The sequence below is a fragment of the Diadema antillarum genome, unplaced genomic scaffold (assembly GCF_040938485.1).
Source record: "Diadema antillarum isolate AM-2024a unplaced genomic scaffold, OU_Dant_1.0 seq00000166_RagTag, whole genome shotgun sequence".
Classification (NCBI taxonomy): domain Eukaryota; kingdom Metazoa; phylum Echinodermata; class Echinoidea; order Diadematoida; family Diadematidae; genus Diadema; species Diadema antillarum.
The window spans coordinates 471529-615707 of record NW_027271236.1 but is presented as its reverse complement, the minus strand read 5'-3'; the positions used below and the strand labels follow the sequence as shown (position 1 = coordinate 615707).

Here is a 144179-nt window from a genome sequence, read left to right as displayed (position 1 = left end):
GTGCTCAAAAGAACCTTTTTTTCTAAGAGTGCACATGCTACCGGATGTGATGCACATTTGCCTGTATTTGATATTGTATGATTTTACTGTTAACGTCCCGCCAAATTTAATACAATAAACCGGTATCTGTTCTTACTTCCTAAAAACCCTTTGTACAGTAAAACCGCCTATCCGCCCAACGGAGTGATGCGCTATTCATTTGAAATCGCGGACCTGGATTTTCAGCTTAATCCCATGAATGACTCAGCTCATCTTACATGGCATACATTACCGAAATATAACGTGTCATCCTTTCCTCACATTGATTAAATCCCCCTCAAAATATCACTGACATGCTTCGAAGACACACATAGACACACGAGCAAACATGTAAATATCCTAGATTTTAAAGAAAAAAAGTCAACGTTCACACTTCACACAGAACAACAATTCTACTCACCACTTTGTCCCATCAACCATGAATATGAAGTCACCAAAAGACAATAATTATGAAGTCACCAAAAAACAATAATTACTGCCATTTTAATCTATTACCATGACCTAAGTAGAAAGCACTATACATGAAAACCATGTTCAAGGTTATCTTACAGACGAGCCTGCAGCTTTGCACCAGTGGCGTATCTAGGGAAAACGGCGCCCGGGGCAAGCGCGAAAATTGCGCCCCTAATTTCTGAAAAAGTGTTCAACCCCGACTCCATCCCGGTAGGGACTTTAAACAAAGTCTACATGATATGCTTTTTCAAGCACTTTAAAGGGGTCTTTTGAGGGTGATTTCAATGTAATGAATTTTGATAAATTTTGGCGAGCGAGCGCAGCGAGCGAGCCGAAAACTTTGGTATTTCAGCTTACAAAACATGGAATTCTTGTCATTTTTTGCTAATCAAATCTTACAATTCCAATCAAGATATAGTGACGGCCTTATAGATAACGATTTATACCAACAAACTGCATGAGGAATTTCAAAAGTACTCTAAATTAGTACGCGCGAGTTAGCCGAAATTTGTATATTTCCACGTCATCATCACGTTTTGTTCTTATCTCTTTTTTCTTTTCTTTTTTGATAAATTTTGGCGAGCGAGCGCAGCGAGCGAGCCGAAAATTTTTGTATTTCAGCTTACAAAACATGGAATTCTTGTCATTTTTTGCTTATTAAATCTTACAATTCTAATCAAGATATAGTGACGACCTTATAGATAACGATTTATACCAACAAACTGAGGACTTGAATACTAGTAGTCTAAGTTAGTACGAGCGAGTGAGCCGAAATTTGCATATTTCCGCGTCAGCATTACGTTTTGTTCTTATCTTTTTTGATTTGTTTTTTTTTTGCCCCCCCCCCATATGTTCGAAACCGTTGGCGTCCTCTCTTGATCCAATCGGCGATTGCTTCAGAACGAATGAAATTGCAGCCGCTGCTCCGTGTAACATTTTCCTGCTTGAAATAAAATGACATGTATGAACACAATAGACATTGTCATTTTGTGCGCGTCATCGTCACGTTTTGTTCTTATCTTCTTCTTTTCTTTTTTTTTTGATAAATTTTGGCGAGCGAGCGTAGCGAGCGAGCCGAAAATTTTCGTATTTCAGCTTACAAAACATTGAATTCTTGTCATTTTTTGCTTATTTAATATTACAATCCTAATCAAGATAATAGTGACGGCCTTATAGATAACGATTTATACCAACAAACTGTGGACTTGAAAAAAAAATACTCTAAATTGTACGAGCGAGTGAGCCGAAATTAGCATATTTCCTCGTCATCATTACGTTTTGTTCTTATCTTGCTTGATTTTTTTTGCGCCCCCTCCCCCCCCCCCCCGTATGTTTGAAACCGTTGGCGCATTTTTTTATCCAATTGGCGATCGCTTCAGAACGAAAGAAATTGCAGCCGCTGCTCCGTGAAACATTTTGCTTGCTAAATATAAAATGACATGTGTGAACACAATAGACATTGTCATTTTGTCCGCGTCATCATCACGTTTTGTTCTTACCTTCTTTATTTATATAAATTTTGGCGAGCAAACGCAGCGAGCGAGCCGAAATTTTTTTGTATTTCAGCTGACAGAACATGGAATTCTTGTGTGAAGACAATAAACATTGTCATTTTGTCCACGTCATCATCATGTTTTGTTTTTATCTTGTTTGATTTGGTTTTCTGCCCCCCCCCCTCCCCCCTTACGGGCGAGTTTTTTTTTTTCTCTTATTTTCTTTTTTCTTTTTTCTTCTTCTTTTCTTTTTTCTTTTTCTTCTTCTTTTTTTTTTCGTTTTTTGCGCCCCCAAGGAGTGGCGCCCGGGGCACGTGCCCTCCTTGCCCCCCCCCCCCCCCCCTAGATACGCCACTGCTTTGCACCCCTTGTTGTGAACAGGCCATACAATATGCAAGCCAGTTTAGGTATTAACGATGCGCTGTTACGTTTGTCGTTCATTGTATGATTTACCAATTATAATGCCCTGTTCGTTATACATTTTTTCCTTTCTTTTATTCCTACATCGCGACAAAGGAATCATAGGACGGTTCAGCGCGTCGACCCTTGCTACCATGGAACGACTGTAAAGTGGAGCGTTGCTTGTCGGGCCCGTTGAATGTGAGAAATTGAAAACCCTTGTTACAACTTTATTCCGGGCATTCATAGCAAGAAAGCAGCGTTCGCAGTGTCGGGTGAATAATCCTCATGAATAGAAATTATAATTGTCGGTCTAAGCATTGTCACCCACCTGGTGGTGAAAACCAACAAACGTTTTACTCTCGCCATGATCAGGGTTATTTTATCTCACCTCCCAACACTCGCACATACACACGCACATTACACTGTGATGTGTTGTAGCCTCACATAGCTAAAGAAGGGAGCCCTGACGAGTTGAAGTCGCTTTCTTGCCTTCTCGTCTTAATAAAGACGCTTTTGCGAGTTCGTACAAGCTCTCTCCAATTTTTCGTCTTCACTCTCTCTATGCTGCTGTAGGTAGATTTGCTTTGAGTTGATTTGATTTACTCTTTGTATGACATAATTTGAAAATTATTTTGATTAGCAGCAATACCTTTAGCATCATGCTTTTCAAATTTACCATGGCATGACAAGGTAATACACTGTATAGCTATTTTATGCAATTTTATTAATGTCCGTACTCTCTTTCTCTCTCTCTCTCTCTCTATATATATATATATATATACATACATATATATATATATACACACACATACATTCGACACACACATGCATTATATACTTATGTATATATGTTTATCTATTTATTCATAATATATGTATTATATTCCTTTCTGTAATGGGTATCTCCATTTCAACACAGAGCGATTGCCAAGAATAAGCATAAAGCGTACACTGTTTTGGCAACCGATCGAATGAATAACATTATGCAGTAACACGATTCAAGAGAGTCCAACATGATCGTCGTGTCATTAATAAGGGGTTCTAAAAAAAGAGAAAAAGAGAGAAGGATTGATAAACAAATTCCGATACTAACTTGGAGAGATAAAAGCAATGCATTCACGGTAAGTATATCTGGCATTCAGTGTTGCTATTGTCATGCAACAAGTCACGACACATTGGGAAGAAAAAAAACACGCACGTGGATCTAGGAAGTGAATTTAGTTCCAGAGTTAACAATCATCTGTTTTCTGCCAATTTATATTACGCAAATTAGTATCCTAATCATTTTTAAGCTACTTTTCTGATGTCTGAAAAGTTGCTCCTTTTACATCTTTGCATGCAAAGAAACATTATTTTGTTTATTGGTTAAAAGGATTGCATAGTTATGGTGGAGATGTGGATTTAGATTTGAACTTTTTGTAAGATAGCTAGAAACAACGTATGTTTAGATAGCATAAAAGAGGAATTTGTTCATTTGATGAAAATCTGCTTTGAAATGGCTGAGATATCCAAAAAAAGCTCTAAAAAAGTAGGACCTGACTATTATTCGGACCATGTTCACGTAGATTTAAGATATATCTGCCATTCTAAAACCTTTTTTATTTCATCAAGTAAACATTCATTTTCTCTCAGAATTATATCATTTCATACTTAACAAAAGTGGTTTCTGCATCTCGCAAAAAGAAGAAATATGAATTGCCATCTTACCGAAAACTAAATCATCCATTTATTGGGAAACCTGTTTGAAAATCATAATTATTATCACTTGTGCTGCCATTGACTTTGCATGAGTTATTTTTATCTTATACGTCTGTTTCAATGAAGAACATGAGTATGTGAGAATTTTCCCGTCATCTCCTATCTGTATACTTTGTATCAACGAACAATGGTGACAACTTATGCATTTTATAAAGCCTCAATCCTTGCCTAAGCAAAATTTAATACATGTGATGAAGAACTTTACAAGAGCTAAGCAAAAGCGTATCCGTTCTACAGGATTTTAACTCTTCTCGTGCGACAAAACTCAAACGCATGAGTTCTTTTGGAAACATTTTGTTTTTCACAGCCAAGCTTTTATGCCAGAAATAAAGTATAGCAAAATTGTAGAGAAAAATGCTTGCTATGCTGTGATGCAATCTTTGACAAAACAATTTATCTTGCCATTACCACATGTACTTTTGACGGCGTTTGTTACACAGATTCAAATATGGAGGGGCATATCAATCACACTGAATAAAGTTGTTACAGGTGTACTGTATAGCAACTAGGCAGACTGCAATAGATATGGAATACATGTACAATTAATTCTTTTTACATCTTCGATTTTTCTGACACCTCTCTCTCTCTCCCTCTCTCTCTCTCTGTCTCTCCCTCTCTCTCTCTCTCTGTCGCACTGAACTTCAAAAATTTATATCATTTTAATGAATAGCCCGACTTTCCTTCAATTTTCACTCATGTGTTGTATTAATATTACTGCTTTCACTCAATCTACACATTGTAAAAAACAACAACTTATTCAAACATCAAAACAATAACTTATCGTACTAATGACACTAAAACCGCCAGCCTATGAACTTCCCTCGATGGACCATTGTGACTTAAATATACAGCATAATACATGCAGGTCTCTACTCACACGTCAGGGGCGTCACCAGCTTTTTTTTCAAGGGGGTGCGTTTTGACACTAAATGTACCTGTGAGATTCTTTTTTTTTTTAATTTGATTTATTGGTGCCTGTATCATCACGTACATTTACATGATACACTGCACACATGTATATACATACACTGTTAGTGGCATGTATACATAAGCATAAGTTAAACATAGTGGAAAATAACTGTAAAGGACTATGATTGTAACATACGGGGGCAGTGACGTTGTGAGGTCCTCGGCGAGGGAGCGAAGCGACCGAACGGGGGAGATTGTGGGAGTGGGATACCCCCTACCACGGTAGCTACTTTTTGTAAAAACAGAGTATAAAAGTCGGGTTTATAGGGCATTTTAAATCAAAATTCTAGGGAATAAAATATCACTGTGAGGGACTATAATTATAACAAGCAGCGGTACATTATGTGACGGTGTGAGATCCTCGGCGAGGGAGCGAAGCGAGCGAGCTTGAAAATTTTGACATTTTACAGCCCCAAAACTGCCGTTTGTAGCTATATTTTTTCGCTTTGGAAATTAAAGGGGAGGGGCACACCAGGCGCAACTGCTGGCATTTACTGGCAGTAATATCAGGAGAATGACATGGCGATTAAATGCGAGAGAGCGAAGCGAGCGAGCTTTAAAATGTTGATATTTTACTGTCCAAACACTGCCATTTGTATATAGCTATATTTTTTCGCTTAGGAAATTAAAGGGGAGGGGCACATCAGGCGCAACTGCTGGCAATTACAGGCAGTAATATCAGGAGAATGGCATTGCGATTAAATGCGAGAGAGCGAAGCGAGCGAGCTTGAAAATGTTGATATTTTACAGTCCAAAAACTGCCATTTGTATATAGCTATATTTTTTCGCTTAGGAAATTAAGGGGGGCGCACCAGGCGCAGCTGCTGGCAATTATTGGCATCCACGTCAGGAGAATGGAAGATGTTTGTTCCTCTTTTTCAAGTTCGTCGGCTCTAGCACTCTGATATTCGAAGCCTTTTCCACATTCTGTAATGCGTTCAATGAGCGAGTCGACCGCTCTCTTGATCATTTGTTCGAAATCGGCGGTTGCAGCTTTAAAGTAGTTGTCAATAGACTGTGTAGAGAGTTCGAGTGCTTTCTGCTGCTCTGGCGTATCGGGGATCTCATCAACGTCAGAACGGGCAGCTTCCCCGACATAACAGCAGTGGCACAAAATCCTGTCCCAGACGAACTGTCGTCGCTACAGGTGCCGCCATCTTCCAAATCCAGCAGTTTCCCACGTTTTGGATACTTTTTACGTCCGTCCTTGCTCATGATGGAATTAGCAAACGATGATATGATAATAAATCCAGGTAAGTATTCCGAGAAATTAGGCTAAATCCAGAAAATTGAATCTAAAAGTGGAGGGGACGATTCGCATGTCTACCAACGACGAGCCGCCATTCTTTTCTGGTGCCGCCATTCTTTTTTTCTCAAGTAGCGTTTGAAAAGTAATCTCTCTCCATGAAGATGTCGCACCAATCGGTTCAGTTAAGTTGTGTTCATCTAATTCAATTTCAACAGAATAAAGTAACCCAATTTCCTAACCAGTGTATCGATCCAATAAAATTACCTTGATCGTGAGCTGCCGACCAAATAACAATCAACGGGTGCCACGTATGATTGATTTCACTACCTCTCTACTGGTCCCTGGCACTCGTGCTAACGCCATGTTAGTCATAGGCCTATATACTTTCAGGCGAGCGAGATGTCTCCGTGCACACAAAAAATATTGTAAGATTCAACACACATAGTACTGGATGTGATGCACATTTGCCTGTATTGGATATTAGTATGATTTCTTAACGTCCCGCCAAATTTCATACAATAGACCGGTGTCTGTCCTCATTTCCTCAAACCCTTTGTACAGTAAAACCGATACCATTGTTGTAATCCGCCCAAAAGAGTGCAAGGCCAGTCATTTGAAATCTCGGACCTGGATTTTCGGCTTAATCCGAATGCAGTTTACTGAGTAAATTGACTCTGCTCGTCTTACATGGCATACATTACCGAAATATACCGTGTCATCAACTTTGATTAAAAAATATATATCGCTGGTATGTTTCAAACGTCCTTCACAACCACCAACCAACACGTAGACACAACCACAAACATGTAAATGTCCTAGATAGAACGACAAAATAGTCGGCATTCTACCCTTTCACACATGATAACAATTTTACTCACCACTTTGTCTCACGAACCATGAATTATGGAGTCACCAAGCAATACCAAGAGACGATCGTATTGCCGTTTTAATCTACCACCATGACCTAAGTAGAAAGCACCATAAACCCCCTGTTCAGGATTACACGGAAGACCTGAAACCGTACACGCCTTATTGTGTTCCAGCCATACAATAAACAAGATAGTAGTCTGGTAGTAGGACCTACCGATGCGCTGATTACGTTTGGCGTTCGTGGTATGATATGCAAATAAAAATATCTTATTCAGCATACAATCATTTTCCTTCTCTTTCATTCCTACGTCGCTACAAAGGAACAATAGGACGGTTCAACGAGTCAACCCTTCCTACCATTGAAACGACTGTGGAGTTGGGCGCTGCCTGCAGGGCCCGTTGAACATGAGACTAAAAACCCTTGTTGACACATTATGCCGGGCACTGTTAGCAAGACAGCAGCGTTCGCAGTGTCAAATGAATATAATCACCATTATAAGTGAAGAAAAAATAACTGCTTGAATAAAAATCATGATTTTCATTCCCCGTGTTGTCATCCACCCGGCGCTGAAACTCATGAAAAAAAAAAACACGCTTTACTCTCGCCATGATTGGAGAATATTTTTTCTTTCACCTCCCAACACCCTGTAATGTGTTGTAGCTCCACATCTTGGCGAGTTTGTTCAAGTCACCTTCTTGCCTTCTAGCCTTAATAAAGACGTTTTTGCACTATTTGCCTCCAACCATTAATTCATTTATTTGTTTGAACATATCCATACAGGATAAAAACGATCATTTAAAAGCTGTTTTACATGGAAGTCGTGTGTGGACAATGCAGTTTTTTTTGCAAAGGAGATTACTGTAATATAAACAAAATCAAGAGACCAGAAAATAAAGCACTTTTCTGCATAATTTAGATCAAAAGGACTGCCGGACTGAGATACAAATACATAATTCTTTTAAAAAATGAAGAGTTTGATCGCAAAAACCGATAAGTCCATATTTGCCAAATGGAGATATTTGCGATTAAAGGACAAGTTCACCTTCATAGACATGTGGGTTGAGTGAATGCAGCAATATCAGTAGAACACATCAGTGAGAGTTTGAGATAAATCCGACAATCCGTTCAAAAGTTATGAATTTTTAAAATTTCTGCTCGGTCATGGCTGGATGAGAAGACTACTATAGCTTGTGATGTCACATGAGTATAACGGTATAAAGAAAGTATAAAAAAAATTCACCTTGTTGACTTTTCTCGCATAACAAAAGAACACTCGACTTCTCTCTTTCAGAAGGCAAGAGGAATAATATTATCTTTAACATACATCAGTAGCAAGTCCAAGAAATGTGCACTTTATTCAAAAAGTAAAATTTTGTGAAATTCTCTTTTTATTTTCATTGTATCGTTGTACGCATGTGACATCACACACTGTAGTAGTCTTCTCATCCAGCAGTAATTGCGCAGATACTTGATACAATTCATGATTTTTGAACGGATTGTCGGATTTTCCTCAAACTCTCACTGATGTGTTCTACTATTATTGGTGCATTCACTCAATCCACATGTACATGAAGGTGAGCTTGTCCTTTAAAGGTCAAGAAAAATAAAGAGAATAATAAGAAAATATTTGCTTCGTTTGACCATAACTTCAAAAATGTACCTTTATATGTAGTGACCAATAAATCATTTAAAAGGTATTATTTTGTACTTTATGACAGAGACCGTACTTCAAAATCTTCAAAAATGGACTTATCGGTTTTTGCGAACAAACTCTTCAAATATTACCAAGGTTTTGAGTATCGTTATACACTACTAATGAACAGCCAATGTAAGAAAAGGATAATACAATACATATAAGACTCAAATACAGCAAGCCCATTGCTACAGCACACTCATTCAAACACACACAAACACGCGCACACACATACGCAAATATACACATGCGCACACACAAACATTTTACACATTCAAGCAACATACGCAATACATGGCAATACGACACAAGGGCATTATATAAAGTAGGGCCTACATTGTTCACTCATTAAAATCAAGTTATGCAACTGGTCATGATGAAATGAGCACGTATTTTTTAAAAACAGATTATTGGTAGTATACTGACACCCTTAGTGTACATTTGTAATTTGTCACTCTCAACTGGTATATTTGCGAATGCATGTAAAATTGCTTAAGTTATTCCAATATATAAAAAAGATGACTCTTCTCTTGTATCAAATTACCGTCCTATTTCTATTCTTCCTAGTATTTCTAAGGTAATAGAAAGGCTTGTATATAACAGATTGTATGATTTTTTGACACAATATGATATATTCAACCCGTTGAGGACGGACTGATTTCCCATAGACACCTGCCCGAGTATACTCGGGACTCGTCCTCAACTGGTTAACCAAGACCAGTTTGGTTTCAGCAGGGAGGTGACCTCCCTGGTTTCAGGAAATTTAATTCAACAGATATGGCACTAGCCCAATTATACGATAGAGTGTCGACTGCCTTAGCTAAACAAAAATATGTCATCGGTGTTTTCATGGACCTAAGCAAGGCGTTCGACACTCTTGACCACACTATCCTCATACGTAAATTGCAGTCCTATGGTGTTCGTGGCATTCCACTTGAATGGTTTAAAGATCATTAATTTTTTTTTTGTTAAATAGAAAGCAATATGTGTACTATGAATCTGTTAACTCTGAAGTATTACCTATACAATGTGGAGTCCCACAAGGATCCATGGGGACCGCTATTATTTCTAGTGTATGTAAATGATATTTCAAACTCATCTAAGTCACTGCAATATATGTGACCAAAAACTGCCATTTGTATATAGCTATATTTTTTCGCTTAGGAAATTAAGGGGGGCGCACCAGGCGCAGCTGCTGGCAATTATTGGCATCCACGTCAGGAGAATGGAAGATGTTTGTTCCTCTTTTTCAAGTTCGTCGGCTCTAGCACTCTGATATTCGAAGCCTTTTCCACATTCTGTATGCGTTCAATGAGCGAGTCGACCGCTCTCTTGATCATTTGTTCGAAATCGGCGGTTGCAGCTTTAAAGTAGTTGTCAATAGACTGTGTAGAGAGTTCGAGTGCTTTCTGCTGCTCTGGCGTATCGGGGATCTCATCAACGTCAGAACGGGCAGCTTCCCCGACATAACAGCAGTGGCACAAAATCCTGTCCCAGACGAACTGTCGTCGCTACAGGTGCCGCCATCTTCCAAATCCAGCAGTTTCCCACGTTTTGGATACTTTTTACGTCCGTCCTTGCTCATGATGGAATTAGCAAACGATGATATGATAATAAATCCAGGTAAGTATTCCGAGAAATTAGGCTAAATCCAGAAAATTGAATCTAAAAGTGGAGGGGACGATTCGCGTGTCTACCAACGACGAGCCGCCATTCTTTTCTGGTGCCGCCATTCTTTTTTTCTCAAGTAGCGTTTGAAAAGTAATCTCTCTCCATGAAGATGTCGCACCAATCGGTTCAGTTAAGTTGTGTTCATCTAATTCAATTTCAACAGAATAAAGTAACCCAATTTCCTAACCAGTGTATCGATCCAATAAAATTACCTTGATCATGAGCTGCCGACCAAATAACAATCAACGGGTGCCACGTATGATTGATTTCACTACCTCTCTACTGGTCCCTGGCACTCGTGCTAACGCCATGTTAGTCATAGGCCTATATACTTTCAGGCGAGCGAGATGTCTCCGTGCACACAAAAAATATTGTAAGATTCAACACACATAGTACTGGATGTGATGCACATTTGCCTGTATTGGATATTAGTATGATTTCTTAACGTCCCGCCAAATTTCATACAATAGACCGGTGTCTGTCCTCATTTCCTCAAACCCTTTGTACAGTAAAACCGATACCATTGTTGTAATCCGCCCAAAAGAGTGCAAGGCCAGTCATTTGAAATCTCGGACCTGGATTTTCGGCTTAATCCGAATGCAGTTTACTGAGTAAATTGACTCTGCTCGTCTTACATGGCATACATTACCGAAATATACCGTGTCATCAACTTTGATTAAAAAATATATATCGCTGGTATGTTTCAAACGTCCTTCACAACCACCAACCAACACGTAGACACAACCACAAACATGTAAATGTCCTAGATAGAACGACAAAATAGTCGGCATTCTACCCTTTCACACATGATAACAATTTTACTCACCACTTTGTCTCACGAACCATGAATTATGGAGTCACCAAGCAATACCAAGAGACGATCGTATTGCCGTTTTAATCTACCACCATGACCTAAGTAGAAAGCACCATAAACCCCCTGTTCAGGATTACACGGAAGACCTGAAACCGTACACGCCTTATTGTGTTCCAGCCATACAATAAACAAGCTAGTAGTCTGGTACTAGGACCTACCGATGCGCTGATTACGTTTGGCGTTCGTGGTATGATATGCAAATAAAAATATCTTATTCAGCATACAATCATTTTCCTTCTCTTTCATTCCTACGTCGCTACAAAGGAACAATAGGACGGTTCAACGAGTCAACCCTTCCTACCATTGAAACGACTGTGGAGTTGGGCGCTGCCTGCAGGGCCCGTTGAACATGAGACTAAAAACCCTTGTTGACACATTATGCCGGGCACTGTTAGCAAGACAGCAGCGTTCGCAGTGTCAAATGAATATAATCACCATTTTATTTCACTGCGTGTCCTTACAAAACAAAGTGAGAAACCCGTTCAGTTCGCACGCGCCAGTTCGTTCGTGATCGCCGAGAGCGTTAGACTTCTTTTTCGTTTGCCGGATTTTACACGGTAAAATCTGAATATTTGAGGAAGAAATTTCCCTCAATGAAAGAAAAGACGAATGCCGCAGGGCCCTCGGGCCCTGGCGATGATTCACTAAACGTTACTACTGGTGGTAGTAAGGTAAAAAGTAATACCAAGTCGAATATTAGCACGACTAGCAAGTCGTCGAAAGGGACTTTTTCGGGGGCGCTGGAGTGCCCACCTACCACTGTAACAGCCACGACGAGCCCCGCGGGCTCGTCTGCGAGAACAAACCCCGCAGTGGCGGGCAAGAAGGGTGCAGGCAAGAAAAAGCCGCAGACTGTAGTAACCGACACGTCAAAACGGCTGAAGAATTTGGAAGAGTGGGTCACGCAGTCGAAAAAAGAAACAGAAGACATAAAGCACATGCTCGAATCGTTGTGCCAGAGGCACAATAAAATCGACAAAGAGAGCATAACTGGTGACGACGACCAGTCAACCTACAGTGAGTATCTCGATTATTACGGCGACCGCCATGACAGTGCGTCGTACACACAGACTATCGGGGAAGCCGCGGACCCAAAACTCGTGGGGACAACATCTACGGCTAAACATTCCGGCATGACCACTGGACATGCTGAGACAAGCTCTACGTCTAGGGGCACGGATAACGAGGTAGACCGACGCGAGGGAACGTCTGCCTGCATTGGTTTTGCTTCACGTTTCGCGCTTCCCTCGGAGGAGGGAGAGCCATTATCGGAAGAGCACGCCTCGAGTGTGAACTACCTCATGACTACCTCATTGGAGGACAAATACCTATCAGAAACATGCGGTAAATACCCAACTCCAACTAACTGCAAGTCACTGACAGTCCCTAAAGTGAACCCGATAATATGGGATAACCTTTCCTCGCCTGTTCGGGCGCTAGATATGAAGTTACAAAGATGCCAACGCCCGCTTGTGAAGGGATTAGCAGCACTCATGAAAGCAACAGATCCGTCACTTTTCCTCACAGAAACGCAGCAAGACGCAATCGCGTTATTCTCCAACGCGAGTTTTGAACTAAACCAGCTGCGAAAGGATTTAATCAAGCCGGATTTAAATTCACGCTACACTCATCTGTGCAAACCGAACAACAAGACGACTGCCTTCCTCTTCGGAGATGAGCTTCACAAGACAGTTCGGGAATTAGATGAGCAGCAAAAGACAATGGGTGTGATGAAAAGACACGAGAGAAACCAGCACAGAGCACAGACATGGCGGGGGCGAACGGGCTTCCACCCGTACCGAGTGCCTATCTCGGGATCTTCCATGCGACCAACAACTAGTTCGCGACCAAACCGATATCAAGAGGCCGGCTGGACCAGGCGTACACAAACACAACAGCCTTTTTTAGGGCATCGGGGACATCACCGACCGCCCCCGAGAAGGAGTCGACCTGCAGCCACTCACTCACGACCACCGCAGGCCCAGTTGAACCAGCAGTAGCCAACATTTCTCCACCTTCGTCTTCACACACGACGCAGCAACACATTTCCACAGTAAGTACCAAACCAGTGGTTACTGAGTTTGACGTGACATTTGAGAGTGCATGCATCGGGGGTCGAATACAAAACCATATAGCAGCCTGGCGTAAACTAACATCGGACCCAAACATACTTCAAACGGTACTAGGATACCAATTGGAATTTGACATGAATACTCCACCAAGCCAGAGTTTTATTCCCAGACCGTACAAACTATCTCCCGCAGAGATTGCGGCTGTAGATTCTGAAATTGACCGGTTACATGACAAAGGGGTCATTGAAAGGACCTCCCCCCAACAGACAGATTATGTTTCCAACATATTTACCAGGCAGAAGAAAGATGGTGGTTATCGAATGATTCTTGATTTGTCAAAGTTGAATAATCACATCGCATACCATCATTTCAAAATGGATACGCTCGATACTGCACTGCAACATGTAACCAAAGGCTGCTATATGGCTTCGATCGACCTCCGAGACGCATACTACTCTGTACCCATTGCCATTGATCACAGAAAATACCTAAAATTTCTTTGGAAAGGAAATATGTGGCAGTTCAAGGCATTGCCAAATGGGCTTAGCTCGGGGCCACGGGTGTTTACCAAATTACTGAAACCTCCCCTAGCCGAAATGAGAAGTAGAGGCCATATCGTTGTGGCATACATCGATGATACACTTCTGCTGTCAAAGTCAAAACAAGGTGCATCAAAAGCAGTTAAAGAAACTGCTGAACTGCTTTCCCAGCTAGGATTCATAATACATCCTGAAAAGTCAGTTTTTGAACCAGTGCAGCACATTAAATTTCTGGGGTTCACAGTGAACTCAAACACAATGCAAGTCAGACTAGCTGGGGATAAGGTGGTAGAAATACAAGACCTGTGTCGTGACCTGCTGAGTCAATCTGCCCCAACAATTCGAACAGTAGCTTCAGTCATAGGTAAATTGGTGGCGACTTTCCCTGGGGTACAGTATGGGCCTCTACACTACCGTGAACTTGAAAAAGCCAAAACTCAAGCCTTGAAAGCAAATAAAGGGCACTATGACAGAGAAATGTTCTTGCCACAGCAAGCACATGATGAGCTCCATTGGTGGGTAGATAATGTTGCTACTGAATATAGAGACATAGACAAGGCTACCCCCACAGTACACATTACTAGTGACGCATCGGGGCTAGGTTGGGGTGCTTCTGATGGTTCCACCCACATTGGTGGCAGATGGAATAAGGAAGAGATGAAACATGCAGAATTCAATGAAATCAACTACCTTGAATTGCGAGCTGCTTTCCTCGCTCTACGATCCTTTTGTCAGAAGGAGAGAAGTGTACATGTTGCAATGCGACTTGATAACACAACAGCTGTCGCATATATTAACAACATGGGAGGAACAGGGTCAGAAAAGTGCAATAACCTCGCAAAGTCCATGTGGCAGTGGTGTAGAACTAGGAATATTCATGTTTCCGCAACACACATACCAGGAGTGTTAAATGTCATAGCTGACTCAAAGTCAAGAAAATTCAATGACCAGCTAGAATGGATGCTAAATACGAATGTGTTCCAGCAGCTCTGCATGCTTTATGGGAAACCAGACATTGACCTGTTTGCCACTCGCCTCAATGCGCAAACTGACCACTATGTATCCTGGCTGCCAGATCCAGGGGCAGCAGCCATAGATGCTTTTTCCATTCCATGGACTGACACCTTTTTCTATGCATTCCCTCCTTTCTGCCTTATTGGCAGATGCCTGCAAAAAATTGACAAGGAAGAGGCAGAGGGTATCATGATTGTACCGAAATGGCCAACACAAGTCTGGTTTCCTAGATTGCTTGATTTATTGGTAGATAACCCTGTTATCCTCCCCACATCAAAATCACTAATCACACAACCAAACTCAACTGAGCACCATCCACTTTACAAACGCCTTCACCTCTTGGCTTGCAGGTTATCAGGCAAACCCTCCAGAACTCGGGAGTTTCAACAGCAACATCTGACATCATCCTTGCTGCATGGCGACCATCAACCAGACACCAATATAGCACCTACCTCAAGCGATGGATGGACTTTTGTAGTGAGAGACACTGTGATCCGTTGCAGACCTCTGCCCATTGTGTCCTAGATTTCCTCACCAAGCTTTTCCAGAATCTTGGATACAGTGCAATGAATACAGCGCGATCTGCATTGGCAACTTTTGTTTTGCTTGATGGTCATCATACGGTCAGTACTCACCCGCTCATAACAAGGTTCATGCGCGGTGTTTTTAACCTAAAGCCTCCAGTTCCACGATACAGAGCAACATGGGATGTTCAGTCAGTGCTTGAATACTTACGTAGTTTTTCACCAATAGCTACGCTTTCTTTGAAGGAATTAACTTTCAAGACCTGCATGCTGGCAGCATTAGTCACAGCGCAACGTCAGCAGACTTTACACTTACTCAACACTCGTACGATGGATATGACTGAAAAATTCTATTACTTTTCATGTTACTGAACTGGTTAAGCAAAGTAAGCCAGGAAGGGTAGGATGCGTAGTGAAGCTGAATGCGTACCCCACAGACCCTCGTATTTGTATATATGTACATATGAAAGCTTATTTGGCTCAAACAGAGTCACTACGTGGTACGGAACAATACGTGTTTATCAGCCACAAAAAACCTCACAAGAGAGTGAGCAGAGATACCATCGGGAGATGGATCAAGCATGTCATGCGGGACTCGGGGATTGATATATCTGCTTTTAAGCCCCACTCTACTCGAGCGGCATCTGTGTCGAAAGCAAAAGCAGCTGATGTCCCAGTCACAACAATTATGCAGCAAGCAGGATGGAGCACTGAGAGCACATTCCGTAACTTCTATGACAAACCAATCATCCCGTCGAATCCATCCGAATTTGCTGCAAAACTTCTCCAAGATTAAAGGTGTCCTCCTTGCAGGTATGAATTGCTTCTTTTAGTCCAATATAAATACTGATTGGATTGTTGAGGCCAGAGTTTCTTTGAAGTCTCACTTTGTTTTGTAAGGACACGCAGTGAAATAAAATGAAAGGATTAAACGAGCAAGTACTTACCTTGTGAAGTTTGATCCTCATTTTATGAGGTACGTGGAGTGGAGAAATAAAGTGCCCACCACTCCCTACCCATAAAACACTGAAAAATCTTATGATGATTCCACTGGTCTTGGATTCTTGTATTCACACAATCCTTAGCAAGGCGCATTAGCTATGTAATGTAAACTCTGTCCTCACTTTGAAGTCTGGCGCGTGCGAACTGAACGGGTTTCTCACTTTATTTCTCCACTCCACGTACCTCATAAAATGAGGATCAAACTTCACAAGGTAAGTACTTGCTCGTTTAATCCTTTCATTATAAGTGAAGAAAAAATAACTGCTTGAATAAAAATCATGATTTTCATTCCCCGTGTTGTCATCCACCCGGCGCTGAAACTCATGAAAAAAAAAAACACGCTTTACTCTCGCCATGATTGGAGAATATTTTTTCTTTCACCTCCCAACACCCTGTAATGTGTTGTAGCTCCACATCTTGGCGAGTTTGTTCAAGTCACCTTCTTGCCTTCTAGCCTTAATAAAGACGTTTTTGCACTATTTGCCTCCAACCATTAATTCATTTATTTGTTTGAACATATCCATACAGGATAAAAAAGATCATTTAAAAGCTGTTTTACATGGAAGTCGTGTGTGGACAATGCAGTTTTTTTTGCAAAGGAGATTACTGTAATATAAACAAAATCAAGAGACCAGAAAATAAAGCACTTTTCTGCATGATTTAGATCAAAAGGACTGCCGGACTGAGATACAAATACATAATTCTTTTAAAAAATGAAGAGTTTGATCGCAAAAACCGATAAGTCCATATTTGCCAAATGGAGATATTTGCGATTAAAGGACAAGTTCACCTTCATAGACATGTGGGTTGAGTGAATGCAGCAATATCAGTAGAACACATCAGTGAGAGTTTGAGATAAATCCGACAATCCGTTCAAAAGTTATGAATTTTTAAAATTTCTGCTCGGTCATGGCTGGATGAGAAGACTACTATAGCTTGTGATGTCACATGAGTATAACGGTGTAAAGAAAGTATAAAAAAAATTCACCTTGTTGACTTTTCTCGCATAACAAAAGAACACTCGACTTCTCTCTTTCAGAAGGCAAGGGGAATAATATTATCTTTAACATACATCAGTAGCAAGTCCAAGAAATGTGCACTTTATTCAAAAAGTAAAATTTTGTGAAATTCTCTTTTTATTTTCATTGTATCGTTGTACGCATGTGACATCACACACTGTAGTAGTCTTCTCATCCAGCAGTAATTGCGCAGATACTTGATACAATTCATGATTTTTGAACGGATTGTCGGATTTTCCTCAAACTCTCACTGATGTGTTCTACTATTATTGGTGCATTCACTCAATCCACATGTACATGAAGGTGAGCTTGTCCTTTAAAGGTCAAGAAAAATAAAGAGAATAATAAGAAAATATTTGCTTCGTTTGACCATAACTTCAAAAATGTACCTTTATATGTAGTGACCAATAAATCATTTAAAAGGTATTATTTTGTACTTTATGACAGAGACCGTACTTCAAAATCTTCAAAAATGGACTTATCGGTTTTTGCGAACAAACTCTTCAAATATTACCAAGGTTTTGAGTATCGTTATACACTACTAATGAACAGCCAATGTAAGAAAAGGATAATACAATACATATAAGACTCAAATACAGCAAGCCCATTGCTACAGCACACTCATTCAAACACACACAAACACGCGCACACACATACGCAAATATACACATGCGCACACACAAACATTTTACACATTCAAGCAACATACGCAATACACGGCAATACGACACAAGGGCATTATATAAAGTAGGGCCTACATTGTTCACTCATTAAAATCAAGTTATGCAACTGGTCATGATGAAATGAGCACGTATTTTTTAAAAACAGATTATTGGTAGTATACTGACACCCTTAGTGTACATTTGTAATTTGTCACTCTCAACTGGTATATTTGCGAATGCATGTAAAATTGCTTAAGTTATTCCAATATATAAAAAAGATGACTCTTCTCTTGTATCAAATTACCGTCCTATTTCTATTCTTCCTAGTATTTCTAAGGTAATAGAAAGGCTTGTATATAACAGATTGTGTGATTTTTTGACACAATATGATATATTCAACCCGTTGAGGACGGACTGATTTCCCATAGACACCTGCCCGAGTATACTCGGGACTCGTCCTCAACTGGTTAACCAAGACCAGTTTGGTTTCAGCAGGGAAGTGACCTCCCTGGTTTCAGGAAATTTAATTCAACAGATATGGCACTAGCCCAATTATACGATAGAGTGTCGACTGCCTTAGCTAAACAAAAATATGTCATCGGTGTTTTCATGGACCTAAGCAAGGCGTTCCACACTCTTGACCACACTATCCTCATACGTAAATTGCAGTCCTATGGTGTTCGTGGCATTCCACTTGAATGGTTTAAAGATCATTAATTTTTTTTTGTTAAATAGAAAGCAATATGTGTACTATGAATCTGTTAACTCTGAAGTATTACCTATACAATGTGGAGTCCCACAAGGATCCATGGGGACCGCTATTATTTCTAGTGTATGTAAATGATATTTCAAACTCATCTAAGTCACTGCAATATATGTGACCAAAAACTGCCATTTGTATATAGCTATATTTTGTCGCTTAGGAAATTAAGGGGGGCGCACCAGGCGCAGCTGCTGGCAATTATTGGCATCCACGTCAGGAGAATGGAAGATGTTTGTTCCTCTTTTTCAAGTTCGTCGGCTCTAGCACTCTGATATTCGAAGCCTTTTCCACATTCTGTATGCGTTCAATGAGCGAGTCGACCGCTCTCTTGATCATTTGTTCGAAATCGGCGGTTGCAGCTTTAAAGTAGTTGTCAATAGACTGTGTAGAGAGTTCGAGTGCTTTCTGCTGCTCTGGCGTATCGGGGATCTCATGAACGTCAGAACGGGCAGCTTCCCCGACATAACAGCAGTGGCACAAAATCCTGTCCCAGACGAACTGTCGTCGCTACAGGTGCCGCCATCTTCCAAATCCAGCAGTTTCCCACGTTTTGGATACTTTTTACGTCCGTCCTTGCTCATGATGGAATTAGCAAACGATGATATGATAATAAATCCAGGTAAGTATTCCGAGAAATTAGGCTAAATCCAGAAAATTGAATCTAAAAGTGGAGGGGACGATTCGCGTGTCTACCAACGACGAGCCGCCATTCTTTTCTGGTGCCGCCATTCTTTTTTTCTCAAGTAGCGTTTGAAAAGTAATCTCTCTCCATGAAGATGTCGCACCAATCGGTTCAGTTAAGTTGTGTTCATCTAATTCAATTTCAACAGAATAAAGTAACCCAATTTCCTAACCAGTGTATCGATCCAATAAAATTACCTTGATCGTGAGCTGCCGACCAAATAACAATCAACGGGTGCCACGTATGATTGATTTCACTACCTCTCTACTGGTCCCTGGCACTCGTGCTAACGCCATGTTAGTCATAGGCCTATATACTTTCAGGCGAGCGAGATGTCTCCGTGCACACAAAAAATATTGTAAGATTCAACACACATAGTACTGGATGTGATGCACATTTGCCTGTATTGGATATTAGTATGATTTCTTAACGTCCCGCCAAATTTCATACAATAGACCGGTGTCTGTCCTCATTTCCTCAAACCCTTTGTACAGTAAAACCGATACCATTGTTGTAATCCGCCCAAAAGAGTGCAAGGCCAGTCATTTGAAATCTCGGACCTGGATTTTCGGCTTAATCCGAATGCAGTTTACTGAGTAAATTGACTCTGCTCGTCTTACATGGCATACATTACCGAAATATACCGTGTCATCAACTTTGATTAAAAAATATATATCGCTGGTATGTTTCAAACGTCCTTCACAACCACCAACCAACACGTAGACACAACCACAAACATGTAAATGTCCTAGATAGAACGACAAAATAGTCGGCATTCTACCCTTTCACACATGATAACAATTTTACTCACTACTTTGTCTCACGAACCATGAATTATGGAGTCACCAAGCAATACCAAGAGACGATCGTATTGCCGTTTTAATCTACCACCATGACCTAAGTAGAAAGCACCATAAGCCCCCTGTTCAGGATTACACGGAAGACCTGAAACCGTACACGCCTTATTGTGTTCCAGCCATACAATAAACAAGCTAGTAGTCTGGTAGTAGGACCTACCGATGCGCTGATTACGTTTGGCGTTCGTGGTATGATATGCAAATAAAAATATCTTATTCAGCATACAATCATTTTCCTTCTCTTTCATTCCTACGTCGCTACAAAGGAACAATAGGACGGTTCAACGAGTCAACCCTTCCTACCATTGAAACGACTGTGGAGTTGGGCGCTGCCTGCAGGGCCCGTTGAACATGAGACTAAAAACCCTTGTTGACACATTATGCCGGGCACTGTTAGCAAGACAGCAGCGTTCGCAGTGTCAAATGAATATAATCACCATTATAAGTGAAGAAAAAATAACTGCTTGAATAAAAATCATGATTTTCATTCCCCGTGTTGTCATCCACCCGGCGCTGAAACTCATGAAAAAAAAAAACACGCTTTACTCTCGCCATGATTGGAGAATATTTTTTCTTTCACCTCCCAACACCCTGTAATGTGTTGTAGCTCCACATCTTGGCGAGTTTGTTCAAGTCACCTTCTTGCCTTCTAGCCTTAATAAAGACGTTTTTGCACTATTTGCCTCCAACCATTAATTCATTTATTTGTTTGAACATATCCATACAGGATAAAAACGATCATTTAAAAGCTGTTTTACATGGAAGTCGTGTGTGGACAATGCAGTTTTTTTGCAAAGGAGATTACTGTAATATAAACAAAATCAAGAGACCAGAAAATAAAGCACTTTTCTGCATAATTTAGATCAAAAGGACTGCCGGACTGAGATACAAATACATAATTCTTTTAAAAAATGAAGAGTTTGATCGCAAAAACCGATAAGTCCATATTTGCCAAATGGAGATATTTGCGATTAAAGGACAAGTTCACCTTCATAGACATGTGGGTTGAGTGAATGCAGCAATATCAGTAGAACACATCAGTGAGAGTTTGAGATAAATCCGACAATCCGTTCAAAAGTTATGAATTTTTAAAATTTCTGCTCGGTCATGGCTGGATGAGAAGACTACTATAGCTTGTGATGTCACATGAGTATAACGGTGTAAAGAAAGTATAAAAAAAATTCACCTTGTTGACTTTTCTCGCATAACAAAAGAACACTCGACTTCTCTCTTTCAGAAGGCAAGGGGAATAATATTATCTTTAACATACATCAGTAGCAAGTCCAAGAAATGTGCACTTTATTCAAAAAGTAAAATTTTGTGAAATTCTCTTTTTATTTTCATTGTATCGTTGTACGCATGTGACATCACACACTGTAGTAGTCTTCTCATCCAGCAGTAATTGCGCAGATACTTGATACAATTCATGATTTTTGAACGGATTGTCGGATTTTCCTCAAACTCTCACTGATGTGTTCTACTATTAATGGTGCATTCACTCAATCCACATGTACATGAAGGTGAGCTTGTCCTTTAAAGGTCAAGAAAAATAAAGAGAATAATAAGAAAATATTTGCTTCGTTTGACCATAACTTCAAAAATGTACCTTTATATGTAGTGACCAATAAATCATTTAAAAGGTATTATTTTGTACTTTATGACAGAGACCGTACTTCAAAATCTTCAAAAATGGACTTATCGGTTTTTGCGAACAAACTCTTCAAATATTACCAAGGTTTTGAGTATCGTTATACACTACTAATGAACAGCCAATGTAAGAAAAGGATAATACAATACATATAAGACTCAAATACAGCAAGCCCATTGCTACAGCACACTCATTCAAACACACACAAACGAGCGCACACACATACGCAAATATACACATGCGCACACACAAACATTTTACACATTCAAGCAACATACGCAATACATGGCAATACGACACAAGGGCATTATATAAAGTAGGGCCTACATTGTTCACTCATTAAAATCAAGTTATGCAACTGGTCATGATGAAATGAGCACGTATTTTTTAAAAACAGATTATTGGTAGTATACTGACACCCTTAGTGTACATTTGTAATTTGTCACTCTCAACTGGTATATTTGCGAATGCATGTAAAATTGCTTAAGTTATTCCAATATATAAAAAAGATGACTCTTCTCTTGTATCAAATTACCGTCCTATTTCTATTCTTCCTAGTATTTCTAAGGTAATAGAAAGGCTTGTATATAACAGATTGTATGATTTTTTGACACAATATGATATATTCAACCCGTTGAGGACGGACTGATTTCCCATAGACACCTGCCCGAGTATACTCGGGACTCGTCCTCAACTGGTTAACCAAGACCAGTTTGGTTTCAGCAGGGAGGTGACCTCCCTGGTTTCAGGAAATTTAATTCAACAGATATGGCACTAGCCCAATTATACGATAGAGTGTCGACTGCCTTAGCTAAACAAAAATATGTCATCGGTGTTTTCATGGACCTAAGCAAGGCGTTCGACACTCTTGACCACACTATCCTCATACGTAAATTGCAGTCCTATGGTGTTCGTGGCATTCCACTTGAATGGTTTAAAGATCATTAATTTTTTTTTTTGTTAAATAGAAAGCAATATGTGTACTATGTATCTGTTAACTCTGAAGTATTACCTATACAATGTGGAGTCCCACAAGGATCCATGGGGACCGCTATTATTTCTAGTGTATGTAAATGATATTTCAAACTCATCTAAGTCACTGCAATATATGTGACCAAAAACTGCCATTTGTATATAGCTATATTTTTTCGCTTAGGAAATTAAGGGGGGCGCACCAGGCGCAGCTGCTGCAATTATTGGCATCCACGTCAGGAGAATGGAAGATGTTTGTTCCTCTTTTTCAAGTTCGTCGGCTCTAGCACTCTGATATTCGAAGCCTTTTCCACATTCTGTATGCGTTCAATGAGCGAGTCGACCGCTCTCTTGATCATTTGTTCGAAATCGGCGGTTGCAGCTTTAAAGTAGTTGTCAATAGACTGTGTAGAGAGTTCGAGTGCTTTCTGCTGCTCTGGCGTATCGGGGATCTCATGAACGTCAGAACGGGCAGCTTCCCCGACATAACAGCAGTGGCACAAAATCCTGTCCCAGACGAACTGTCGTCGCTACAGGTGCCGCCATCTTCCAAATCCAGCAGTTTCCCACGTTTTGGATACTTTTTACGTCCGTCCTTGCTCATGATGGAATTAGCAAACGATGATATGATAATAAATCCAGGTAAGTATTCCGAGAAATTAGGCTAAATCCAGAAAATTGAATCTAAAAGTGGAGGGGACGATTCGCGTGTCTACCAACGACGAGCCGCCATTCTTTTCTGGTGCCGCCATTCTTTTTTTCTCAAGTAGCGTTTGAAAAGTAATCTCTCTCCATGAAGATGTCGCACCAATCGGTTCAGTTAAGTTGTGTTCATCTAATTCAATTTCAACAGAATAAAGTAACCCAATTTCCTAACCAGTGTATCGATCCAATAAAATTACCTTGATCGTGAGCTGTCGACCAAATAACAATCAACGGGTGCCACGTATGATTGATTTCACTACCTCTCTACTGGTCCCTGGCACTCGTGCTAACGCCATGTTAGTCATAGGCCTATATACTTTCAGGCGAGCGAGATGTCTCCGTGCACACAAAAAATATTGTAAGATTCAACACACATAGTACTGGATGTGATGCACATTTGCCTGTATTGGATATTAGTATGATTTCTTAACGTCCCGCCAAATTTCATACAATAGACCGGTGTCTGTCCTCATTTCCTCAAACCCTTTGTACAGTAAAACCGATACCATTGTTGTAATCCGCCCAAAAGAGTGCAAGGCCAGTCATTTGAAATCTCGGACCTGGATTTTCGGCTTAATCCGAATGCAGTTTACTGAGTAAATTGACTCTGCTCGTCTTACATGGCATACATTACCGAAATATACCGTGTCATCAACTTTGATTAAAAAATATATATCGCTGGTATGTTTCAAACGTCCTTCACAACCACCAACCAACACGTAGACACAACCACAAACATGTAAATGTCCTAGATAGAACGACAAAATAGTCGGCATTCTACCCTTTCACACATGATAACAATTTTACTCACCACTTTGTCTCACGAACCATGAATTATGGAGTCACCAAGCAATACCAAGAGACGATCGTATTGCCGTTTTAATCTACCACCATGACCTAAGTAGAAAGCACCATAAACCCCCTGTTCAGGATTACACGGAAGACCTGAAACCGTACACGCCTTATTGTGTTCCAGCCATACAATAAACAAGCTAGTAGTCTGGTAGTAGGACCTACCGATGCGCTGATTACGTTTGGCGTTCGTGGTATGATATGCAAATAAAAATATCTTATTCAGCATACAATCATTTTCCTTCTCTTTCATTCCTACGTCGCTACAAAGGAACAATAGGACGGTTCAACGAGTCAACCCTTCCTACCATTGAAACGACTGTGGAGTTGGGCGCTGCCTGCAGGGCCCGTTGAACATGAGACTAAAAACCCTTGTTGACACATTATGCCGGGCACTGTTAGCAAGACAGCAGCGTTCGCAGTGTCAAATGAATATAATCACCATTATAAGTGAAGAAAAAATAACTGCTTGAATAAAAATCATGATTTTCATTCCCCGTGTTGTCATCCACCCGGCGCTGAAACTCATGAAAAAAAAAAACACGCTTTACTCTCGCCATGATTGGAGAATATTTTTTCTTTCACCTCCCAACACCCTGTAATGTGTTGTAGCTCCACATCTTGGCGAGTTTGTTCAAGTCACCTTCTTGCCTTCTAGCCTTAATAAAGACGTTTTTGCACTATTTGCCTCCAACCATTAATTCATTTATTTGTTTGAACATATCCATACAGGATAAAAACGATCATTTAAAAGCTGTTTTACATGGAAGTCGTGTGTGGACAATGCAGTTTTTTTTGCAAAGGAGATTACTGTAATATAAACAAAATCAAGAGACCAGAAAATAAAGCACTTTTCTGCATAATTTAGATCAAAAGGACTGCCGGACTGAGATACAAATACATAATTCTTTTAAAAAATGAAGAGTTTGATCGCAAAAACCGATAAGTCCATATTTGCCAAATGGAGATATTTGCGATTAAAGGACAAGTTCACCTTCATAGACATGTGGGTTGAGTGAATGCAGCAATATCAGTAGAACACATCAGTGAGAGTTTGAGATAAATCCGACAATCCGTTCAAAAGTTATGAATTTTTAAAATTTCTGCTCGGTCATGGCTGGATGAGAAGACTACTATAGCTTGTGATGTCACATGAGTATAACGGTATAAAGAAAGTATAAAAAAAAATTCACCTTGTTGACTTTTTTCGCATAACAAAAGAACACTCGACTTCTCTCTTTCAGAAGGCAAGGGGAATAATCTTTAACATACATCAGTAGCAAGTCCAAGAAATGTGCACTTTATTCAAAAAGTAAAATTTTGTGAAATTCTCTTTTTATTTTCATTGTATCGTTGTACGCATGTGACATCACACACTGTAGTAGTCTTCTCATCCAGCAGTAATTGCGCAGATACTTGATACAATTCATGATTTTTGAACGGATTGTCGGATTTTCCTCAAACTCTCACTGATGTGTTCTACTATTATTGGTGCATTCACTCAATCCACATGTACATGAAGGTGAGCTTGTCCTTTAAAGGTCAAGAAAAATAAAGAGAATAATAAGAAAATATTTGCTTCGTTTGACCATAACTTCAAAAATGTACCTTTATATGTAGTGACCAATAAATCATTTAAAAGGTATTATTTTGTACTTTATGACAGAGACCGTACTTCAAAATCTTCAAAAATGGACTTATCGGTTTTTGCGAACAAACTCTTCAAATATTACCAAGGTTTTGAGTATCGTTATACACTACTAATGAACAGCCAATGTAAGAAAAGGATAATACAATACATATAAGACTCAAATACAGCAAGCCCATTGCTACAGCACACTCATTCAAACACACACAAACACGCGCACACACATACGCAAATATACACATGCGCACACACAAACATTTTACACATTCAAGCAACATACGCAATACATGGCAATACGACACAAGGGCATTATATAAAGTAGGGCCTACATTGTTCACTCATTAAAATCAAGTTATACAACTGGTCATGATGAAATGAGCACGTATTTTTTAAAAACAGATTATTGGTAGTATACTGACACCCTTAGTGTACATTTGTAATTTGTCACTCTCAACTGGTATATTTGCGAATGCATGTAAAATTGCTTAAGTTATTCCAATATATAAAAAAGATGACTCTTCTCTTGTATCAAATTACCGTCCTATTTCTATTCTTCCTAGTATTTCTAAGGTAATAGAAAGGCTTGTATATAACAGATTGTATGATTTTTTGACACAATATGATATATTCAACCCGTTGAGGACGGACTGATTTCCCATAGACACCTGCCCGAGTATACTCGGGACTCGTCCTCAACTGGTTAACCAAGACCAGTTTGGTTTCAGCAGGGAGGTGACCTCCCTGGTTTCAGGAAATTTAATTCAACAGATATGGCACTAGCCCAATTATACGATAGAGTGTCGACTGCCTTAGCTAAACAAAAATATGTCATCGGTGTTTTCATGGACCTAAGCAAGGCGTTCGACACTCTTGACCACACTATCCTCATACGTAAATTGCAGTCCTATGGTGTTCGTGGCATTCCACTTGAATGGTTTAAAGATCATTAATTTTTTTTTTGTTAAATAGAAAGCGATATGTGTACTATGAATCTGTTAACTCTGAAGTATTACCTATACAATGTGGAGTCCCACAAGGATCCATGGGGACCGCTATTATTTCTAGTGTATGTAAATGATATTTCAAACTCATCTAAGTCACTGCAATATATGTGACCAAAAACTGCCATTTGTATATAGCTATATTTTTTCGCTTAGGAAATTAAGGGGGGCGCACCAGGCGCAGCTGCTGGCAATTATTGGCATCCACGTCAGGAGAATGGAAGATGTTTGTTCCTCTTTTTCAAGTTCGTCGGCTCTAGCACTCTGATATTCGAAGCCTTTTCCACATTCTGTATGCGTTCAATGAGCGAGTCGACCGCTCTCTTGATCATTTGTTCGAAATCGGCGGTTGCAGCTTTAAAGTAGTTGTCAATAGACTGTGTAGAGAGTTCGAGTGCTTTCTGCTGCTCTGGCGTATCGGGGATCTCATCAACGTCAGAACGGGCAGCTTCCCCGACATAACAGCAGTGGCACAAAATCCTGTCCCAGACGAACTGTCGTCGCTACAGGTGCCGCCATCTTCCAAATCCAGCAGTTTCCCACGTTTTGGATACTTTTTACGTCCGTCCTTGCTCATGATGGAATTAGCAAACGATGATATGATAATAAATCCAGGTAAGTATTCCGAGAAATTAGGCTAAATCCAGAAAATTGAATCTAAAAGTGGAGGGGACGATTCGCGTGTCTACCAACGACGAGCCGCCATTCTTTTCTGGTGCCGCCATTCTTTTTTTCTCAAGTAGCGTTTGAAAAGTAATCTCTCTCCATGAAGATGTCGCACCAATCGGTTCAGTTAAGTTGTGTTCATCTAATTCAATTTCAACAGAATAAAGTAACCCAATTTCCTAACCAGTGTATCGATCCAATAAAATTACCTTGATCGTGAGCTGTCGACCAAATAACAATCAACGGGTGCCACGTATGATTGATTTCACTACCTCTCTACTGGTCCCTGGCACTCGTGCTAACGCCATGTTAGTCATAGGCCTATATACTTTCAGGCGAGCGAGATGTCTCCGTGCACACAAAAAATATTGTAAGATTCAACACACATAGTACTGGATGTGATGCACATTTGCCTGTATTGGATATTAGTATGATTTCTTAACGTCCCGCCAAATTTCATACAATAGACCGGTGTCTGTCCTCATTTCCTCAAACCCTTTGTACAGTAAAACCGATACCATTGTTGTAATCCGCCCAAAAGAGTGCAAGGCCAGTCATTTGAAATCTCGGACCTGGATTTTCGGCTTAATCCGAATGCAGTTTACTGAGTAAATTGACTCTGCTCGTCTTACATGGCATACATTACCGAAATATACCGTGTCATCAACTTTGATTAAAAAATATATATCGCTGGTATGTTTCAAACGTCCTTCACAACCACCAACCAACACGTAGACACAACCACAAACATGTAAATGTCCTAGATAGAACGACAAAATAGTCGGCATTCTACCCTTTCACACATGATAACAATTTTACTCACTACTTTGTCTCACGAACCATGAATTATGGAGTCACCAAGCAATACCAAGAGACGATCGTATTGCCGTTTTAATCTACCACCATGACCTAAGTAGAAAGCACCATAAGCCCCCTGTTCAGGATTACACGGAAGACCTGAAACCGTACACGCCTTATTGTGTTCCAGCCATACAATAAACAAGCTAGTAGTCTGGTAGTAGGACCTACCGATGCGCTGATTACGTTTGGCGTTCGTGGTATGATATGCAAATAAAAATATCTTATTCAGCATACAATCATTTTCCTTCTCTTTCATTCCTACGTCGCTACAAAGGAACAATAGGACGGTTCAACGAGTCAACCCTTCCTACCATTGAAACGACTGTGGAGTTGGGCGCTGCCTGCAGGGCCCGGTTGAACATGAGACTGAAAAACCCTTGTTGACACATTATGCCGGGCACTGTTAGCAAGACAGCAGCGTTCGCAGTGTCAAATGAATATAATCACCATTATAAGTGAAGAAAAAATAAACTGCTTGAATAAAAAATCATGATTTTCATTCCCCGTGTTGTCATCCCACCCGGCGCTGAAACTCATGAAAAAAAAAAACACGCTTTACTCTCGCCATGATTGGAGAATATTTTGTTCTTTCACCTCCCAACACCCCTGTAATGTGTTGTAGCTCCACATCTTGGCGAGTTTGGTTCAAGTCACCTTCTTGCCTTCTAGTCCTTAATAAAGACCGTTTTTGCACTATTTGCCTTCCAACCATTAATTCATTTATTTGTTTGAACATATCCATACAGGATAAAAACGATCATTTAAAAGCTGTTTTACATGGAAGTCGTCGTGTGGACAATGCAGTTTTTTTTGCAAAGGAGATTACTGTAATATAAACAAAATCAAGAGACCAGAAAATAAAGCACTTTTCTGCATAATTTAGATCAAAAGGACTGCCGGACTGAGATACAAATACATAATTCTTTTAAAAAATGAAGAGTTTGATCGCAAAAACCGATAAGTCCATATTTGCCAAATGGAGATATTTGCGATTAAAGGACAAGTTCACCTTCATAGACATGTGGGTTGAGTGAATGCAGCAATATCAGTAGAACACATCAGTGAGAGTTTGAGATAAATCCGACAATCCGTTCAAAAGTTATGAATTTTTAAAATTTCTGCTCGGTCATGGCTGGATGAGAAGACTACTATAGCTTGTGATGTCACATGAGTATAACGGTATAAAGAAAGTATAAAAAAAAATTCACCTTGTTGACTTTTTTCGCATAACAAAAGAACACTCGACTTCTCTCTTTCAGAAGGCAAGGGGAATAATCTTTAACATACATCAGTAGCAAGTCCAAGAAATGTGCACTTTATTCAAAAAGTAAAATTTTGTGAAATTCTCTTTTTATTTTCATTGTATCGTTGTACGCATGTGACATCACACACTGTAGTAGTCTTCTCATCCAGCAGTAATTGCGCAGATACTTGATACAATTCATGATTTTTGAACGGATTGTCGGATTTTCCTCAAACTCTCACTGATGTGTTCTACTATTATTGGTGCATTCACTCAATCCACATGTACATGAAGGTGAGCTTGTCCTTTAAAGGTCAAGAAAAATAAAGAGAATAATAAGAAAATATTTGCTTCGTTTGACCATAACTTCAAAAATGTACCTTTATATGTAGTGACCAATAAATCATTTAAAAGGTATTATTTTGTACTTTATGACAGAGACCGTACTTCAAAATCTTCAAAAATGGACTTATCGGTTTTTGCGAACAAACTCTTCAAATATTACCAAGGTTTTGAGTATCGTTATACACTACTAATGAACAGCCAATGTAAGAAAAGGATAATACAATACATATAAGACTCAAATACAGCAAGCCCATTGCTACAGCACACTCATTCAAACACACACAAACACGCGCACACACATACGCAAATATACACATGCGCACACACAAACATTTTACACATTCAAGCAACATACGCAATACATGGCAATACGACACAAGGGCATTATATAAAGTAGGGCCTACATTGTTCACTCATTAAAATCAAGTTATACAACTGGTCATGATGAAATGAGCACGTATTTTTTAAAAACAGATTATTGGTAGTATACTGACACCCTTAGTGTACATTTGTAATTTGTCACTCTCAACTGGTATATTTGCGAATGCATGTAAAATTGCTTAAGTTATTCCAATATATAAAAAAGATGACTCTTCTCTTGTATCAAATTACCGTCCTATTTCTATTCTTCCTAGTATTTCTAAGGTAATAGAAAGGCTTGTATATAACAGATTGTATGATTTTTTGACACAATATGATATATTCAACCCGTTGAGGACGGACTGATTTCCCATAGACACCTGCCCGAGTATACTCGGGACTCGTCCTCAACTGGTTAACCAAGACCAGTTTGGTTTCAGCAGGGAGGTGACCTCCCTGGTTTCAGGAAATTTAATTCAACAGATATGGCACTAGCCCAATTATACGATAGAGTGTCGACTGCCTTAGCTAAACAAAAATATGTCATCGGTGTTTTCATGGACCTAAGCAAGGCGTTCGACACTCTTGACCACACTATCCTCATACGTAAATTGCAGTCCTATGGTGTTCGTGGCATTCCACTTGAATGGTTTAAAGATCATTAATTTTTTTTTTGTTAAATAGAAAGCGATATGTGTACTATGAATCTGTTAACTCTGAAGTATTACCTATACAATGTGGAGTCCCACAAGGATCCATGGGGACCGCTATTATTTCTAGTGTATGTAAATGATATTTCAAACTCATCTAAGTCACTGCAATATATGTGACCAAAAACTGCCATTTGTATATAGCTATATTTTTTCGCTTAGGAAATTAAGGGGGGCGCACCAGGCGCAGCTGCTGGCAATTATTGGCATCCACGTCAGGAGAATGGAAGATGTTTGTTCCTCTTTTTCAAGTTCGTCGGCTCTAGCACTCTGATATTCGAAGCCTTTTCCACATTCTGTATGCGTTCAATGAGCGAGTCGACCGCTCTCTTGATCATTTGTTCGAAATCGGCGGTTGCAGCTTTAAAGTAGTTGTCAATAGACTGTGTAGAGAGTTCGAGTGCTTTCTGCTGCTCTGGCGTATCGGGGATCTCATCAACGTCAGAACGGGCAGCTTCCCCGACATAACAGCAGTGGCACAAAATCCTGTCCCAGACGAACTGTCGTCGCTACAGGTGCCGCCATCTTCCAAATCCAGCAGTTTCCCACGTTTTGGATACTTTTTACGTCCGTCCTTGCTCATGATGGAATTAGCAAACGATGATATGATAATAAATCCAGGTAAGTATTCCGAGAAATTAGGCTAAATCCAGAAAATTGAATCTAAAAGTGGAGGGGACGATTCGCGTGTCTACCAACGACGAGCCGCCATTCTTTTCTGGTGCCGCCATTCTTTTTTTCTCAAGTAGCGTTTGAAAAGTAATCTCTCTCCATGAAGATGTCGCACCAATCGGTTCAGTTAAGTTGTGTTCATCTAATTCAATTTCAACAGAATAAAGTAACCCAATTTCCTAACCAGTGTATCGATCCAATAAAATTACCTTGATCGTGAGCTGTCGACCAAATAACAATCAACGGGTGCCACGTATGATTGATTTCACTACCTCTCTACTGGTCCCTGGCACTCGTGCTAACGCCATGTTAGTCATAGGCCTATATACTTTCAGGCGAGCGAGATGTCTCCGTGCACACAAAAAATATTGTAAGATTCAACACACATAGTACTGGATGTGATGCACATTTGCCTGTATTGGATATTAGTATGATTTCTTAACGTCCCGCCAAATTTCATACAATAGACCGGTGTCTGTCCTCATTTCCTCAAACCCTTTGTACAGTAAAACCGATACCATTGTTGTAATCCGCCCAAAAGAGTGCAAGGCCAGTCATTTGAAATCTCGGACCTGGATTTTCGGCTTAATCCGAATGCAGTTTACTGAGTAAATTGACTCTGCTCGTCTTACATGGCATACATTACCGAAATATACCGTGTCATCAACTTTGATTAAAAAATATATATCGCTGGTATGTTTCAAACGTCCTTCACAACCACCAACCAACACGTAGACACAACCACAAACATGTAAATGTCCTAGATAGAACGACAAAATAGTCGGCATTCTACCCTTTCACACATGATAACAATTTTACTCACCACTTTGTCTCACGAACCATGAATTATGGAGTCACCAAGCAATACCAAGAGACGATCGTATTGCCGTTTTAATCTACCACCATGACCTAAGTAGAAAGCACCATAAGCCCCCTGTTCAGGATTACACGGAAGACCTGAAACCGTACACGCCTTATTGTGTTCCAGCCATACAATAAACAAGCTAGTAGTCTGGTAGTAGGACCTACCGATGCGCTGATTACGTTTGGCGTTCGTGGTATGATATGCAAATAAAAATATCTTATTCAGCATACAATCATTTTCCTTCTCTTTCATTCCTACGTCGCTACAAAGGAACAATAGGACGGTTCAACGAGTCAACCCTTCCTACCATTGAAACGACTGTGGAGTTGGGCGCTGCCTGCAGGGCCCGTTGAACATGAGACTAAAAACCCTTGTTGACACATTATGCCGGGCACTGTTAGCAAGACAGCAGCGTTCGCAGTGTCAAATGAATATAATCACCATTATAAGTGAAGAAAAAATAACTGCTTGAATAAAAATCATGATTTTCATTCCCCGTGTTGTCATCCACCCGGCGCTGAAACTCATGAAAAAAAAAAACACGCTTTACTCTCGCCATGATTGGAGAATATTTTTTCTTTCACCTCCCAACACCCTGTAATGTGTTGTAGCTCCACATCTTGGCGAGTTTGTTCAAGTCACCTTCTTGCCTTCTAGCCTTAATAAAGACGTTTTTGCACTATTTGCCTCCAACCATTAATTCATTTATTTGTTTGAACATATCCATACAGGATAAAAACGATCATTTAAAAGCTGTTTTACATGGAAGTCGTGTGTGGACAATGCAGTTTTTTTGCAAAGGAGATTACTGTAATATAAACAAAATCAAGAGACCAGAAAATAAAGCACTTTTCTGCATAATTTAGATCAAAAGGACTGCCGGACTGAGATACAAATACATAATTCTTTTAAAAAATGAAGAGTTTGATCGCAAAAACCGATAAGTCCATATTTGCCAAATGGAGATATTTGCGATTAAAGGACAAGTTCACCTTCATAGACATGTGGGTTGAGTGAATGCAGCAATATCAGTAGAACACATCAGTGAGAGTTTGAGATAAATCCGACAATCCGTTCAAAAGTTATGAATTTTTAAAATTTCTGCTCGGTCATGGCTGGATGAGAAGACTACTATAGCTTGTGATGTCACATGAGTATAACGGTATAAAGAAAGTATAAAAAAAAATTCACCTTGTTGACTTTTTTCGCATAACAAAAGAACACTCGACTTCTCTCTTTCAGAAGGCAAGGGGAATAATATTATCTTTAACATACATCAGTAGCAAGTCCAAGAAATGTGCACTTTATTCAAAAAGTAAAATTTTGTGAAATTCTCTTTTTATTTTCATTGTATCGTTGTACGCATGTGACATCACACACTGTAGTAGTCTTCTCATCCAGCAGTAATTGCGCAGATACTTGATACAATTCATGATTTTTGAACGGATTGTCGGATTTTCCTCAAACTCTCACTGATGTGTTCTACTATTATTGGTGCATTCACTCAATCCACATGTACATGAAGGTGAGCTTGTCCTTTAAAGGTCAAGAAAAATAAAGAGAATAATAAGAAAATATTTGCTTCGTTTGACCATAACTTCAAAAATGTACCTTTATATGTAGTGACCAATAAATCATTTAAAAGGTATTATTTTGTACTTTATGACAGAGACCGTACTTCAAAATCTTCAAAAATGGACTTATCGGTTTTTGCGAACAAACTCTTCAAATATTACCAAGGTTTTGAGTATCGTTATACACTACTAATGAACAGCCAATGTAAGAAAAGGATAATACAATACATATAAGACTCAAATACAGCAAGCCCATTGCTACAGCACACTCATTCAAACACACACAAACACGCGCACACACATACGCAAATATACACATGCGCACACACAAACATTTTACACATTCAAGCAACATACGCAATACATGGCAATACGACACAAGGGCATTATATAAAGTAGGGCCTACATTGTTCACTCATTAAAATCAAGTTATGCAACTGGTCATGATGAAATGAGCACGTATTTTTTAAAAACAGATTATTGGTAGTATACTGACACCCTTAGTGTACATTTGTAATTTGTCACTCTCAACTGGTATATTTGCGAATGCATGTAAAATTGCTTAAGTTATTCCAATATATAAAAAAGATGACTCTTCTCTTGTATCAAATTACCGTCCTATTTCTATTCTTCCTAGTATTTCTAAGGTAATAGAAAGGCTTGTATATAACAGATTGTATGATTTTTTGACACAATATGATATATTCAACCCGTTGAGGACGGACTGATTTCCCATAGACACCTGCCCGAGTATACTCGGGACTCGTCCTCAACTGGTTAACCAAGACCAGTTTGGTTTCAGCAGGGAGGTGACCTCCCTGGTTTCAGGAAATTTAATTCAACAGATATGGCACTAGCCCAATTATACGATAGAGTGTCGACTGCCTTAGCTAAACAAAAATATGTCATCGGTGTTTTCATGGACCTAAGCAAGGCGTTCGACACTCTTGACCACACTATCCTCATACGTAAATTGCAGTCCTATGGTGTTCGTGGCATTCCACTTGAATGGTTTAAAGATCATTAATTTTTTTTTTGTTAAATAGAAAGCAATATGTGTACTATGAATCTGTTAACTCTGAAGTATTACCTATACAATGTGGAGTCCCACAAGGATCCATGGGGACCGCTATTATTTCTAGTGTATGTAAATGATATTTCAAACTCATCTAAGTCACTGCAATATATGTGACCAAAAACTGCCATTTGTATATAGCTATATTTTTTCGCTTAGGAAATTAAGGGGGGCGCACCAGGCGCAGCTGCTGGCAATTATTGGCATCCACGTCAGGAGAATGGAAGATGTTTGTTCCTCTTTTTCAAGTTCGTCGGCTCTAGCACTCTGATATTCGAAGCCTTTTCCACATTCTGTATGCGTTCAATGAGCGAGTCGACCGCTCTCTTGATCATTTGTTCGAAATCGGCGGTTGCAGCTTTAAAGTAGTTGTCAATAGACTGTGTAGAGAGTTCGAGTGCTTTCTGCTGCTCTGGCGTATCGGGGATCTCATCAACGTCAGAACGGGCAGCTTCCCCGACATAACAGCAGTGGCACAAAATCCTGTCCCAGACGAACTGTCGTCGCTACAGGTGCCGCCATCTTCCAAATCCAGCAGTTTCCCACGTTTTGGATACTTTTTACGTCCGTCCTTGCTCATGATGGAATTAGCAAACGATGATATGATAATAAATCCAGGTAAGTATTCCGAGAAATTAGGCTAAATCCAGAAAATTGAATCTAAAAGTGGAGGGGACGATTCGCGTGTCTACCAACGACGAGCCGCCATTCTTTTCTGGTGCCGCCATTCTTTTTTTCTCAAGTAGCGTTTGAAAAGTAATCTCTCTCCATGAAGATGTCGCACCAATCGGTTCAGTTAAGTTGTGTTCATCTAATTCGATTTCAACAGAATAAAGTAACCCAATTTCCTAACCAGTGTATCGATCCAATAAAATTACCTTGATCGTGAGCTGCCGACCAAATAACAATCAACGGGTGCCACGTATGATTGATTTCACTACCTCTCTACTGGTCCCTGGCACTCGTGCTAACGCCATGTTAGTCATAGGCCTATATACTTTCAGGCGAGCGAGATGTCTCCGTGCACACAAAAAATATTGTAAGATTCAACACACATAGTACTGGATGTGATGCACATTTGCCTGTATTGGATATTAGTATGATTTCTTAACGTCCCGCCAAATTTCATACAATAGACCGGTGTCTGTCCTCATTTCCTCAAACCCTTTGTACAGTAAAACCGATACCATTGTTGTAATCCGCCCAAAAGAGTGCAAGGCCAGTCATTTGAAATCTCGGACCTGGATTTTCGGCTTAATCCGAATGCAGTTTACTGAGTAAATTGACTCTGCTCGTCTTACATGGCATACATTACCGAAATATACCGTGTCATCAACTTTGATTAAAAAATATATATCGCTGGTATGTTTCAAACGTCCTTCACAACCACCAACCAACACGTAGACACAACCACAAACATGTAAATGTCCTAGATAGAACGACAAAATAGTCGGCATTCTACCCTTTCACACATGATAACAATTTTACTCACCACTTTGTCTCACGAACCATGAATTATGGAGTCACCAAGCAATACCAAGAGACGATCGTATTGCCGTTTTAATCTACCACCATGACCTAAGTAGAAAGCACCATAAACCCCCTGTTCAGGATTACACGGAAGACCTGAAACCGTACACGCCTTATTGTGTTCCAGCCATACAATAAACAAGCTAGTAGTCTGGTAGTAGGACCTACCGATGCGCTGATTACGTTTGGCGTTCGTGGTATGATATGCAAATAAAAATATCTTATTCAGCATACAATCATTTTCCTTCTCTTTCATTCCTACGTCGCTACAAAGGAACAATAGGACGGTTCAACGAGTCAACCCTTCCTACCATTGAAACGACTGTGGAGTTGGGCGCTGCCTGCAGGGCCCGTTGAACATGAGACTAAAAACCCTTGTTGACACATTATGCCGGGCACTGTTAGCAAGACAGCAGCGTTCGCAGTGTCAAATGAATATAATCACCATTATAAGTGAAGAAAAAATAACTGCTTGAATAAAAATCATGATTTTCATTCCCCGTGTTGTCATCCACCCGGCGCTGAAACTCATGAAAAAAAAAAACACGCTTTACTCTCGCCATGATTGGAGAATATTTTTTCTTTCACCTCCCAACACCCTGTAATGTGTTGTAGCTCCACATCTTGGCGAGTTTGTTCAAGTCACCTTCTTGCCTTCTAGCCTTAATAAAGACGTTTTTGCACTATTTGCCTCCAACCATTAATTCATTTATTTGTTTGAACATATCCATACAGGATAAAAACGATCATTTAAAAGCTGTTTTACATGGAAGTCGTGTGTGGACAATGCAGTTTTTTTGCAAAGGAGATTACTGTAATATAAACAAAATCAAGAGACCAGAAAATAAAGCACTTTTCTGCATAATTTAGATCAAAAGGACTGCCGGACTGAGATACAAATACATAATTCTTTTAAAAAATGAAGAGTTTGATCGCAAAAACCGATAAGTCCATATTTGCCAAATGGAGATATTTGCGATTAAAGGACAAGTTCACCTTCATAGACATGTGGGTTGAGTGAATGCAGCAATATCAGTAGAACACATCAGTGAGAGTTTGAGATAAATCCGACAATCCGTTCAAAAGTTATGAATTTTTAAAATTTCTGCTCGGTCATGGCTGGATGAGAAGACTACTATAGCTTGTGATGTCACATGAGTATAACGGTATAAAGAAAGTATAAAAAAAAATTCACCTTGTTGACTTTTTTCGCATAACAAAAGAACACTCGACTTCTCTCTTTCAGAAGGCAAGGGGAATAATATTATCTTTAACATACATCAGTAGCAAGTCCAAGAAATGTGCACTTTATTCAAAAAGTAAAATTTTGTGAAATTCTCTTTTTATTTTCATTGTATCGTTGTACGCATGTGACATCACACACTGTAGTAGTCTTCTCATCCAGCAGTAATTGCGCAGATACTTGATACAATTCATGATTTTTGAACGGATTGTCGGATTTTCCTCAAACTCTCACTGATGTGTTCTACTATTATTGGTGCATTCACTCAATCCACATGTACATGAAGGTGAGCTTGTCCTTTAAAGGTCAAGAAAAATAAAGAGAATAATAAGAAAATATTTGCTTCGTTTGACCATAACTTCAAAAATGTACCTTTATATGTAGTGACCAATAAATCATTTAAAAGGTATTATTTTGTACTTTATGACAGAGACCGTACTTCAAAATCTTCAAAAATGGACTTATCGGTTTTTGCGAACAAACTCTTCAAATATTACCAAGGTTTTGAGTATCGTTATACACTACTAATGAACAGCCAATGTAAGAAAAGGATAATACAATACATATAAGACTCAAATACAGCAAGCCCATTGCTACAGCACACTCATTCAAACACACACAAACACGCGCACACACATACGCAAATATACACATGCGCACACACAAACATTTTACACATTCAAGCAACATACGCAATACATGGCAATACGACACAAGGGCATTATATAAAGTAGGGCCTACATTGTTCACTCATTAAAATCAAGTTATGCAACTGGTCATGATGAAATGAGCACGTATTTTTTAAAAACAGATTATTGGTAGTATACTGACACCCTTAGTGTACATTTGTAATTTGTCACTCTCAACTGGTATATTTGCGAATGCATGTAAAATTGCTTAAGTTATTCCAATATATAAAAAAGATGACTCTTCTCTTGTATCAAATTACCGTCCTATTTCTATTCTTCCTAGTATTTCTAAGGTAATAGAAAGGCTTGTATATAACAGATTGTATGATTTTTTGACACAATATGATATATTCAACCCGTTGAGGACGGACTGATTTCCCATAGACACCTGCCCGAGTATACTCGGGACTCGTCCTCAACTGGTTAACCAAGACCAGTTTGGTTTCAGCAGGGAGGTGACCTCCCTGGTTTCAGGAAATTTAATTCAACAGATATGGCACTAGCCCAATTATACGATAGAGTGTCGACTGCCTTAGCTAAACAAAAATATGTCATCGGTGTTTTCATGGACCTAAGCAAGGCGTTCGACACTCTTGACCACACTATCCTCATACGTAAATTGCAGTCCTATGGTGTTCGTGGCATTCCACTTGAATGGTTTAAAGATCATTAATTTTTTTTTTGTTAAATAGAAAGCAATATGTGTACTATGAATCTGTTAACTCTGAAGTATTACCTATACAATGTGGAGTCCCACAAGGATCCATGGGGACCGCTATTATTTCTAGTGTATGTAAATGATATTTCAAACTCATCTAAGTCACTGCAATATATGTGACCAAAAACTGCCATTTGTATATAGCTATATTTTTTCGCTTAGGAAATTAAGGGGGGCGCACCAGGCGCAGCTGCTGGCAATTATTGGCATCCACGTCAGGAGAATGGAAGATGTTTGTTCCTCTTTTTCAAGTTCGTCGGCTCTAGCACTCTGATATTCGAAGCCTTTTCCACATTCTGTATGCGTTCAATGAGCGAGTCGACCGCTCTCTTGATCATTTGTTCGAAATCGGCGGTTGCAGCTTTAAAGTAGTTGTCAATAGACTGTGTAGAGAGTTCGAGTGCTTTCTGCTGCTCTGGCGTATCGGGGATCTCATCAACGTCAGAACGGGCAGCTTCCCCGACATAACAGCAGTGGCACAAAATCCTGTCCCAGACGAACTGTCGTCGCTACAGGTGCCGCCATCTTCCAAATCCAGCAGTTTCCCACGTTTTGGATACTTTTTACGTCCGTCCTTGCTCATGATGGAATTAGCAAACGATGATATGATAATAAATCCAGGTAAGTATTCCGAGAAATTAGGCTAAATCCAGAAAATTGAATCTAAAAGTGGAGGGGACGATTCGCGTGTCTACCAACGACGAGCCGCCATTCTTTTCTGGTGCCGCCATTCTTTTTTTCTCAAGTAGCGTTTGAAAAGTAATCTCTCTCCATGAAGATGTCGCACCAATCGGTTCAGTTAAGTTGTGTTCATCTAATTCGATTTCAACAGAATAAAGTAACCCAATTTCCTAACCAGTGTATCGATCCAATAAAATTACCTTGATCGTGAGCTGCCGACCAAATAACAATCAACGGGTGCCACGTATGATTGATTTCACTACCTCTCTACTGGTCCCTGGCACTCGTGCTAACGCCATGTTAGTCATAGGCCTATATACTTTCAGGCGAGCGAGATGTCTCCGTGCACACAAAAAATATTGTAAGATTCAACACACATAGTACTGGATGTGATGCACATTTGCCTGTATTGGATATTAGTATGATTTCTTAACGTCCCGCCAAATTTCATACAATAGACCGGTGTCTGTCCTCATTTCCTCAAACCCTTTGTACAGTAAAACCGATACCATTGTTGTAATCCGCCCAAAAGAGTGCAAGGCCAGTCATTTGAAATCTCGGACCTGGATTTTCGGCTTAATCCGAATGCAGTTTACTGAGTAAATTGACTCTGCTCGTCTTACATGGCATACATTACCGAAATATACCGTGTCATCAACTTTGATTAAAAAATATATATCGCTGGTATGTTTCAAACGTCCTTCACAACCACCAACCAACACGTAGACACAACCACAAACATGTAAATGTCCTAGATAGAACGACAAAATAGTCGGCATTCTACCCTTTCACACATGATAACAATTTTACTCACCACTTTGTCTCACGAACCATGAATTATGGAGTCACCAAGCAATACCAAGAGACGATCGTATTGCCGTTTTAATCTACCACCATGACCTAAGTAGAAAGCACCATAAACCCCCTGTTCAGGATTACACGGAAGACCTGAAACCGTACACGCCTTATTGTGTTCCAGCCATACAATAAACAAGCTAGTAGTCTGGTAGTAGGACCTACCGATGCGCTGATTACGTTTGGCGTTCGTGGTATGATATGCAAATAAAAATATCTTATTCAGCATACAATCATTTTCCTTCTCTTTCATTCCTACGTCGCTACAAAGGAACAATAGGACGGTTCAACGAGTCAACCCTTCCTACCATTGAAACGACTGTGGAGTTGGGCGCTGCCTGCAGGGCCCGTTGAACATGAGACTAAAAACCCTTGTTGACACATTATGCCGGGCACTGTTAGCAAGACAGCAGCGTTCGCAGTGTCAAATGAATATAATCACCATTATAAGTGAAGAAAAAATAACTGCTTGAATAAAAATCATGATTTTCATTCCCCGTGTTGTCATCCACCCGGCGCTGAAACTCATGAAAAAAAAAAAAACACGCTTTACTCTCGCCATGATTGGAGAATATTTTTTCTTTCACCTCCCAACACCCTGTAATGTGTTGTAGCTCCACATCTTGGCGAGTTTGTTCAAGTCACCTTCTTGCCTTCTAGCCTTAATAAAGACGTTTTTGCACTATTTGCCTCCAACCATTAATTCATTTATTTGTTTGAACATATCCATACAGGATAAAAACGATCATTTAAAAGCTGTTTTACATGGAAGTCGTGTGTGGACAATGCAGTTTTTTTGCAAAGGAGATTACTGTAATATAAACAAAATCAAGAGACCAGAAAATAAAGCACTTTTCTGCATAATTTAGATCAAAAGGACTGCCGGACTGAGATACAAATACATAATTCTTTTAAAAAATGAAGAGTTTGATCGCAAAAACCGATAAGTCCATATTTGCCAAATGGAGATATTTGTGATTAAAGGACAAGTTCACCTTCATAGACATGTGGGTTGAGTGAATGCAGCAATATCAGTAGAACACATCAGTGAGAGTTTGAGATAAATCCGACAATCCGTTCAAAAGTTATGAATTTTTAAAATTTCTGCTCGGTCATGGCTGGATGAGAAGACTACTATAGCTTGTGATGTCACATGAGTATAACGGTATAAAGAAAGTATAAAAAAAATTCACCTTGTTGACTTTTCTCGCATAACAAAAGAACACTCGACTTCTCTCTTTCAGAAGGCAAGGGGAATAATATTATCTTTAACATACATCAGTAGCAAGTCCAAGAAATGTGCACTTTATTCAAAAAGTAAAATTTTGTGAAATTCTCTTTTTATTTTCATTGTATCGTTGTACGCATGTGACATCACACACTGTAGTAGTCTTCTCATCCAGCAGTAATTGCGCAGATACTTGATACAATTCATGATTTTTGAACGGATTGTCGGATTTTCCTCAAACTCTCACTGATGTGTTCTACTATTATTGGTGCATTCACTCAATCCACATGTACATGAAGGTGAGCTTGTCCTTTAAAGGTCAAGAAAAATAAAGAGAATAATAAGAAAATATTTGCTTCGTTTGACCATAACTTCAAAAATGTACCTTTATATGTAGTGACCAATAAATCATTTAAAAGGTATTATTTTGTACTTTATGACAGAGACCGTACTTCAAAATCTTCAAAAATGGACTTATCGGTTTTTGCGAACAAACTCTTCAAATATTACCAAGGTTTTGAGTATCGTTATACACTACTAATGAACAGCCAATGTAAGAAAAGGATAATACAATACATATAAGACTCAAATACAGCAAGCCCATTGCTACAGCACACTCATTCAAACACACACAAACACGCGCACACACATACGCAAATATACACATGCGCACACACAAACATTTTACACATTCAAGCAACATACGCAATACATGGCAATACGACACAAGGGCATTATATAAAGTAGGGCCTACATTGTTCACTCATTAAAATCAAGTTATGCAACTGGTCATGATGAAATGAGCACGTATTTTTTAAAAACAGATTATTGGTAGTATACTGACACCCTTAGTGTACATTTGTAATTTGTCACTCTCAACTGGTATATTTCCGAATGCATGTAAAATTGCTTAAGTTATTCCAATATATAAAAAAGATGACTCTTCTCTTGTATCAAATTACCGTCCTATTTCTATTCTTCCTAGTATTTCTAAGGTAATAGAAAGGCTTGTATATAACAGATTGTATGATTTTTTGACACAATATGATATATTCAACCCGTTGAGGACGGACTGATTTCCCATAGACACCTGCCCGAGTATACTCGGGACTCGTCCTCAACTGGTTAACCAAGACCAGTTTGGTTTCAGCAGGGAGGTGACCTCCCTGGTTTCAGGAAATTTAATTCAACAGATATGGCACTAGCCCAATTATACGATAGAGTGTCGACTGCCTTAGCTAAACAAAAATATGTCATCGGTGTTTTCATGGACCTAAGCAAGGCGTTCGACACTCTTGACCACACTATCCTCATACGTAAATTGCAGTCCTATGGTGTTCGTGGCATTCCACTTGAATGGTTTAAAGATCATTAATTTTTTTTTTGTTAAATAGAAAGCAATATGTGTACTATGAATCTGTTAACTCTGAAGTATTACCTATACAATGTGGAGTCCCACAAGGATCCATGGGGACCGCTATTATTTCTAGTGTATGTAAATGATATTTCAAACTCATCTAAGTCACTGCAATATATGTGACCAAAAACTGCCATTTGTATATAGCTATATTTTTTCGCTTAGGAAATTAAGGGGGGCGCACCAGGCGCAGCTGCTGGCAATTATTGGCATCCACGTCAGGAGAATGGAAGATGTTTGTTCCTCTTTTTCAAGTTCGTCGGCTCTAGCACTCTGATATTCGAAGCCTTTTCCACATTCTGTATGCGTTCAATGAGCGAGTCGACCGCTCTCTTGATCATTTGTTCGAAATCGGCGGTTGCAGCTTTAAAGTAGTTGTCAATAGACTGTGTAGAGAGTTCGAGTGCTTTCTGCTGCTCTGGCGTATCGGGGATCTCATCAACGTCAGAACGGGCAGCTTCCCCGACATAACAGCAGTGGCACAAAATCCTGTCCCAGACGAACTGTCGTCGCTACAGGTGCCGCCATCTTCCAAATCCAGCAGTTTCCCACGTTTTGGATACTTTTTACGTCCGTCCTTGCTCATGATGGAATTAGCAAACGATGATATGATAATAAATCCAGGTAAGTATTCCGAGAAATTAGGCTAAATCCAGAAAATTGAATCTAAAAGTGGAGGGGACGATTCGCGTGTCTACCAACGACGAGCCGCCATTCTTTTCTGGTGCCGCCATTCTTTTTTTCTCAAGTAGCGTTTGAAAAGTAATCTCTCTCCATGAAGATGTCGCACCAATCGGTTCAGTTAAGTTGTGTTCATCTAATTCGATTTCAACAGAATAAAGTAACCCAATTTCCTAACCAGTGTATCGATCCAATAAAATTACCTTGATCGTGAGCTGCCGACCAAATAACAATCAACGGGTGCCACGTATGATTGATTTCACTACCTCTCTACTGGTCCCTGGCACTCGTGCTAACGCCATGTTAGTCATAGGCCTATATACTTTCAGGCGAGCGAGATGTCTCCGTGCACACAAAAAATATTGTAAGATTCAACACACATAGTACTGGATGTGATGCACATTTGCCTGTATTGGATATTAGTATGATTTCTTAACGTCCCGCCAAATTTCATACAATAGACCGGTGTCTGTCCTCATTTCCTCAAACCCTTTGTACAGTAAAACCGATACCATTGTTGTAATCCGCCCAAAAGAGTGCAAGGCCAGTCATTTGAATTCTCGGACCTGGATTTTCGCCTCAATCCGAATGCAGTTTACTGAGTAAATTGACTCTGCTCGTCTTACATGGCATACATTACCGAAATACACCGTGTCTTCTACTTTGATTAAAAATATATATCGCTGGTATGTTTCGAACGTCCTTCACAACCACCAACCAACACGTAGACACAACCACAAACATGTAAATGTCCTAGATAGAACGACAAAATAGTCGGCATTCTACCCTTTCACACATGATAACAATTTTACTCACCACTTTGTCTCACGAACCATGAATTATGGAGTCACCAAGCAATGCCAAGAGACGATCGTATTGCCGTTTTAATCTACCACCATGACCTAAGTAGAAAGCACCATAAACCCCCTGTTCAGGATTATACAGAAGACCTGAAACCGTACACGCCTTATTGTGTGCCAGCCATACAATAAACAAGCTAGTAGTCTGGTAGTAGGACCTACCGATGCGCTGATTACGTTTGGCGTTCGTGGTATGATATGCAAATAAAAATATCTTATTCAGCATACAATCATTTTCCTTCTCTTTCATTCCTACGTCGCTACAAAGGAACAATAGGACGGTTCAACGAGTCAACCTTTCCTACCATTGAAACGACTGTGGAGTTGAGCGCTGCCTGCAGGGCCCGTTGAACATGAGACTAAAAACCCTTGTTGACACATTATGCCGGGCACTGTTAGCAAGACAGCAGCGTTCGCAGTGTCAAATGAATATAATCACCATTATAAGTGAAGAAAAAATAACTGCTTGAATAAAAATCATGATTTTCATTCCCCGTGTTGTCATCCACCCGGCGCTGAAACTCATGAAAAAAAAAAAACACGCTTTACTCTCGCCATGATTGGAGAATATTTTTTCTGTCACCTCCCAACACCCTGTAATGTGTTGTAGCTCCACACCTTGGCGAGTTTGTTCAAGTCACCTTCTTGCCTTCTAGCCTTAATAAAGACGTTTTTGCACTTTTTGCCTCCAACCATTAATTCATTTATTTGTTTGAACATATCCATACAGGATAAAAACGATCATATAAAAGCTGTTTTACATGGAAGTCGTGTGTGGACAATGCAGTTTTTTTTGCAAAGGAGATTACTGTAATATAAACAAAATCAAGAGACCAGAAAATAAAGCACTTTTCTGCATAATTTAGATCAAAAGGACTGCCGGACTGAGATACAAATACATAATTCTTTTAAAAAATGAAGAGTTTGATCGCAAAAACCGATAAGTCCATATTTGCCAAATGGAGATATTTGCGATTAAAGGACAAGTTCACCTTCATAGACATGTGGGTTGAGTGAATGCAGCAATATCAGTAGAACACATCAGTGAGAGTTTGAGATAAATCCGACAATCCGTTCAAAAGTTATGAATTTTTAAAATTTCTGCTCGGTCATGGCTGGATGAGAAGACTACTATAGCTTGTGATGTCACATGAGTATAACGGTATAAAGAAAGTATAAAAAAATTCACCTTGTTGACTTTTCTCGCATAACAAAAGAACACTCGACTTCTCTCTTTCAGAAGGCAAGGGGAATAATATTATCTTTAACATACATCAGTAGCAAGTCCAAGAAATGTGCACTTTATTCAAAAAGTAAAATTTTGTGAAATTCTCTTTTTATTTTCATTGTATCGTTGTACGCATGTGACATCACACACTGTAGTAGTATTCTCATCCAGCAGTAATTGCGCAGATACTTAAACAATTCATGATTTTTGAACGGATTGTCGGATTTTCCTCAAACTCTCACTGATGTGTTCTACTATTATTGGTGCATTCACTCAATCCACATGTACATGAAGGTGAGCTTGTCCTTTAAAGGTCAAGAAAAATAAAGAGAATAATAAGAAAATATTTGCTTCGTTTGACCATAACTTCAAAAATGTACCTTTATATGTAGTGACCAATAAATCATTTAAAAGGTATTATTTTGTACTTTATGACAGAGACCGTACTTCAAAATCTTCAAAAATGGACTTATCGGTTTTTGCGAACAAACTCTTCAAATATTACCAAGGTTTTGAGTATCGTTATACACTACTAATGAACAGCCAATGTAAGAAAAGGATAATACAATACATATAAGACTCAAATACAGCAAGCCCATTGCTACAGCACACTCATTCAAACACACACAAACACGCGCACACACATACGCAAATATACACATGCGCACACACAAACATTTTACACATTCAAGCAACATACGCAATACATGGCAATACGACACAAGGGCATTATATAAAGTAGGGCCTACATTGTTCACTCATTAAAATCAAGTTATGCAACTGGTCATGATGAAATGAGCACGTATTTTTTAAAAACAGATTATTGGTAGTATACTGACACCCTTAGTGTACATTTGTAATTTGTCACTCTCAACTGGTATATTTCCGAATGCATGTAAAATTGCTTAAGTTATTCCATTAATATATAAAAAAGATGACTCTTCTCTTGTATCAAATTACCGTCCTATTTCTATTCTTCCTAGTATTTCTAAGGTAATAGAAAGGCTTGTATATAACAGATTGTATGATTTTTTGACACAATATGATATATTCAACCCGTTGAGGACGGACTGATTTCCCATAGACACCTCCCCGAGTATACTCGGGACTCGTCCTCAACTGGTTAACCAAGACCAGTTTGGTTTCAGCAGGAAGGTGACCTCCCTGGTTTCAGGAAATTTAATTCAACAGATATGGCACTAGCCCAATTATACGATAGAGTGTCGACTGCCTTAGCTAAACAAAAATATGTCATCGGTGTTTTCATGGACCTAAGCAAGGCGTTCGACACTCTTGACCACACTATCCTCATACGTAAATTGCAGTCCTATGGTGTTCGTGGCATTCCACTTGAATGGTTTAAAGATCATTAATTTTTTTTTGTTAAATAGAAAGCAATATGTGTACTATGAATCTGTTAACTCTGAAGTATTACCTATACAATGTGGAGTCCCACAAGGATCCATGGGGACCGCTATTATTTCTAGTGTATGTAAATGATATTTCAAACTCATCTAAGTCACTGCAATATATGTGACCGTGCACCACAAAACGAACAAAAAGTCGCACACACTGACTTTGTGTGAGGACTGAAAATAGGTGAAATGGGTCAACAGAGCCGATGTTGACTTTTTCATATTTTCTAAAATGGCAAGTCTTCTTCTACATTATGCTAAAATTTGGGATCATAGAACAGGCAGGAAAGTGTGCTTTTTATCCGTTTTTCTGGAACGTTATTTGGCAGAATAGTGTGATTAAGTGTGTCTTTAGAGTCCCGTTTTCATTTCCTAAAAAGCTTGTACACACTCTTCACTTTCAAGTCCTACAACTTTTGAAAGGATGGCGCTACTGCTTTGAAAGTTGTCATTAATTAAAGGCATAATGTGTTAATGAGGCATGATTAAATTCAATTTAATCTGATAATCCCTTCATTGTTGATACTCCATTGGTTTACATCCTGTTTTTGTCCCATTCATTGCACATCCAACACGGCTTGGTAAAGATTAAGCGCTTGAATAGACACTGCACTTCAGAGCCTCTTTTCTCAGTTCACACTTTTCCTGAGTGTGTGCCTTCTTTCCAATATTTGAATAGGTTAGGAGAGTCCATTTGATTTGAGTTATACATCATTTTAAAGCTAAAAATCTGCTCTTTCAGAATATGGTCTTAACTAAAAATTCATGTCTGGCGACTTTTTGCTTGTTTTGTGGTGCAGGGTCACATATTATGTTTGCTGATGACACTGATGTATTTTGTTCCAATTCTGATTTTCATTCGGTCCTAAGAACTCTCAATACTGAATTACCGAAATTATCTATGTGGTTTAAGAGTAATAGATTATCACTTAATCTGAAAAAGACAAATTTTATGTATTTCTATAACAAGAAGCATAATAATGAAATGGAACATTTAGATATTATGGTGGATGGTGTATTATTGGAACAAAAAGAGAGTATTAAATAATCCTCGGAATATATATAAATAAAAATATGAAATGGAACGTTCATGTACAATATATCTCTGAAAAAGTATCTCGTAATGTTGGTATACTTCAGAAGTTAACGTATTATGTCCCTCAGAATATTTTATTTATGTTGTGTAATTCGTTGATATTATCGCACATTTCTTATTGCAACATTGTATGGGCAACTCCAAAAAGCCACATTATTAGTATATTACTTTTGCAAAAGAAAGCTATACGTATATGCACCAACTCAGGTTATTGAGACCATTCAAATCCTTTCTTCGCAGAATTAAGAACACTTAGGTAAATGACATTAATTTTTTGCAAAACTCACTCTTTATGTTTCGCTTACATAATGGTCAGTTGCCATCTTCTTTTTACTAACTATTTCAATTAAACAAGGGAATACATTCTTATCCAACAAGACAATCTGATAAGTTTCACTTGCAAAATTCCAAAACAGTGATGGCTCTGAAATCTGTCAGACACACCGGACCCGATGTTTTGAATTCTCTTTCTTCTGAAATTCGAAGTTTAAAGTCCATGTATTCTTTAAGGAAGGCTGTAAAAACAATGTTGTTATCTGGATATCAGTAATTCCATTGTCATTGTTAATGTATTATACACGAAATTCTTTCGTAGAAATATCGACGCAATTAATCTATTATGTAATAATGATTATGTAACCGACCATGACCTGTATCAACTGTCCACCTGTACTTCGGTGAGGAAATATTTTGTCATGTTTTGCTAATCAGTGATACAGGTGACTTTATTTTGTATAAACCTTTAGTGAAAGCAGACAAACCTCTCCTTTCCCTTTGTCCTTTCAACTATCCTATCTCTATGCAAGTCATCCCTCCCTTTAGATTCTCTTTCCGATGTATATTATAATATTATGTTATGCTACGGGGGCTGCACGCAAATCAAGCTACGCTTATGCTGTAGATCCACTCTGTATTATTCATTGTTGTATGTTTTGTTGTACTTTTGCTGTACATTGTACACAGGCAATGAACACGAAAATACTTATATATATTATCATATTTATGTTTGTACATGAATGTGTATATGTACAATGATGAAACCAATAAATCAAATCAAATCAAATCAAAATCAAAAACATGAAAATATGCAACCATTCTCGTCTTTTTTCTCTCTATGCTGCTGTAGATACATGTGTTTTGATTTTGTTTGCCATATGTTTGGTTTGATTTGATTTGATTTGATATGATCATTTTTGTATGCCATGCTTTAAAATTAAATCAATTATTGGCAGTACCTTTAGCATTGAATATACAAATATGGCATGACACAGTAATACACTATAACTATAGCAATTTTATACAATTTTAACAATTTCCGTATTATCTCTCTCTCTCTCCCTCTCTCTCCTTCACTCACTCACTTTGTATACATCTGTAATACATCTTAATTTCAACACAGAAGGATTGTCAAAAATAAGCATAAAGCTTGACTGTTTGGCAACCGATCGACTGGATAATAGTATGCAATAACACAATCCAAAGGGTCCAACATGATCCTCGTGGAATAACGGGTTCTAAAGAAAGAGAGAAGGTGTTATAAAGAAATTCCGATACTAACTTGGACAGATTAAAGTAATGCATTCACGGTAAGTATCTGGCATTCAGTGTTGCTATTGTCATGCATGCGAATCACTACACATTGGGTAGAAAAAACACACACGTGGATCTAGGAAGTGAATTTTGTTTTAAAGAGATAAAAATCATCTATTTTCTACCCCTTTACATTATGCACAGTAGTAATTTCTGTTCTTTAGCTATTTTTCTGGTGTCTGACAGGTTGCTCCTTTTATAACGATGCTGATGCATTATTTTGTGTAGATAGGTTAAGAGGATCGTATCGCTTTGGTGGAGATGTGGATTCAACTTTTTGTGAAAAAAATAGAAACAACGTATATTTAAATATTAGGTATAGAGGAATGTGTTTATTTGATAAAAATCTGTTTTGAAATAGCCGAGATATCAAAACAAAAGTTCCAATAAAAAGTGGAACCTCTGCCATCTTAAAACCTCTTTTTTTCATCAAGTAAATATTTAATTCCTCTTAGAATTGTATCTCTTTCATACTCAACAAAAGTGGTTTCTGGTTATCTTGCATAAAGAGGAAATATGAATTGCCATCTTACCCAAAACTACATCAGCCATTAATTGTCTTCTTCATTTGGACATCGAACGTGATTGTATTCTACGTCTTCCTAAAAAAAGAAAAAGACGAATAAAAAAGCATCATCGTTTGTATTTTAGCTGTCAAACTGTCAAACTTAGACAATGGTGGAAGGTAATGATGGATACGGAGATGATTATTTTGTTTTTGTTCTCAACACATGAGATTATTATACTACAATGATAATACAGGATGTATCATGACAAAATGAAACAAGGGAATATGTTGTTTTCATTCAAAGTTATTGCATTTTTGGAATTACATTTTTTTTCATTGCTGTCCATACGTGACTTCACGAGCTATAGTAGTGTACTTATCCAACAATCTGTGGCACCGAAACTTTAAAAATTATATCATTTGAATGAAATGTCCTGATTTCCTTCAACTTTCACTGGTGTGTTGTATTAATATTATTGCATTCAGTCAATTGAGAGGTATGTATAAGTTTTATTCTCTTTTCAGGACAACAGTATACTATACTAAGGAAACAAAAATCACCAACCTATACACTTCCCTCGATGGGCCATTGTTATTTGAATAAAAAAAGAGCATAATAAATGTAGGTCTGTACTGACACTTGATTGTCGCTCTTTATTTCTCTTTTTTTATTCCGGCTTGAAGCTGCAAGAACAGGCCAGAATGAAAACTTCATTATAACCATAGTTATCAATATCTTCTACGGACATGACCCCGACCGTCCCTCTGGACTCAACGATCATGTATGATCTGCCATGTACACCTAATGAATTGTAAACTCTGCCATGTCTGACAGTGTATACAATAACTATGCAATGGACAACAAAAGAAAGTACCCAATCCTGTCAAAGGCCGCACACAAAAATTCACTCCCTAGATATAAACATTTCTTTGTACACAGGTATATGCTGCAATATCCATTAGTAATCACTTACCCAAGAGCAAGTGATTATCTTTATTACAAAGAAAAAAAAATGGCATGCACAGAATCTTGGTCACTGAATCAAAAGTCAAAAAATGAAACAGAATGAGCCTTACAGGTTTTACACAATAATCAGCGTCACAGGACGAAAAAAAAAACAGTCACAAACATCAATTTCAATAATGCGTATGTCCTCCTATTGCCTGGACACATTCCAGGCATCTCTGACGCATGCTCTGGACAAGCTGTCCTGGGGAAGTCCTGTCCATTCTTCCTGCAGAGCTTGGATCAATGTTGGATGTTTTAAAATGTTGTCCATTCAGTGGCAATTTTTGCGTGGTGAAAAGTGCTTTTGTGTGGGACTTTTGATTCAGTGACCAAGATTCTGTTGCATGTCAAGTTCCTATTTGTTATGAAGACATTCACTAGCTTATGTGCATGTGATAAGTAAGGGACATTGTAGCACGCCTGTGTACAAAAATTGTTTATTTCCAGGGGGTGAATTTTTGTGTGCGGCCTGTGACAGAAGTGGGTACTTTCTTTTGCTGTCCAGTGTACATATATATATATATATATATATATATATATATATATATATATATATATACAAAGACTCTGGCATTCCTGTAAATTTTGAATGTTGTCCCATAACATTTACAACAATATGTCTGTATAACGTCTTCGATGTCAAAACAATTAAACATTATCACGGTGTGCTCTCCTGATGAAAACTCAAAGCGAGACATCATACTTAGCATCAAAGTACGATTCTCCTTCAACTGAGTCAATTACTCTGGAATAAACCTTAAACAGCTGAGACCAATATGTTGTATAACCTGACAGAGCAAGTGACACTAGACACGGTGGCAAAGATTTAGAGCATGATTTAGAAACGTTAGGATTCTTATTCACCTATTCGGGGACATTGCTGAACGGCCCAGTATCCTGGGTAGGAACACGAATTGAATTTACTCCACATTCTGTCAAAATTCATGAATACATGTCCAAAGTGTTTGCCCACTTTCCTAACGCGTGTATTGATCAAGGCTTACCTGAATATTTACGTTGCAATTTATCGTTTTTCTCACGTGCGTAACTTTTCAACACTGTTATGAAAACACCAACATGATAGTTTCTTTTTGTGTGTGTGTGTGTGTGGTTTTTTTTTGTGGTTTTGTCTGTTCTTTTTTTTTTTCGTTTGCGATCTGCGGCAGCAAGATCAGCCAGGGCTCCTTCCTCCAAAATGAAGGTTGAAGACAGTATTCGCCAAGACATCATTTGTTTACAAAAAACAAACAAACACACGTTTAACATATATGTCAGGTTGAACTTGTAGTAGGGGATAATTTTTATGGCTGTACTCGTTATAGTCTATATTCGAGACTAAAGATTTATTTCAAATCCATTGTTCACAGAAGTGTTTCGGAGTGAGCTTTCAATCAGTTTGTCATAAAAATATCCCTAAGGTGTGACCAATACTGCCAGGAACATGAAACCTATACCTACCAGAGGGCAACACATTCCTTCAAGTGCCGAATTCTTAAACAGTTTCAAGGGGTTACTTACAGTATGCAGTGACACAGTAAAAAAACAAAACAAAAACATAAGCTTCTATAGGTTGGACGCATTGGAGAGTATATGAATATTTTGAATCTTTGATATTTTTGGGGGGTCTATTTTTCCTTTCTCAGGCTATAGCTGGACTAACAATCTTCCCTTACCTTTGACTTTAGATAAATATCAAATGTTCTTGAGAGTAGAGTTGCTATATATATATATTATATATATATATATATATATATATATATATATATATATAATCTCAAAGGCTTAATGGGCACTTGCGTAATCAGAAATATTCTTGACTTTTTAATGGGATGCCTCGAGTTCGAATCTAAGTCCTTCGACAAGATACCTGTACTCACTGGTTACACGACATTCCTCCTGCGGCGATTGTTCCAGTCTTATTTTCTCCACGGACTTAGGGTTAGGGTTCTGATAGATTTCTAGGTTTCGTTTCGAGTGAGGATAAGGATAAGGGTCAGCGTTATTTTTTAATCGCTTAACCTGCAGACACCTCATGGGAGCACTGTCGCAGGAGCAAGTGTCATGGATCCGCACTCACCATATCTGTCTGAAGCAAGGCACATAACTGGGTATCTAACACGCTACGGTAATTAATGTGGCAGATTGCTTTAGTCTCGTTGTAGAGCAGTGCCAACACTGAAGAGACTACTGATCATGAAAGCCATATCATTATCGTCAGTCATTTCACAAGGCCCATCAAAAAGCATGCGCCCCTTGCAAGACTTCCCCTACGAGCTCAGGACTGTAAATGCGCTTCTCCATTCTCGTCTTCAGCCACCAGATGTCGAGTTCCTCCCAGTACCAGACCTTCTGAGAGTCTTATCCATTCCTTCTCAGTATGCTGTCAGCCAAGGATTAAAACATACAAAACGGAGGCGTTGATAACCGTGAGGTGGCAACTTTCTCTTTAGCTACCCTTGCCTAATTGCATTCACCTTCTTTCCACTGGATGTCAATAAAGGATCATTCTTGCTTAGGTTGTCGTAATGATTGTACTAGCTCTCCTAAATCGAGTCAAATTTTACCGTCCATTGCGAAACCTACACAACATCTTTTTTTTGGCAATCCTCGTATCTATTCTATGGCATTTTCGAGATATTCGAAAAACAAGTTTCCATCTTTGCAACGCTACAATCATTCTTGAAATTAATCACTTTTTTACATGACACGCCAACTGCATGTGGGTATAATACAATTCTCTTTGTATTCACACACACACGCACACACGCACAGACAAAAACACAAATGTAAATTGTTAAGTGAACCATTTTCAGACATTTCTCAAAGATATTCGAAATTTCATTTTCCAACAATATTGCTGCCTTCTTTAGCATAGTTTTAGCAGAAACGTGTTAACTCGATGAGCTTATGAAACCATGCACGTGGTATTTCGGCAATATATATACTTTTTTTTTAAATTTTTACAATATATGAATGTATATATATATATATATATGAAGTAAGTATATATATATATATATATATATATATATATATACTGTATGTATACCTAACTGAAAAAACATGTTATTTTGTGTCCTGACGGACACGTGGTATTCCCGAATTAAACATCGATAACAGGTCATTTCATTGTTGAATATTTGAGGAAAATCTGAAAAATGAAAAAAAACAACAACAAATATTTGCTCCATTTAGACGTTCAATATATATCTTCTCTTTCACCAAATGACTTCTGGATGTGTACTTAGATTTCTTACTCCTAGATCACTCTTGATGTAACAGTTATTGTAAACAGACATTTCTTGTAATTTTCGCCGAAACAACTTTTTCCGTTTTTTTTTCTTCTCTTCTGCCTTTTATGTCTCCGGCTCTAATGGATTTCAACTTCCGATTGTCGTTATTGGTTTAATGGTACACACAATGACACAGTAAGACACACTCACACTCACACACAGGAATACACACTTGGGCTTTGCACTCCAAAGTCGCTCTTTTTCGGGAACCACTCACTCTCACAGAAAAAAAAAAACAGAGATACATACTACAAACAGTAACATTTGAATTTTGAAGCAAGCGTGATGAATCGAAACTAAAAACAGACAATAAAGCAAACAAATATACTAGATAAAACAGTATTTTTAACGATCTTGGAAATCTAAGGCACATAATTACGAGAATGTGTAGAAATTGGCGTTACATGGACAATATTATAGTACATGTACAGTTATTTATCTTAATACCATTATACATAGCAAGACACAATCTATCCCTACTTGAAATTGATCAAATTCTATTTTCATTATGTTCTCTACAATTGGTCGTTTTACTCAAGACCTCGCATAAAATCTTGCCCATCTTCTCTCAAAGAATTTATTTCTCTCCTCTCCTTCACTCTAACCCGTTCTTTCTGTTTATCACAAAAGATCACGATCATTTTAATACCTATTTAGCTGTTAACTGGTTAAGAGCACACTATACGAAGCCGGAGAACACCTACCAGTTACCAACTGGCAGGATTATCACTCAACATGACAACTATTCGTAACATCGACGACACCATCTTTAAAAAGCACGCAATCACTGAGGTTTCGTACAGTCTCAATGTGAAAGAAAAAGTTACTATAGGAATGTAGCTATATAACGACTGGTATGCCCCCACCATATCGCATTATTTTCCCAATAGGCAGTGATAGGTCTGCAATACACATTGCCAGTGTGTGACAACAATTTCGCATGATTTGGCAAACAATAATACATGGTAATTATACACATTTGTTTTGTTTTTTTCATGAAGATAAGTGCACCACCTTTCAAATTATGGGAAACAGGTGAAATTCAATATATTTGACTTCAAAGAATGATCTTTGGCCCCATGACCACTAACTTTCCGCACGTAATCAATTTGAAGAACTGCATGCAGCACCATACCAAATATGATTACACTGTAAACATGCAAACGTGTACATTCCACTCAGTTCCATGCAGGGTATGAACAAAACAGTGAAATTTCAACATAGCGTAATTTTAGCATCTTTACCTGACCATAGACCTTTGACTTCTGACTTTACTACCCAAAACCTACAACGGCGATCAATCTCAGGCAATTTGTAGAACCTACTAAGTTTAATGAAGATACCTTAAGCCATATCCAAGATATGGCGGAAAACAACATTTCAACATTTACTCTTTACCTTTGACCTTTGACCTTATGACCAAGAACTTTCCTCAGAGAATGGTAATTTAATAATACATGTATGCACTAAGTGTCATCGAAAGACATATAGGCATTGCGGAGATGTAGGGGCATAATAGTTACATTGTGACAGTTCACCTTGACCTCAAGTTTAAATGTCCAAAAGTTGATAGGCACAGCTACGTCCACTCATACATTATGCCAAGTTTCGTTTGGATAAACGCTTCGTCTACATGATCGATTTCGGATTGCTGGACGGACGGGCGGCCCGAAAGTATTATGCTTCCGGCGACACTTTATGGCGGAGTCATAAAAACACGACTTTAGGACAAATAATTACATGTGCTTATATAAAATATGATTAATCAGGGCTTATAGGTATTTTGGGTAACTGTAAGTATGACATAATAATATTGTGATTTACACAAAAATCTTGCAATGAAAGCCACTCTAACTTCGGCATTGTATGAAAAAAAAAAAACGCTCTGTGCGTCTAAAATTGGTATTTTACAAAAATTACTATGTTACATATGTCATGAATGACTTCCGACATCAAATTCACAATAAAAACAGGTAGACAAACAAAGCGTAGGAGCATTTTTGACTACTTAATGACACAGAATCAAATCACCTGCATTTGTATTTACAAAAGACTTCCACATTCATGAGGCACGTAGAGTTTCAGAACAAAAGTATGAAAAGTAAAAGAAAAACTGCAAAAATTCAAAGCAAGACAGAATTTCATTCAGAAAAAAAAAATGAGGAAAAACTGTATCGAAACAAATCATTACATACTGTGTCAAAAAGATTCCATACGGAGCATTTTCAGAAGAATTCGGAAAATGAGCCATGATAATATTATACACTGCAGTTCACTTACAGGCGAAGATTTCCAAGACACTAACATGCGCAACGAGTACGCTATGAACAAAGTAAGACTCGCATTAGGAGCACTTGTGTAACAGTAATAGACACTGGTATATTTTATTGAAGGTTCAATAAATATTGAATTTGAAACATGATTTTCCTTTACATAATTATCCTAATCGTTTCTCGATACTGCTGTTTATGCTTTATAACTGACTTTTACTGGAATATGCAAGGTACTGTACTAATATGAAACGTCACATTAAGTTTTCATTCTATTTCACAATCACTTCAGATACACTTCATCACTTATAAATACATAATACTAACACAGATAATCTGACCGCTCGACCGATATCTGACCGCTTACTACAAGTTGTAGTATGTAGCGTCTGCTCAAAACAATGCTTAACACACAATACTGAGCAGTTTGTAGCTGAATTGATTGAGATCATTTTTGCATTTCATTTTTCTCAGTTTTCCAGTTACTGTATACTCGTGCGTCAAACTTTCATGAAATACATGCAGCCCAAAAAGACATAGCTATTTCTAGCTATCTTATTGTTGGCGTTGATATCTCTCAAAAGAGGAAAATGCATCTTATAAAGTTCAGCTTCTAAGTCACCTAAATTGTGTACAATAAAAAGAAGATGTAAACCAGTTGGGTCTTTTCCACAACTAAACTTGATCAAACAGGGTAACCCTGCCATTTTCTTGCAACTTTTGGACGTTATAATGACCGCTAACCCTATTCCGGGGGAACGGGGAGCATAAGCAGCAAACATTATCAAGTTACCAGGATCACTAGAGGAGGAAATGTCACCGTGGTTTAGGTTTACGAGTCTTTTATGAAAGAAAATCCTCAAGAAATGTGAATGATAAATACACACAACAAACATATGGTGTCGGTCTTCGACCCTGTAAAAGGCTGAACACTATGGGCAGCTTAACCAAGTCTATTACAAGTCAAGAATTGACGATAATACATGTTGGTACAAATATTGAACGACAAATTAATTTTGTCAACAAATGTGGCCGGAATAATGCAGACAAGCAGACGCTAAAAAGTCGATCATTATGGTGTGCATAGTGACGGAACAATTTTAGCGGGTGCGCCATGCACTAACAAAAATTATAGACGGCTAGATTTTTTTGTCTATTTGTTTTATTTCATAGATCTCCACACCAAATTTTAGGAACATCCTTAAAAAAAAAATGAATTCATGACGACATGTTCGCATGTGGCAAATCTGTACATTGAACGCATTCAAAACGCCTTAATTCATACGATAAGCTCTAATATTATCCACAGTACATTATCTCAATAACTACAGAATTTCAGTGCCAGTCGCTGGCTTTGAAGCCTGTAAAGTGGTATTCCAGGGTTTATCCATACTCCTAAATTCCCAAAGTACTCCAATCTTTTAATAATCAAACCCAATCACACCACTACTCCAATATTCCCACACCCTGTCGTCAACAGGTTAATCACCAATGTTGGTTGCATGTATTACCTAAATAAGTGCCACCACTCTGTTCACACGGGGCAACATGCATAGGTATGTCCCTAAATTGTCATACACTCACATTTTCAAACTACAATAATAATATTTCTCAATCGTTTGCAATTATATATCCTTTTCCAGCTATTACAGAAGTATCACAGCAACATTGTTCTTGACACTAACATGAATGATGTATACATAACATATCGATGCACACCATGTCGAATAGTGGAAACAATGTTGAACATAACATGGACTACATCGTGATATCGTTACATGCATTATGATAAAATCGGTAATTGTTCCTGGAAGTTAGTAATGTCCAATAAATACAGCCCACAACGTGAATAGCTGCAAGGCAGAAAGACATACCCTACAGGAGGACGTCCTTTGCCATCTTAATACGGCCATGTCATTAGTCCTTGGGACCTTACTGTCAATACTTTAACAATGAATCCTCATAACATCAGACCTGTTTATTCTGAGAATAGCAAGAACAGATGAAATTAAGTGCAGAACTACAGAGGCTCAGCAATTTGGCATCAGTGATTAATGCAGACCGCTGGTGAAAGCAACGTTTGTGCCTTCCACATGATTTCATGGCAAGCATAGATGACAAAGGCTGTTTTGCTCTAGCATTTGTTTTCTCAGGCCTTCCTTGGGTCACGCTTATAAGCAACTACATTTTATGCTTAAACTCAGAACTCCTCAGACAGGACACCTCTACACATGTAGCTCTTAAGATTTTGCAGAGCCTTATTGTTCTCTATTACACTGCTGACCACATTGTACCACAAGGTGGCGCTGTTAAGTCAATATCAACAGAAGATGTGAACACTGCACATCAAACTCCAGCATTGATGAGGTAATTTCGTCCACATCTCAAACAATTTGGAAACTTTAAGATATCATTTTAAGTAAGCAGCTAGCAATCAGGACATGACTGTTATGTCATAAGAAAAGAAAACCAACAACAACAAAAAACATATTCGGTCAACGTGACTGCGTTCATTTCCCGATTATTGTTACTTGCTGATAATAATGCCGGAAATTCTGTCCACTCTACATAAAAGTATCCGATCTCCATTTGCGCAATACAATGCTTCAACCAGATATTTTCAGTTTTTTTGCCATAAGTGTCTCCATGACACGAAATATGTTGGACTTGTAAGGTAATCATATGATAACGGTGATCACGCAAACAAAGGCCTCGTTATCTCAGATCCAGAGTACGATTCTCATTTTTTCTGTCAGTTCAGGTTGAGATTGTTACCCAGAAAATTGTATTAGATTTAGCATGACATTTTTCAGTAACAACTACCTGTCTTCCCACAATTCATTGAATATTCCTTCAAGGTCTGACTCCTTCATGGCTTCCTTCAGCTTCTCCATCTGTTCTGCAGCTGGTGTCTTCGTTTTAAAGATATCGAGTACCTCTAAATAAGCATCCTGATAATTGTTATGTTTCTTTACAAGCGCATTGTCAACCTCGGTGGATGTCAGTCCGAGTAGAATGGAAAATGTCTTGTAATCGCGGAGTGGTAACTTCTTCGACAGATTAACCAAATCTTCGTCTGTCAACAATTTGAATGTGGTACTGAAGTGAACATGAAAAGGGAAAAATACAATATCTCGTCTGAAGTTGACACCATTTATCAACATTTCTTCTGTATCCCATGAGGTTAAATTACCGGGTACTGTTCGTTATTCCGAAGGTTCGCTATTCCGAAGGTTTGTTATTCCGAAGGTTCGTTAATCCGAAACACGCAAATTCCCTATACCTAGAGGTTCGTTAATCCGAATAAGAAAAAGGGTTCGTTACTTCGAACATTTGTGGCGTTATTCTGAAGGTTCGTTATTCCGAAGATTCGTTAATCTGAAAATGAAATTCGGAACAACGAACCTTCGGAATAACGAGCTGTAACTAAATTACCAACACGTATTATGTTGAATTGCTAGAACTGCTGGAATTGTGTTCAAGAACCTTCTTGTGGTGGGATCAAAATAAACGAAATGAAATGTTGCGTTGCTTACTTGCATGGTAAATTACGATCATTCATTTTTTTTTTCTGAATGCCATATGTTTGACTCATGGGCCTTTTGATTTGATTTGATTTGATTTGATTTGATTTATTTCTCCACATCTCAAAACAAAATAACATGATACAATTGATTGAACATAAGACTGGACATAGCGTCGTAATTGCAAAGAATACAAGAGAAGACAATTTTACAAACATGAAATGTAGGGACCTACCGAAAAGCAGAGCTTGTAATGTAAAGGTCCCTGTATAAATGAACATGTTGGTCTCCTTAAACAACCTAGTAACAAAAACTATGAAAGGAAGAAAAGGGACGTACACTTAAAGAAAAGAGAGCAAAAAGAGCAAGAGAAAGAAATAAAATATACGAGAGCATAGCGAAATACTAAGTAGCCGCCTGTATTGCGCTTACACCCAGCAACATAGTTACGTAACTGTAAGAATGCGCCAAAATGCACACGATACATAATGATTCATCAATTCAGGAATAGCCTTGACGTAAATGACTCAGTAAAAAGAACGAAAAGCAAACCTGGAATACCTAATATACGACGAATCTGATAAAGAAGAGGGAGTTCGAATAGAATTGCATGTTGTATGATTAGACATAAGCCTGCACGAGGGATTTTTAAAATTTACGTTTATAACAATTCAGTGTCAACGATTCAGTGATGTTAGAGTCAAGGCTATTCCAAAATGTCGGACCTGTATGTACTATTGTTTTAAGAGCAAATACAGTTCTTACGGGAGAAAAGTGAAGTGAATTTTCCTGTCTTGTAGGGTAGGAATGTATAACTTTATTTTTTACAGACATGGGAGTGAAAACATGAGGTAAATCGTCTTTAGTTAACTGGTACATAAATATCCCAAGGGAGTAAGAATTATGTCAAAAATCTTTAAGAGGTTATTACTTTTGAATAGTGGGCTTGTTGGTGCTAAATAATTTGTACAATTGATAATCCTTATAGCTCGCTTTTGTATTTTGAAGATAGACTCCAAGCGTATTTCGGAACAATTCCCCAGGCCAGTATGCTATAATGAAGATACGGAAGTAACAAAGTCGAACATAAGGTACGCAATATGGGGAAAACATGCTTAAGCTTCTGTATAACACCCAAATTTCTTGATAGCAACTTACATAAACGATTTGTTTGTTCCTGCCAAGATAATTTACAATCAATTAAAAGGCCAAGAAATTTAACTGAATTTGTCTGTTGTAAGTTTACTCCCTTTGTTTGATATCGAGCCAGGTAAACAAGTAAGTGTATTACTAAACACCATAAAATTAGTTTTGTTTAGATTTACGGATAATTTGTTACTTTGAATCCAATCATTAACGTGATTCAACTCAATTAAGCATATCAAGTAACTCAGTAGGATTTTTGTGAGTAAAAAAAAAAAAAAAAAAAAAAAAAACTTGAATTGTCCGCAAACAAGAGGAAAGAAAGGAGTGCGGACGACCTGGGCAAATCATTTATGTACACAATAAAAAGAAGTGGTCCCAAAAGGGAGCCTTGTGGAAAACCACATGTTATATTGGCTGTGCTTGAATCAGAATCATTAATGCGTACAAATTGTGATCGATTTGTGAGGTAATCTCTGAACCACTCCAAGGCGCTGCCATATATACTTATATATCTTGGTGAGTCCCGCAAGATATATTAGTAAATAACGAAAATTGCCATTGCCTTCTTCACCCATTCCCATGTTGTTTATTCAGTGATCTCCCTTTTTGTTTTTATCTAATAAAATGCCAATAGAACACACTGCCACATTACTGCAATGTATGCAGGCAACAAAGTACACTTACGGAGAAACAGCAGCCCCGCTATCTGCAGATGGGAGTGCTGCCGTGGGCTTTGGGTTGGTATTACCTGTGTTTGAGGGCGGTGTTGAAACGACTGTATCAGTATACGAGAGGAATAAGGCAGGAGGGTGAGAAATATTGCGTCATAAGGTACCTTTTAAGAGACATAAATCGATGAATTGAACTGTTAGATTACTACAGTCACGTCATTCTATAGAATCGTAAAACTCGCCCTGAACCACGGACGTCGATCCCATTTCAAGTTTGGAAAGGGAGGGGGTGCCAAAATTGGAGGGTGTGTATATACGAGGGAGTGAAATTACCGAGCGGGGAAAGGGTATGGCTAGAGGGGGTAATCCCCTCCAGCCATACCCCTCCCATCCAATACTGGATGAGAAGACTAATACGTATGGCATGTATAGCGTAATTAAAGAGAACTAGAACTCATTCGGAAAGCATTGGGTATAACATTACTCTTATCAGCAATTAGAGTCCACGTGTACTTTTCACCCCCCCCCCCCAAAAAAAGTAAATCTCAATGAATTTTCTTTACATTTTATCATTGTTTTATTAACATGGTTATTTATTTGACGCGCTAACTGCAGTAGTCTTCTCATCCACGGATGATTGCACCTAAATCTAAGAATTCGTAACTTTTGAACGGATCGTCCAATTTTCCTCAAACTTCACTGTATTGACTAATATCGCTGCATTCACCCATTGTATATTTGAGTTACATTCCCCTTAAAGAGGGAATAAAAATCCATTCAAATTGTTGTGCTAATCATCAAAACTGGATTAATAGCACGTCAGCAAAACAAAGCATTGATTAGCTCGTTTACTTATTGATGCGTCCATCACACTGCACTTCTGCATTTGAATGATTTTTTTTTTTTAACAGGATGTCAACCACATTGTTTCACAAGATCGGAAAACTCTCCATTGTTATGTTACGTCCTAAAACAGATTGTGGTAAGAGATTTTCTGCGTACAAAGGTGCATCTCTGGGGAACAATTTAGTTATGTGCTGCATTCAGTATTTCTGAAAATATTGAATAAACACAAGAATGTACATGATCAAGAATATATCTAATTTCGATTTATTTCTGCTCAATTCCGCTACATCAAAAATGAATGTGTACAAGTCATTTATGACAAACACCTACATGATTTTGATTGAAAAGGTTTTAATGTATTAGTTAAATAAAGTGGAATGGAATGTTTTCTTGTGTTTTACAACGAATATTTCGCAGATATTCAAAAATATTTCACTATCACTTACTTCCGAATTCCGCATTGAAGAGGACATTTCGCTTTCCATCAAGTGTTACTCGGATCCGGCTGTCATCAGGTTTGTTTTGGAAATTAACCGTGAAATAGACAGCCATCTCGGTGCCAATAGACGCTAGTTCCCTCTTATTCAATTTCTGTGAGTTTATAAAACATGGATGTTGATGTAATCCGTTGGACAGGCAAAATGTACTTATTCCCCTGAAGCAATTTCTTCATATTAAATCTTTAAATGAGCTGTAAATATGTCACCATATGCACACACGCACACATACACACACACGCACACACACACACACACACACACACACACACGCACACACACACACACACACACACACACACACACACACACACACACACAAGATATGCACAAGACATGCTTTACAAAACCCCGGGAACTCAGGAAGAAACATTGCAATCGAACAAAAAGTAGGACAGGTAAGTAGATACCTTCGTCTATGATACAACAATATGATGCTCAATAAATGCTACACCAACGGCAATCACAATCCAACAGCTCATCTTGGAAAAGTGATTCTAAAAAAAATGTACAGATTCCAATCTTTTTGTATAGCCCTGTCACACACTTGTCACAGCGCCCAAGTACATTCAGTTTGTAAAGAGATGATGTACTGAAATATGGTTACATAAGATATCAACCAGCTCCATTTCGTATTGGCATATTAGAAGTCAGTAAAATGTTCAGCTATTTTCTTACGTTACTTTTGCTAATGACTCATATGGCTGACAAAATTCCCGTGTACTCCACCAGATTTTCTTATAGGTAGCATACCTCTTTCATCTCCTCTTCGCCATTTATCCCACACGTCACAAGCAAATCCTCAGTCTCCCCTGACAGCTGGAACTCGTGGCCCACAGTAAGTTGTGCGATTTTTCGGTCGCTCTCGTGCTGTTTGTACTGTTCAGACTGAACCAATACATGCAAAGTCGTTATCGATATTGACCAACTGACAAATCACGGGCACTTGCTTTGACAAACCCAATTATTACCTGACTGAATGAGAATATAGGGGTCACTTTCTTGACGAATACAGATTCATTATTTGATCGACAGTTCCAACTTCGATAGTAATCTCAAAACGTACTCTCACATAGTGGAGTTGATATTTACGTGTAAAGCATGTCCAAGAAGAGCAACCACTCCTGCTAAAAATTCATATTGCTCAGAAATACATAATGACAACACGGTACAAACGCATGCATCCCCTGATTATACAACACGAAACAGTATGGTATATTAATACTGAAGTGAAATTAAAGTTTGAAAACTGAGTAGCCCTGTAAGGTCCCTGTCAACGTTTGTTTGTTTTGCTGTTTGTATTTGTGTTAACTTATTCTTTTTTTCTACTAGTCCATATGTTCAATTTTACTCTAGTTATCAATGGGAACTTGATAACGGTACGGAAATGCACTTTCAGTCAACAAGTAAACAATGGATTTATGACTTGTCGAGATATCGTATATACAAGAGAGTGAGCTGAACTTGTACAGACTCTCCATATCAGATATGGAGATTCAAAAGGTAATTAGTTCCTAATGAACCGTTGCGTCGCGAAACAGTTTTGTGAATACTTCCTGGGATGAAGCCTGCGGCACCAAATTTCCCGTTATAAGAGTGACCCATCGTGCATGTTGCCCCGCGCTCTATCATATTTATTTGTAATTTCTAACGCATTTCATATTGACATTCATTCTTTATTGGACGGGTCGAGAAACTTTTGCAATCTGATTAGTCGACAGCCGTGCATCAATTTGTATGAGCAATACTTTCATTAACTATAGTCATTGCCACACGCGCTAGGGACAGTTACTGTACACATCCTATCGCGCACTAGTGGAAAAAAAAGTAACTCATTTTGCAAACCTTCACACACATAGCATGAGTGTTGTGTGAAAATTATTTGCTTCAGAATGGTCTCATATTCAAGTAATGTGCATTTAATGTTTCCAGGTTAGCATGTCTGTATAGTGACGGGGCGATCGGGAAACATTAAACATTAAATTCCAAAAATTTACTATATAAAGCTATGGCGGGCCGAGCAGGTAGGATGTGAGACGTGGTGTCCCCATCCCACGTAAGGGAGTTTTAGCACTTTTAGAATTGAAATGAAAAGTTCTGGTGCACACATGTAGTGGAATATCAGGGAAATATCATTGTTAATCCCCAAAATTCAGTCTTTAGGTTGGGCCAGGACAGGAGAGTCCCGTATAAACCCTCTCATACGAAGGAAATCTTGCAATATCCTAAATTTAATTCTCCAATGTGATGCATACTGTTGGTGGAGTGTTAGAAAAGTATTCAATCAAAATAACTTTAAAAAAATAATTACCAGATATTTTTATGCATTCTGTAAACTTCTGTTAGCACACATCACAAAGTAGTTTTACGATTTGTTTTTTTAATCCATATCCTTATAAACAGACGTCTCATAAGTTTTAGGTTTTTATAATCGTTTGTGAGGAAATGTCTACACGCAGCAGCCCTGAATTATCACAATAATTTAATAACAAACAATTCAGAGGTAATTTGCACTTATATTTCCTGCCGACCCATCCAAACCTATGCCTTATTTGTATCGTACATGACAAGTCGAGTAAATACCGCGATCTTATCGGATGAGAGATGTGTGTTGATCGTTACCATGGTTACTGGCCGCACGTTTCTTCATCGACTACGATATAGCCACTGTAAACACACTTCCCCCACTTGTAGCAAGAGTTCTCTTAAGCAAGCAAGGAAGGATGAATCAGTAAATTTCGTCCAACAGAAAAAATAACAAACAAACACACAAACTTGCTGTCTACAGTAAGCCAAAAGAAAATGAATTTCGTAATTTTCCATCACGCTGCATGATCAAAATACATTATGGATTTCTGGCAAAAAAAAAAAGCCCCAAACAAATTAGCAAAAAGGTGCCATGTTCTTTAAAATAACAAATGATGCACATGTGTTTTCACGTAGATGTTTTGCACATCTTTTCGCGCGTCCGTATGAAGATTGTGCGTATAGGTAACTATTGAATTTAGTCCAAATCCATCTTTATGCACACAATTCTTGTAGATGAACTTAGACCTGTAGCATAATTTGCATACTTTCTCATGGTTTGCATCTTTGGCATGCCAAACGAAATACGCTCTTATAAATGAATATGTATCTTAACTTGCAAATGGTCGGTAAATGTTGGAAATACAACTTAAGTTAGACTACTCGACATAATATCTGGCGAAAGTGACACATTAAACATGACACACTTGTCTTCCTGTACGCCAGAGGTAATGGTGTGCATGTGGTAACTATGGAATATAGTGTCAACAGTCCATCAATGTAACAAAGGAAAAGTTGTTCTGCTTAAAATAGCAGAGAGGGACAACACCTTAACACACATACTGTAACTGGCTCTGCTGGTCTTACAGGGGCGTCACCAGCTTTTTTTCAAGGGGGGTGCATTTTGACACTAATGTTTGCGAGATATTTTGGACAGACATTTGGAATATATAGGAAGCTCTCAATCCCTAGACTTGTACTGTTTTTTGAGGGAAACCAAGCGGGGAAAGGGCACCGGCGTAGCTAGGAATTCATCTTTGGGGGGCGGGGGGGGGGGGGGGGGGGTAGTATGCGAGGGAGCGAGCGAGGGTGGGGGGGGGGGGGTAGGGTGTGGAAGTGCCAGAGGGGGTTGTACCCCCTATAAATGGATTATGGAATGACGATGTAAAACGACACTGGCAGCGATATTAAGAGAATGGCATAACGACTACATGCGATCGAGGGGAACGAGCGAGCTTGAAAATGTTGACATTTTACAGTCCAAAAACTGCCGTTTGTAGCCATATTTTTTTGCTTTGTAAATTAAGGGGGGGGGGGGGGGGGGCACCGGACGCAACTGCAGGCAATTACTGGCAGCAACATCAGGAGATTGCATAATGATTGAATGCGAGCGAGCAAAGAGAGCGAGCTTGGAAATGTTGACATTTTACAGTCCCAAAATTGCCATTTGGAGCCATATTTTTCGCTTTGGAAATAAAGGAGGGGTGGGGGCGCAACGGGCGCAACTGCCAGTAATTACTGGTAGCAACATCAGGAGAATTGCATAACAATTGCGAGCGAAAGCGAGCTTTTGACATTTAACAGTCCAAAAACTACCGTTTGTAGCCATATTTATTTGCTTTGGAAATTAAGGGGGGAGGCGCACCGGGCGCAACTGCTGGCAATTACTGGCAGCAACATCAGGTGAATGGCATAGTAATTAAATGCGAGCGAGCGAAGAGAGCGAGCTTGAAAATTTGACATTTTACAGTCCAAAAACTGCCATTTGTAGCCATATTTTTTGCTTTGGAAATTAAGGGGGGGGGGGGCGCACCGGGCGCAACTGCCGGCAATTACTGGCAGCAACATCAGGAGAATTGCGTAACAATTAAATGCGAGCGAGCGAGCGAGCGAGCTTGAAAATTTTGACATTTTACAGTAAAAAACAAACAAACTGCCGTTTGTAGCTATATTTCTTCGCTTTAGAATTTAAGGGGGCGGCGCATCGGGCGCAACTGCTGGCATATACTGGCAGCAATATTAGGAGAGCATAATTATTACATTTTACATTTTATAGTCCAAAAACTGCCGTTCTTAGCCATATTTTTTTCACTTTGGAAATTAAGGGGGAAGGGGCACCGGGCGGAACTGCTGGCAATTACTGGCAGCAACATCAGGTGAATTGCATAACACAAATGCGAGCGAGCGAAGAGAGCGAGCTTGAAAATTTTACATTTTACAGTCCAAAAACTACCGTTCTTAGCCATATTTTTTCGCTTTGGAAATTAAGGGGGGCGCACCGGGCGCAACTGCAGGCAATTACTGGCAGCAACATCAGAAGAATACGAGCGAACGGAGCGAGCGAGCTTGAAAATTTTGACGTTTTACAGTCCCCAAACTGCCGTTTGTAGCTATATTTTTTCGCTTTGGAAATTAAGGGGGGGGGGGCGCACCAGGCGCAACTGCCGGCAATTACTGGCAGCAACTTCAGGAGAATGGCATTACGACTAAATGCGAGCGAGAGGAGCGAGCGAGCTTGAAAATTTTGACATTTTACTGTCCAAAAACTGCCGTTTGCAGCTATTTTATTTTTTTTTTCGCTTTGGAAATTAAGGGGGGAGGGACGCCCGGTGCGCCCCTCCCCCTGGATCCGCCACTGGTAGTCAAGGGTGTGGGTTTATGTTCATGACTGGGGGACGTATGACCAGCGAGGTGGCGTCGAAGTGACCAAGCGGGGAAAGGATGTCCAAAATCTGCACTTTAGAGCATCCCCTAAACTAATTGTGCGTGTTTGTTTGTGTGTGTGTATTATATACATGGAAAAGTTAGGAATTAGCCCAGGTCAAGTCTTTTTATTGGCAATGCAAGACATTTTTATATAGACTATAGTATGTAAAGCAACACTGCAAAATCAATGATCTAGCTTTGATATAACGAAGCGTAAGGTACAAAGGTGTACATTCTACAACACATTGCGCAACATTGTAGCGACTCTTCGTTCGGATGTACTGAGTACACTGCGCACATCCTGCTTATATGCAGAATGCCAACCAGGAATCACAATCTTTTGTCGGGTCCGGGCTTTGTGAACAATGTTTCACACTATATACCTATTTAATTATGGTTAAAAGAAATCACCGAAAAATATCTTATTTCTGGATCACCCTTTCATTCAAAAGCAGTTTACTAACACTTAAACTACTATTTCGGTATTTTTTTTTTTTTTACCAGCGGATTGGGAGGGGGGCGCACCCCCCCCCCCCCCCCTCCGTAGTTACGCCACTGCTTTTGGGTGAAATAATTGGACAGCTTTCTTGAATTCTAACAAAAAAGCAAGAAAATCTTTTCATCGCGGGAATAATGATTATGTGGGGTGGGGCAAATGGTGCGCTTGCCTTCCAATATTTTTATGGGGGCAACATTTTTGTTTTCTTTCAAAAGCAAGAAAATCTTCTCATTTTGGGAATTATTAATTATGGGGGGGGGGGGGGAAGGGCAAAACTAAAATATGCTTGCCCCTCCACTTTTTTTTTTTTTTTTTTTTAATGAGGCTAAGGCTCGCTCTTGGGCTGGCAATATGGATTGGTCAGAAGTAACGTACATAGACCCTACATACTTGTAAGTATACGCGTACATGCAAACGTGTATAAGTGCTCCGTATCATACGGATGTGCAGTACGGTCCATAAATAGTAAACACTGTAGAATACTAATAGATATGTATAAAATCAGTGCTGCCAGAACCAGGGGTGCGAATTGTTTTTGCCGACGATTGTGTGTGTGTGTGTGTGTGTGTGTGTGTCCCTGGTGCAGACTGATTTTTTTTTTTTTTTTTTTTTTTTTTTTTTTTAGGATCTGAAGTGACGCCCATGTCTTATCTACATAGTTCAATTCGTTGACTTCTTGACTGCAAGGCCAACAGCCCACTAACTGTTGCACAAGCCATGCAGTGTATAACACACTGGCCACATCATTGTTAGAAAGACAGAGAGTATGAATGCTCTACCTCCTTCACACCCCGGTTATTTTTGTAGAAGCACACGTCTAACACAGGGCAACGATCCGTGGGCATTTTTCTCGGTAAATACGGCATACACAACAGTTGTGTGCCTTGCACATACAGCCAGTCCCAAACTATGGCCATAAATCCCCTGGAAAAATGAGTCAGGAACACTTCGAATCGGTCTCCGAGTACATTGAATGATTCAGATGTTGTCTCCTGTCCCGGCATCCCCCCTGTAGAATTGAAATCGACGGAAAAACAAAACAAAACTAATGATATTTGCTTGAATTCCGTACCGCGTATAGAATTGAAAAAAAAAAAGGGTTCTGTCAGTCCATCATGCTTCATACGATACACAATTAGTCTATGAAAATGGTCTTCAATATTTTTAAACAGAATTTTAGGACTGCTATAATCTCTTTTAATCAATGTGACGCAGGATAAACGCACTCATAGGCCGAAGTTACGTTTCCTCTCTTTTTATTCCGCTAAAAAATAAATAAAAAACACTGTGTTTGGAGTAAACAAACAAAACACAAATGAATATTTACAAAGTTACTGAAGCACATTCAACATAGAGAAAGATAAAGGCTGTAACATGTGTTACTGCACCAAAGAGGTTACATGTACTGTGAATAACAAACTGAACGTATGATGTTTACTGTACAATACATCATAGTACGTAACCATGTACAAGAAAAGAATAATTTCAATGAAAAATTCTCAGCTAAGCCAGCTATTAAACCACACTGCATCACTGCATAAGTCCATATGAAACAGTGTATGTAAAAGACTATCAAACCCATCATTCACTCAACAAAAGTGAAGATAACAAACTGACAAAGCAAAAAGAATATCATGTCAACTAGACTTCAATATCAGTAAACTGTAAACTAGGCGTTAGCAATGTTTACCAATACATTATATTCAATATTCCATAATGATTGTATCTTTGTAGTCTGACACATCAACTAGTCCCTCTATCCAAAAACTATTTCCCATTTATCATAGCTAAATGCAAGTAAAGCATGAGAAACCATTGAAACAATAAAAATAATCATAGCTCTGGATTGCTGTAGGCCTACAGATAATCCGACTGAAACATAGACACTTAGTGTACAGAATTGCATAAATTCTACTAACTGTCTAGAAAATGTATGTTCACACCAATGATCTAATAAATCAACAAACATCTTTATGAGACTCACCATGGCTACCTAGCCTGTGCTCATATATATATAATATACAGTAACTGGCGTGGATGTCCAGTTACAGAACTACGAGAATTCTGCTGGCTCCATGTTTGCAGAACCTTTGGGCAGCAGATTTTCTGGGCACATTTCGGGTTTGAGGAGATGCTAAGTGGGAGATGTTCACCTTGGTAGAACAGCTAGAACAATGGCAAATTACTTGGGCCTTTGTGCACCCACAAAAAACTCTCTAGCAGCTCTTGGTTGGCTTGAGATTAAATATGTAAATTAAGCTACTTGCCGACTGCTCCACTCTTGATGATGGGGGGGGGGGTACATATCAGGAGGGGGCATCTGCAGGGTCAAACATACTGGGGACAACTTACTGCTAAACTTTTGCAATGCTACATCAACATTCAGCCATTCAGTTGAAATACAACGTTTTAATGGTCATTCGTTATCTGACCTTCAAATGTAAGTATTACATAGATGTCATTCTGGCGCTGCATACGTTCCCCACATTTATTTTGTTTGTCTTTTGTTTTTGTTTTTCATTTTGGCAGAAATCTTAATAGATTGCTTCTTTGAAGCAATTTTCGTAATCATACCGTCCCCTCTAGCAAGAGGCCAAACACTCTGTCCCTCGGAAAGGAAATTGTAGGACATAAACTGGAGGTCCCGTGTATGAGAGAGTATAAACAACTCATGCACGTAAAAGACCCCGCTTTATTCATTCATCGCAAAGAGCAGGATGTTTAACCCGGTGAAATGGTCCCACCTCACATCCAACTGGACCCCATGGAAGACCAGCTTAGTGTAGCTGAATGTAGACTATCCATCCATCTTCTCAGATGGAAATGAACAAACAAACAAACAAACAAACAAGGTTTTATTTGTGCCAACCTACTTCAAAAGAAATTCTCCTGGCTGGCATGTTTGGTTGAAGCCGTGTTTTGTTCGTGCTTCGATTTTACACTTCACCCCGACATCGTCCAGCATTTTACGGATTGCAAGAAAGCCCTTTGCCAAAACCATTGAAAAAGTAGGGTCAAGGGGAACTTTATCAACAGTATCGCTTTACGCCTATTGGCTTTCGAATGTTCCCTCAGACTTTACTGTTTACATTGCCCAGAGTTGAAAGATGCGGTTTGTTGTGTGTGCTGCTTCGTTTATCGAATGCATAATAACATACGTATTTCTTACACTGAATCAAGATTTAGTTATGATGATCCTCTTCTTGTCCTGTCCGGGATACGTGACCTTCCAAAAAGCTCATTATTTGAGATGGGAAACGCAAACAACAGTTAATTACAACTGCAAGGGAAGGCGTCCTTTAATACACATACTGTTAGATTGTTAGTCAGGAAAATGAAAAGACTTGGCTCGTCTTCGTAAATCAGTCAGGTTAGATGGTCATCTCACAGCTTTGTGTGTGCTTCCGATGTGTCACCATGCAGCCCACCAACAGCCAATAGTTCCGAACATAATACCTCTGGATTTGCTTTTCCTGCATTCTCATAGTCTTCTAGAGAGCCACAACATCCGGAGTGAGTTGGAACACGCGGAAAACAGAATCGAAAACCATGTATCTGGAAAAGTAATAATTTTGAGGTTTATAGAAGGGAACTCCTCCGCCAACAGCCACCTGCTACGGGGACTAAATTGCATCACTCACCCTGGCTGTTGTAACTGCTTGCTATACATAGGACAGGGGCGGATCCAGGAATTCCGTAAAGAGGGGGCGTGTTTACAAAATTAAAGGGGGGCGCACGCACCCCTCCCCCCCATTTTTTTCCTTTTTTTTTCTTTTGTTTCAACAAAAAATAAAGGGGGGCGTGCGCCGATTGCGGTCCTCCCTGGATCCGCCCCCGTAGGATCTCGTGTACATTATGTCTCCTGCTTCGTATAAGAAGGAGATTTCCACAAAACATTAACGGCCTGTTTAGAATACCGACCCTGACCTTGACCTTTACCTTTGCCCTTGAAGAATTTCATCAACACTTAAATCATACCAACATTTTAAGGTCAGGTCCCTGCTATGGTGTGATTTTCATGGTCATGGCTCAAAACTGTGGAAAGTAATTGAGAGTACAGCTACAAAAGTATTGATGACGCCGACGACAAAAACGACGCCACAGGCTATCCCGCTTCCGCGACGCAAGTAAGAAAATGAACGCGAAAAACGAAATTACAGCCATATTTCCACGAACCACAGAATCACCATCATACCTGATGGCAGAAGAAGGGCAGAGGAACCAATGCATATTCCACAAAGGAAAGGAGAGCAAAGGAACCAGGCCACCGTACAGCGTGTCGGAACAAATGACAACCTGTACACTGCAATGGATGCATATCGACGCCTGCTCCCATAAACAGAGAAGTCGGGCGCCAGTACTGTCGATGACCTGGAGGATAGCAAACGAGTCTCTTCCTGTGATGACGAAATAACAGGTGATCTGTCGGAATGAAACCATTTATTACTTGTAGACGGTGCTCAGTATAAAAGAAGTGGAAAATGAAGAGGCATTCCATGCATACTGCTTATTTGATGACTTATATTTGAATGAAGCACTTGAATAATATTTACAAAAGTATTCTGGAGCTTGATTAGTCACGACTGACCTTGGAAGGAGCTAGCTTTTCCAGAGGAGGTAATCCTTCTATATCCAGATTCTTGAGACTGTCCATCATCGAATACCACTGCTATGCGCCGACCAATATTAACTGGTTTTCCTGTTATTATAGAACAGAACAAAATAAAATAGAATCGGAAAGAATTGAATAGAATAATAAATTTCCATTTGGGGTCTGGAAGTCCTTTCATCAGTCACTGATTTTCAAATGGACCCTTACAAAGACAGCCCCCCCCCCCCCCAAAAAAAAAATAAAAAATAAAAATAAAAAATAAAAAAAATCTTACGTAAAAAGGCATGCAAAGAAGAAAAAATGTGACCGTGCACCTCAAAACGAACATAAAGTCGCACACACTGATTTTGCGTGAGGACTGAAAATATTAAAGTGAAATGTGTCAACCTAGCCGAACTTGACTTTTTCATATTTTCTGAAAGAGCGGGTCTTCTTTTACATTATGCTAAAATTTGGTATCATAAAACGGGCAGGAAAGTGTGTTTTTTAGCAGTTTATCCCGAACATTTTTGGTAGAATAGTGTGATTATGTGTGTTTTTAGAATCCCTTTTTCATTTCTGAAAAACCTTGTCCACACTCTTCACTTTCAACTCTAATAACTTTTGAAAGGATAGTGCTACTGCTTTGAAAGTTAGCATTGATTATGAACAGAATATGTTAATGAGGCATGTTTAATTTCACTTTCATCCAATAATCCCTTCATTGTTGTTACTCTGGTGGTTTACTTCGTGTTTTTTGTCCCATTCATCGCACAGCCAGAGCAGTTTGGTAAAGATTAAGCGCTTGAATAGACACTTTACTTCAGAGCCTCTTTTCTAAGTTCACACTTTTCCTGAGTTTGTGCTTTCTTTCCAATATTAAGATAGGTTAGGAGAGTCCATTTGATTTGAGTTATTCATCATTTTAAAGCTTAAAGTCTGTTCTTTCAGAATATGGTCTTAACTAAAAATTCATGTCTGGCGACTTTTTGTTTGTTTTGAGGTGCAGAGTCACAAATAGACTGAAATAATTCTGTATTATTTGTAAAGCGATTATTATCCTAGGGACTGGTATATTTTTACTGATACAATCTTATGCCGTAGATGTCAATCCTTTGTCTCGTTACTGTCTCAGTTTTTATGGCAGCAATTTTATCCATACACAAACACAACACCCCCCACACACCCCACACACTCACACATGCACACACACACACACACACACACACACACACATGCTCACAGATACACCTCTCAAGCGCCTCGACACATGTTCGAGATGCAGTAAGAGGTTGTTTCCTCGTGCGTGGTAACAATGGGAATTTAATATCTATTTTAAATCATTTTGCTTTATGTATGGAAGGAAGTGTTTTTGTGGCTGTACTTGAAGTGTAATAATTGAATTTGTTATGTTTTGTGTATGCATGTTATTTGATCACAAGTAGGGGCATTTCAGCATGAACAAACACGCAAAATGCACACACACATAACAGCATACACATTATATACACACATGTTTAAAGACACATCCCTCACGCTCCTCAGCAGATGTTTGAAATGCACCAAGAGGCATTTTACTTGTAGCAAAGTATCGGAATGCTATGTATATTCTTATGCATTCTATCTGTATGTGTAAAGAATTTTATAATCACATGATAATATTTGCAGTACAGGTGTACAGGTATCAGAAAGTATTGTTACATCTACGTGTATGCATCACGTCGTTTATGTAAAATTGTGAGCAATTCAGCAATCTCACTGCTGCGAGTCACGATTTCGATAAACATGAATAATAATAATAATTGAAAAATTAAAGATAACGTATATATACATCAAATCAAACACATTGAAATGATTTCTAAAAAAGCTATACCGCAGTGGTAATAAGATTGTAAAAACAAATTAAGGACATGACCAAGAAAAGCGGGAGTCTATGATAGTTTGAAAAAAATCTTATGTGAATTCGAATTCGTTATTGTAGCTAAAATCAAAGTAAATAAAAAGAAATAAAAAGTAAAGGGGCTCACAATACAGTGCACTGAAAAATATAATCGGGCATCTATGTTGACATCAGATAAACGAATCTTACGAAAAAAAAATGATACCAGTAAAGCTGTGTCGAGGCCTACAAGGGAAGAATATTGCTTTTACTCTTTCTAAGGATTAAATTCCTATTGTAAGTTTCCCTTCTTCCGGAGGTAAAGAATAAGATATTTGGGAGCCGTATAGATATAACAACGACTTAAGAATTCGGTCTGTGGTTTAAGCAGGAGTATCTGAGAATAGCAATTACGTAGCATAATGTGCCTTAAGGATTACACTTCATTTGAAATCGAGGGAAAAAAACCCCTTAATCTGAGCTTTTCATAGGCACATTGAATTCCACTCGGTTTAATGATGGTACTTTGGACATGACGTTTCTCATTTTCTGCGCTATTGTTCCCTCCCGCAATCACATCCTTGGCGCACCTCCTGCACACCATCGTGCCCCAACGTTGAATATTTCTAGTTGACTTCATGGCTGAATTATATCATATATAGAGATATATACATATCAATGTTATTTGGGGGCAGTTGGGGAGTTATATGAATTGTTGATATTTTGTTATATTTTTATACATTTCCATATTATTATGAAAAATCTAATTATGCTATTGACGTCGAATAGTATTACTTCGCACTGCATCTGGAAATCTATCGGAGGAGGTGGGGGGGGGGGGGCGGATGGGGGCTACAGACCGATGACCCACGACTTAAAAAGAAATCAAATTTTCCAAAAATGAAATAATGATAACAGGTAGGACCTAAACGTTGAATGTTTCAACATAATCATCGTCGCTCCATAGAAGGTCTGTTAGTTGTTTGTTTTCTTTAGACACGGATAAAAAAGGCTATGACCCATGGTCCCATGGTCCACAATTCTTCAAAGCACTAATTGGTAACATCCATTCTCAAGACAATAATTTGGACTATTTTTAAACTATAGGGGAAATGGTGACATTTGAAAATTTTCCTTGACCTCTACCCCACGGCCAAAATCTTACTTAACTATGGACCTTCGTTTACTTATTTTATGCATTAAATAACCACCAAGGCATGGAAAAGGGCGTAATTCCGGCATTAAATAGAATTTAAGCATTTGAACCCGACCTTTAACCTTTGATATCTTCGACCCCATGACCCCTAAAGTCCAAGGAGAATCACTGTCAGACGGTACATGCATATGTCCTTGACCTTTGACCCCATAGCCCGTAACTTTCATAGAAAATGTTTATCAGAGTGGTAATGCATGTATACGATAGGTTTCGAGAAAATATCTTCACGCATCGAAGTGATATGGGGGACATAGTAACATTTTTAGAATTTCCCTTTGACCTTTGACCTTACCATGTGCACCGCAAAATGTGATTGGCACGACTTCGTCCACTCATATGCCTAATCTTACTGAGATACCTCAAGCATTTTTCTTTTCTTGTTTTAGCTACGCTGTTCACAAATTATTTACTACGTTTATTATGGACGGAAGGACGGAATAACGGACGGACGGACATTATGAAAACATAATGTTTCTGGCGACAACTCGTGGCGAAGGTATAAAAATAATACAACAAAAAATAAGGACAGTATAACTGTTGGCAGACTCTGGGAGAAGTGCTTGTTAGAAAGTCTCCCTCATCTAAATCGACGATGTCTGATGCCGTGACTGAAGATCTTCAAGGAAGTTTACCAGCAGACCCTGCACCACAAAACCAACATGAAGTCACCAGTCATGAATTTCTAGTCAAGGACAGAGCCTGAAAGAACATTTTCTAAGCTTTAAAATGATGTAAAACTCAATTCAAATACTAGTAGACTGTTCTTACCCCTCTAAAGAATAGAAAGAAAACACACAATCTGGAAAAGTGTGAACTGAGTAAAAAGACTCTAAAATACAGTGTCTAATGTAGCGCTTAATCTTTACCAAGCCGTGCTAGATGTGCGATGAACGTGACAAAAAACAGGATGTAACCACCGAAGCAAAAGCAAAAGGGGATTACCAGATTACGCTGATATTGAGCATGATGTACTAAAATATTATGTCCGGGATTAATCAAAGCTTTCAAAGCAGTAGCATTATCTTTGATTTAGAGTGAAATTGGAATGAATTTTGAGTGAAAATGTTCATTTTCACTCACAATTCACTCTTTTTTGAATTCACTCCTATAAGAGTGAATATTTTCACTCGATTTTTTTTTAGAGAGTAGAGTTAAAGGTCAAGAGTGTGCTAAGAATTTTCAAGAACAAAAAAGGGACCTCCGAGATCTCACTATTTTTTACCAAAAAATAAAAGGTTGCAGAAAAAACTGCTCAAAAATATACTTTCCCATTCATTTTATGATCACAAAGCTAAGAATACTGTAGACAAATAGAAGCTCTTACAAAAATTATTAAAAAAACTTAAAATTGACCTGGCTGAAAGCTCTTACAAAAATTATTAAAAAAACTTAAAAATTGACCTGGTTGACTGGTTTCACTTTTCTTTTTTGAGTTCTCATATAAAATCAAGGGCTGCGACTTTTTGTTGGTTTTATGATGTACGGTCACATATAGTCATGAATAAATAAAGAAAAAAAACCCAAGATAAATCCAAAATCAACGAGATGTTCGTGAGCAAGATCAGGGCTTGGTATTACCATTCTCATCACTCAGGTAAAGGACCGTCTCGACTTTGGCAGGATCAGTCAGGACTGCACAATGAGGGATGGTAAGGCGGACTGGTGCCAGAAATTTCAATCCTGGTGGAGAACACCGGAAGCCATAACTAACGATCATTTCATCGTCCCGCAGTTTGAGGTCCTCTGGTTTCTCCGTGAGGATTGTTAGCGTTATGATCTCGCTAGTGCCCTCTACCAGAGCTCCGGGAGGGATGGAGAGTGAGATGCCAAACGTTTCGTTCCGAAGCTCACCTCCATAGTGATCGATTCTCTTCTCAACTAATAGAAGATCATCCTTTGCTGAAATCAAATGATTTGCATTCATTCTCGAAGTTCATTGGTACAAACAAAATGAAGGAATTATAAAATACAAATAGGAAACCATATATGGCATATTAATAACAATTACATTACGTAAAATAAGACGTCTGTTCATTGCGAATCATTCTTGGAGGAAGAGAACGAGAAAGGTAAGAAATAATAAAATTTCGCGTAAACGATGAACTATAGGTGCTCAAATAGATGTTTCGGAAGTGAGTCGACCAAAAAGATCATAGTTTGCACAAATTTAAAAGACTAGTGGTCATTTAATAATTACTCCAATTTGATGAGTGGACAGACACAGACGGGATAAGATTAAAAAAAAAAACAAAAGATGAAAGCGTTGATACATTTCATTTTCATTTCATTTCATTCATTTATTTATGCACGGCACATACTTCAGCCCGAAGGCTGTTCTTCCGCAGGTCCGTGCGGATAAAAAATACAACATAGATATACATTTTATACAGAAATGAACAAATAAACCAAACAAACAAACAAAAACAAAACTCATACTTAAAAACCGAGAAAAACATATAGAAAAAACACAATAACAGGTTGATGAAACTGCGGCACACATTTCGACAGAAACAAACATGATCAATCAAAGATAACCATGTACAATTATACAAATGATCGCCGTAGTTTAAAATGAAAGAGACGAAAAAAAAAAAGAGAGTTCAGGAGAGAGAGAGAGAATGAGGGAGACAGACAGAAAGAGAAACAGAGAGAGAGAGAGAGAGAGAGAGGAGAGATAGGGAGAGAGAAGCACATACAAAGGGGGAAACTTAAACAAGTTGTCAATTAACAGTTTCGGTCAAGTGCGTTTTTAAAGCTTACAAACGTTGGTTTTTGTTTCAATTCCAATGGTAACTTATTCCAATGCATTGATCCAGAATATGTCAAACTTTTATGTTTGAAACAAGTCTTAATCAAAGGTAACACAAAATTTAACGATGAATTCCTTACGTTATAGCTGAAAACTTTAAGTTGAAACATATCAAGCAAATATTTCGGACAAAACTTGTGTGCAATTTTATACATAATTTGTAGAGTATGTTTATGTCGCCTCTTATCCAGTTTATCGATGGGGAGTGCTGTGTATAATAGGTCAGTTGGGAACCTAGCTTGTACGTTCAGTACTGCACGCAGTGATCTATTTTGAAGAATTTGGAGTCTTTGAATATGAACATAAACACCTCAGTGGGTGTGATAATGTGTGTGTAATAATATTTCAAAAGGATATTAGCATTTTGATGAGGCGCTGCGGTAGCAGATAATCCCCATCTCAATTGATGTTTGTACATAATATATGTATGTATAAAAAGATCAACTCCTTCACCAAGAATATACCTTAATTTAAATCCATAAAATGATCGATTCAAGGAGCGTCATTCGGATGACTTGATAAATAAGAAACAGTTTTTTTTTAAACTGCAATTACCTAAACCTAAAACTCTCTCAGAAGCTTAACTTTTTAGACAATTTATTCAGAAAGTTGAACAGATAATTGTGTTATTTGTTACTTCTTCTCAGGTTAAGGTAAGGAAACCCCACTAGCGTTCACTTCGTAGTTGTTGAACTCAAATTTGTTCTATTACTAACTTCTTTTCCTCTCTGTACTTTACATTTTCACACTTGTTTCAGTCAAATTGTTTGCTTGCTTGTTTGTCCGCTATTGTTTGTACTTTGCATGTTTCACAAATTATAAAATTTTGGTTAACTACGTTAAATTATCATACTGTCATTGAAAAATGTATTTATTTTGTGTTCTAGTTGTAATTATATTGTGTTAATTTCATCAACGCTTTTGCAAATCCTCTTCATGTTTTATTTTATGTATTCTCTTGCCTTTAATGAATTTTACTAACCATTTGTATCACCATGCCGATCTTATATTGTTTATACTTCTTTTATATATTATGTAACCAAATTTTGTCTTAAAAACCGTACCCGTTCATTTATGACTCATGATTTTTACTTGAATATTCTTCAAATTACGAACTTATCTTTATGATTCCTAACAACGAAGTTGGTTTTATCTTGAAAGTATTAATTAATTCAGTTGCATGATTTAATATTGTTTCATGTAGTCCTTTTTATTTATCATTGTTTTATCCTGTTTAAACCATTCCTTTTTTTATTCCGTAGATATACTAGGTGTTTCAAAAAACATTTCCCACTTTTGATCATTAATAGCTCAAAAACTATTCATTCGATAAAACTGTTGATATAAATAATAGCTGAATAGTGTACAATTTGGTCGGAGGTAATTTGAATGTGAAAACGTAAATCAGTTTCATTAAATCTAAGATTGATTTTGAAGTGAGGTTTCAGATTTTGGTCAATTTTTAACCCTCTGTACAAAAATTGAACCTTGCACAGAAACCAATGATGTGTATGTGAGTGTGTGCTGACAATGACCCTGAACAATGGACATGCCTGAACCACCTGTTGACTAGGCGTCAGTCTCGTGCTCCCAGGCACATGAATGCTTAATCAATAATTCATGTGGATTGCCCTGGGCACTGCTAGTCTGGATTCATGCACGGTAAAGAGTAAACTGCATGCAAATGGAAAAAGGAAGCACACGTTTCCATGTGCTTGCAAACACCACATTCCATTCCAGCTGGCAACCATTTTCAATTCTTGCTTCACATATCACTAAATTCGGGATATAAATAAGCAACAAATGATCTAAAGTTCCTCATTTTAATACATCTGTCTACTAATTAAATAGTCTGACAAATTTTTCACTTTTGATTTAAAAAAAAAAATTATTTTTGGTTAAGAGTTCAGCAGCATTTATCATTGGGGCGATATGTTTCACAGTAGATTTATTTAAGGCTCCATTTACACAAGTGTATACTCTAATTGATTTTCTTTGCTTCCTGTCACCATGTTTACGATAGAACAGAAGGTATTCATTGTAATTTCGTTTTTCAGAAGTTGGGAGAGCACTGTCGAGACCCAACGACAGTATCGGCAGGCGTTTGACTTTACACAGATACTGCCGGAGGCTGAAAAAGACTAGTTGTGATAGTGGAATTTCTCATGAATAAATAATGGAGCATTCAAACCCTAATCATTGTTCAGGACCATTGTCAGGGTGTTAACCACACACTCCCATACACACTCATTGACCCATGTGCAAAGTGAAATTTTGTACAGAGGGTTGAAAATAGAGCAAAATCTGGAACCTAACTGTGAAATTAATCATGGATTTCATGAAACTGATGTATGCTTTCATAATCATATCAGCAATAAGTGATTGAGAGACTTAGAAAGTGTCGACACTTCACTCTAAAGACTTGAACAAAGAAAGAGACGTTGAAATAAATGTTTTGAAGTGGGTACATTCGCTTATGCATCAAACTGATTGGATAATATTGCACAAATGTGATAAAGAAAAAGAAAGATCAAAGCACAGATACAGCGACAGTTTGATGAATGTGTGTACGTGTGTGCAATCGTAATTAAGTAGGAAAATAATATTTTGATGAGTCGGTGCGATGACATAATTAGCAATGTTATAAATGTGCGTGTGATGAGCCCCCAAATGAATAAATCAAATCCATCAAAAGACAGATCATTGGAATAAAACAAAATAATTTAGCACAAACTCATGTGTAGTCCATATCAATAATGTCCACTGCTTCACACAGACTATACTTTTATTCAAATTCAAACAGCAACTGGTTCAAACAGGAACAGCATCTGGGGGCACTGTATTAATACTGAAATTACAAAGTAGTTCCAAAGTTAATTGTTCAGACTATTTCATTTTTGTTTGTCATTGTCTTTATTTTCAACTGAATCCTTTGGGGTGCTCTTACCACTCCTCTGATCAGGTCCATGGGATTTCTGTCTGTCACCCTCGGGCATCTTCTGGTGAACAGACAGCTTTTCAATCCTGTCACCTATATTTGTGACCGCACCAATCTGAAGAAGATTATAGCATCGAACAAATAACATGTGGAATAGACAAGGTATTGTTCGGCATTCAAGAAGTAACATGACTATCAAAAAAGATGATCTTGAGCAAAATGCCTTCGATTTTCGTGTCTTAGCAAGCATGGACATTTCTTGAACTAATCTGCTATCTTTAAACAAAAATATTCAATAACATTTCCGGGCAGTTGATCGACAGCATAAATCCCAAATTTACACCCAAATGACCTTTTATTTTCATCATAATAGTAGAAAATTATGTCAATTACCAATCTGATCTGTACATGAATATGATGAAATATATTTCATGACAATGCATATCTCCAAAACTTTCAATTCTAAACAAATATTACCTGATAGAATAGAAAACTTGATATTTCAAATGGGTTTTAGATTTCCAAATCAGTAATCTACCAAGACATTTTGCAGCATCGTACAAAATGTTCTTATCATCGAATGAAGGATGTAAAACCTGAATCCGCTATTCCCTAATATCACTTCCCCTTCTTATTCGAACGCATTGTTTATGAGCCGCAAAGTGTTGTGTAACGAGTGTCTCTACAAAAGATTTTCTTTGGATGTATCAAATAACAGTGAAAATTGACTCTAAGAGAGACAATAGAACAGTCATTTTCTACTGTGTCAGCGGTAGTAAAACTTTGGCGGAAGTACAGATGGCAGCATTCACTATACAGACCTGCATGTTTAGAGCACCTTTGCACTCGTGTTCTTCAAAACATTGAAGAAAGGAGCATTTCGTACTATATTATTGCGAGAGTAAGAGACAAAATAGACGATCCTCTGCCTGCTGCACATTGATCATAAATCACTGAAAGGTGATGTGATATGAGAGGAAACATGATGAAAAGCAGTATTACGGCAAAAAATGTATCAATCGCATCCAGAGTGTTGTGTAACAATACCAGCAATAACCAGGGAAATTAAAGGTTGCAATTTGATAACTTATTCCCCCTCTCTTCGTAGAGAGTAACGCACTGATTTAAAAAGAGTGTACTCAACACTATACAAGATGAAAATTCAGTCAGATAAAACATATTTTCGTGATATCTGGTTATATGAGAAACATTGATTTAAAACGTAATTATCAACTCGGTGAAAGATGAACAGTGGCCGATATCTGAACAACTTTATTGTTTGAAGCGGTTGATGTACTACATTCACCAGTTAGGTGAATATTGATTACGCGTTTCTTCTGGACAATTAAATAATCACGTTCAGCGAGCTCTAAAGGTTCTCTGTTCGCTCGCATTTGTTAGCTTCGCTTCCTTGAAGCTTGTCCACTAATTCGCAAACATCAGCTTTCAAAATGATAAGTTGTGTAAATATCCAGGAATAAAATGTGATTCATCCTAACATTTCAGACACTAAACCTGAACAGCAAAGAAAGTTGCAATTGATATCAGCAACTGAAGAAAATATGTGGTCGGTGACCCTGTCTCTTTTGCTAATGGTTCAAAAATTTTGTCCGTTTACACTGCTGGGCTCGACCGCGCTTTTAATTCAAACCTTTCAATATTTTGTCGTAGTGGCGCTCTGCTTGTAAACAAACGCAATTTGGCATTGTCTGGTTTTCAGGCCTTTTGCCAACTGAATACCGTGGCGACGAAGTCTCCGTTCGGGCAAAGGCCTTTGTCGAAGGAAAAAAAATCCTTGGCAGGACAAAACCACCTTAAACTATGCTAGTTTTCGACGTTAAGGGGGTTAATATCCTGATTAGCGAAATAGTACAGGCAGAGGGTTTGGAAGCCAGACTAGGACCCCGTTTACAGTGCGAGGCTCGGCCGCGGCTCGTCCGCGGCCGAGCCCACCTTCATTTCAGTGTAAACGCGCAAAAGGCCAAATGCGAGGCCAAAATTGGCCTCGCATTTGGCCTCGCTCTGGAGGTGGTCTCGGCCGCGGCCGAGCCGCGGCCGAGCCCGGCCTTTTCTCAGTGTAAACGCAAACTGGGCCAAACGCGCGGCCAATTTTAGTCTGGCTTCCAAACCCTCTGCATGTACAGGATATTAACCCCCTCAACGTAGAAAACTAGTATAGTTTAAGGTGGTTTTGTCCTGCAAAGGATTTTTTCCTTCCGCAAAGGCCTTTGCCAGAACGGCGACTTCGTCGCCACGGAATTCAGTTGGCAAAGGGTCTGAAAACACAATACCAAATTGCGTTTGTTTACAAGCAGAGCGCCACTACGACAAAATATTGAAAGGTTTGAATCAAAAGCGCGGCCGAGCCCAGCAGTGTAAACGGACAAAATTGCGAGGCTCGGCCGCACAATTGAGGCCGGGCTCGGCCGCGGCCGAGCCGCGGCCGAGCCCGGCCCCGCACTGTAAACGGTATCTAAAATTGGCCGCGCATTTGGCCCAGTTTGCGTTTACGCTGAGAAAAGGCCGGGCTCGGCCGCGGCCGAGACCACCTCCAGAGCGAGGCCAAATGCGAGGCCAATTTTGGCCTAGCATTTGGCCTTTTGCGCGTTTACACTGAAGCGGGGCTGGGCCGGGCCGCGGACCTGGCATACTTGAGGCAAAATGATATCGAATGAAGAACAAGACAAGGCATCGTTCATCATTCAAGCAATTTAAACAATGCAATCTTGAGCGATTATCATTCTTAACAAGCTTGCGTATTTCTTGAATGAATATGAAGGAATGTATTTCATTACAACGTGTCCTTTCAAAATTTTGAATACTGAAACAGATATTGCTCTACCAAAATATTTCACAACACCGTACAAAATGTTCTTATCATAGAATAACAACATGAAAGAAAAAAAAAAGCGATGTAAAACCTGAATCCTAAATTCCCTGTCACTTTGCCCTCTCATTCAAGGCATTGTTTATCAGTCGCATAGTGTTGTGTACCGATTGTCTCTTCAAAAGATTTTCGATGGATTGTAACAGTGAACACTGATTATGAAGAGACAAAAGAACAGCCATATTCGAATGCGTCAGCAGTGGTAAAACTGTGGTATAGGAGTAGAGATGGTAGCATTCACTAATGTAGACCTGCACATTTTGAGCACTTTTCTACACGTGTTCCTCTAAAACATTGAAGAGAGGAGCATTTCGTGGAATATTATTGCGAGAATTGGAGACAGAATAGACGATCCTTTGCCTGCTACACATTTATCATAAATCACTGAGATGATGTGATATGATAAAAAAAAACCCAAGATAAGATAAGCGGAGTATCTCGGCGAAACATGTATCAAACGCTTCTAGCGTGTTGTGGTGCAATACGAGAGAGATGAAAGGTGCAATTTGCTAACTTATTCCGCCTCTCTTCGTTGACAGTGGCGTATATAGATTTCGAAAATTGTACTCAGCATTACACAAGATGAAAATTCAGTCGGATAAAGCATAGAAGTGTTTTTCGTTGATTTTTGCTAAAATGAAAAACACTGATTTATGATGCAATTATCAGCCCAGACAGATAACCAACGATGAACGGTGGCTGATAATCAAACTTTACAACTCAATTGGCCCTTTGGTTGAAGCATGCAGTTGATATATCAATCACCAGTAGTAAGTGACTCTTTATTATGCGTTTCTTCTGGACAATTAAATAACCACGTTCACTGAGCTCAAAAAGCTTTTTCATCGCTCGCTACTATTACCATGATTTTTAGCTTTTATTTAAGCGTAGTTACCATAAGTTTGTCCACTAATTCGGAAACGTTCGACTTCAAACGGAGCACTTGTGTAAATATCATCGAGGAATAAATTGTGATCCATCCTAACATCAAATACACTAAGCTGGAAAACAGCGTGGCCATGTCTTTTGTGTTAATGAGTCAAAAATCAATATTGGATAGCACCAACCTTTGAACTCGTCGTGGAAGCATGCCCCGAGGACGACTTCAAGTCAGATTCGCCTCCAGATGGGTGCTGAAGCTCATAAGTAGTCGGTGAGATTCTTTTTCGCCTTGATTGGTGAAGTTGTATCCAGTCAGCGTGGGATATGTCTTTGGGAATACCTACAACTGATAAATAATATGTCCGTTCATCTTTCAATGTTGGCTTAGAACAAATATGCTCTAGTCATACAGTCAAATGTAATGAATGTGGTGACACGTACCGGTAAATAGGTTATACAATTATAATCATAATGACCATTAGCACTGGATATGGATACACTCTATGTGCAGAAGTATGCTACAAAGTTCATTGAATCCTACTTCAAATACTCTGTATGGACCCGAAATCACTGATAATTCACAAATAAACATATCGCTTGTGTTTCGAATAATCGTCGATATCATAGCATTTAAGAGTAAGCATGTCACTTTTGACATGAGATTTACAAGATACGAGTAAGAAAGATCCATTCCATGATAATCACTCTATTCATCCCATGACAAAAACAAATAATGTATTTGTGATGAATTGTGTCTGGGCTACTTACACTCCAAGACCATATGAAATTCGAAATACTCCTCTGACCCAGACATTACTTTCAGATGTGTCAACGAGTCATGTTGAATATCCAGTGGAAATTGGATGACCTTTCCTGAGACCACGTGCCATAGTTCCTTGGGATGGAATACCTGTTGATTTATAAGATTAAGGGTGGTTTTTTTTGCGGAATCCAAATATGACGCATGCATGTCTCAATAAAAACCGTGAAGAACAAATAAAATATTCGTAATAACACTAGCTGAATGACTGATGTCGTGAAGTTTAAGCAGAATTTGTTTAAAAAAGAACAGTACCTCGATATACTGTACACTGTCTTTCATGCTCAGTATAATTTCTTTCTTTTTTTCAATCATACATGTGGAAGACCGTAGTTCATTCACTACCAAAAGAACAAATAAAAGAAAACAACAAAAACAAACCGCGCTTATAATAAGTATAAACTAACATGGATAGCTTATAAGAGGGAAATACAAAAATACAGAATTAAAAATAAATACAACAGGATGGGAAAAATGGGAAAATTGACAAACATCAATTGCTCTCTCTTTCTCTATCTCTCTCCAGGTATTAAGTACATAATACAACTGTATTTGTGTGTAAGTGTGCATGTGTGAGGGTGTCTGTGTGTGTCTATATGTGTTTGCTTGCTCATTGATTATTAATAAACGTATTGTTAGGTCTACATAGCACATCAGGTCGGTTGAAAATTGTATAGGTTATAAACAAGTGTGAATAATATAAGCAATATTATCTTCCTCATCCAGGGTAGCCTTTTGAATACTGTTGTCACTGCTCTGCCGGAGGGTCCTGCCATTGTTATTACCCTAACATTGCCAGGAATCTATACACCTGCGTCGAGAGGAACATGGCGGGTAATTACGTATAAGCACAAAACGGGAACCGAACTCTGGTCTTCCAATTGAAAGTCAAAAGTCAAGAGTCTTTCCAGTACGTCACAGTGCCTTTATCCGTCATATATTGAGACAGAACACAGATGAGTAAAAACAAAAACTAACCAAATTATACTACGCGTGCGAAAAAAAAAATAAGTAGGCGGAAAAGGAAAATACAATGGATAGAATGACTTTCCAATTTGTCGATTTTGCTAAACAGCATCACAGAGCCTGTAGCGATATAGCGTACATGATTAGTGTGCATAAATAATACGAAGGACGGACTCCAGCATTTACACCAATCTGTCGTGTGCTTTCATAATAACTGCACTGGGTGGAACCGGCAAATGTGCAAACGTCTGGCCGGGAAATGTGCAAATCTCTAAATTTCATCAACGGGAAATCTGAAGACGTGACGCTGGGAAATGCGCAAATGTGCAATTTTGCAGGATAGGTGCAAAAGCCGCCGGGAAATGTGCGAACCGTTCATTTCGCCTATTAAATGTATATAATAATGAAGAGAACTCTCAATCAAAAATGCGCATAAACCATTACCACATTTGCCACATGTGTTGGTGACCACCTGTCTTTTACATTTGTTTCATTTTCATGTAAACCTCACAACGGTTTTTTTTTTTTTTTTTTTTTTTTTTTTTTTTTTTTTTTTTTTTTTAACCAGATTTGGCAGATAGCATGTAAATGGTAGTCTGAAATGAGCTTCCGGGGATTGAAGCCCCAGAATCCCTTAACTGGATTTTTTTTTCTTCTGTCGAACCGAAAAAGATAGAGCTAAATTAGTGCTATGAAGACATTACTGAAAGAATGTTGGTAAGAATGAGGGTGGGGTGAAGGGGAAGAGGAACATTTTCGACGTGGGCTGTATACACGACGCAGCTTAACCTCGAGGTTAGGAAACCTCGAAGTTAATCTCTCCCCTTTGAGTTCGTTGATATTTGTGTCCACACGGTGCTTATACTACGAGTGGGGACCCCTCCCCCCCCCCCCCCACCCCGCGGCTCGTAGTTAGAGCGCTAACCCTGAGATATAACTTCGAGGTTATCTAACTACGAGTGCGTCTACACGGTCCCTAAGTACGAGCTTAAGTTAAGGATTGTCATCTGAAGTTATGACGGTTTTTCACCAAACTTGGCACATATCATGTTTATGGTAATATGATCTTGATTTGTTAAAATGAGCCCCCCCCCCCCCCCCGATACACACATCGCTGAAGGGGGACGGGTGTTTGAAGTTTCAGAGTCCCTAACTCTGGAATTTTTATCTTCTTCTGTCGAAACGAAAAGGATAGAGCTAAGTTTTGACACCAATAACTGGAATTTCATGTTTAATTGTGAGGGATCGAGGGTTGTCCTTAATTTTTTTTTTTTTTTTGGGGGGGGGGTGAGTGAGGGCTAGGAGGAATTTTAAACATTCCACAAAAATAGAGGTGAGTTGGTGCTATGAACATATTAATGAATGAAATTTCATGTTTGATTATGGCGGATCCATGGGTCCCCAGATCGAGGGGGGTGTGATGGGAAGGAGGGGGATTTTCCACATTTTCAGCATCTTCTTGAGAAATATACGACGGATTTTCACCAAACTTGACCTTAATTTGTTAAAATGAGTCCCCCCCCCCAAAAAAAAAAAAAAACACACACACACCCACACACACACACAAACACACACAAACACACACGCACGCACAATGCTTAAAGGGGTGTGGGTGAAGCCTCAGACTCCCTAGACTCTGGAATTTATATCTTCTTCTGTCGAACCGAAAAGGATCAGAGCTAAGTTTTAACATGACTGAAATTTCATGTATGATTGTGGTGGATCGAGGGTTGTCCTTATGGGGGTGGGGTGAGTGAGGGCGAGGAGAGATTTTCCACATTTTTTGCATTTTCTAGAGAAGTCTTTGACAGATTTTCACCAAATGTGGGCGGTAGCATCTCTAGGTAAGTAGAATCCCACTTTGTTTGAAGGGGCAACAAGTCCAATTTGTTCCCCTTACCCAAAGCGGGGACTAAGACGAGGGTAACCCCAAAGTTATAAGTAGACGTTAGATTTCATCAAAGTAGGCCTACATTCCAAAAATGTGATAAAATTATGTTCTATTATTCTCAGTTGTACAGAAAATGCCTTCAAATATGTATTCATTTTGTTAGTGTAGGGTTTTCAAGAAGTATCAGAAATTCTGAATTCCACCCGAACGACCCCACTCCCTCGCCTCCTTCCTACCCTGCCCCTTTTTGGGGGCATCCCTTCATCTGCCATAGGCAACTTGAGCCTACATTTTGCGTAAACTGTACTTACTAATAAAGCACGGTACTGTCTTTATATCTCTCACACTTGTGGTTAAGAACATTTTTCTAAGTAATCCCTTAGATTTGGGCCTTCGTCTCAACCGAACCACGCCCGTCTCTCTCCCCACCCCACCCCACCCCCACACCCTGTCTGTTGCCCCTTAATGGGATTATATTAACCTAGGGATGCTAGCTCCCACGTCATTTTTTTAAAGATGCTGATAGGTGTGCAAATTCTACCTCATCCCCATCTCCCCTTCCTCCCCCTTGTCCTTATCAGGGCACCCGTGGATCTGTCATAATCGAACCTGAGATTTCAGTAACTGGTGTCTGCAGAGCGCATTTGAACAAAAAATTGAAGGTCATTTCAAGATAAAGATTCTGTATCTACCAAGTTTGGTGAAAATCCGTCATAGATTTCACAAGAACATGCCGAAAATGGGTTCGGGGTTTTTTTTTCGGTTCGACAGAAGAAGACTAAAAAATCAAAAGATTTGGGATCTGAAGCTTCAATAAAATGCTATCTGCCAAGTTTGGTGAAAATCCGTTGTGAGATTTATCACGAAGATGCAGTAAATGTAGACAATCCCCCTCCTCTCCGTCCTCCCCCACTCCCCCCCCCCCAAAAAAAAAAAATAAAAAAAAAAAAAAAATATCAGGGCACCCCCGGATCTGCCATAATCAAACATGACATTTCAGTCGTTATAATGTTTTCAAAGCTCTAACTTAGCTCTATATTTTTCGGTTCGGCAGAAGAACATGATGAAATCACAGTTCAGGGACTCTGAGGCATCAACTCCCCCCACCTCCCCCCCCCCCCTTATTGTGGCAAAGCAATGAAAATTTTGGTCATCCGTTGCTTCAACCCCCCCCCCCAAAAAAAAAAAAAAAAAATATATATATATAGTAAAATACACGATAATATCGCTTGTTAGCTACCAAGACATACAGTATACGCAGTAGCCTAATCATTTATATCAAGCGGAAAACGACAGGAATCATCATGTCACAATCAAGAATCGGAGCGTATTATACTTTTCAGTACTTTTCAGTGCAACAATTTTTAGAGGTCATTATGTGATTACAGAAACAGTAAGTTATTGTTTAGAATTAACTATCCCCCGTTCATTGTATTGATTGAAATCTTTAGGTTTAATCTCAATGTGTGCATGAAATAATGACCTGTGCTTCCTATACTCCAAGCCATGCATCGAAGTAGCTACATTCCTATCCATCTGTTCATACATGTGCATGTCTGTGTTTGTGCTGGACTCTACCGTCAACAGTTATAGAAGATCGATGTGACTTTTATTGAAAATCTTATTTCTCTTGAGAGACTTTTAATGCACAAGTTCTAAAGACCATTGAGTGACATTATTATTATTATTATTATTATTATTATTATTATTATTATTATTATTATTATTATTATTATTATCATTATTATTACCATTATTATTATTATTAGTAGTTTATATTTTTGCACTTTGTTATCGTAGGGATATAACGTAATTATATGAAAACTTTCGTATCTCTTTGATGAGGGCTACGGAACAAGTTTCTTACGTTTTGATTTTATAATATTTCAATGAAACAGAAAGTCTACCAGGCGCGTTGCAGGGGCCTCGGGACTGGAGAAATGGGGATGGTCTGCAGCCCCCCCCCCCCTCTTTTAAGGGAAAAAAATACAACCTCCCCCCCCCCCCCCGAACACATCCCGTAATCGAAAAAAAGAAGATCAAATTACCTATGAGTCTTTAATGACTGAGAGGCACCACACAAGCACAGATTCTTTCTCTATCACACACACACACGCACGCACACACGCACACACACACGCACACATGCACGCACACATGCGCGCGCACACACACACACACACACACAAACACACAGAAAAACACTTTCAAAAGACGTTCCAGGGCTCCTGCGTTCTTGATGACGCCAATGTTATATCAATACCATTTTTTTATTTCGTGTAAGCTTAGCGGGAGGTTAGTACACTATTCAGGGTTTCTTTTTTTTCCCTACACTATGTCCGCTAATTCAATTCACAACACAGATACCGCAGAGATAGATGTACTTTTTTCTCCACATGCTTTCCAGTAAGCCCGTACAAGACTACCACGTCAGTGTCCAAGTCCAAACACCGGGAGAAATGCCCTTTTGTGAGCAGCAGCTTGCTTTCATTCCGCTTGTACTGTTGGGTCTGAATAAACGCAAAAGAAAACGTCAAACCCGGCGTCAAACATAAGTGTTACAGGAAAATTTCACCCCAGTTAAAAGTTAATCTAAAAAGCCCTATGAAAATGGGATGAAAATCAGAGAATTTATGAAATTGCCAAATTTCGCGTAAAAACCTCCTAAATCTATGGGATGTCAATTTTTGCAGAACACTTATGGAACAATTTGATTTGAATATTCAAAGGTGTGGGTTGATGACGTCGTGCCCTCGCAATTTCCCTCAGATCCTGTAAAAAAAGAAATATGATGAAAATCCAATATTACATGTATTTCTGCTGTAAAAGTGCAAAATATGATGTCATTCCTGGCTGCAATAACTTCGAAATAATTATCACTCGGACATGATTTTTAGGTGTTAAAACAGGGGCTTATGTGGTTTGGACATTTTAAGATTTTTGGTACAAACTATATAGCAAGCTGTGAGGCGATGACATCATCAACTCACTCATTTGTATATTCATATTGGCTGTTAAAGATCTCTTTTGTGAAAATTAACACAATTTACAAACTGTATAACTTATTTAATTTTTATCCGCTTGTAATGAAGCTATAGTAATCAGTGTAAATATCTTATGCGCTCCATGGATTGTGGTTTGATTGAAGTAACAGAAGTTGGGACTCTCGTTAAGATTCAACTGTTTTCAGAAACATCTTCTTTAAGAACCAACTATTATGAAACTGATTATTTCAATTCAATTCAATTCAACTTAATTTTCATTTTCCATTAAATAAACAGGGAATATATATAATTATATACAATGCATTAACAGAACATATTTATAATAATTTCAAAAAAGTACATTAACAAAATACACGTGATCATGAGCAGGTGATGAGTAACAACAACATTGAATTTTTAAGGTAGATTATAATATGCATAGTATAACAAGGATGGGAATGGAAATGGAGGGTTCCACTAAAAAGCCAAGCTTGTACGACGTGGGACCCTCAGAAATACATAAGAGGACGAATAGTGACTTCATGAAACTACAGACAAATACATGAAACAAAATCGTAGAAACCAGTGTCAACTGACATAAAATGAAAAACAGGAAGGAACGAAAAAAAAGAAGAGAAACTCTGACATGAACTCTGAGACTGGCCAATAGACATCACTATATATTGCACACAAGCGATGGGCATATTAGTGGGGCAAGATATGTGAAAAAGATGCTCACATCCGGCGGAAAGTATGCAATTTTGCACACAGGGATATTTTGGGGCGCTGATTTAAAAAAATGCCGGGTCCAAGAAATTTGGCCACGGGGTCGGCCGCCATTTTGAATTCCAAAATGGCCGCGGTCATAGATTCCTTTCTTCAGTTCTGATTGAAATAAGCCATTGAAATTTGATACATAAAAGTGTAGTGGTACGATGACTTCAGTAACAGAATTATTTGATATGTCTGACGAGCTGGAAGGCAGCTAATTTGAATTTTCGTACATAGTTGCCATGTTAGAGTCTCGGAAATCTCTATCTCGGGTTTGCAACATAATTAGGCTACATGATTGAGCGCGCGTTTGTAGCTGATTTGAGTGCGCGCTGCTGTATTCACATTGTGACGTCAGCGAAAGGTGCATTTTGGTTCATTTTTGTTGCACTTTTTGGCATGTCCGTGAATGTTAGTCGTGATGTTTGTCTTCGCATCCATATTGGAATTCAAAATAGCTGGCATTGCGTTTGCCAGACACGTCACACTAGTCCATTTTTAACTCAGTATGTTAAGATACTTGTCCTGCATCTAATTTTAGCGTCACTCACCACTCAGAACTCGAGATAGGGATTTTGAATATTTCGTCGAGGCGGCCATATTGGAATTCAAAATGGCGGCCATTCGATGTTTGTCAGACACTTCAAATTAATCTGTCAACAAATAATATGCTCTTGTGTACCCAAGTTTGGTGCCACGGGTCATTCAGAACTGAAGATAGGGATCTTTAAATTTGTTTTGCGATGGCGACTATATTGGAATTCAAAATGGCGGTCGACCCCGTCGTCAGATCTCTTGTATCCAGCAATTGTTAAAATAAGCACCCCAAAATACCCCTATATGCAAAGTTTCATTCTTTCCACTGGATTTGAGAGTCTCGACCAATTTTTGTCAGATTGATTATCTGCCCTACTATATACACAAAAAAAAAGCGAGACATCCAAACAGTACACTTTGGTCACCATCATGACACAGAACATTCGCTCAATACTTACAACTGATTAATGAATTCCCCAAACCGGTAACCTATGGCCATGTCTTTTTTTTTTCTTTTCTTTATCATGACTTTTCCTACCAAAAAAAAAAAAAAAACTTTGCTTATCTAAGTCGATGAAGGGCAATTTGTCAATCAGCTGCAACTTGCTCAAGTGGTTTCACATTGGCTTCTTACTCTTTAAATATGCTCTTATAGACCTCTTTTAATAAGCTTACTGCAACTTGCAAGCGAGACAGATGGAGCCATAGAGCACGCTCAATGAATATCATATCAAAAACGATCCTGAGAACACTTAAAAATGTGCAATACTTTCTTTTCGATCATGATTACCAAATTTAATGATTTACCTCTATCAAGCCACTGATGTTCTTGTAAATCAACACGTCCAAAGTATTCCGGCCATGCACTTGTGTTGTCCTCGGTAGAAGGGGCTCAAACCGTAGTCGTACTCTTTCCATGCTGTGTACGATGGTAGGCCATCCGTAGGACAAATGTGTCAGAGAGACATCGAATGAGCGATCACCAGCAACGATTGATTGAGAAGGTGTCTTCTGGCGTGTCATCATCCCTTCGAACATTGAAATGAAAGGAAATGTTCATTAACATACTGGTAGTATAGTATAACACAAGTGTTGATGATTATAACAATGATTATGATGTTAAAAGTGATTGTAACCTTCAGTATCTTCAACAGCACAATATTCTCTACTCTCCCTGAAGGCCGTGCCGTTATCATTATTACCCAAGATCGCTAGGACAACAAAAGCAAGCGAGTAGGAATTTATCTCTTGCTTGAGACACTTCAAGTGATACGGAGTTCCCTTCGACCTTAATAAGTAGATGCGATACAACTTCGTATTTTACAGGCTAGAACACATTGATAATTCTTTTTTTTCCATAGAGAAAAAAATTGTCACATTGAAAAAGGGGAAAAAATATCAATTCGCTTGCTGCAATATTTTCTGTACGGCCTTTTTTAAATTGCATATTGAATTCCCGATGTTCAACACAGACAGTAAGGATGTACCTTTTGCCTTGACCTACATTGTATGACGGAATTAGGTCATGTCATGTCATGTCATGTCATGTCATGTCATGTCTTGCCATTTCATTAATTCCTCCAAATTGTGTAGATATGAATTACGTAACAAAAGCAAGCTTTGTTTCGATTTGCATAACAAAGAGGGAATGATACACTGAATCAAGTATAGCACAGCTATAGGTATCATGTAAAACAAATAAATATCTCGAAATTTCCATTTAAAGGGGTTTAAAGGTTCGGAGTGTGAAGTAGCGGATGACGTGAAAACTCTCATGTTCTACTTCATCCAGGAAAGCAATAGAGAGCACAATTCATTACTTAAAGGAAGAGGTGCTGGGTCAGGTGTCACAGTCCTTTGTTATGGACAGCTTAGCAGACGACCTTAAAGGAAACCAAAAATGTTCGGTATTTATTCTGCCCTTAATTCTTTTAATACATACCATATCCTAAAACAAAAAAAAGAGGAAAAATGCTATCAGAACTGAAGAATATTACTTTAGAAACGATGCTTGAGATTTATCAATGCTCAGATCTAGAACCGACTTTACCATAACTAGTCACCTTACATTCTCCATCCTTCACGTGTGTCCTAATCCATCAAATCACCCGAATCGTTCTTTCACTATCCTAGCTGACGAACTCCTCATGAAATATAACCACATCAATCAATATGAAGTAAAAGGGCATCACTTAGGGTTTCTTTTTCCCCATTACCATGCTAGCCACGAAACAGCATGTTTGTGTGATCCGTGGACTAACGTCATGAACCCAGTAATGTTTGATCTCCTCTCTGTCCCGCTGAATAAAACAGGAGAGTTAGTACTAGTATTTTATACCCCGTTTAGAGTCCCACCAAACACGGCACAACCTCTCGAGGTTGTGCCGTGTTCATTCCCGACGATGGGTACTCTAAACGGTCTCGGTACAAATCATCTAGCACGAGTCTGGAGTGAGTCTGGCGTGAGTCTGGGGTGAATGTTGCGCTACACAGCCTTAGCACGAGTCTAGACGAGGGGACTCTCAACGGTCTCGGCACAAACACGGCCTGAACATAGTCTGGTTTTCAGACCCTTTGCCAACTGTAGGCCCTACTCTTTTTACAAAATGCGCCCTTCGCGGATTTCGTCGCAGCCCTTGACGAAGTCACCACTTTTGCCAAAGGCTAAAGTCCATCAGCCAAACTTGCTACTTTCTTTTGTTGTTAGAAGGGATTTGTTCTGAAAAGGAAATTAGTGTGAAAAGACGGTCTTAAAACCAGACTAGAGTGAAGACGGCACATACTTCCAGTGACCAGCACTGTTTGTGGTGGATAACATTCCCTTCCACTGGTTTCCACAGAAATGTATATGGACCTCACTCGTTTCAATTCAATTCATTCATTAAATTTATTCATTCCACCTTCTTCTTTTGTATGTATGCCATACAGTTATGCCATTTTCTATACTCTGCAACACACCCCTTGAATCTTTGCAACACACCCCTTGAATCTTTGCAACCCCAGTTGTTGTTCTACCAATGTCCTAAGTAGTAGGTTATATTACTGCAACATGTGACCTTTCTCTATTTTATTCAGTGACATTTATTTAATTGGATTTTTTTGTTTTGTTTGTTTTAATCGGTTTCCCCAGTTATAGTTAGTCTTAAAAAAAAACAACAACCGCATTTTAAACTTCCCCTAATCTGATTTTTCACGGGACCACCTGCGGCTGTACAAGCTAATGCTTTTACGCAGGCCCCATCATACTTTTTCGCATCATAACCAGTTTGATTTGCATGCATACAGACCTTGTGTTTATACCAAATCAAACTTCTGCACATTCCGATGAAGTCTCATCTAAATTATGTTTTGTATGATTTTCGTATTTACATACTTTATTGTGAAATATGTGAGAAATATGAAAAGAAATTGAAATGAAAATGAAAATGAAATGAAATTAATAAAAATCGTTTGGATGTAAAATGTTTACAAAATTTAGTAGGTATAGTTCTGAGAAAGCCAGACGCATGTTAAAAAAGAATGTACCCTTGAAAACAAATCACACACATATTGCAATTGAAACATTGAAATACCAAATGAAAAGGGTTATCAACAATATAAAAGGAGCACAGAGAGAATGAAACGTATTAAAACAAGCGCAAAATTAAGATTGACAGAAGTTACCGATAACATCAAGGGAACATGGAAAGAATTAAACCTACTGAGACAGAGGACAAAACAAATAACACCACATGAAGCAGAGCAAACAAAACAAAACGAGGTATAGAACGAGACTACAAATATACTTATTAAAAGTACGAGAAAGCATCGATTGCAGTACATGCAAAATACATGATAAAAAGATGTAATTCAAATTTCATATTTTGACTAGAATGAGGAGAAGGCAAGAGAATATAGAAGTTTTGTATTGAAATTGTACAAAGGCAGCTTTTTAAGATTTTTCGGAATATTCCAAATATTAGATCCATAAATCCTGATCAACTGTTTTGGGGCACGAGTTGTTGAGAAACAAAATGGATAAATATTAAATTGATGCCGTGTGTGTTTGCAACGTTTGAAATAATCCATAAAAACAGATGGAAGTTAATTGTGAATTAACTTATACATAACTAATCCAGTCTTATACAAAACCAACTCAGACAGAGATAAGACGCCGAGGCGTCGAAATAGATCATGTGTATGCGCCTGGCGCACGATAATGTGAGCCAGTACAAAGACGATAACCTTCTTCTGTAACACCACTAGTCTCTATAAAAGGTAGGCAGATACACGACGCCATAAGGTTACAGTAGTTATAGTAAGGTAATATAGTGGTGTTGTACAGTGCGTGCAGGGCATTTAATGGTAACATAGTACGTATCTCATGCATAACACCAATATTCATGCTTAGCTTGCGGGAAATAATATTATGTATGACTGGTCCAGGATAATTTCTGATCAATAATCAAACCAAGGAAATTGACATTGTCACCCTGTGAAATATCATCGTTATTGAGTGTCAGTTTTACATCTGCAGAGGCAGTTTTATTCTCCATTGATAACAGGAACTACTTAGAGACATTCATCGCTTCTGAAAAAAACACCAGTTGACATCTTCTTCGAAGACAAATTGCAGATAAGGATGATAGTAATCGACATAAATGATAAAACGTCTTTTATAACACTGGAGTTAATACCATCGGTACCTGTGTACACAGATCGTTTCATTTTTAGGTGACTTTCGAAATTTCACATTCATCAGTTGGATACATAGATATTGACATAATGTAATCTAAGCTAAAAAAAAAAAACCCAAAAGATATGAAGTGTTCTTCTGAGGCTTCAATATTTGAGGCGACATTTTAACCAACATGACTGAAGTAATTGTTAAACCAGTTGGTAATCTCATTTTCACTAAACACTTTTTATTATGTTTTAAAACGAAAGAGGGCAAATGTTTATGAGTGTTTTACCGAGTAGTTCTTTCAGAACATTCCACTTCTTTTTCAAATTGTTTCGATTAGTTTGCAGATGTGCATAAAACGACTTTCTTGAGAATCTCATACCATCGGGTAAATTGTTACAAAAATGCACGTTACGTCTGTGATCATACAACTGTTTTGTCTTTAAATACCTCTTATACAATCTCTGCCTCGTATTCATGGACCGCAGAATACCAGTTGTGATCGAAGGTTTCTTTGCCCATATCTTTTCTTTATCTTTATATCTACATCAAGTATGTTTCTTGCAGACACCGGTAAAAATGTCTACGAATGTATCATACCCAGAATTAACATCTGACTGGTTTGTTACAGTTGTAAAGTCAACTGACTTTAGCTCCTCAGTAAAGTTGTGTGAAAAAAAAGGGGGGTGATTTAACAAGGTTACCATTTACCGCATCATGAGTGAACTGAAAAATTGGAAAATGATCGGAAATATCAAAATGATTTGACAGTTTTAACGGACAAATCATAGAGCCTTGCTTGTGACTTGCGGGGAATAATTTTCAATGCTACCCGGAGGTCCCAGCAGATTGCCTGAAAAGTGACAGTACCTAACACGTAGCCGCCCGTAGTTGCGCACGTAAGTCTGATTTACCCGCAGCCAAGTATTGAGCATGCTCAAAAATTTTCCTTGTGCCCCCCGGGGAATACCAGCAGAGGTCCTTGCAGAACACCAGTAACAGGCCCGTAGCTGCCGCAAGTCACAGGCAGTTAACCTGCGTGCATGTTAAGGGTCAGTTACTGCCTTTCTGCTGGTTGAGAGTTGAGACTCGGCTGCGGCCAGGATAATGACATTATCTGGAACATCTGCCAAATAATTAATGTTTCTTCACAGGAATTACTTTACTGAGTAATGTCAGCCCCAACGCGCCTGACACACAGAGCACACAGAATATCCGCAGGTAGAACTTAAGTAGCACACATCCCGCAAGTAAGACACATGCAAAACTTGCCCAAATCCTTGTCCGCTCTCAGAAATTGTCCGGTATGCTGGAAAATCGCCACAAGCAACAAGCCGCATAGCTTGCCCGGAAAGGTGTGACATGGCCTAAATATGGCTGCGGGTAAAAAGGATTTGCGTGCGCACCTCCGGGCTACTACGGGCGAGGTACGTTCCAGGTACTGTCACGTGCGGACTATTTGCGGGGATCTACGGGTAGCCAATATTGCTCTCTGAAAAAAAAACAAAAAAACAAAACAAAACAAATGCGAAAATTGCAAACATTCTCGTTCGCCCGCGGAAAATCTTCTACGTGCTAGAAACTACCTCCTCGTCACAATTAAGCCCGCGTAGCTTGCCCGGAAAGGTTACACAGCCTTTAAGATCTTGACTTCCATCAATATTGATAGCAGAGCCATTTTCATCAATTTCCATGCTCTTATGGAAATTTGCTTACTTCTTTACAAGCAGTCGCAATTTCATTGCCAGATTTTTTTTTTTAAATCAATTTGTGTTGTTTGTGCTTGTGTGTATGTGTTTGTGTCTTGACAATCGGATGGCATATGGGTTGCACACTGTCAGCAAATTTGACCAATCAGCAGCCTATTCCCCTACTACTTGGTTCCAAATGTTCTCAATGTTTGACGTTTATAAATTTGAACTTTCAGCGCCTTGTTAAACTTTACTATCCTCTTGTGAACTAAACATATGATAAAAACATACTACCACAGGACATCCGAAATGACGGGATGGCTTACAACTGACATACCAAAACGTCACTGAACTTAGACTTTTGCCGTCAATGATAATGACAATGATTACAGAAAAAAAAGCACACACCCAGCAATAAGAATGATGTACTAGCTTGAAATTCAAAATTAGACATTTGGTTTGTATAGGAAGAGTATTCCGATAAATTTCATCAAACAGTGCGCATAGAGACTTTGATATAATAATTGAAGAATCATTCAGTAAATTAATTACGATTAAAATATTCTTAGTTAATTTGAAGGGAGCGGGATGATGACTTAAAGAATGTGATACCTCACTGTCTATTAATCACTCGATATTGTTAGAATATCAGCGTTGCGCAGATGTCGAAGGGATCTTCTTCTCTTCAATCTTAAATATTCTAATAGCCTGATTGAATGTAAACTTGAGGTAGCATGTAAATAAATAGAATATGCAGTTATGATTTTTTAATCAAGTTTCTTATAAGCGAAAGGTTTTGGAATGAAATTAAACGCAAATATCATTACCATCTTCACCACCGAGGTAAAGGACAGACTCCACTTTGGAGACACCATGTAAATCTGCACAGTGAGGAATCTTGAGGTGCACAGGTTTCAGAAATTTCAGTCCTTGTGGAGAACACTGGAAGCCATAGCTGATGATAATCTCATTGTCTTGTAGTTTGAGACTCTCTGGTTTCTCCGTGAGGATAGTGAGTGTTATAACCTCACTAGTGCCCTCAGCCAGAGCTCCGGGAGGGATGGAGAGTGAGATGCCAAACGTTTCGTTCCGAAGCTCGCCTCCACGGTGATCAATGTCCTAAAGAATATGGTGCCAAACTTAAACTAGTAAGCATCGAGTTATATTGTCATACAACCTCGGTGTAGCAAGCTGTTCAATGATATACCAAAACGACATGCCAGGCTCGATGACGTTTATTTCTGGTCAGAACTATAACATACGAACTTTCAGTTGCCGGCCAAGAACTTCAATTCTAAGAAAGATAAATGCGATGCAAGTTGGATAAACAAGGTACACTGATGAATTGGACAAATACACATAGGAAATACTATTTCCAAATAGTGAATAGATTTAAACAAGGATCTTTTTAGAAGGAGAACATGCAACAGACCGTCAGCTTTGACGCTGACATAGAAAAAAATCTTAAGGTATTATACAAGTACGAGTATTTTAAATACACAGAGTTTAACAAGTTAATAATATTTTCCAATCATATACAAAGAGTTTAACAAGTAAATATAAATTTCCAATCAAGTACCCAGTGATGCACTACTTAACATTTTTAAGGCCTGTCTTTATGGGGCACGCGAACGATTTGCAAAAGCTGCAAATTTCGGAAAAGAAGCTAAAGTCAAATGATTTTCAGGCTGAGAGACATCTCTAAATGAGAAAGAGGGTTTGAAAGCTTGGTCTAATGTTCTACATATGTACGTTCTACATTCTCCTTACGCATTTCGGGCCAAGATTGATTTATGATCTATCGTCGAAGAAGAATAAAAAGTTTCGTCTTAAAGGGCTGTTTTCACGGACTATGCAAACGATTTGCGAAAGGTAAGTCCAAAATTTGTCTAGGCTGTAAATATTGTAATGGGCTCACCAGTGCGGACGTGCGGAAACACCGTCAGATCTATACGCGATATGCGGACACCTTTGCGGAACCCCAAACAGATGCCGATGGTTTAGATTATAGTGTTTGTTTGTTTTTGGTTTTTTTTTTTGGCACATAATGTCCTGCGAAAACAACCAATATCTTCTAGCCATTTTTCGACCTATCCGCGAATTATTTGCATACATATAATTTTGAGCCATTCTCACGAATGTTTGGTACATGCTTGAGGGTATGTCCGCATCACGTGACGTCTGACCTAACAAGCACGACAGGTGTCTTGACTTCATATTGACTTCGTTTAATTTAGTGGTCCTGTTTACCGTTGAGAGTAGTGATTTAAAAGATAATAAAGATGTCAATTTGATGCATATGTGTAGTTCAGTTGTATCACAAAACATCCTACCATATAAGATTTTTGCAGTAAAGCCTAAAATATAAGGAGATGTCACAATTTTTCTTATTTCACCATATCTTTACAAGGGTTAGTCTAGAAAAAATCTTTGTTATTAATATCATTATTATTATAACTTTTGTTCAGATTTTGTGTATTTAACAACACTTAACATCGAATAAACTGGTTCACATTTTCCTTAGAAAAATCACTAACTCACATTTTAAAACTATTTTGAAGCACTAATGCAGGGTTGTTTTTGTTTCATCTGCAAATGGTAAATCATCCCTTTAATGTAATCTATTAAGTTTTCCACTACCTATATTTGTGTCATACATCTGCACATGCAGATATATATATATATATATATATATATATATATACATGTATATATATATATATATATATATATATATATATATATACATTACTTTACATTGTAAGTAAACTTTGGTTTTGGTGGGATACGCCCTCACAATAGAAGTCCACACACATTCACGCGTGCATGTGCGCATACACACACTCAGCGCACGCAACTATACCCGAATAAGAACGAAAACCCAAGAACAAGAAGATTTAAAAGACATGAAGAATTACGGAGAAGAGGTCATGTTTAGCTTATACTCAAGACAGCTATAAATTCCCTTGAAGATATTTTGCGATAGCATTGCGTAGTTCATGTGTGCAGACTGGCCGTAGATCAGCTATGGTACACACGACGTTTACGCATATGCAACATTAGACATTATTAGAACTACGCACAGAAAGGGAGGCGGAAAGTTCTTCTAACACAAACCACGCAACCAGTGATTCTGTTGTCGGGACACATTAGGAGAAACCTCCAAACGTGAACTTTATAACTTTTTCGACATGAGCATCCTTCGAAAATGAAGCCCTAGGCGAAGTAATCATGGCATCACAGTAATATCTCTGGTAAAAAAAGGAAACAACAACAACAAAGTAATGCTTACATTACTATGTTTTGGATCTGCTGTGAGGTCCATACTCCTGCTAAAGATCGTTACATTCCTACCAGCTAAAAATGATTCGCACTAGTTTTGGCTCTGATCGGATATAAAGAAGAATGACTGACGACTTTTTTTAAATTTTAATTTCAATCTACTTATCCCTAAAAAAGACTTGGGCTGATTGAACCTCCAAATTCCAACATTTTTCACGACAATAAATCCGTATGTAAACGTAAAAATCTTGCGCCGTGACGTTTCAGATTTTTTTTTTCGTTTTTGTTTTGCAATTCTCGCGGAACTTGTTATACCAAATTAGCGACGCCAAGGTATGCGGTTCCGAAGTTACGCAATATTTCGTTAGTGCGTATTAGACCCAAAATTGCTCAAAAACGTGATTTCATGTACAAATGCAATGCAAATTCTGTTTCTTGCCAAAATTCACACATGTATCTTATTTTGATTTTCACTCATTGAAATTAATTAGTGTTATGCTATTTATAATTAGAAGTGTCCTCGAAGATTTGCAGCGGAAAAAGAAACATTAGAAATTAAACTGTAAAAAAACAATGAAATATATTAGAAATTCAAAAAGTAATGAATATATAAGAAAAAAGTTCCAATACCGCCATTTTTTCGAATGTATACATTCAATAAGAAGCCTTTAAGAGAATATCTAGAACAGAGTAAGATTGCATTTTTGCACCTTTATTTACAAGGTAATTTACAGCCATTTTTATCATTCATGAGTAAATCAACATAATCAGTTTATTAGATATATATTTTGGTATATAGGTTATATAGGTTATATTGCTGCAACATGTGACCTTTCTGTATTTTATTTAGTGACATTTATTTAATTGGATTTTTTGTTTTGTTTGTTTTAATCGGTTTCCCTAGTTATTGTTGGTCTTTAAAAAAATCCGCATTTTAAACTTCCCCTAATCTGATTTTTCACGGGACCTGCGGCTGTACAAGCTAATGCTTTTGCGCAGGCCCCATCATACTTTTCCGCATCACGACCACAGTTTAATTCGCATGTATACAGAGTTTACAGACCTTGTGTTTATACCAAATCAAACTTCTGTACATTCCGATAAAGCCTCATCTAAATTATGTTTTGTATAATTTTCGTATTTATATACTTAATTGTGATATATGTGAGAAGTATGAAAATAAATTGAAATGAAATGAAATGAAATAATTGCAGAAAGATTGCCGATTTAGTTTTGTAGAGTACGTTGTGGGTGACATTCGTGCCCCCTTTTTTCTTTTTTACTTTTTTGGTCGCGATCGCGGGATCAACGGCCAATTAGATCTTGTGGGGACCCCCCCCCCCGCCTTGCTGTGCGTCAAAACAGTCCACTCTTTATAGGGTTTATCCCAAGATACCCGGTAGTTGATAAAAGTAGGCCTACATCGGGATTATTTACTCTGTCTGCCAGCGACTTGAATAGGAAATCTTGAGTTGTCTTCCGTCCGTTAAAGGGAAGGTAAACCCCAAGAGCAATGTGGATTGAGTGAAAGCAGCAACATTAGTAGAATACATCAGTGAAAGTTTGAGGAAAATCGGACAATCGATGCAAAAGTTATGAATTTTTAAAGTTTTGGTGTTGGAACCGCTGGATGAGGAGACTACTAGAGGATATGACGTATGAGTGGACAACAATACAAAGAAAATATAAAGGAAATTCAACAAAAATTCACTTTTCTAGAATTATGAAAGAGCAATGGACCAACCGCTTTCAGAAAGCAGGGGGAATAATTGCTACCCTTAACATATGTCAATATCAAGTTGATGGAATTTGTAATTTTCATGAAAAATGGATTTTTGTAGTATTTTCTTTATATTTTCTTGGTATTGTTGTCCACTCATACGTCATAACCTCTAGTAGTCTCCTCATCACTGATGTGTTTACTAATGTTGCTGCTTTCACTCAATCCACATTGCTCTTGGGGTTTATCTTCCCTTTAAGAAAAAAGTTGTTGTCTTTACAATACAGTGGTAGAATCTGAATTTAATTTCAATTGCAGCCACATGTCACTTTACCTATGTTGTGTACTACAATTATAAGCCAAAACTCGAGACATTCGTTTTGCCATAGAAGCAGGCATCTTCCTCTACCCTTCTTCCACCTAGCCCCCCCCCCCCCCCTGAAAAAAAAACACAACAACGCTCAAACACAATACACAGAAACACGAATTGGAATAAAACCTGACCCATCTCTATGCTATCTGAAAAAAAAAAGATGCAGATATTAAATCTGAAAGATGCCTGCAAAATGTATTCACTTCGCTACAAATTGGTCAATCATTATGGGAAAGCTGAAAAATTATCATCCATTTTTTAACTATATCCAGTCAATTTCAAGTTCATAACATTTTTACTTGTAAAGCATGTCACTACTGTTTAATACATATTAGGATTTATCATCCTCACACCAGGCTTGTTTCACTACATCACAATTAGAAGCAAAACTTCTTCAAATCAAATAAAAATAGATTTCTTTTGACCAGCTTTCTTCTCATATTGTTAACATCAGAAACGGGACAAGAAAAACATTAATAAATCTCTATTTGTTGTCTCCCACGGACTTTCGACACCGATATAATCCCCTTTATCCTTGACAAAAAAAAGCCCCGCAAACATACGGGAATTAAAGTCGTTGCGATCTGTCATCGCCACAATCATTTGATTCTTTTACATCTTGTCGCAATGTTTTGACGGACAATCATAATACCTTTGATTGTTTGGAAACAAGTAATCATCGATGGATGAGATGAGAAGACGGTCAACAATTTATAGAAAACATAGCATTTCTAAAGTTGTGATCCTGTATGAAAAAAGTTCACATCTACCGCATTTGTTATCATGACATTGATTTATAGTAATGTTTTTATTCCCTTTACTTTAAAAGATGTAGGTCAAATGTTCTGTCTGTTTGGTATAGAAAGAAGGAAAACGAAACGAATTCTATTTTTCTTTCTATTTTTCTTCTTCCGTGACACCACAAACTAAGGTAGTCTTCTAATCCTGCCATGGCTGTACCAAGACTCAAACAAAAAAAGAACGGTCTGTCAGATTAAACGCACACTTTATTAACTTATAGGGTCCTACTAATAATGCAACATTTACTCATTTCCCATAATTCAGGTTTGTGAAAAAGTATCAAAATCAGTAGATCTGACTGGTGATAAGGTATGCGCAGAATTGTCAAATTTCCATGTATAATGAATTCTTGGTAGATATAACAAACATCTTGAAGATGTCAAATGTGACTCTGAATTCGCTTGTATACTTTATAGATCTATTGCAGTGAATCTACATCCTACAAGCTTTGCTTTTTTGTGGGTTCCTCATGTCTTATTACACATCACTTTTTTATGTCCTTATACATTTTTGTGCAATTTTGTTTGAAATTGACTGTTGTGATAAACTTTTTTTTTCTAAAATCAAATGGAATATAGAACTTCTATGAAATGTGGAATATGGAACAAGAATGAAAAAAAAAAATGTACTGGATGAATCATAATTCCATACACAGCAGAAAAAAAAATCTAGAAAGTGCAAATTTGTATGGTCATCTACAGACTTTTATGGAGATTGATAAATTATCTGAGGGAACTTCAGTTGTGTTTAAAGAAATCGAAACCTAACGTACGAGAGAACACATTCCTTTCATTTGGTCAAAAGTGTAGGCCTAAAAGTGAAAATTCCTTAATTCCTCAATAAAGTTAACCAAACCAAAATGCAGTCATGTCACACAAAAACGTAGAACACAGCATGATAAACGTTTGCATGACTTATGGCACTTTGAAAGAAAATTATGATCAGTAATTAATGCGTCTTTCCATAAACTCAGTATATTTTTTTTCTTTACAATTGTATTTTTTTTCCTTAGGACTTAATATCTTGTTGGGCCACCATAATTATCGATCATTGCATTAAAAATCTGCAGAATTTTGCGAAAAACATTAATACAAAAATGGTAGATGGTCATTTTTTTTTCAGTTTTTGCTTTTGTATCTTGACAAAAGCAAAAAAAAAAAATGGTCCATTTATACATAACAGTGAAACTTATCTTACCGCACCGGGCAATTAAACTTAAAGTATTGAGTTTGCTTAAATTTCATCTACGCTTATATTGAATTTGAATGGTGTTGATTACAGTCATAATAAAAAAATGAAAGTAAGAACTTTTCACTTTCTTCTTGTACAGAGTGCGGGGAAAACTAGATCCACAAGTGCAAGCTAAGGCAAAGTTATAACGCAATTAGGTCTATTTACTGGAAAACTCATCTAAGAGTAGCTTTATCTTGGCGCAGGCCTACTCGAGGTTGTTAAGAAAATGAGTTGTTCATTTCCTGTTCTCTTCTAAAACATGAAACAATTTTTATCTCTATATCCCTTGAAAGTTAAGTGGAACTTAAGTTGTCGCACCAGAATGATTGTGTGAGACAGCAAATAAAATGAGGGCATGTATCAAGCATTGGCGGACGGAATTTTCATTCATCGATTGCCTATGGCATGTACATCCTATCAGCCGTGAAGTCAACTCGTGTAATGTTGCGGCCTTGTCGTGTCAGAGTTTAAGGACACCGTACCTGAAATTGTCCGCGTCGTTTCGCTGTGCGCGAACTTACGCCGCAAGCATATTTCCCAAAAAGACGCATTGCTTTGCGTCAGTTCGTGAAGCACTCAACTCGACTAAAGGGTCTCTTTGTCAAAGTGGCGTTAGCTATTTTTCGTATTTCCATGTGTTTTTACGCTACTAAATTCAACGCACATGTAGATCTTAGCATGTATATTAAGAATTTATGAAAAACTCAAAAGTGAAAATTTGCTCGAAATTTAACACATTCGTCAGTTCGTGAAACGGCCGACGACGCGACGATTTGTTACCTTACCAAATGTACAGTCACGTGCTGTTGTAAATATTGGAATTCTTTGTTTTCACACAGATAAGGAAATGAAACGAAATGTAATGAAATGACATTTGTTCGAAATCAACGACGTCTTTTAACTTTCGTGCTGACGAGTTATACAAAAAAACAAACAAACAAACAAAGTACGTAATAGGTCGTACTCACACGTGTACATGTCATAGAGGCAGACCCCGCGGATGCCGTACTATCAGACTCTCCTTTCGATGGTGCCAGGTGCAAAGGCTCGACAGTAATCCGATGGATTACCGCATTTCCGCGCGTATGTACGTACGCAGGAATAAATGCACGGACGCCTTCATACAAGTAGGAATCTGCGAAGTATGATCACACTTCATTACTGATTTCAATTACCTCCTTTTTAACGTAATCAATGTAGTCGCCCATACTGACCTTGACATGATACTATTCATGGCTTACACAATTATACCTACGTATATTACACTAAAATATGTGTGTGTGTATATATATATACATACATACATACATACACATATAATTGTATATTCAAACATAAGCACATAATTTAATATAACCACAATAAGTTACACATTGCTTGACCTAGACTACACTTTTATCTCAAGTAAGTCTTTTTCTATCATGTTCCCATATATACCTATCTCTTATCTTTACCATATTCCGTGATAGTTCGCCTAGAAGAGCCCAAACAATGATTTAATGGATATCGATCCATATGGAATAATCGTTCTTTTTTTTCCAAAGTAGACAACACGTTCAACGTCAGATTAAATTGGTATGGGTCGGACAGATAATGATGATTTTTCAATCTACAAACGTGACCAATTTATTCGAGACTGAATATTGATAGACCCTCTTACGCCGGCGTCTTCTAACATCCAGATCAAATATTGTGATGTCGAGTGTAGATGCGCCAGTCGACAGGCGTATGTGCAAGTACGGATAGTCCTCTCCGCTTTTGAGAGAAATGACCTTTTCCACGACCATGTTCTGTAGTTCCTCGAGATCCAGTGCCTGTATATCATCATTGAAAACAAGATTTTACCGGCATTTCAGTATGCAAGTAGGATTCTTAAAGGATTCAATAATGTTACGTATGATTCAAAAAGAGCGACCAATTTACTACAAACATTTTTTATGATTTATATGTAGCATGGAAGAACAATCAAAGGAAAAAAGAATATGAAATACGTTTACATGGATATATGATATACACCCATAAATACATACGAAATTTTGAAACAAAAAAACAAAAAGCACATAAAATATAAAAGCAAACTACAGTGATAAAGAAAATGTTAAAGAAAAGGGTTAGAATATGACACGAATAGCGCTCGAGTAGACGGTGCTTCGTTCAAAAAGCTTAAATTCGTAAAGTAAAGAAAAACTTTTCGCGTCATTAAATTTTTACAAGTTGCCACTAGCATTCAATGCAATAGTGTATACGAGAACTTCCTTGTGCATTTTATTTCGTGAATCTTGGTTCTGGCGAATTCAAAATGCACGCGAACATTCCTGTTTCGCTTGATTGTCAATAGAGGTAGGTTATGATAGATGGACAAATATTTCGGAGAAAATAATTGAATATGATATAAATGTTATGTAGGAGGAATGTGTGGCTAGGGTGCGGTTGTGCCTTGAAATAGTAGAGAGAGTGAGCAGCTGCATTTGAGTCGTGCTGGCGAATGGGTGCCGAGGACGGGTTGAGACGCCACGACCAGAGCCTGACCATCTTTTAGGTAATTCGGCAGCGTCGCTTGGTGCCATCCCCGTGAACACCACTTGCCTGACATTCTAAAATGGAAGGGACCGAGAAGAATTTTTCTTCCTGAGTTGACTAGCATACTAGTACAGGAACGTTGATATCGAAGAGTATATAGCACCTCATCCCACGATGTTCTCGAAAGTAGCTCGATATATAAGATGCTTTTTGTGTACGTAATGCGCCGAAAAATATTTGAGCCAGAAAGAAAAGTAGTCTGACAGTGAGAAGATTAGGTTGCTTCTTGTATGCCAAAAGTGAAACCGTTTTAGTAGAAGAATTGAGAGTGAGGTTTTTGTTCGTAGTGATAATTTATGGTGCAATTACTCCGGTGTTCATATTTTAGTCCGATATACTCGCAATTATTACGATGTATGATAATTCGATTTGAGTGGTTTGATTCACGCCTAGCTTTTGACAAACATATCTCTGAAGTATGTAAAAATTCATTTTATCATTTGTTTAATATTGCACATATTTGGAAGCATTTGACACGGGAAAGTACTGAAAAAATCATCCATGCGTTTGTTACAAGCAGATTGGATTATTGTAACAGTTTATTTTATGGCCTACCTGATAATCAATTAGGTAAACTACAAAGGGTGCAAAATGCATGTGCTAGATTAGCTTGTAATTCTCCTCGTTATTCTCATTGTAGTCCATTACTTCGTGCATTACATTCGTTGCCTGTAAAGCAATAGAATCATATTTAAAACTCTGCTAATTGTATATAGAGCTATTCATGGTACAGCACCAGTGTACATACAGGAGCTTGTAGAGTTAAAAACATCATTTCAAACATTTTATCATCTTCGAAGTTCACGGGATCAAACATTATTGAAATATCCATCGGGGAAATCAAAAGTTACTCTTGGTGACAGGGCATTTTTGTACGCTCCACCAAAATTATGGAATAATCTCCCTTTGTTTGTAAGACAAGCAGTTACAACAATGAGTTTAAGGCCAGGTTAAAAAGTCATCTCTTGAAGTAATGTATTTTCTCTTTGAATTTCCTGTATGCATGTCATTTTGTAATGCGCAGTAGAATATATTATTATAGTAGCTGCGCAATATAAATGTCCTTTATTATTATTATTATTATTATTATTATTATTATTATTATTATTATTATCATTATTATTATTACTATTATATACATTGGTATGCATACATGCGATATACGATGATTACGATACAATTCAAGATAGATAAAGAGTGGATGTGAATTGATTCAGAGATGAAAGTAAATTTTGTGTGGAATTAGGATGTGAACACTAGAAACAAAATAGATTCAGTGTACATAGCAGGAACAGGGGCGTCACCAGATTTTCTTCAAGGGGGGTGCGTTTTGACACTAAATGTAGCGCGATTTTTTGGACAGACATTTGGAACATAGGAAGCTCTCAATCCCCAGACTTTTACAGTGTGTTTTGAGGGAAACCAAGCGGGGAAAGGGCACCGGCGTAGCTAGGATTTCATCTGGGGGGGGGGGGGTGTTAGTATGAGAGGGAGCGAGCGAGCGAGGGGGGGGGGGGTGTGGAAGTGCCTGTTGTCTCCACTCCTCCCACATTGAGAACTTTTTGCATTTTGATGTTATAAATGGTGCAATTTGATGCAGGTTTTTTACGTGTTTTTATCGACTTGAAACAGTCCCACTTGTTTAAGGTAACAGTAACATTTTGATGGAAATTGTTGTTGAACAATGTGCGTATAAATTATATCATTTCAATAAGCTTCTTGTATTGATTCTTACACTTATGTCATGAACGCGATCGAGCCCGAGCAAGCCGAGCGAGCGAGGGGGGAGGAGGCCAACCCCCTCCCACGGTAAGAACTGAAATTGCATTTTGATGATGTAAATGGTGCAATTTGATGCTTGTTTTTGCTTGTTTTATCGACTTGAAACAGTCCCACTTGTTTAAGGTAGAAGTATATTTTGATGTAGATTATTTTTGAACAATTTGCCTATAAAATAGTATCATCCAAATAAACTTCCTGTTTAATATTCACACTGAATTTCATGAACGCGGCAAAGCAAGAGCGAGCGGAGTGAGCGAGGAGGAGGATGTGGGAGGGAGTGTCCCCCTCCCACGGTGAGCACTTTTTGCATTTTGATGTTGTAAAGTGTGCAATTTGATGCAGGTTTTTTGCGTGTTTTATCGACTCGAAACCGTTCCACTTGTTTAAGGTATCAGTTTATTTTGAAGTAAATTGTGATTGAACAATTTGCCTATTAAATGGTATTAAAATCTTACACTGATGTCATGAACGCGACCGAGCCCGAGCAAGCGGAGCGAGCAAGGGGGGGGGGGGGGGAGGTTGTGGTCCCCCTAAATGGATTATGGAATGACGGTGTGAAATAACAAATTACTGGCAGCAACATCAGGAAAATTCCATAACAATTAAATGCGAGCGAGCGGAGCGAGCGAGATTGAAAATTGTGACATTTTACAGTCCCAAAACTGCCGTTTGTAGCCATATTTTTTCGCTTTGGAAATTAAGGGGGCGCACCGGGCACAACTGCTGGCAATTACTGACAGCTAATGGCATAACAATTAAATGCGAGCGAGCTGAGCGAGCGAGGTTGAAAATTTTGACATTTTACAGTCCAAAAACTGCCGTTTGTAGCTATATTTTTTCGCTTTGGGGCGGGGCGCACCGGGCGCAACTGCTGGCAATTACTTGCAGCAACTTAAGGAGAATGGCATTACGACTAAATGCGAGCGAGCTTGAAAATTTTGCATTTTACAGTCCAAAAACTGCCGTTTGTAACTATATTTTTTTGCATTGGAAATTAAGGGGGGGGGGTACGCCCGGTGCGCCCCCCCCCCCCCCGATCCGCCACTGGTAGTCAAGGGTGTCGGTCTATAATTATGTTCATGATTTGGGGAGGTATGACCAGCGAGGTGGCGTCGAAGTGGCCAAGAGGGGGAAGGATGTCCAAAATCTGCACTTTAGAGCATTCCCTAATTGTGAGTGTTTGTTTGTGTGTGTGTGTATTATATACATGGAAAAGTTAGAAATTAGCCCAGGTCAAGTCTTTTTAAATATTGACAATGCAAGACATTTTTATGTAGACTAGTGTGTAAAGCAACACTGCAAAATCAATGATCTAGCTTTGATACAACGAAGCGTAAGGTACAAAGGTGTACATTCTACATCACATTGCGCAACATTGCACCGACTCTTTTTGCCGTTCGGACGTTCTGAGTACACTGCGCACATCCTGCTTATATTATGCAGAATGCCAACCAGGAATCACGCTGAATCACAATCTTTTGTCGGCTCCGGACTTTTTGAACAATGTTTCACACTATATACCTCTTGAATATGGTTAAAAGAAAACAGTTTACTAACCCTTGAATTACCATTTTGGTAGGTCTTTTTATTTCAACCAGCGGATGGGGGGGGGGGGGGGGTACCCCCTCCATAGTTACGCCACTGCTTTTGGGTGAAATAATTGGACGGATTTCTAACAAAAAAGCAATAATTTCTTTTCATCGCGGGAATTATGATTATGTGGGGTGGGGCAAATGGTGCGCTTGCCTCCCAATATTTTTATGGGGGCAACATTATTTTTTTCTTTCAAAAGCAAGAAAATCTTCTCATTTATTAATTATTAATTATGGGGTGCAAAATTATAGTATGCTTGGTCCTCCAATATTTTGATGGGGGCAACTTAAAAAGGTAAGAAGGAATTCTTCTCGTCTCTGGAATTATGGAGGGGGATGGGCAAAATGATATACTTGCCCCTCCATTTTTTTTTAATGAGGCTAAGGCTCGCACTTGGGCTGGCAATATAGATTGGTCAGAAGTAACGTACATAGACCCTATATACTTGTAAGTAGCACACGTACATGCAAACGTGTACGTGCTCCGTACCGTACGGATGTACAGTACGGTCGATAAATAGTAAACACTGTATAGAATAATTAGTAGATATGATTGTATAAAATCAGTGCTGCCAGAGCCAGGGGTGCGAATTGTTTTTGCCCACGAATGTGTTGTCCCTGGTGCAAAATAAAAAAGAAATAAAAAGAATAATTATCTAGCGTCCGGCGTTGATGTCGTTCTCAGACTGATTTTTTTTCTCTTTTTTTAGGGGCTGAAGGGGGGTGGGTTCGCACCCAACGCACCCCCCCCCCCCTGGTGACGCCCATGAGGAATGTGGACTTAGTAGCATAAGCCGGTAAGAAGTGACAGTTTATCGGAGGGATGTGTACTTTTGGTAGATTAATTCGATAGCTGGATATTTAGTAACCGCCCTGTAATATTGTGACTTTTCAATTAAAGGGATAGCACAGTATTGGTGGAGATGAGAATTTGGCTTTTACCTTTTTGCAAGATACCAAGAAAACACTTATGATATAGTCCAGAGCATACCATTTTAAGAGGAATTCAAAGTTAACTTGATGGAAATCGGGTTTGGAATGACCGAATCATCCAAAAACAAAGTAAAACGAAGCGATCGTGATAAAGTGTGGGTCCCACACTTTATTAGAATCGCTCTTTTTTATATATCTCAGCCATTTCAAAAGCAATTTTCATCAAATAAACGTTGATCCCTCATAGAATAACATGTTCTTTCATATTTCACAAGAGATTTCTCATTATCGCACCAAAAATGTTAGAAACCTGAAATTAGGTCTCAACCAAAACTATACGATCCCTAATTCTCAACTCGTAATAACGAAAACTAGTGTCTACCATTGCACTTAAAGGGAATGGCTAGTAACTGATCAGTGGGAATGCTGGGGCATGATTGTTCCAATTCTTGTGGGATTCATTTAAGAGTTCAGTATCTATTGTTGTGTGAAAATTGTTTGCTTCAAAACGGTTTCATATCTAAGTAATGTACAGTTTAATACACCGTCACTGTACAGGCATGCTAGCCTGGAACCATTAAACTGCACGTTACTTCAATACTAGACCATTCTGAAGTAAATAATTTTCAAACAACAAGAGATATATATCGTACTCTTAAATGAATCCCACAAGAATTGGAACAATCTTCCCCCAGCATTCCCACTGATTCCCACCGATCAGTTTCTAGCCATCCCCTTTAAGTGCAATGGTAGACACTAGTTTTCATTATAGGAGTTGAGAATTAGAAGTCCCGGTTTTTATAATGACATGGGATTTGTTGCCATATTTTGTAGCCGTTATCCAGACACTCAGTAGCCGAGACGTATCCACAGACGGATACTGTCTAGTTGTCCAGTTATCACACGTCCAGCTGTAGAGACAGGCAGACACCCGCGAACCAGACAGCTATCTACCCACGGCTCCCGACCATGTGTACGCTGTGCTGTCACACAATTAAACGACGCCACAACAGACAGCCAGGTACAGGCATCAGCCACCCCTCGAGAACCGGCTATCCGACATGGCGACATCATTATCCGGCTTCGCCTGAGCTGCAGTTACCCAGCGGTTGCCCATATCGAGGAATTTGATCATTTGATATGTAGTGACATTATTCATGGGGGGGGGGGGGGGGGTCTCAATGGTAAAACTGCACGTGCGTAGGGATTTAATCAGAATAATAGGAAATTGTGAAAAAAAAACGATTTGTTTTCGTTTTTTTCTATTCCTACTTTTGTACCCGAAAGAACACTTTCGGTGAGTTAGCATTACGGTCCGGGACCACGAAATCCCACATTGTACCGACTAAGCTCAAATAAAAGAGTCGGGTGACACTTATTTGATTTGACACCGCAATCCAGTGTGTTCAGTTTATTATTGCGGTCGTCCTCCAAGAAACCCTTTGACAGTTGCTCTTCCATAGGCCATGCACCTCTCTCGCCATCTCCAGTGGAAAACACGAAATGTATTAGGCTAGAACAAATTGAAACATGAACTTTCTCCCTTGAGCACTAAAGAGTCCGACTTTTTTTGTTTTGTTCTTGTTCTTTTTTGGGTGGAGGTGGGGAGAGTTAATCACAACATTCAGAGTAGTGCTTGTCAGGAAAGGCACTTGATATAGGTTAACACACATAATCATATACATTACTACTGATGGGATTTTTTTTTTTGTCATTGCTTGACAGAAAGTTCATGATAAGTCAGATGTCCATGCTAAAACGAAAGTTAAGCAGAGGGAGGTGAGATTTTTCGTCTCACCTCCCTGGTAGAGTATAAATATATAAGCCTATCTATATATCTATATATATATATATATATATATATATATATATATATATGTGTGTGTGTGTGTGTGTGTGTGTGTGCGCGCGCGTGTGTACATGGATGTGTTGAAACTTAATTCTACTGTAAAGCGGAATTGCCAGTACATTGTTATGATGTTATTTGGGGAATACTACAAGGTCGTCAGCTCTTTCTTTGTTCTTTTTTTTTAATCTACAGTCATCTACTGATGATGATCTACGCATTCTAAACTATCGCATTGTATACTATGTGATATTGGTCACCCATTATTACCGTAATATTGAACACACAAGTTTTAAAAATCAAACTATGATTATGATAAAGCATGAAAACCAAATGCTTGCCGCAGACGATCTACCTACAAACTTCTTTCGTGTCTAAAAGATCAAGTAAACGCAATAATCACATCGGGGTTTTTTTCTGATTGTTGATAATAACAATAGAATAGATCAACTAACATGAAACGCATTTTTTTTTTCTAATATGTAATAATAAGAATTAGTTATACTTTATTGTTTGGAATAATATACCTGTCAAGTGCCTGTTTTCAGAAGTAAAGCTTCTTTGCCTGCATTTACATAAGAGAAGATGTACTCTCACAGTTACTTTGTAATTTCACCCAATAAAGTATTTTTTTAATGTTATGTACAGAGGCCAATTTTCTGACTCAACTACCTGTAAATCTTTGTCAGTACTCCTTTTTTTCTTACCTGATTCTTGCCATGTAATTGCTGTCTTCCCCCATTGTCTTTAGTCTTCATTTTGTCTGCCTGTCTTTCTCCTTGTCTCCGTTCTTGTTCATTTTATGTTTTTTGTCTTCTAACTAAAGTAACAAAGTTTTTAAATGTAAATTTGTAAGATGCAGTCCACTAAGGGTTTGACCCCTGATAGGCCAAGGGACTTTTCCTCACATCTGCTGCATTTTTACTGTTTTACTATTTTCCGTTTTAGGCAGCAGTCCTTGTACTATCTGTGTTCTGAATTTGTTTTGTGTATGTTTATGTGCTATGTTCTGTATATACACTGTAAAAACATCGGTGTTAGATTTAACACCATGGGTGTTAAATCTAACACCGATCAAACTTCAATAAAGGACCACACCCACAGGTGTTAAAAATGCACTGTGATGGTGTTGAAAAGTGTTCACCTGACACTTCGTGGTGTTAATTTGACACTGTACCTGGTGTTATTTTGACACTGTACTGGTGTTAATTCAAAAATGACACCACATGGTGTTGATTTGATATTTGTTGGTGTTAATATCAATGGTTTAACACCCGTCCAGCTTCAATAAGAGACCACACCAGCTGGTGTTACTTTGGTGTAAATTTATTTTCACATTTAAAAAAAAATCTAGTATTTTAATGTAAAATTCTTGATCGTCTTGTTTAAATTAAAAATCAACAAGAAGTGCAGTTACTAAGAAACTCTTCAAAAAACAGTTTAAAATTTGGAAATGACACCCGGAGGTGTTAATTTAACACCATAAATGAGCACCGAAAATTTAACACCAGCTCGGTGTTCACTATTTAACACCGGACTTTTTGCAGTGTATGTCTATGTTTGTGCATTTTTAAGAAATGTGAAATAAAGTGAATTGAAATTAATCAAATGACATGATATCGAAATGTTTTGCCAGCAAATGGTCTACCCAAATCCTATTATATATATCATATCAATATATTGTATAAGCATTACCTGCTTAGTTTTGTATGTACTGCCTTCGCAAATTCAATTTGAAACGAAGTCTGGGTCAGCGGGCTGTAGACCATTTCAAGATGCACTATGTGTTAAGGTGTTCACTTACCTTTACGTGAGACCCATATAAGTAAATAATGCAACCGGCTCGGTGGTGAATTTCCTCCGCGGAGAGTAGAAACTCGACAGGAAAGTCTTCGACGATCACACTGCTTTCATGCCGTTTGTACTGTCGGGTCTGCACCAATGCAAAAAAAAAAAATTAATAGATACATGTCGATTGATGATTTGATATTGGCGTCGTCACTGACCGCCAAACTAAACTAACTAGTAGTCTAAATTGGCCCACATCCAAGTACTAGCATAGGCCTATATACACTGCAGTTGCATGGCAATTGTCATTGACCGCATGAAATGGTGTAACAAAGACGGCATCAAACATTGTCAACTGCACTAACATTAAATATGCTCTTGGTTGATTTTTGCCATGGACTTTACGATTTCTGTCAACTTGTAACTGGTAGTATCAATAGAAACAGCGCCCTCCAAAGCCATGATCGGCAATGAAACTGAAATAAAATTAATTTGCAGGGAAAAGTGGATAGGAAATCATGCTAAAATCATTACCAAAAAGCGATTTCGATCTTACACGATCCTTAGGGTTATACAAACTAGCAGTATTTAAAAAAACGTATTTTATCACTTACCCTGTGAGATCATTGTCAGTAACTTTTTTTTTTTCTGTAAACATTTAACCATTGCATTTAACTCAGTGAAAATATATACACAAGTCAATGTCAATCGGAGATTTTGCAGAGTGTTACATTTTGATATCCTACACCTTGAATAACATGTGGCTGCACTGTTGCCTTAACATTATGTGAAACGTTAACTTGAACATAGTTTTTTTTTTTTTTTTTAAGTGCGATTTTCACAAACCCCTATCTCGTTATGTTTTTGGTTAATTTTAGTCTCTACACCAAATTAAGTTGAACATGGTGCAACATTGCAGCTCAAATTGCTCACTAACATACTGAATTTTATGGTATATTCCGTGTGATGCCTTCTGTATAGAATGGATCTCCACAACAATTTGGGATATCATAACCAACAAATGTGAAATAGTGCAGTGGACATTTTGGGGAAAAAATGTTTACCTTACTGCTCCTGCAAATTGCATGAATAATAGTCTAATCACTTAAACATATCCCGGAAATGCATAAGAGGGAATGTTGTATTCGTTAAAAGATATTGAGAGTTTCTTTCTATTTACTAATTCTGTCAACTTGTAAACTTGAGTTTGATAAGAAATTGTTAAATAAGCTATCACTTCCTGGAGAAAGACTATTCAGCATGAAATTAATGGAGAAGGGAATCAAAGCAATGTAATACACTGAATGTCCGACCAGGCAAGTGTGCGAGAGACACTAGACCTGCTTCGATACCCGGTCGATCCGACCAGGGAGGTGTCACCTCCCTGATCCGACGATATGGTGCCTTTACACGATACTTCATAGTCTTAAGTTGGATAACCAGATATAATGTCATTTGTATATAATATGTATTTGGCAGCTGGGATTTACCAACACTGTTTTATTCGCTAATGATGAAGTTGACTAGGGGATCAAAGCGGATCCAAATCCACAATTCCAACTGTATTTTGCACTTTCAAATATCTCCACGAGAAAGCGGTCAAGTGAGTGACTTTATGTCTTTATTTTGCTTCGTTTTTAATACTTTAAGGCGAATATTTTACTGCGTTTGTTATAAACTCAAAGGTAAATAATGATTATCACATAATAATAGGCTTATTGCATTCATAAAGCGCTTTATACTGCTGTTTCTAAGCACACAAAATACTAAAAAACCAAGAACATTAGGACAATGCAAAACCAAAATTACAATGACAAAAGAAGAAAAATTACATGGAGATACAGTACGATACAGCGTTTATCAACAGTTGTGTGCTCCTTCAGGGGAAAAAAAATCACAACTGATAAGACAGATGGGTTTTAAGAAGAATTTTCAAATGACTCAATAAATGAGGCATTCCAAATATGAAAAGGGACTTTTTTTCCAAAAGGTGGGGGCAATAGAGGAGAAGGCTTGGTCACCATAACGGGTTTTTCTACGTGAGCCATGAAGTATAATTGGAGTGAGGAAGAATAACGGAAGGTCTGGCAAAAGAGGGACCAGGTTTTGAAAATACGTGAGTGTAAAATTACGTGTGATTTTGTACGTCAGAAGTAGGATTTTAAAAGTAATGCGGGAATAGGCAGGTAACCAATGGAGTGAGCGGTGAATAGTAGATGGCCATGTGTCCTACAGGGTGACTAATTTAGTGGCTGAATTTTGGCTACGTTGGATAGGGGATATGTGAGAAAGAGGGAGGCCGGCAAGAAGGGAGTTGCAGTAGTCCAGATAAGAGGAGACGATGGCATGGACGAGTCGCTGAGCTGATGAGTGATCAAGCAGACGCCTGATCCAGATCTTCCCTATTCTGTAGATAACCCAAGATGAAGATTTACAGATGTTTGTGATATGGTGTTTGAGAGTTAATCCTAACTAGGCCGGGCTATTTAGGTAGTTGATAGAGCCGGGGGGGGGGGGGGGGCTCCCAGGCCCCCCCCCCCCCCCCTCCAGATCTCGGCCGTCGACCGCGCGATCGCGACGAAAATTGGCACACACATTGCCTATGATGTAATCTAAAATACCATGAAGGTAATTTTTCAAAAAATCATCATTTATGCTAAATTATGCTAATTTATGCATGATAATGCATAAAATCAGACTAATTGGTATAAATCACAAAATAAAGCTCAAAACAGGCACATTTTTTGTTTAAATATTCTTTTTAGTGTCCTTAGCAAATGTAATTAAAAAAATTGTGATATCAGAAAAATTCTTAAGTATTTTATTGTTTTTTGAATTTCTTATGTATTTCTTTGTTTGTTCGACTTTATGTTTTTCATTGTTTATTCGATGAAATTTGTCCGCGACATCGCTCCGAACAAGAAAATATGTTATTCATTGATTTTAATCAATAAAACACCAAAATAATCATACTTTTATGAAATTTGCCAGTAAGCACAGTTTGCATTGAAATAGTACACGAATTAACGTTTTTGAGCAATTTTGGGTCTGACATGCATGTACATATTTATGCGTAACTTTGGAACCGCGCGCCCGGGCGTCGCAAATTTGGTGTCAAAAGATGAGGAAGACTCGAAAGAAAAAAGTCATGAAACGTCGCGGCGATAGCTTTTTGCGATTGCGATACATCGCGCGGAACGTCGAGGGGGGGGGGGGGGGGGGGGCCTTCGGAGCCCCCCCCCCCCCCGGCCTAGTTAGGGTTAAGTGTTTGTCCAAAGTAAAGCCAAAGTGAAGTGAAATACGTCTGAGTATTCCCGCTATTGCAATGTGCTGATACGGGAAGAATGGATTTCACCAGACGTCCTACCGGAGTATATACAGCAAAACAAATACGAATGACGGGTTTCGACCATGCTATTCGTCGAGAATGAATTGACAAATAAATCACTGTAGTGTGACATGTGCGAGTTGAACTTCTTCTTCCATGACGCTTCCTATTATCCTCTTTTAAGGGGGACGTTATCAAAACACACAACCTATTTTGCCCCTATTTGTCTAATTCGGCTTTGAGTTTCCCTATTGTATTTTTCATGGTTCCACGATATATCAATGACCTACCTCCTGTACTCCCTTGAAATCCTTGTAGAGACACACCTCAAACGGACAGTCGTCGTGATGCTTTTGAATCTCTCTCGGAAAGTAAACTTCGCAAAGCATTTTAAGGTGGCTCACAAATGATCTCTCACTAAACACGATTGTCGGCCATCCGCCGGCTAGTTGAGTCAGGAACACATCGAAGTGGTTCCTACGTGCAACGCATGAGTGAGATGATGTCTTCTGGCTTGCCATCAGTCCTTAAGATATCGGAGTGAAATTTAAAAAAAAAAATGATTATCAGATAATACTTCTACTTTGAATTATGACAATATAATAATAAAGAAATGATTATAAGAATTTAAATGTATTTCATTGTTAGCAGCCTCAGAAATTGTATCACTATATTTTACGAGAGATATTCCTTGCCGTAGTCCTAGGTCCTCTACCCGTCTGTGACCGCAATAAAATGACAACGAAACCCATAACTTCCAGATGGTTCCATATCTGGGGATATAACCTAGACCCTTAAAAAAAAAAATCCGCAGTCCCAGAGCTGTACTGCCAAGTTCCCTCTAACTATAGAGACAGATGTGACACCTCTTCCTATATATGTGTAAATACCATCGAACATACAAGAAAAGAGCCTGATGCCTTAGATAGTTCCATGCTACGTCAGGGAAGTAGGCTATAAGATTACGAGTGTCTTTTGCAAAGTGTCCACCTTTTGACAGAAACAGTTTCATTAGAGCTATTTTGTATAATTACATTGCTTGTCAGCGGACCTTCTCTGTCTGTAAAGGGCAATTCAATTGCCTTGCGTAGATTTACACATACATTGTTTTGCGTGATTTTTTTTTTAAAAATTAGGATAACTAACGTATCCCTATCTATGTCAAGGGCGAGAAGATTACAGTAACTTTTTTTTTGTTGGTCTTAATTGACCGTTATTCTATTTCACTGGGATCTTAGCATTTATCTGATTTGTGTGATTGCTGTGCTAATTTTCCTCTCAATTTTCAAAACTTTGTGATGGTATGAATAAATATATTTTCAGGATGGTATACAAATAGACATCTGTATAGTCCGTAAAATACAATTCCAAGACAAAATCGAAGTCAGCGGAAAGGGTGTAAAATATCAAAATCATTCAAGAGTCATTACCACTGCCATCACTCAAGTAAAGGGTTGTATCGACTTTGGAGGGGTCAGTCAGGACTGCACAGTGAGGGATCGTGAGGTGGACAGGTTTCAGAAATTTCAGCCCGGCTGGAGAGCACTTGAAGCCGCAGCTAACGATCATGTCGTCCTTTTGTAGTTTGAGGCTGTCTGCTTTCTCTGCGAGGAGGGTGAGTGTTATGACCTCACTAGCGCCCTCTGCCAGAGCTCCGGGAGGGATAGAGAGTGAGAAGCCAAAAGTTTCGTTCCAAAGTTCGCCTCCATTGTGATCGATTCTCTTTTCAACGCATATTGGATCCTCTGCTGCTGGTAAACGAAATGAGATTTATATCAAACTATACTGATCCGAATCGATTCCATTTCAATTGGAGGTGAATGCTTCTGACGTCAGGGAAAATATGGCAATTCAGAAAATTGTAAATTTCTGATTGTAAATGTAATTGTTTTGAAAGCCAAACGAACAGTGTTGAAAATACGTCTGTTAATAAAAGGTTGAATAAAGTTTTCCTTTACTGTTACATATTATCATATACAACTACACATCATACTTTTAAGGAAAAATAATGATGCCAAAGGTCAAAATGACTTTCATAACTAATGAGGTGAAATGTTCTATTCAACATGCCTTTTCATCTCCTATCAGGTGCAAAGCATTCATTTGATGTTAATGTGTCTATGATAGTATGATTCCTATATTATCCGGTGCTATGTTTTGTTTGAACAAAAAAAAAGATGAAAATAAATGAACTGATTTGAATCGATTCGAAATAAAGTGAAGTGGATGTTTAACAACAGTCACGTCGAAGTAATAATACAATTAAACCAGAAGCAACCACCTCGATAAAAGTGTGGCCATTAATGGCCCAATACATCTCAGGTAGCACTCTAATTCGAAAAGATGGATTAGAATAATGCTGTGATTGAAAAATAATAATACATTACAACCCTCTAAGCCCATGACAAATGTATTTCTTTCATCCAAAATTGAGTTGTTTTGCCAGTCTTCACTTACATTTAATGTGAACTCATAATGTTACATGTATTTCACTTAAAATCAGAAGAGAAATACAATGTATGGAAGCCCATTACATTGTATTAGTTGGATTGTGCATAGGGCTGGTTTTTCTTACCAATTTTTGGCTCAGGTCCGTAGGGCATGAGGGATTTCTTGGCGGCACGCACACTACCCCAGGGGCCTATTTCAAAATCAGAAACAAACATGTGTAAGGCTTATTAGTTGGCTTGTCATTTGGATCACTTTCGACAGAGAAGAATCATCTAATCTAAGAAGTATTGTGAGAACACTCCTTCCTCCAGGAGAGTAAGCTTGTTAGGTCATTGACAAAGTCCTGCCAGTCAAGGTTAAAGTTCACTTTACTCTGGCGACAAAAGAACTTGGGAAAACAGAGAGAAACAGCTATTCAGATGTAACTTTATCTAGGGAGGGTAGACAAATTTGTGTCTTTATTTTGCAGTTTGTAATGATAATGAATCTTTATACATATATATATACATATATATATATATTTCGTATGTGTGTGGGGCTGTATATTCTACGCTTCAACGCAAGTTCGTTAGACATTACCAAGATTAGGATTTCTATAAGAGCGATTTAATTATTTAATTTCCTGATTATGATATGGACTAAGACATATTGAACTAAAATACGATGGATCTAGAAATTCGGAAATATACTTTGTGTATAGGGAGGAATATTACTGTAAAGATTTTCTCCAATTGAAGAAAAATGGCCCAATACATCTCAGGTAGCACTCTAATTCGAAAAGATGGATTAGAATAATGCTGTGATTGAAAAATAATAATACATTACAACCCTCTAAGCCCATGACAAATGTATTTCTTTCATCCAAAATTGAGTTGTTTTGCCAGTCTTCACTTACATTTAATGTGAACTCATAATGTTACATGTATTTCACTTAAAATCAGAAGAGAAATACAATGTATGGAAGCCCATTACATTGTATTAGTTGGATTGTGCATAGGGCTGGTTTTTCTTACCAATTTTTGGCTCAGGTCCGTAGGGCATGAGGGATTTCTTGGCGGCACGCACACTACCCCAGGGGCCTATTTCAAAATCAGAAACAAACATGTGTAAGGCTTATTAGTTGGCTTGTCATTTGGATCACTTTCGACAGAGAAGAATCATCTAATCTAAGAAGTATTGTGAGAACACTCCTTCCTCCAGGAGAGTAAGCTTGTTAGGTCATTGACAAATTCCTGCCAGTCAAGGTTAAAGTTCACTTTACTCTGGCGACAAAAGAACTTGGGAAAACAGAGAGAAACAGCTATTCAGATGTAACTTTATCTAGGGAGGGTAGACAAATTTGTGTCTTTATTTTGCAGTTTGTAATGATAATGAATCTTTATACATATATATATATATATATATATATATATATATATATATATATATTTCGTATGTGTGTGGGGCTGTATATTCTACGCTTCAACGCAAGTTCGTTAGACATTACCAAGATTAGGATTTCTATAAGAGCGATTTAATTATTTAATTTCCTGATTATGATATGGACTAAGACATATTGAACTAAAATACGATGGATCTAGAAATTCGGAAATATACTTTGTGTATAGGGAGGAATATTACTGTAAAGATTTTCTCCAATTGAAGAAAAATGGCCCAATACATCTCAGGTAGCACTCTAATTCGAAAAGATGGATTAGAATAATGCTGTGATTGAAAAATAATAATACATTACAACCCTCTAAGCCCATGACAAATGTATTTCTTTCATCCAAAATTGAGTTGTTTTGCCAGTCTTCACTTACATTTAATGTGAACTCATAATGTTACATGTATTTCACTTAAAATCAGAAGAGAAATACAATGTATGGAAGCCCATTACATTGTATTAGTTGGATTGTGCATAGGGCTGGTTTTTCTTACCAATTTTTGGCTCAGGTCCGTAGGGCATGAGGGATTTCTTGGCGGCACGCACACTACCCCAGGGGCCTATTTCAAAATCAGAAACAAATACGTGTAAGGCTTATTAGTTGGCTTGTCATTTGGATCACTTTCGACAGAGAAGAATCATCTAATCTAAGAAGTATTGTGAGAACACTCCTTCCTCCAGGAGAGTAAGCTTGTTAGGTCATTGACAAAGTCCTGCCAGTCAAGGTTAAAGTTCACTTTACTCTGGCGACAAAAGAACTTGGGAAAACAGAGAGAAACAGCTATTCAGATGTAACTTTATCTAGGGAGGGTAGACAAATTTGTGTCTTTATTTTGCAGTTTGTAATGATAATGAATCTTTATACATATATATATATATATATATATATATATATATATATACATATATATATATATATATATATATATATATATATATATATATATATATTTCGTATGTGTGTGGGGCTGTATATTCTACGCTTCAACGCAAGTTCGTTAGACATTACCAAGATTAGGATTTCTATAAGAGCGATTTAATTTGTACACACCATTGATATTTCTAACTCGGAAACATCTTCTACCTAATAAATCAATTTCAAAAGACTGCTGCTATCACATATCGGTCAGAATTTATTTTGTAACTTTGAATATTGAGAATCAACCTCGCAACACACACACACACACACACACACACACACACATCGTTGAGGCGAAAGGTTAACATACTAAACCTGATTAAAAAAAAATACACAAAATTTTGAAACTTCTTTAATTCCGGTCAAGTTATATTTCCATAAGGATAGACAAGTTTGCTTAAGTCTGCTTAAAATAAATCATCTATCAAAACAGTGAGAGACATAATGTCTAATATGTTTCATAATTATTAGTAAATATTGGCAGATAATCACTAAGTCAAAAGGTCACATTCAGCTATAATCTAAAACTTTGTTCTGGACTGCTGCCTCTATATTCCTTCACTGCCCTTAGTCGAGATGGAAAGCTGTTTATCAGTAGCTTCTTCTAGACCTTCCCTGGAAATATGGACCATTCGTCCTGACAGATCATCTACAGCTTAGTCTCATGTTTGAATTTTTCTTCCGCACATGGTACTTTAGGCTTTTTTCACATATTCTGCATAATGTTCAGTGTATCAATTTCTTCTCCTGTACACTTATATTAGGTTTGATGCATTAAAAAAAAAGAAATATTCTTGAACGCTTCCATGCTGAAAGAAACTATTCTGATCCAGAGTTAGGTTCTAAGTTGAGCTTTCGTTTTGTCGTGTAAGTCCCACGTTACCATCTCTTTATTCATGGTGCCAGTAAACTTATCCAGTGAGCCGGTAGTAGTCTACATACAGCAAAGCAGTCCTATAGATATATCACGATGCTGGTACCAGAAATTTGAACAAGTTTTATGGCAGCATGAACAAAATGATGACTACCCGAGATACTCTGCAAAGCTCAGCCTGGAACCGAAGTATGGTCCGGGATTAAGTTTTCCAGCATGACAATGGCCTAGAAAATTCATCAAACGAGTACAAAGGTGAAAATGGATGAACAGTGTGAAATAAAGATACAGTGAACCTTATAGAGAATGCTAGGCCTAAACTGAAGAAGAATGTTCGGGCAAGAAATAAAAAAAAAAATGACTGAACTCTAGATGATCTGGCAGGGAAAATATATTAGACTTCCAGTGCAAGAAACTGATTAGAGCTGCCAATCGCCAGGTGGGGCAGAGAACGAAAATTGGAGCAGTTTTAGGGTGGACGCATGTAAATTTAAAACGTATCTAATTCATGTTATTATGAACAATACCTGCGTCACTCATTTTCTTCTTTGATCAGTGTTGATCGTGCATGAAGTACATTAAGCAACCATACAACGTGTCTGCTTTCAAGAAAATAATACAACTTAGTTGATAGAAGTAAGAGAAATGTGAAAAGTTGTATGGGGATAATTGTTTCCCTTTCAGGAAAAAAGGCGGTTTATAATTTGAAAAATGTCTGAATAACCACTTTTGGAAGCAAGTTCTTCATATGAATTCATGAAAGCAAATCCATGAGTTATCTAAGCGGGATTTCCGAACCTCTTTCGTATAAGGACTTCTTGATGTCACCCGCTGACATTTCAGGGTCAGAAGGCAGCGTTTCACTCATGTCAACTTCGTTTGTAGCCGCAATACAACAAGAAGACAAGAAACTGGAACCTGATCAATGCAGTTTTCACATCCAGAGAGCTATAGAGGTATAAAAAACAACAACATGAAGCATTGTTTTTGAATAATGATTGGAAGAAAATTGACAATGAGATGATATACAAAAAAAAAAGAACGAAGTGCGGATTGAAAATTGATTATGGGCAATCAGAAATATATATTGTTAAATAGGACAGAATTGACAGTTCATTTAATCTTTGACCCTAAAAAGTAATTCCACTGTCTGAAGCAAATGATATATAATTGTTCAATTCCTCAAAATTATAATGCCTTACCATGACAGGACAATGCAAATTCATATGGATATTGGACCTTTACCCATTGCGGAGTGATTCTTTGAAAGACTGTATATCCAAAATGAACTTTCAAACACTGTTTCCTGCTCAAACAGGTCCTATAAAGCCCAAGAAGGGCACATCGTGCCCCCTATCAGATTTTCATTCCTTCGCCACTCCTTCGCCTTTAATCCAATTCAACCAAATTTAGTGACTTATCCTAAAATCTTATTCCCAACATTAAGCTTTATTTCATATTGCTGGTTGTCATGGCAACCATAAACTGAAAACCATATCAGTCAATTCCAATTCCAATTAACAATATTATAGTGCATGAAATGGGCGTTTCTTGGCTGAAATTCGCTGAAGAAGCAAAATTTCAGGTAATTATTGCCTGGAATGTTTTTCATATTATTTCCTTTGCTTCATGTGACAGCGGAGAGATGATAGAAAACAACAGTACTTTCCGAAGATTGCCGTTATGTTGTGTCATTTTGATTCCTTCACCAAAGTTATACGTTTAATATCATTTGTTTTATATCACATTATCAATTTGCAAACTTAAATTTCCAATATAATGGAAATATGAAATGTGATAACACACATGCAATTGTCCAAATCAATACATCAGGGGCGGATCTAGCTTTTTATAAAGGGGGAGGGGGTGGGGCGGTATGCGAGGGAGCGTAGGGACCGAGCCCGAGCGAGCGGGGCGAGCGAGGGGGAAGGGTGTGGGAGGGGGGTGTCCCCCCTCCCACAGTAGGGAGAATTTTTGAAAATCTGTGTGTGAAAATGGCGTTTTCTTGCATCTAAAACACCACTATTTTTGGTATGGAGGTCATTGCCAAAAAAAAAAAAGATTAAAAAAAGAATGGTCCCCGGATTTTTGTTTTGTTTTTTGTTTTTGTTTTTGTTTTTGTTTTTTGTTTTGTTTTGTTTTGTTTTGTTTTTGTTTTTTGTTTTGTTTTGTTTTGTTTTGTTTTTGTTTGTTTGTTGTTTTTTTTTTGGGGGGGGGGGCTTACAGCCCCCCCCCCCCCCACAACCCCCCTCCCTCTAGATCCGCTTCTGTACATCACAGGTCTCATAATGTATATCTTTATATTGTTATGACTAGCGCCCCCATGCGGTGACCTTTAGAAATTTCAATCATAACAAATGAGCTTCGACTTGCACATAATTTGTGTTAGATAGGAATATGATTAATCTATGATTAAACATATACACTGGGGGGGGGGGGGGGAGAGAAATTATACAGAAATATCATGTCCCAGCATTTTCCTATGAATTTATTTATATTTTGGTGAATAACGCCCTCTATGGGTGACCTTGAGAAAATTCAAATTTGCTCTCATGTAAAATAAGAGTTGCTGTGCCTTTGTGAAAAATATGATTATGAAATATTAAACTATAACAGAGTTATATGAGGCACAATGTGTCTCCTCTTGGGCATGGGAAGGGTCAAAATAGCTTGGGCTTTATCAGGGTCAGTGAGAGACAATGAGCTTGTAGAAAAACAGGACAAATACAAAAAAGGTAACTCAGTTTATAAGTCATTTGAAATTGTGCAATTGATCATTTTTTTTAATGTCTCCTGGTCAAAACCAAAATGAACATTGATAGTTTACATGTAAGCTACTTAAGTACACTAACATCAATATCTAAGAAGGACTTGTCTTTGGCCGATTTAATATATTATGTAATTGTTTAATGTTCAAAGAATTGATGACTTGATTTAGATGGTGAAACGAACCTAATTTGTTGTATATTATAAGATTTTGATAAACGTAACAATCATTTAGTCTTTAAAGACAAGATATAAATTTTAGCTGTTATGTAGTTATGAAGTAAGTTCTGATACTGTGGCCCATCGTAATGGAAGGTGTTCTGAGACAGCAAAGTTCTTAAAATGGATTTTATTCGATCGCCTTTTTGGATGATGTGAACGGATTGATATCTTCGAAATATTGTTTAAGATATATTTGGAAAATTATTTTTATCATAATTAAATAAAAATCGTCTTAGATTAAAAAAGTAAATCTTTAATTGCCAATTGTGTTAAAAATAACGTATGAGACAAAAAAGCAGTATGACATACATGATACGAAGTGACTTTTTTTGTAGAAGTGATTAAAGTAAGAGTGCTTGATACCTATTTCCCCATGCGAGGATATCATAATTTTAAAAAAGGCAATATTAGGGATGAATATGATGTAAGCATGGACGATAAGGGAAGACAAAATTTAAGCTCGGTGATTATAAAAATGTTTCTTGAAATATCTGGGTTATACTAACAACATAACGTTTCCATAAAAGCCCATTATCAACTGTTATTCTAATAAATTTAAGATGGGAAACATGTTCCATTGGATCAGCATAAAAAACAACATATCGACAGGTATAGTGCCTCTGTACCGTTGGTAAAAATCATGCTAAAACCATATGTTGCTTTTGAAGACGAAGAGATAATTCATTTGCCTTTATTCGTTGGGCGACAATTTCTAAATCAGAGTTTATTGTATTTACAAGATTAAGATGGGTTATTGTGCGGGGAAAATATTTTTTATTCTTCCACATAGAGAATAAATCTCATGATCTCCAAAAATCATTTATATCAAGAATAAACAAGAGAGGACCTCTAAGTTAACTTCCATATGGGACCCCATAATAGATATTTATGTTTGTTACAGCCATTTAAAAGGACATATTACTTCCTCTTCATTAGGTAGCTCCTGAACTACTCCAAAGCCTTCCCAAGCATGTAAAATATCAAAATTAATGGTATCGAAAGTCTTGGAGAAGTCCAGAAACAAACCTATCAAATGAAAAAATGTGTTCCACTTTTCTGTAGAACTCAATAATACGTTGTTGTGCAATGTTTTACCCTATCCAAACTTAAAATTTGAATTTTTAAAGTATTGCATTTAAATAGATTAATAGTTCTTTTATGAATATTTTTTTCATGAACTTTAGCTCATGTACAAAACAAAGAAATTGGTCGTCAATAATTGACATCTAATTTGTCACCCTTTTTATACAAAGCAATGACTTTTGCTTTTTTCATACTTTCGGGGACGATGCTATTAAAAAAGGATGGATTAAATATGTAAACTGAAGGATTCACGGTTGACGATATTACCCCTTCAGAAGAAAATCACTGATGTCATCCTGTCCAGCACTTTTTTGAACTGAAATAAAAAACAGTGTTAATTATTTCCTGATTATGATATGGACTAAGACATATTGAACTAAAATACGATGGATCTAGAAATTCGGAAATATACTTTGTGTATAGGGAGGAATATTACTGTAAAGATTTTCTCCAATTGAAGAAAAATTATTTTTGTGGATATTAAAAATTTGATGAGAAACTTCAATTATTTTTAATCAAATCTAATTTTAGTGATATTACCTAATATTACGGAACCTTCGTTTTAAACTTTTCCGTGTTTGTCTTACAACAAAAGTATACAAAACTCAATCCGATGTGATAAACGAGTCTGGTTGGCCCTATTTTCTTTTTCTTGTGAGGAGATACAAACTATTTCCTTTCTAAACTGAGGCCTATGACAATCCTCGGATACGCGCTTGTTTTTAGTTCAGATGTAGGTATTAGGTACGGGACTAAGCATATACATTATCGTAGCATAATGCACGCCATGAAATATTTACTGTAGATTTTGCAGAATGCACAATTAACATTAAACACAGACACGGAGAAAAGAAGTAACAAATATGTTTGTACCGTCCTTTAGATCACTCACTTGTAAATTGAGTGGAAATGTGTACTGAGACCATATCAAACAACAAATAATTTTCAAGATTGTATTCACATTCGTGCCCATATTGGCTGCTGTAACGGCCCCCTTTTTAATAACAAGAGCATTTGTTTCAAATTGTCAATAGGTTCCAATTGAAATAAACACGAGTTTGTCATAGACTAAGTCTGATTCCTCTTAAATTACTCGTTGGCAGAAGAGAAAAAAAAAAGAAAAGACGCTATGAAGACTGGTGTGCCTTCTCCATATTTTATCGTTCTCCCAATAGGTTCAGAACACGTCTTGACAGCAGTCTCACATATTACGCGGAAAAAAAATAAAAAATTGCGTGGATACTGTATGCATGTGCATGAAGCGGTCATCCTTCAACCTTTTATTAAGTAAGATCATAGTTTTTCAATATTTCACTCAAAGTGTGCACCAGATCGTTAAATTTCAATTCTAAAATTACAAACTCTCTCTTCTTCGGGAAATGGGTATACCCCCTCCACAGCCTTCCCCCTTCGCGCCCCCTTCCATATAGCCTTAGTGTATTTCAGATTTATGACAAAATCTCAATGATTCCGAGTGCACAAAACTCATCACTTATATTCCTTTAGATCAACCTTTTCTCCGCTCAGTTACCCCGATCATGTTATATATATATATACATATATATATATATATATATATATATATATATATATATAATTCCAATAATTCCATCAAATTTGCGTATACGAGATATCTCAATTTCAACTTTAAAACGGCTCCTTTATACGGGAATGATGGGGATAGCACTCTCCAACGCCTTCTCCCTGCTCCCCCCCCCCCCCACTCCACTTCAGACAGTTAGACTACACTTGAACATAGATAGTTTTCCAAATATGGCACAAAATGTGTGCACCGAAACGTGTTAAAACGGTAGTTGTAACTTAGATTCATAAATGCTCAGTGACTTACTTTACTTTTATTTACGTAGATGTTACACTTTTGCTTCGCTTGATAATGTTTCTTTTTTTTTTTCATTGAGAGTTGTATGTACATTGCTTGAAGTCCACCTTGATATCGATTGGCTGGGATGAGTTGACAAAAAAATAAACAACCAAGATTTTCATCATTTTTGTTAATGTAAAATGTAATATTGTTTTAATTTTCATAATAATGTACTCTGTTCCACATGTCAGCACACTTCATGAATTTAGAAATTAATGTGATACATGTATTTCCTTTTACACACTCTTGGGCTTATACTTTATCAATGAATACATACGAGAGATCAAACTTTGATTTGCTATTCTTCACATCCAATGCAAATATTGAATGCATTTGAACGAACCTATTATATTATACATGGTGTCCCGGCAGACAGAATGCTACAAAACTATCTCTTATTTAAAAAGATATGAGCGACTGAATGAAATCGTTACATTGTTCAATAGGAAAAAACACCTCAAATTCTATTTGACACAATGATAATCAATCTTTATGCAGGCGCTTTGATCTCCATGAAAATTTGTGATTTACAAAATCTGTAACTTTGGGCACTGATATCCTACTTGACTGAGCGATAGTGCAGCCGTTAAAAACTGATAACGAATGCGTCAAAAAGTAACTACTAAAAACGGATAAAATGAATGAATACAAGTGAATGCATTTTTTTTTGGGGGGGGGGGTACCTTTTTGATTGGCTCATAAACAGAGTGATCAGTCTTTATCATCGGGGTTTTTTTTTCAGGAAAAATGACTATATAATCGAAACGCCTGCGCGAGAATTGATAATTGTGGTTTCAAAATAGGAAGAGTGTTCTACTATCAACTATAGGTTTTCCCGGCCAATTTCGCTCTTTTGTCAGTCCAATTCCGAATAGCTGCATTCAATTTAGCAAAATATAGCATAGATGACATGTTCGGAAGTTCAATTTTATGATCTCTTCATTCAAATTCATTTTGGAGCATTCAAATTACCTTTAGCCTTATTCTAATTAACACTTTTTCAATTGAAATTCGTAAAAAAAGCACCATTTCGTTATTCGTTCATTCAGTTTAGAATTATATAGTCACGTGATCACGGACATGCTGCTCTCGTTCATTCAAATTCATTTTGGCAATCAATTTAACATCTTTTGCAGTCAATTTAGCACGCATGTTTGTTTATGGTTTGGTTCTTTCTTTTTTATAACTTAGTTACTGTTCTCCAAGCGTCATTACGTTTCATATTTTCGTACTCATTTTAGACATTTTGGCAACATTTTTTTTTTTAATGTGCTTAGTGAGTCTTCAAGTCCGAAGATAATGCAACATGTGCATGGCCACAACTTATCTCGCCGTTGAGCGCTTTATTCCGTGTGTCGGCCAGTTCTAGGAAGTCAAGGTTATGATCATCAAATATTCCTATAATTCTTTTTCTGTCCCCTTGACAAAATTGTAATACGTCTGTTTCTAACTTGTGCCGTCATGACTGGAAGAAGATGAAGTTAAACTATATAATAGTATTGGTACATGTAGGCCTAAAATGGCATGTATGAAAGAAAAGGGGCGTTACAGGACAGCAGACTCGAGTAATGGTAGAAAATACGATACTTTTACTGCTTAACAGTGCGTGGATGAAACAATAAGTTACATAGAAATACGCGTCTAAATGTTATCAACTTTTCAAAAAAGAAATAACATGGCATTAATTTGAATGAACGTGTTAGGAATTTGACTGCCCATACGCGAAATTGATGACTGAAGTACCCCTTTTGCCAGTGCTGGCGAATTTGAATGACTGAAGAGCACGTGCCAATTTGAATGCCCGTTTTACGAATTCGAAAGGCACATGTGCAAATCTCATGGATCGGAATGCTAATTGAACGAACAACTTGCAATTTTGAATGAAAGAATGTGCAGTGACGAGGATTCCTTTGACTGTTTGGAGAAGGGTATGTGATCTTGGGATTGCGCACCAGCGCCGTACTCACAAGGGACGCCGCAGGCGCAGGATTCCAAGGTCACAATCCCTTTGTGATACTCCCAGTGGGTCTCAGTTTGGTTTATGGAACGCAAGATCCTTGACGAATAAAGTTGATGCAGTGTCAATTCTGATCATAGATAATGATATTGATGTGTTAGTCATCACTGAGTCATGGGTTTCATGTGACCAGATGTATGAGCCTACCCTTGCTGAATTGAAATTGTCCCTTTCAAATTTCAATTTTATCAATCATCCCAGAAAGACATCTAGAGGAGGTGGTATCTGCGTCCTGTATAAGTCTGTTGCGCGCTGTGTTGTCAATGACACAAATTTTTGTCTTTTGAAATGCTAGATCTCACGATTCATCTCACTTCTTCATCTACTGTTCGGGTTTATTGCATTTATCGCCCACCCCATTCCTCTCGTCACACCTTTACCAGCAACGACTTTCTTGATGAGTTTTTAACTATCCCTAACAAAAAAGTCCTGTGGTACTCCCTGTGGTACTTGTCGGTACCACACAATGTACCACACACTTGTAATGTTACCACAGGAACTGTGTGGTACTGTACCACAGGCTTGTAGGGTACTCCCTGTAGTACTTGTCAGTACCACACAATGTACCACATAAATAAATGTTACCACAGGAACTGTGTGGTACAGTTTTACAGGCTCATGTGGTACTCCCTGTGGTACTGATTAGTACCACACAATGTACCACACAAATATATGCTAACACAGGAACTGTGTGGTACTGTGTCACAGGCTCGTGTGGTACTCTGGGATGTACCACAGGGCAGTACCACAGGACATTACCACAGGAAAGTACCACAGGACAGTACCACAAGCATATACACACAAATTGTCCTGTGGTATTTTGGGACGTATACCACACAACAGTACCACAGGACAGTACCACATGAATTGTCCTGTGGTATTTTGGGACATACCACAGGAGAGTACAATAGGAAAGTACCACAGGATAGTACCACAGGACAGTATCACACGACTTGTTCTGTGGTATTTTAGGACGTACCACAGGACAGTACAACAGGAAAGTACCACAGGATAGTACCACAGGACAGTACCTCACGACTTGTCCTGTGGTATTTTGGGACGTACCACAGGACAGTACCACAGGGCATGCAGTACCACAGGACAGTACCACAGGAAAGTACCACAGGATAGTACCACAGGACAGTACCACAGGACAGTACCACAGGGAAGTACCACAGGATAGTACCACAGGACAGTACCACACGACATGTCCTGTGGTATTTTGGGACGTACCACAGGACAGTACCACAAGAGAGTACCACAGGACAGTACCACACGACTTGTCCTGTGGTATTTTGGGACATACCACAGGACAGTACCACAGGAATTGTCCTGTGGTATTTTGGGACGTACCACAGGACAGTAGGCCTACCACAGGACAGTACCACACGACTTGTCCTGTGGTATTTTGGGACGTACCACAGGACAGTACCACAGGGCAGTACCACAGGACAATACCACAGAGCAGTACCACAGGACAGTACCATAGGACAGTACCACAGGAAAGTACCACAGGATAGTACCACAGGACAGTACCACACGACTTGTCCTGTGGTATTTTGGGACGTACCACAGGACAGTACCACAGGGCAGTACCACAGGGCAGTACCACAGGACAGTACCACAGGATAGTACCACAGGACAGTACCACATGACTTGTCCTGTGGTATTTTGGGACGTACCACAGGACAGTACCACACGAATTGTCCTGTGGAATTTTGGGACGTACCACAGGACAGTACGACAGGAATTCCTGTGGTAATTTTCGATGTATACCACAGGAGAGTACCACAGGAACTGTCCAAAATCCCACAGGAAAATCATAATATGGTGCTATTCCACACCGAAGTACCACACAGCAAATTAAATTCGTAAGTACCACAGAAAAATGCTACGGGATATTCTTTTTTTTTCTTAACATTTTATACCAGAGGACTATCACATCAGGAGAATATCAAACAGCAGTACCACACAGGAGTACCACACAGGAAAATTGTAAGGCAGAATCAACTGAAATTTGTAACAAAAATACAAACAAAAAAGCACATATTAATATTCCTCAATTAATTGATAGATGAGTTATGCTGTGAATTGTAACAATTGATTTCCCATTACTTATCCTGTCCTATACTCCTACAGTATTACCTATTTAGTGAAAGTGCTGATGTAAAGCATGAGAAATCTCATAAGGACTTCTGTGGTACTCCTGTGGTACTCCTATGGTACTCCTGTGGTACAAATTTTTACATAGCTCATGAATATTCATAAAAAGCACTCTAGATTTTAGAAAATACATATATGACTTAAAAAGTCAAAGTATTAATGATGGAACTTACTTTGAACTTTATGAAAGATTGTCTAATTATGTTATGTTATTCCCAATATCATAGATATTGTTATGAAAGTGTAATTTCATATCTTGATAATAAAGTATAATCGAGTTAGTAACCATGCCTTAATGCTTTACGGATAGACGGCCATATATATATGTACTGATACGGTTGATGGCTACCTAGGAATAGAATATGACTATATAGATCTATTATAGGACTAGATTGGCACTTGGCCATTAGACTCTCGTTTGAGGTTATATGTTAGGAGTAGGACAGGTTACTAAGTAGGGCCATGTTTGTCCTGAAATCCATCACTCACCTATCAGGAATATTTTTTTTTTTGATCTATCCTGTGTGGTACTCTCCTGTGGTACCATGGAAATGCTGTGTGGTACTGCCCTGTGGTAATGCTGTGTGGTAATGATCGACCTGTGGTACTGTCCTGTTGTACTGTCACAAAATACCACAGGACAGTTCCTGTGGTACTGTTCTGTGGTACTAGTCCTGTGGTACTGCCCTGTGGTACGTCCCAAAATACCACAGGAATTCCTGTGGTACTGCCCTGTGGTACGTCCCAAAATACCACAGGAATTCCTGTGGTACTGTCCTGTGGTACTGTTCTGTGGTACCGGTCCTGTGGTACCGGTCCTGTGGTACTGCCCTGTGGTACGTCCCAAAATACCACAGGAATTCCTGTGGTACTGTCCTGTGGTATGTCCCAAAATACCACAGGACAATTCCTGTGGTACTGTCCTGTGGTACTTTCCTGTGGTACTTTCCTGTGGTGCTGTCCTGTGGTACCGTCCTGTGGTAATTACCACAGGAGTACCACAGGACTTTTTCGTAAGGGATCCTCGAGAGTGCTGCTGTTGATGCTCATCTAACCATTCTTCTTGGTGACTTTAATATACATGTAGATGATTCTGCTGATAGTTTCGCTCAGTCTTTTCTCAATGCCGTTGAAGCCTTTGGGTTTCATCAACATGTTAAGGGTACCACTCACTAAGCAGGCCACATACTTGATTTAGTCTTCAGTAGGAAATGTGAAGATATTATTTCCCATATTACTGTATTGCCGTATTTGCCATCCGATCACTCCGCCATTCTTTCCGCCATTAATCTTAAAGGCCCATCAAATCCTAGAAGGAAAGTAAGCTTTAGAAAGCTTCGCGACATAGACACCAACTCTTTCCGCCATGATATTAAACAGGCTTTGTTGACTTCCTAGTGTACATCTTGTCCTGCAGAAGCAATCACAATGTATAATGACATGCTGAGTAATATGATTGACAAGCATGCCCCTGTTAAAACCATGACTGTTACAATCAGACCCAATGCCCCTTGGTTCTCTGATGAGATTAGGGAGGCCAGGAGGAGTAGGCGTCGTGCTGAACGTCGCATGTTGAAGTCCGGCATGCAGACTGACATGGGCCTGTATCGTCAAGAATGTGAGTTGTATTACAGTCTGATCACTGATGCAAAGTCCCAGTACCTGAGAAAAGAGATCGCCAATGCTGACTCTAAATGACTATTCAACTTCGTGAAGAAACTGTCCACCCCTTCTGGGTCTTCTATTTATCCTGAGCATTCATTCGATTCTGAACTGGAGCACAGGTTCAGCATATTCTTCAGGAAGAAAATCGATGATATCATGTCTTCCTTTGCATCTAACGTTAACCATCCGGAGTTATCCGTCCAGGTTCCTAGGATGCTCAGCTGTAACGTCTCATCATGCTATCTCCACCAAAATCTTGCAGTCTGGACCCTCTTCCAACTTGGTTGCTCAAAGAGTGCCTTGATGAGCTGCTTCCGGTTCTAAAGAACATCTTCAACACATCATTGTCATTGGGTATAGTCCCAATACCATTCAAGATATCTCTTGTTTCCCCCTCTGTTGAAGAAACCGAACCTAGATCCCGATGTCCTGAGCAATTACCGACCAATTGCCAATCTGCCATTTGTGAGTAAGCTCCTTGAAAGGATTGTGTCTACACAGCTGATGTCTTATGTTGACAGTAATCATCTGCTTCCTATTTACCAGTCAGCATACCGCAACCTCCACTCAATAGAAACTGCCTTGTTGAAAGTGCTCAATGATCTCCTTTCTTGCTGTTGACAAGGGCAATGAGGCTGCTCTTCTTCTTCTTCTTCTTCTTCTTCTTCTTCTTGACTATTCGGCTGCTTTTAACACGCTCGACCACACGTTGCTACATGACTATTCCGTCACAGGCACTGCCATCCAATGGATCAAGTCATATCTTCAAGATCGCACACAGAGGGTGATAATCAATGGGACCTGATGGTCACGTCCTATAGTCCTATCAGCTGCGGAGTTCCGCAAGGATCCGTTGCCGGCCCCCTTCTTTTTCTCCTCTACACAGGTCCGCTCACCAAAATCATCAATTGTCATCATGGAGTCATCTACGCCATGTACGCTGACGACACCCAAATTTACATAGCTATGTCACCTGGCGCTAGGATTACTGCTGTTAATTCACTGAGAGAATGTCTCAAAGACATCAAAGCCTGGTCCACTGCCAATAGACTCCGTCTGAACGAAGACAAGTCTGAACTCATCCATTTCTCATCACAGTTTAGGAGCGCAGTCCTCTACCAGATCTAACTACTCGGGATGGGATTATAAAGGTGTCTGTGAGAGACCTTGGCTTCACTTTGGACAAACACTTACTACAGTAACTCTTAAACACTATATCACAAACATCTGTAAGTCTGCATCTTGGGGTGTTTTCAAAATAGGGAAGATTAGGCATCTGCTTGATCAATCATCAGCTGAGCGGCTCGTCCATGCCTTCGTCTCCTCTTATCTGGACTACTGCAACTCCCTCTTTGCCGGCCTCCCTCTTTCTCACATTTCCCCTCTCCAACGTATCCAAAATTCAGCCGCTAGATTAGTCTCCCTTAGTAGGAGACATGACCATATATCTCCTGTTCTCCGGTCACTCCATTGGCTACCGGTCCATTCCCGTATTACTTTCAAGATCCTACTTTTGACGTACAAAATCACACGTAATCTTGAACCCACATACAATGTATCTTCAAAACCTAGTCTCTCTTCGCTCCTCCTCTTCTGCCAGACCCCTCCGTTCATTCTCCTCACTCCTATTACTTCATGTCCCACGTACAAAAACCCGTTCATGGTGACCGAGCCTTCTCTTCCATTGCCCCCATTGTTTGGAATAAACTTCCTCTTTATATTCAGAGTGGCCCATCTCTTGAATCATTTAAAATACTTCTCAAAACTCATTTGTTTGATCAGATGTAATACAGAGCGTATCAAAAACAAAAAAGTAATCCAACTTTGGAGGGCTGCCATTTTTTGATTTTCAGTTATGAAGAGCACAATGTTATTGTCATTGTTGTCTTTAAAGTCCATGTGATCAGTCATGCATGACAATTGTTAACATAATTAGGTATGAATGGAAAGAGGAAGAGTTCCTCTTTCCTTACAACCAACATTGTGCTCTTCAAAACTGACAATTAAGAAATGGCATCCCTCCAAAGTTGGATTAGTTGTGGTTTTTTTTTTATACGCTCTGTATTTTTTTTTTCTCTGGAGGCGCACACATTCAGTTATCAATTATTGTATCGTATCATATGTATTTTTTTCTTTTTCCTTTTGTTACTGTTAATATATTGGTTTGGTAATGTTATTGTGTTTTCTAGTTTTCTAGTCTTCTAGTCTTTTTGCATGAATAGCACAAGTGCGCTCAGAAACGCCAGTATGAAGCGCCATATAAATGCAATTATTATTATTATTATTACCATGGTAATGCTGTGTGGTACTGCCCTGTGGTAATGCTGTGTGGTAATGACCTGTGGTAATGTCCCGTGGTAATGTCCCAAAATACCACAGGACAGTTCCTGTGGTACTTTTCTGTGGTACACTGTAAAAACATCGGTGTTAGATTTAACACCATGGGTGTTAAATCTAACACCGATCAAACTTCAATAGAGGACCACACCTACAGGTGTAGAAAATGTATTGTGACGGTGTTAAAAAATGTTCACCTGGCACTTCGTGGTGTTAAGTTGACACTGTGGCTGGTGATATTTTTGACACTGCGCTAGAGTTAATTCAATAATGACACCGCATGGTGTTGATTTGATATTGGTGGTGTTAATTTTAATGGTATAACACCCGTCCAGCTTCAATAGGGGACCACACCAACTGGTGTTACTGTGGTGTAAATGTATTTACACATTTTTTCAAAAATCAAGTACTTTATCGGAAAATTCTTTATCGTCTTGTTGAATTTCAAAATCAAGAAGAAGTGCAGTACCTAAGAAACTATTCACAAAAAAAAATTTGAAATGACACCCGGAGGTGTTCATCTAACACCATGAATGAGCACCGGAAATTTAACACCAGCTCGGTGTTTCATATTTAACACCGGACTTTTTGCAGTGTACTGCCCTGTGGTACGTCCCAAAATATCACAGGACAATTCCTGTGGTACTGTCCTGTGGTACTGTCCTGTGGTACTGTCCTGTGGTCAGTGGCGTATCTAGGGGGGGGGGGGGGCAAGGGGGGCACGTGCCCCGGGCGCCACTCCTTGGGGGCGCAAAAAACGAAAAAAAAAACGAAAAAAAAAAGAAGAAGAAAAAAAAACGAAGAAGAAGAAAAAAGAAAAAAGAAAAAAAGAAGAAGAAGAAGAAAAAAAAAACTCGCCCGGAAAAGGGGGGGGGGAGGGAGAATGATGAGGGGGGGGGGGCAGAAAACCAAATTAAACAAGATAAAAACAAAACATGATGATGACGCGGACAAAATGACAATGTTTATTGTGTTCACACAAGAATTCCATGTTCTGTCAGCTGAAATACAACAATTTTCGGCTCGCTCGCTGCGTTCGCTCGCCAAAATTTACATAAACAA

At 38.4% G+C, this 144179-nt stretch overlaps 1 protein-coding gene, 1 long non-coding RNA gene and 1 pseudogene across 2 annotated transcripts; 1 reads left to right on the top strand and 2 right to left on the bottom strand.

Annotated features, from left to right (window-relative positions):
* Nucleotides 1–14341: 14341 nt before the first annotated feature.
* On the top strand, nucleotides 14342–16417 carry LOC139728151 (uncharacterized; annotated as a pseudogene).
* A 43897-nt stretch (nucleotides 16418–60314) lies between these two features.
* LOC139728150 (uncharacterized) lies at nucleotides 60315–94031 on the bottom strand. The gene is made up of 11 exons (XM_071639117.1): nucleotides 93793–94031; nucleotides 88500–88641; nucleotides 87917–88077; nucleotides 83972–84077; nucleotides 79794–80114; nucleotides 75118–75228; nucleotides 71309–71538; nucleotides 65552–65686; nucleotides 64748–64892; nucleotides 63469–63559; nucleotides 60315–60420 (listed from the first exon to the last, which is right to left on the bottom strand). Exons 2-11 carry the CDS (start codon nucleotides 88543–88545, stop codon nucleotides 60315–60317), a joined length of 1452 nt encoding a protein of 483 aa, XP_071495218.1. The 5' UTR covers nucleotides 88546–88641; nucleotides 93793–94031.
* A 25992-nt stretch (nucleotides 94032–120023) lies between these two features.
* On the bottom strand, nucleotides 120024–125053 carry LOC139728116 (uncharacterized). The gene is made up of 3 exons (XR_011710788.1): nucleotides 124743–125053; nucleotides 123603–123838; nucleotides 120024–120129 (listed from the first exon to the last, which is right to left on the bottom strand). It is a non-coding gene; the product is annotated as an uncharacterized lncRNA (long non-coding RNA).
* Nucleotides 125054–144179: the final 19126 nt, after the last annotated feature.

Coding starts and splice junctions, on each gene's coding strand:
- LOC139728150 (XM_071639117.1), bottom strand. CDS start 88,545: ATGTCTGGGTCAGAGGAGTATTTCGAATTTCATATGGTCTTGGAGT. Junction 75,229..79,793: donor TTACCTGAGTGATGAGAATG/GTAATACCAAGC, acceptor CTATAATAACAG/GAAAACCAGTTAATATTGGT. Junction 63,560..64,747: donor CTTCAATGCGGAATTCGGAA/GTAAGTGATAGT, acceptor ATACTGATACAG/TCGTTTCAACACCGCCCTCA.